Source organism: Equus caballus, chromosome 14 (assembly GCF_041296265.1).
Source record: "Equus caballus isolate H_3958 breed thoroughbred chromosome 14, TB-T2T, whole genome shotgun sequence".
Taxonomy (NCBI): Eukaryota; Metazoa; Chordata; class Mammalia; order Perissodactyla; family Equidae; genus Equus; species Equus caballus.
The window spans coordinates 76,237,266-76,381,444 of NC_091697.1; the positions used below are offsets into that span (position 1 = coordinate 76,237,266).

The 144,179-nt window shown below is 37.9% G+C and overlaps 3 protein-coding genes, 1 non-coding gene and 1 pseudogene across 5 annotated transcripts; 3 read left to right on the top strand and 2 right to left on the bottom strand.

Annotated features, from left to right (window-relative positions):
- The first annotated feature begins 24,194 nt into the window (after positions 1 to 24,194).
- Positions 24,195 to 25,977, top strand: LOC138917349 (tigger transposable element-derived protein 1-like; annotated as a pseudogene).
- An 8,875-nt stretch (positions 25,978 to 34,852) lies between these two features.
- Positions 34,853 to 73,616, bottom strand: WDR36 (WD repeat domain 36). Its single transcript, XM_023616968.2, has 23 exons — positions 73,174 to 73,616; positions 70,251 to 70,278; positions 68,060 to 68,160; positions 66,498 to 66,615; positions 64,225 to 64,357; positions 62,649 to 62,703; positions 60,859 to 60,991; positions 60,409 to 60,584; positions 59,955 to 60,075; positions 59,398 to 59,463; positions 58,090 to 58,176; positions 56,840 to 56,985; positions 52,238 to 52,352; positions 51,577 to 51,742; positions 51,206 to 51,314; positions 49,387 to 49,466; positions 43,225 to 43,332; positions 41,690 to 41,787; positions 41,148 to 41,293; positions 38,631 to 38,750; positions 38,369 to 38,450; positions 36,534 to 36,721; positions 34,853 to 35,378 (listed from the first exon to the last, which is right to left on the bottom strand). Exons 1-23 carry the CDS (start codon positions 73,333 to 73,335, stop codon positions 35,229 to 35,231), a joined length of 2,688 nt encoding a protein of 895 aa, XP_023472736.2. The 5' UTR covers positions 73,336 to 73,616; the 3' UTR covers positions 34,853 to 35,228.
- Positions 73,552 to 76,670, top strand: LOC102149190 (uncharacterized). The gene is made up of 4 exons (XR_011425147.1): positions 73,552 to 73,704; positions 73,837 to 73,923; positions 75,353 to 75,475; positions 75,768 to 76,670. It is a non-coding gene; the product is annotated as an uncharacterized protein (transcript).
- Positions 76,671 to 76,781: 111 nt separating this feature from the next.
- Positions 76,782 to 77,453, top strand: LOC138917350 (tigger transposable element-derived protein 1-like). The gene has a single exon (XM_070233362.1). The coding sequence runs from the start codon at positions 76,782 to 76,784 to the stop codon at positions 77,451 to 77,453; it is 672 nt and encodes a 223-aa protein (XP_070089463.1).
- Positions 77,454 to 95,104: 17,651 nt separating this feature from the next.
- TSLP (thymic stromal lymphopoietin) lies at positions 95,105 to 99,904 on the bottom strand. 2 transcript variants are annotated; one of them, NM_001164063.3, is made up of 5 exons: positions 99,765 to 99,786; positions 99,441 to 99,577; positions 98,490 to 98,534; positions 97,694 to 97,822; positions 95,105 to 95,416 (listed from the first exon to the last, which is right to left on the bottom strand). In NM_001164063.3, exons 1-5 carry the CDS (start codon positions 99,766 to 99,768, stop codon positions 95,300 to 95,302), a joined length of 432 nt encoding a protein of 143 aa, NP_001157535.1. In that variant the 5' UTR covers positions 99,769 to 99,786; the 3' UTR covers positions 95,105 to 95,299. The 2 variants fall into 2 exon arrangements, with proteins under 2 accessions (NP_001157535.1, XP_070088901.1); XM_070232800.1 differs by lacking the exons at positions 95,105 to 95,416; positions 97,694 to 97,822 and having other exon boundaries at positions 97,837 to 98,534; positions 99,765 to 99,904.
- Between the last annotated feature and the right edge of the window lie 44,275 nt (positions 99,905 to 144,179).

The window sequence follows — 144,179 nt, forward strand, 5'->3', positions numbered from 1 at the left end:
AGCTCCACTCTTAAGCATTATATTCTAAAAATAATATTCTCATTTCCACAGAAGAGAAGCAGTGATTGGGTAAATTCAGCCCAGAAATTCATAACACAGGGTAGCAACAGCTGAAATTAAAGGTTTTTTTTTCAATTCCTCCTAGTTGGAGGAGAGTATAGTTCTCCCTAGTTGGACCTCATCTGCATCCTATGGTTTGTTAGTTCATTCAGTCATTCATTCATTCAAAACCATAACTTATTAAGGACACTTCTCCTCACAGCTAAGACTGCCTTGTTGAGTAAATAAATATACACATAAACCTCCCAAATGATTCTATTTTTTTATGTGAAAAATGAAGTGGATGGTTGGATAACTTAGAAAGAGCCAATGATGAGAACAGGAAATAGAAATGTCAATGTTCACTTAGGAAGTCTTGGTAAAAGGAGATGGAAAAGAGAGTTAGAAGAAGGTAAGGAGTGAGGAGCATAAAGAATGAATTCTAAAACATCATTATAATACCCCAACAGTACTGTAAGACTTCGGGTTTTGATGGAATAATCAGCTATCTTCTATTTCTATTTAAATCTGTGTCCTTCTAGTCAGAAAAAGGTTATCTTAGCAGCTAAGCCCAGGAATGGATAAAGAAATACTAATCTGAAATTATAAAATGTATAACTTATTCCCATGGGAATAAATTAATTTATGGAACCACCAACTGACAGGGAAAATAAATTTTAAATCATATTTAAAATTTGCATCATTAGCAGCTTAGCATTTCTGCTGTACTTCCCATTACTTAATCATTGCTGAAAGTACATGCCAGCTTCCCTTGTGATCTAAATCAATGTTCGTGCAATTTTATAAAACTATCAGCCTTGTATTACTGAAGACAAAACCAAGAACATTTTCTAAATTATTATGATTTCTAGGTTTGCCTGCCTGAATATGGTAAGCGTTTTTTAACCAACCAAAACCTACATCTCATGACCTACATTATGCACATGCATATTTTTCTAGAAATATTTAGACCTTCAAAATTTTCTAGAAAAAAATGCTGTCCTTCTTAGATAATATTCTGAAATATATTCACCAGACTTTGAAAAGGAAAGGACAAACCACAAATTTGCATTTTAAGAATGGTGTATGGTCACAGCTCTTAAACGGAAGCAAAAGAAAGAGATTCTGGTCTTTTTTTTTTTTTAAGGGATTTATTGTAATGACATTGCATTGATCTAAGAATCTCAGAAGGAGATGGAGATGGTGGCTTACAGGATATGTAGACAGGAGCAATACCTAAAATAATCCAGCAGAAGTAACCTGCTTGAGACACCAAAGCCATTTGTACTGTCACAAGCACTAAGTACTTCAACTTGTATTGCCAACATCACCAGCAGTGGATGCTGAACACTGTTGTGGCATCACTGCATGACTGCCCTGGACACTCCAGCTCACTGCAACTGTCACTGTTGCCAGAGGGTTCTCACAGTTTCCCAGGCTCTATGTTACTAGCTAGCAACTTACGGAAGGCTGGACACTTCTGATAGGCAGAGCTAGGTCACATGTTCACACTCTTGATAGAAGGAAGGCTGGGAAAGAACTACCTGGCATCTTCAACCTCTATATTTGGAGGTAGGTTCTCTTCCTACCAAAGTTCATGAGGTGGGAAATTCCTCAAACATACGAAGAGGGCTTAGGCGCTGGGCAGGCCAAAAGAATGATAAATGTCTACCCAAAAAGATATGGATGTACTCCTATATTTGTGTCCAGTTCTTCTTGATCCCCTTCATGGGCTCCTCTTCCAAATGTTGGTGTTTTCTTCCTTGCATTATTTTCTCATCTGCACACGCTCTCTTGAGATCTCATCCATTCTCATAGTTTAATGGCTCCTAAATACACACTTTAGCCACCTTCACCTCCTTACTGTGTCAGAGACTGTCCACCGTCCAGCAAAATCCATTATCTTTTTCTTCCACAGAAATAGAATTTTAGCTTGGCACAGAGATTCCCAGACATACAAAATTTCCCGGTCTTTCTTGAAGTTAATTGTGACTACATTGTTAATTTCTCTTCAAAGGAATGTGAACAAATGTGATATGTGCCACTTCCAGCTCTGAGACTTAAGACATCCAGATCTGTTTCCTCATGTTTCATTCTTTTCTTTTTGTAACAGCTGGAACTCACCTCAACCATGTAAATAACAAAATTTTGAGGAAACTGGGTCCTTGAGAACCAGAGCTACCCACCAACCTGGAATGCTGATCTTGGACTGATATATGAGAGAGAAATAAAGGTGTATCTTTTGTAAACCACGGAATTATTGTTGGGAGTCGTTTCTAATAGTTCCTTAACCTTATCCTAACTAATACACACATGCACACACACACACATGCATGTCCACATGTCCACACACACACGTTTATCAATTCTTTTTTTTTTTTTTGGTGAGGAAGATTGTCCCCAAGCTAACATCTGTTGCCACTCTTCCTCTTTTTGCTTGAGGATGATTGTCCCTGAGCTAACATCTGTGCCAATCTTCCTCTATTTTGTATGTGGGATGCCAGCACAACATGGCATGATGAGCAATGTGTAGGTCTGTGCCTGGGAACCGAACCCATGAACCTCAGCCCATCAAAGCCAATTGTGTGAACTTAACCACTATGCCACTGGGCTGGTGGTCCCAACTCTTTTAATGAAATCACTATCTGCCCAAGTACCAATGTCAGAAACTTGGGGTTCACCTAGACTTCTCCTTCTCTCTTATTCCTCATTCAATGGGTCACTAATTCCTGTTATTTGTGCTTCATTAATCTATCTCTTTCGGGGGCTGGCCCCGTGGCCGAGTGGTTAAGTTCGCGCGCTCCGCTGCAGGCGGCCCAGTGTTTCGTTGGTTCGAATCCTGGGCGCGGACATGGCACCGCTCATCAGACCACGCTGAGGCAGCGTCCCATATGCCACAACTAGAAGAACCCACAACGAAGAATACACAACTATGTACCGGGGGGCTTTGGGGAGAAAAAGGAAAAAATAAAATCTTTAAAAAAAAAAATAAAAAAATAAATAAAAAAAAAAAAATTAAAAAAAAAAAAATCTATCTCTTTCTCTAGACCCAAAGCTACCACGTCAGTCTGGATTCTCAGTTTATCTTTCCTCTTGTGAATTCATTGCTATATTAGTCTGCTTGAGCTTCCACAGCAAAATACCATAAACCGAGTGGCTTACACAACAGAACTTTATTTTCTCACAGTTCTGGAGGCTGGAAGTCACACTTGCTCCTTCCCATCCCTTCTTGGCCTAAAGTTCTGCATCTAAAGACCATGCAAGTTTCAGTAGAAACCATGGCTTTTAAATCAGAACAATTTCATTTCCTTGAGGAGACTTTTCTGAGTACTGAAGCCAGTCCCTCAAGAAAATGCTGATGGAAAAGATAATTACAGAATCCTAAAGCATTAGGCTTCCTGTCCTGATTACAACAAAGAGATGTGTGGGCTTTCCATGAGGCAGTCACTCCTGGAAATGGTCCTATAATTGGGATAAAAGGCAAGAGGAAAATGAAATTCAGATCAATTCCCCTGAGTTCTCCAGGTTTGCCCTTATTTTAAATTTGTCACATGTCCAGATGAAGTAAGACTTCAGTGTGCTTGTCTAAGATTTACTGCTTCCTTGCTTTTGGTATACAAGTTTAAAAGCCCTGACTTAGTGCATAGAAACAATAGAAAATTCTCATACCCTGTGTCTTGTTGGGTGGAATCATCCTATGTAAACACTAAGTAAGGCACCTCCCAGGGGATCAACTGACTTCTCTGATCTTGCAGGATTATCACCATTGATCATACCTGAACTTTTTCACGGAGGTCATGGTGGTTATCAAATTACATTTATGGAAAGTAATATACAATGATGTGTCATGTGGTCATACTGATCCAACAGTCTCATTTTACTTAAGTTGTCGACCTCTGATCTTTTTTTATCTACAAAAATAGCAACTTCACAGGTTTCAATCTAATATAAATAAAAAACTAAAGTTTATAACAAATTGAGCGACTTCCCCTTGGTCACCCAATTTAGTTGGAGAGGCAGGGCTGTTACTAGAATCTAGTCTTCACTTGAATCTCTGTGATGATTCCCTTTAGACTCTGCTTCATCTTACCATTAACTAACATTTTAATGAGGTTAGGTGGAGAGAGCAGAAAATTTGGAGCTTAATCAGTTCAGAATACAGTGTTCCAAGTCATTTAAGCTCAGAGAGCCATTGATTCTTTACCTTAGAATGGGAATAATAAATCTGGATTCATAAGGAGGCTGTGTGTAAAGCATCTAGCTTACAGTAGGTGCTAAGTAAATATTAATTATATTTACAGAAATCAAAAAGCTATGTTTTCTATTTTGCCAACAATGTGATGGCTAATTTTTAATCAAATATTTTAAGAGTAATGGATAAGAAGCTTCAAAAAGTCTGACCTTTCCTTTCTACTGCCTCCCTCCCCAAATGAACACACACACATGCATGCACACACACACACACACACACACACAGATCTCTTCCCCTGGAAAAACTTTGGAAGCAACTCTATGGTCAGTCTTCTGACGCAGATATGATTATTCACATAGAGCCTGTGTGTAGGTGGGGTGGGCTGCTACAGATGTAGAGTATCCTTTGGCAGCCCAGGAGGAAATCTCCAAAATATATCATTAAGCACCCTACACCCCATATCCTCTATGCCACCATCTGAGGAGGCCCTTGTTTGGTTACTTTGGGGGATGTAAAGCATTGTATATTGAGAAGATCTGTTACTTGTGTCAACGTCCTTACACCGGAAGGGTGTTGCATTTGTCCCTTTATTTAGTTTAGCTTGTTGGATCAGCCAGCTATTATCTCACTCAGAAAGTGGATCCAATTCTACTGAAGCCTTGAAGGGAAAATGAGAGCTCCATATACAAATAATGTCTACAGGTGATCAGTGCTACCAGTCATAGAGTTCAGGAAATAGAAAAATTACATACAACTAGAGACATCAAGGAAGATTTCACAGAAAAGTAATTTGTGAACAAGTATTAAAGGAGAGCATCAGGCCACACAAATAGAAAAATAACAAAACAAGGTAAAATGTAATGAGACTCCAGAGGTTTACAAGGAAATGCTTCTCAGTTGGGATTCTTGGTTTGCAAATAGAAAACAACTCTGGTTATTTAAGAAAAAGGAGATATATTAGAGGATAACAAGTAGGTTATGGGACAGACAAGAAGCTGGAGAACCAAGTTTGGATGCAAAAGAGGAATCAGGACAGGTGCAAGAGCAGCTCTGGCTATGTGGACAGTATTTATTTTTTCTATCTGTTTATCTTTTTTAAGTCCAGGGAGAAACAAACAAATTGGCCTAGTTTGGGTCAAGTGCACAGAGAACAAAGCTCCTGATTTACAGCCCCACTAAGACTGATAATTCCTCAAAAGGAAGTCAGGTGGCTCTCAGGAAGAAGAAGGGTTGTTGGGTAGCCATATGAACCAATAAGCATCCCCTCTAGAGCAAAAAGGGAACAGGACAGGTTGGTTTTGGTTCAAAGGGAAAGAAAAGTTTATGCAAGACTTTCTTTGTGCCAGGCACTATGCTACGTTAGACTTTGTGTCATTTAATTCTCACAGCAACCCTATAAGTAAAATATTATTGGTACTGGCCTGGTGGCGCAGCAGTTATGTTCACACGTTCTGCTTCTCGGTGGCTGGGGTTCGCCGGTTCAGATCCCCCGTGCGGACATGGCACCGCTTGGCACGCCATGCTATGGTAGGCGTCCCACAAATAAAGTAGAGGAAGATGGGCATGGATCTTAGCTCAGGGCCAGGCTTCCTCAGCAAAAAGAGGAGGATTGGCAGTAGTTAGCTTACGGCTGATCTTCCTCCAAAAAAAAAAAAAAATTTATTTTCCCCATTTTTCTATGGGAAAACTATAGCCAGGTTAAGGAAACTGCTCAGGATCATACAGCCACTAAACGTCTGGGCTGGGACTTGAGTTCAATTCATTTCAGTTCAGTTGTGCTGTTTCGGAAGCAAAGACAAGGCCAGGTCAGGAGAGCCGTTAGCCTCTAGGAAGAGCAGGACTACTTAGATGCCATAGCAGGAGGCCTGGCAGACTGATTGGTCCTGCAAAAGGAGCTAGAAGAGAGACAACAATGAAAAGGGCAGCAAACAGGAACCAAAACAGAACTGGCTGCCTCTCGATGCGTCCTCTTCTGAGGAGTTGCAGAGGAGGGTGGGAGCCATAGACACCTCCTGAGGGCCAGTGTTCAGCCTCTGATTTGTTTTTAAAAATAAGTAAATAACAAAAACAAACAGAAATACACCTGACCTCCAGCTTGGCAGGATAAGAGAAGGGCAAGGAGCAGAAATAAAGGTGGAAAAGGGGCATGGAACATGAACAAAGCTGAGTATCTGAGTGTCTGGTTTAGTGCCTGATGTGTTGATAATTTTTACGTATGGGCAGACACCTCACTTTTCTAATAATTTATCACTGAAAAATGCTTACTGAGCACTACAAGGATAAACAAAGAGCCTGGGGTAAGTCGAGGTCTGAGAAATAGGCAGGGAATCCAGGAGGCCTGGAGGCCATGTGAAGGAGGTCTGATGGACGTAATTCTAAGTCCAATGGGAAGCCATCGAAGGATTTCACACAGGGAGTGACATGATCCCAATTACTCTTCATCAAAATTACCCTGGTTGCTGGATGGCAAATAGACTGAATGGGAAAGAAGGCAGCAGGATCTCTAGGTATTCCTAATCAGTCACCTCCTGAGTGAAAAAGGCTTCCTTCATGTAACTTTGTCCCTATGGTATTAGTCTTTGATAATATCTTTTGTTCAGAGCAGAACTGTGCAATGGGCTTTTTGGCCTCAGTACCCAACCCTTCCTTTGTTAATTCCCTTCTTCCCTCTCCAGTCCCCACTTACATCTATAGGTCAGGGGCCTTCACCTTCTTTTATTCTACCTTCCGCTTAGTCACCTGACTAGGAAGTCACTGCTAAACCAATTCAATGACTGCCAACATTTCAATAGGTGATCCTTCCCCTCAGGAGAGATGTTCACATTTTAATAGGTGCTGTCTGTTGAACGAACAAAAGCATTAATGGTGAACTTCCAGGCTTCAGTAACTGAGTGGTGCTATCAAGATATTTGGGATTGGGGAATTGTCTTAACACCACTCAAATTCATCACCAAGTATGAAACCTCTAAGCCTATATTTGGCCTCCAATGAAAGGTTATCTTTGATGTTTAAAAGCACATCTTCATGATACAGCCAAAACCAATGGTGCAGAATTTTTGCACATGGACCAGTCCATTACACATGGACTGCACAACAAACAAAGCAAGTCACCAGTCCCACCACCATGCCCTGTGATAGGATCTCAATTCAGTGCCTGAAAAGGAATTTGCCATCAACTTCAAACTCTCCATTGAAGTACCTAACATTTGTATTATTCATAAACTGTAGTCATCCCATCCCATTCATCACCTTAACCCTTATGATTCGGGGTGTAAATAATCCATCTACTCAAGCTGTTCATGGTGCAGCATGGAGGGTTCCCACGCTGCAGCACTCCTTTTTATCATTTGTCTAATGTGGATATGGAGGGATCAATGCAAGTGAAATAATGCTATCAAGTACTTGTATTACATGATTTCAATACACACTTGTTGGAGGGATCTAAAAGTGAGAACGTGCACATGTTGAAGGCTCACATCCTCTAGGAAGCTTGCACAGGTCTCCTCAGTCTTACTTAGATGCATCTCTTCAGGTTCTGGAGTCAGATTGTCTGAGTCCAGATCCTGATTCTCCTTTTACTAGCTGGGAGACCTTGAGCAAGTTATGTCATCTTTCTGTGTCTTAGTTTCCTCATCTATATGTGGACATGTTACTAACACCTATCTCATAAGGAATTTATGAGAATTAATTTAAATCTATAAAGCACTGAGCACAATGCCTAGCATATAGTAAGTACTATGAGCTACGATGAGTTAATATTACTAATGTATCAGAGAATTTATTTGACACCACTGTTCTGCAATCGCAATGCCCTTGTTTGTCTGGAATCCCAGATGATAAGCTCCTTGGAGGTGGGATTCACAGCCCATTTAACTTTATATCTTTAGTGGAACAGCAGGCACATGGTTGGTTTTTAGGAAATATTTGCTCAATCAATAATTGAATGAGCTTTTCAGACTTTGTGCTAGTATATGTCCCTGTTTAAAGAGTCATATTATTTAAGTGGTTTAAAATTTCTGGAGATTTTATGGGACTAGAGAGGCAGAAATGTCTGAGTGTCAGAACAATCATTAGAGGATGTCCTACACTGGGATGTGAACAGTGCAAGCCTTCACACGGTGCTCTCAGTCTTCCGCGTGCCTTCACATGCACTGTATCTTGTATTTCGTAGCACAACCCTAAGAGAGAGGAGCACTAACATGTCCAGATAATGAACAAGGAAATAGAGGTAGAATCAGCTAATGTGCTTGAAGGCATTCAGCTCATAGGGGAGCGGACATAAATGAGAAGGGTGAAGTGCAATGGTTGGAACTCCAAATGGTCCAGTTTCACCACTTACCAGCTGGATGACCTTGGGTAAGTTACTGAAATGCTCTTGTTTTTCAGTTGCCTCATATGTAGAAATAAAAATAAGAATATTCTCTCATAGATTGTTTTGAGAATTAACAAGGAAAAGATTATATTCAGAGACTCCCTGTCTTCTGTAACTCATCTTTCTACTACCGGCTGCTGAGCTCCCAGTGACCCCACACCTGGCCCTTTGGGCCCCACTGAACCTATCCTCTTTGAGCCACACTCAAGGTCACAGCCCTTGAGAGCTCCCTCTTTGACATGATCAGACTCCAAAACTTTCTTCTCTTGTGTCCCTTTAACACAGAGAATATCCATTGAAAAACCACTAACAAAACAAATTAACTAAAAAAACAGCAATGTTGAATAAAGCTCAAAGTGTAAGGTTTTGTGAGTTTCTTTTTAATCTCTCTCTCTGCAATGATGAAATATACCCATGATGGTGGACGTGCAGACACCACAGCTTTTCTATAAGGAAGAGGAAGAACATTTCTGGTCTCACAGATTACACGCAGTAGGTGACCACCTGCTCTGTATCTAGGTGAGTTTGGCCCTTTTGAGCAACTGATTGCAGCAAAGACTAATGGAATCATTACATCGGCAATTATAGGCCAATGGCAGGTATTCCCATTTGGGCTGCACGATAGAATCATCTGGGAAACTTTTACAATGTTTGATGCTCAGGTCATACCCCAGACCAAGTAAATCAGAGTCTCTTGGGATAAGGCCCAGGCATACGTAATTTTTTTAACCATCCAGTGATTACAATGTACAGCCAAGATTGAAAACCTTTACCTGAAGGCTTTGCGGCCACAGTGGTTAAGTCCACCTGTCAGTTTTCTGCTGGTTCCTCCACAAGATAGTTTGTTCATCTGGAATATTTTGCTCACCTACAATAAATCATTGGCAGTGCCTTGAATATTATTTTCTTAAAGCACTAATTACCACTACTTAAAATATGAATAAACAACCGAATTCTGGTGTTTAATATTAAATTCAAACGTGTGTTTATCATTCTAAATAAAATCATCTAGTAGAAAGTCTAACATAATCTATGAGAAAAAGAAATTGATTCTTTATTCAATACCTCAAACAAAGAATTTCTACTCAGGAATCTTCACATGTTAGATGGTGTCGTCATCTACTGGCAAAAAGTGATATTGCGGTTTAGTCCTTGTATCAGGAGGAGACTCACTTTTGACAAGCTCACATGACATCCTCCACAAATCACCAACGTATTCTCCACCCAGAAGGAGCCTGTGATTGACTTGAGGGGAGACATGTTTTTCCTGGAGAGAAACATACATTCAGCTACCCTCCAAGTCATCTTGGTTCTTTTAAGTTGAGACTAGCACTAAAATCTGATGCTGGGCCTGAATATGAAAGTTGGTGGTGGATCAAATTATGCTTTAATACAGAAAAAATATTTCTAGAAAAAACTTTAAAATTTTTCAGTGGATTAAACTAAAACATCAAGGAGTTATAGATCCAGAATATATTATATTAGGATCCCCTCCTGATTTTTTTTTACTGAATTATGTTTTGAGTGTTATTATCAGCCTATCTGGAAGGACACTGTTAACAAACACTGAGAGTTTCCTTCTCCATGTGCATGCACCCTTTCTTCCTAATAGAATTTCAATTTTGTTCCAACCAAAATCATTCCAGGCTACAAAACCCACATGTCTAGCACCCCATCCTCTCAGGTAGGGATCTCCATATAACATGGTTCCCACTAATGGGATGAAAGTAACAGTCTGCCAGGAATATCTGGAAAAAAATTTTGCTTCCTGATAATCATATGACCCTTCTTCGTCCTTTCTGGCAGAAAGGTGAGCAAATGTGAAGCAGGCATCTTGTGACCATTGAAACAGAAGCCACATGCTAAGGACAGCAAGATAGGGAAACAGATGGAGGCTGAGACAGTGGTAGCATCATGGAGCTGCTACATCAGTCCTGGACTCCCTTCCTCCAGAATTTTATATGAAAAAAAGAAAAAGAACCTGGCTATGGATGGAATGCTGTCTCCCCCAAAATTCCTGTGTTGAAGCCCTAACCCCCAATGTGGCTGTATGTGGAGATGGGGCCTTTAGGAGGTAGCTAAGGTTAAATGAGGTAATAAGGGTGGGCCCTAATGAGAAGATTGGTGACCTCATAAAGAGGAAGAGAGATCTTTCTCTCTGTGCATGAAGTCAAATGTTTAATTGAATTTACAGATCTCTCTCTCTCCCCACCCTCTCCATGTGTGGATGCAAAGAAAGCAGCCATCCACAAGCCAGGAAGAGCTCTCACCAGAAACCTAATCGACCAGGATTTGATCTTGGACTTCCCAGCCTCCAAACTCTGAGAAATAAATTTCTGTTGTTTAAGTCACCCAGGCTGTGGTATTTTGTTATGGCAGCCTGAGCTGACTAGTGCCAGCCTCTGTCTGATTAAGCCAGTGTAAGAAATTTTCTGTTATTTGCATATGCATTCTTCACTGATGCAAAGCGCAGCACCTAATAGTAGAATGTTGCACATAAAAGAACCAAAATGTGAATTTTCCAGATAAAGAAGGTAGAAAGGTAAGCAACTATATGTCCCACCTATTTCAAGCTGGAAATTTGATGAGCTTTTTTATATGGTGCCTGAACATCTGATTTCATGCACAGACCTTGAGCTTACTGCAGCTATAGTACTACAGTATTAGAGAAAGTGATAGGGAAATTCAAAATGTGTGGGTTACTCATTGCTGAGTTTTGCAAAGTCCTACCTGAGAGAGATGAATGGAGATAACAGCTGGTCAGTCTGGCAGCTAAGAGGGCAGGTCTATGCCTGTAGTTTGCAATCTAAAGTTGTCGGAGAAGCCTATGATATAGAGTCTTCCAACCTCGAGAAAAAAGCATACTGCTTTCCTACCCCGGACTGAAGCCTTTCCTACCAGAGCTGAAGCAGTGGCCTCACCAGGGGCTGGTATTTGGTTCCCAGCTCTTCAGGTTCTTTGCTAGACAAAGGAGGTGAACCTGTTGGTAAAGAAGGGTAAAAGATTTCTTTTCCTTCAAATTTTTGATTTCACATTGCCAATGGCAAGTAAGTAAAAATGAGAGGAAGATGTACGGAAAATGAAGACCTGTTACTAGGAACCAATATTTCTCAGGCCTTAACATTGTAACTGCACAAGATCTTTGTCTGTGGTTGTTCACTTGTAGAATTGACTGGAAGAGACGGAAAACCTACTAAATTTTTAGAGGGAACTGTATTTCTAAATAAATCTCAAACATTATTTAATTGATCAACTTATAAAGGAATCCCAGAGCCTCAAAAATTGTACCCACGGGAAATGAGTTCTGGAAGTTCTTCTGCCCTCAAAAGAGTGTCCTCTCCAAGCCTTCCTTGGATGCTGCCATGGAGAGTAATAAACAAGAAGATCCTCCCAAATTTGGCTAACCAAGGAATTTAGTTCACCACTAGAGTAGAGAGTCGTCATTGTCCCTGCCCAGCAAAAATTGATATGTGCTATGTGGGCCAGCGCCTGGCTTCCTCAGTCTCCCTTTTTCCAAGTGGAGACTTATAACTTCTGTTGAAGCTTATTGATCACCAGACTATGATGGGCCACCTCAAGCCGTGATGAAAAGGACAGCTCATCACACAGAGATCTTTGTCTTTGAATTGAATGAAACAACTGGATGAGACAATGGTGGGGTGCTCCTTGGGAAGGGGCTAGGAACATATTTTATTTATAAGAGGAAGGGTGTGTCTGAATGTTACAAAGCCAAAGGGGTGGAATGTGGTAGAAACTGCTAGTTTTCTACTCAATAACATTTTATTCCTTACTAACAGAATCCAATTTTGTTCAAACTAGCAATGTACCCCAGAGTTGGAAACACAATGACTAATCAATTGCCCTTTTCACACTAACTTCTAAAAGGCTCAGAGCCAAGTTTGTAGCTCCTCTTTAATAAAGAAGACTCTTTGGAGTACAGTATTTCTAGTTTCACCTTCCATTCCCACTCAAGATTTTCACCTTTCTTTTTCACCTATTTTCATAAATACTATCTTGCTGCACTTGCTTACCCCATTAGACCACCTCAAAACATTTCTAAAATAAACCATGTAGAAGCAGCAACAAGGAGCGTGAAAAAATTAGAGAGAGAGGGAGAAGAGAGTGAGAAAGAAAGAGAGAGAGTGAGGGAGAGAAAGAAGAAAGGAAGGAAGGAGGGAGGGAAGGAAAGAAAGAAAGAGAGAACAAAAGGAAGGAAGGAAGATGCAAGAAAGAGAAAAAAAGAAAGAGAAAAAGAGAAAGAAGGAAGGAGGGGGGAAGGAAAGAAAAGAGAGAAAGGGAGAAAAGGAAGAAGGAAAGAAAGGAAGGAAGAAGAGACAGGGGAAGAAAGGATGGAAGGAGGGAGAGGAAGGAACATAAAACATACAATTAGATGAAGGGGAAACTTGCAGGTCCAAACCTATGAAAGAACAATAAATGCCATTACCATCAATGACTCACTCTAAGAATTAAACAATGTGGTTTACAGAAAAAAACTGATAAAAGATAGGAGAAACCATAAATGGATACAAACATAAAACTAACTGCCTGAGTTATATGATGATAGGTCCAAGCTTTTGAAACGTCCTTCCTCTCAATTCCTGGTGTCCTATAGGAAATTATGTTGATGCAATGGTTGCCTGTAAGGGCGCTATCAGGCAAGCTATTGCAGGGGCAAGATCCTGGGGCCAAGTGCATCTCACTAATTAGTCTGATGAGCAGCTACAGTTTTTAATCTGGCAGAGAACAGGTGCCATATCAGATGTCACTAATAGGTGGCTGGTTTAAGATCTCACAAAATCAAGCAGCTCAAGGATAGTTGGTGCATTATGAATATTTAGTGTCCATTTGCTCCTTCCATCACTTTCTGTCTGTGTTCACACACATATTCTCTGCTTTCTTTGCAGAGAATCTAACATATCTCATGGGTTACCAACTTATTGATCACTTCTTAACAAAGATGAGTTTTTTCCAAACGTTTGTTTTTTATCTCATTCTCTTTGGCAACATTTAAAATCCTCAAATAAAGGGGAAAACTCACATCACACCTGGCATCTTTCACTTTAACAAGGCTCCTTTCTACGTTCTTACATAAGAAGGGGAAAATGTCTAGCTCTGAATTTACCTTATTTAGCTTAATGCATGTCACTAAAACAAGTATATAAAACAATTTTAACAAAAGCCTAGCACATAGACTATATATTAATATCTATCTTTATACCTTAATTTGGCTTCTCAGGCATATTTCACTATGCAATAATTCTCCTATTTTCAAAAGGGCACCACTGAATTTCTTTAGGCATTTCCTCATAAATCTGTATCAATTTTATATGCAATAGGCTGTAATCCAACTCTCTCAACTGAATATTCTATGAAAAGTACAAGAAGACCTTGGACAAAATATCCTATTATTGAACTTTTACAATTTAATAAATTGTTAAGAATTATTCGGCTTTCTTCACCATTTCAAATCATAATACAATTTCCAATTATATTCCTGCTATCAATTCCTGATACCATAAAAAGAAAAAATCAAAGAGCCAAGCTATTTCATCTTTAAATAGATACCAGGCTATTACTGTTCCCTCAGAATCTTTTTCCTAAAAATAATTGTGATTCTCAGAGTTACTGGGAATAGGAAGTTGACAGAACAAATTCCATTACAAAATGACATAAAACAGTTTTGTGCCCTAGTTCCACTTATCTTTAGTCAAAATGACTAGATACATTTTTAGATGAACCAGGTCCTTTGCTTCCAGCCATGGCTAAGAGGTACACAAATGCTCTGTTCTGTTTATGGCACAGAAACCAGATGTGGTTTCAAGAAGAAATGGAAACTTTCTGGTCAATCATTGTTTGAAGAACTCAGTATTAATGATTCACAATAAAACTATATTTATATCAGATACTCCTTAGTATTCATATGGGCAATAAAAGTAGAGGCTAATGCCTACAGGAACACATGAGATGGTCCAGGCAGTAAATAACTCCATTCAATTCAATAACAACATCCAATTAATGTAGTAATATGAAGGTACATTTTGCTACTTACTCATCTGAAAGGTAAAGATCTCTGTCCAAAATCAGTCACTGTACAGATGTTATCTTTGTCAATTTGGGCTGCTATAACAGAATACCATAGACTGGGTGGCTAAAATGCCAGACATTTGTTTCTCATAGCCCTGGAGACTGGGAAGTCCAAGCTCAGCAACTGGCAGATCTGGTATCTGGTGAAGGCCCTCTTCCCGTTTTGCAGATAGCTGTCTTCTCCTGGTAGCCTCACAGAGCAGAAAGCAGAGAGAAAGGAAACAAGTTCTCTCATGTCTCTTCTTATTAGGGCACTGATCCCATAATGAGAGTTCCACTCTTGAGACCTAATTATCTCCCAGAATCCACCTCCTAATACCATCACATTGGAGGGTCAGAATTTCAACACGTGAATTTTGGTGCTACACAAACATTCTGTACATAACAGATGCTGTAGAGTATGGATTAATTTTAGGAATGCTGTTTGTGGTGGTTATGGTGCCCAGTTAGTGGCAACTACCTTCAGTTGGCCATATTCTAGGCAAGGGTGTTTTCTTCTATTCTTTATTGAATAATTGCTTGTCTTTTAGGATTTTTGGTGTCCTGATAAAGAACAACTGTTAAGGAAAAGTATCAAAACTAGGAAATATGGCAAAAAGATTACCTCATGCCTTTTGAAAGCCACACTAGAGCATTGTCTAAGACATCATATTGTCTAACAAGGATCATCTGATGTAAGAGAAGGTGATTTTGACTATTATTTACTTTTGATTAAAGCCCCAATTCTGTAAAGTTATTTGTTTACTTGGAGATTGATAAGTTGCAAATTTTTTTTGTCCAGTAGAAATGCAAGTAATTCCTTTTCAGAAGAAATGATATCCCAAAGCTTAAAGTCTATTGCTCCATAGAACACTAACTAGTTTTATCTCTAACTTAGGAATTAATTGGCCCTGAGCTAACACCTGTGCCCATCTTCCTCTACTTTATATGTGGGATGCCTGCCACAGCATGGCTTGACAAGTGGTGTGCAGGTCTGCACCTGGGATCCAAACTGGCAAACCCCAGCCACTGAAGTGGAACACACGAACTTAACCTCTGCGCCACTGGGCCGGCCCTATTTGCAGGTTTTTTAAAGTACATTTTATCACACTCCTCTTCCCCACCCTAGTGCAAGTTAAATTAGGAAATAGATAAGCTTAGGAAAGTTGGTATACTTAAAGATAGTATATTCAAAACATCTACTTTCTTTACTGGAAAATTTGACTGGAGAAGATGGCATTAGAGCTGGAGCCAGATGGTCTTGCCAATATTTCACTCTTGAATTAAACTCACTTGCTCACCCAGTTCCTAGCAGAACTGGACAACTTCAGTCCTATCACTGTCTCCACTCTCCAGAGGCAGGCCACTTTTACCACATGGCAAACTACAGATAATAACACTCTGTAAAGATAGAGGAATGGAAAAAGGAGTTGAGATGAGTTTGCACAATTCTTTCTCCCAAATCCTTCAATCACATAAGCCACTCATCCTTCCCTGGGGAAGAGTTAAGGAGTAGGAAGAGAGAGGCCAAGAAGGAAGATTAAATGTGAGGTCATTGCTGCCACAGTTCAGCAGATCTGATTATCTTACCCCCATGTGGAAATGGAGTGACCCTCCAGTCTGAAGAAAAGCACAAGCCCAGTTTTTGCCATAATATATGTAATGATTGCTACCTACATGCTTAGCATCTCAAGTATATGCCAAGCAATAACATGGAATACTTTTATATTAGGCCCTTACAAGAGGCCTCAATCAATCCATATAACGTCAAAAGAAGGAAGTTTTATTCAATTTTAACCTCTAGCAAAGCTCAGAGTTGATACTCAAGTATGTATTAAATGAGCAAATGACTGAATGAACACATAAATGAGTCATAGGAGGCAATTTCAGCATATTAAGGGAAGTTGAAGTTTTTCCTTTGAGCAATGTAGAGAGTCCAGACAGCATAGCACATCTCTGCACCATGGCAGCTAATGAAGTACTTTCTTGAAAGAATGTTGGCTACATCAGCTTAGGTCTAAAAATAACATCTGGAGCATATTGATTTTGTCATTCCTTTTGCCTCTGAATTTCATCCAAATTATCCCAAATCAATCAGAATGAATATCATTGAGGTCCTTCAATAAAGGAGATGCCACATGTTCCTTTGGAAGAGAATTTCATGTCTCTCAAACCTTACAACTAAGAATTTTTGAAGTCCATTTGAAATCCTCTCTGCTCCAAAACAAACTTAATTCTATTTTCTCTTCAGAAAAGGAAAGAACTTTAGTCAAAGAAATCTCCTCTTTGCAAAATATATGCTGCCCTTTCACAATTTTGCATGTAGTCTATTCCAGTTAAATAATCTGAATCTTTTCAAAAAGGAAATTTAAACAACCCCAAACTAGAAACAATCAAAATGTCTATAAATGGAAAAATAAATAAATTTTAGTAAATTCAAACGAATGAATGCTAAGTAGCAATAAAATGGAAAAACTACTGATATACACAAAAACATAGATGAATCTCAAGACATATGATGAGTGAAAGAAGATAGACACAAAAAAGCACACACTGTATGATTCTATGTATATGAAATCCAAGTGATCTATGGTTATAGAAATCAAAACAGTAGTTGTTTCGGGGTTATGTGTGTGTCGAGGGGGAATTGACTGGAAAGGGACAAGAAGTAACATTCTAGGGTGAGGGAAATGTTCCACACCTTGTTTTGTTTAATCAATTCATGAATACACACAATAGTCAAAATTTATTGAACTGAATGTTTAATGTGTGTGCATTTTAATATATGTAAATTAAATTCCAAGAAGAAAATTTAGAAAAGCAAATAAAGGGCTGTTACGGACATTGCCAACAGCCTTGCCAGCACTTTCCGTAAGTCAAGAACCTGTTGCCTTCTGGAAAGCTGAGATTGTAGCTAAACAAAAATCAGTTTCTGGCTGGCTGCAATTTTTCTCCTCTGGAGGTAGTGAGGTTCTCCAGAAGAATAGGTTGAGTCAGGACATCAGTTTCCAAATAATTCTGTACTTCATAGTGTGCTGGGCTCTGAAGGGGATCAAAGCCAGTAATTAATGAGACCTGCCCTCTCTTAGCCAGGTTGTTTTTCTGATGTGCTTCCCAAACGAACAGGTCTGGAGGGCAATTGGGTGTGAACTTTTTGTAGCTATTCCCATCAAGGAACTAAATCAGCAAAGGGGTTCTCCAGTTGATGAAAAAAATAATAGGTCATTTTTTTATCTGCGCAAGTACAGATCTTTCCCCAAAGTGAAGACGACAAGATTGCCAGTACTAATTAATCCCAGCTAAGGCATCCCAGAATTTATAGGATGTACAAAAATACTCTTGTTCAATATTAATGACACTGCGCCAGTTTCCTTAAGTGGATAGGCTTTGGTGACAGAAAGATTGTCTACTAACTAGAGAGTGATCTTGGCCAAACTTCTTCAAATGACTTCACTGCTCAGACGTAATGGGAAGAGTAAATAAGATGATTTATTTGGAGTGATCAAGTGAGGTCAATAAACGTACATCTTGAGATGAGATTCTTTCTCAACTCTTCTCTCAGAAATTTGCATGCCCAACACATATGCTGAAGGATGACCTTGATTTCCTTTTGAGGAAAACACCTCCTCAGAAACATAACTGAGTCTTCAGTAAGCTATTCCACCATTCTATCAAGCTACTTGCTTCTGTGGTATCATAATTACTATAGAAAATACCAAAATCTTTGTAAGCATTAGGGGAGAATATGAAAGCCAATCATTTGGATGATTCTTAATTACCTCTTAGTCCCCCTCCCCAAAGTGACCTGGTAGACTGGTGGAATAACTTACTGAAGACTCAATTATGATGCTAGTTGAGAGATAACCCCCTGGAAGAATGGATATTATCGTACGGAAGGCAGAATATGTTTTGATTCAACAACCAATATATGGTACTGTTTCTCCCATAATCAGAATGCCTGAATCCGAGAATTAAGCGGTGGAAGTGGGAATGACTATCTACGACATTTAATTACCCTCTCTCAGAGTTCTTGCTTCCCTTCCCCTCAACTTCAAGCTCTTCTGGTTTGGAAGTCTTTGTTCCTAAGGGAGGAATGCCTCCACCAGGGAGAAAAAATAAAAGTTCCGTTGAATTGGAAGTTGAGTCGCTACTTACCTTTTAGGCTCTTTGTGCCACTGAATAAACAAGCAAAAGGAGAGAAAGAAGATGCTGTATTGTTTGGGTGATTTCTCTTGATTACCATGGGGAAACTGTGTTACTGTTCTTTCCCTGGGGGGTAGGGAAGACTGGGATTCTCTCCAGTGTCCCGTCAGGTTCCACTGTTAAGAGGTTGCTGAAAGGAGACTGCAAGGCTGGAGCAGGGAGAAGAGACATTCTCTTTCTTGTTTGCTTCCTATTCCAGTTAGCAGCCCCCTGGCAACACTTCTTTGATCCAGAAGAAGCAATTTATTCTAGAAGCAATGGCTGATTCCAGTTTGCCGTTTTCCCATACCAGAACCTCATAACCTCATAATCTCACAGAAATCCCTCAGAGGCACCAGCACCAGTTGGCCAATGCCACCTCCTTAGAGATCTGGTCCTACCTCCATGTGACACCTCCTCCAAGTTCCTGAGGCAAAAGTACCAGCCAGGCAGCACTACTGTCCTCAGAGTTCTGAATTCCATACCTATGGGGCACCAGTAGCATTTGGACAGGATGCTTGCCTCAGAGATCTACTAACCTCTGCTCTTCAAGGCCCTTTCTCCAAGTTTCTAAAATTTAATAATTCCAACCTTTCCTCCTTGTTTCTCTGATCCTACGAGTGGGCAGTTTCTGAATGGATTCTGAATGAATAGCCTGTTAGTGGTCGTTCCTTACATTTATACATAGCTAAGGAAGCATCTAATAATTAACAGAATTTTCCAAAGTATGTTTCCATCAGAAGCTTTCAGGTATTAAGCATCTACCTTGCATCAGGCCCTCATGTTATATGCTTCTCCGACTTTTTATATTTAATCCTCATTTGGGGGAAGAAAATTGAGCCAAAATAACTAAAAAATATGTGTTAATGTGTTTAAATCAGATAGTATTTTTAGAAATAAGTAGACAATGTGAGGATAAAGTCTCGTACAAAATAAGTAAACAATAAAAAGGAAAGGTCAAGGACTGAAAAAATACAGACAGATCAACTGGTGTTGACAACAACTTATGTCTACAAGACATAATGGAAGGAAAATCTCTGGTTCTTTGCACGTGACAAAAGTGTAATGTGGTTGACCTATGATGGGAAGAAAATCAAAAATGATTAAGCATATCTCCAAGGGAAGACAGTGCAGGTGTCAATAAAGACAAAGATACTGGACCATTGTTTATAGTATAGTGACATGGTATATCAAGACGTGGATGTACAGGGCTAACTGGGACCTCTGGAGGTATTGACTACCTCAAGGGAAGCACTAGGTAGAAACCTGGTTGAAATCAGAAGAAGGAGCAAAGAAAGAGGAGTCTATAATTGCGAGAAAATTGGAAACCCAGTCTTGCATCTTTGGGATCTCTTAGGGCATTGCAGACCTGATGTTCCCCTCCCTGGGAAGAGGCAGAGGCAGAGGCTCACTCAGGGGTGTCAGTGTGACTTGGCCTGGGACTGATAACGTGTAGTATCCTATTTCTTAGATTGTTCTCCAATCCCGGTGGGTTAGGCCTCTCACAGGTAAGGACAGAATAGGGAATCAACTCTCATAACAACCCTATGGGGCAGGATTATTTTCATCCCTTCTTTACAGATGAGGACATTGAGACTCAGAGAAGCTAAGTCTTCCAGCTGGCAAGTGGCAGAGCTGCACTTAGAAACCAGGTGTTTCTGACTCCAAAGTCCTCTAATGTCATACTTTGTGCCCAATTGTAAATTCAAAGTGGAAATAGTTGAGGTTACTGAAGGGTGGCAGAATACACCATCCTTTTGGCAGAAGGATTATTTTGAGCTAAAGGCACTTGGAAAACAGCAGGTACAGGAAGGGTGCTGTGACCTCATCTTTTATTCCTGAAAACAAGAGATAAAACTTCCATGTGGAAGATGTCCTCCCTGTACCAGGAGGAAAGAAACATTATTATCACCAGAGACTGGGAATCAAAGTGGAGAGACTTCTGTACAAACAGACCTTGTTAAAATAATTCTTAGCTCCCTTTAGCTCCCCATATACTTAGTTACTTTTCCACAATTGCCTCTCTTTGTTCAACTTAGTATAAAAGCATTTAAATTTTCCCACTTCTTTAGGTCTTCATTTCCTTATGAGGGTTCTGAATTCACATACAATTTATATTGAATAAATCTGTGTGCTTTTCTCCTGTTAATCGGTTTTATGTCAATTTAATTCTCAGGTCCAGCCACAGACCCTAAGAGGGAAGAGGCAAAGTTTCACCTTCCCTAAGCTACAATATAAACCCCTTATTAATACATCTCTCTCTCTCTCTTTCTTTTTTAACTATAATTGAGGACCTCTAACTGTAAGCTTCTTTGGGAGAAAAGATCTTGATGATATTGTCTCCATAAAAATTTTTTACCTCAACATCTCTACTCTATACTTCTCATGTTCAGTACCTACTTAGAAGCAGGGAATGTAAAGACTTTAAATGTTCTTAATATGTAAATACCTCAATTTATCTTTCACAGTTCAGTACTATTCGACAAACTGTAACTGAACACCTACTCTGTGCCAGAAACTGTGCTCCTGCCTTCTAAGAACTTATGGGCCACTGGGTAAGACAGAGGCATAAAAAGACAATTTCATCCCAACGTGTTTTGGTAAAGAATATAAAATTACTCTTAGAATTATGCATAGGATGCTGTGACGACACAAGGTAGGAACACCTAACCCAATCTAGGATGAGAGTAGTGTTCAAGAAAGGCTTCCCAAGAAAGAAGAAATAAGTCTTGATGATAAGTAGTTTTTAGCCTGGTGCAGAAGGGAAAGTACAATCCATGGAATGGGAACATCCATTTGGATACCTCAAAGGCACTTCAAATCCAACTACCCTCCACTTCATACTCAACTACCTCCATGCATGTGCTCGTGCACAACACACACATACACACACACATGCACACAATCTTGCAGAATTTCTTATTAGGGTGAATGACACAACCATCCAGCCAGAGCTGCAATTAGAAACCCAGGAGTTGACTTTAACAACTTTCTCACAACCATTACCAAATCAGCTCTTCCCACAGCCTAAAGATCTCCTTGGCTGTATCCCACACACTGTCGTATGCCATATTTTTATCATTCCTTCATCAAAATATTTGCTGTTTTTCTATATTGTGGCTGCTGTTCAACTAATCCAATGAATTCTTAACTTCAGATATTTTATTTTACAGTTCTATAACATATAATTTTGGTCATTTTCTGGAATTTCAATTTTTCTGTTAACATTCTCCATCTTTTCATCCAGTTTGTTCATATTTTCTTCAACATCTTAATTGTTTCACTTTATCTTTGGCTCCAAATGTCTTTGGGGAAAGCTCTATCCTGTGTGTATTACAGGCTCCTTCCTCGGGCAGGACATGAGTCCCCAGAGGTCCTGCTCTGATTTACTGCAGCCTCTAGATTCCTGGGCCACCTGACACTCAGCACAGGGCTCCTAAGGGAGAATCGGTGGGCCAGGAGAAGGCACTTAGCCTTGACACTCCTCCAGGTTCCAGTGTGTCTTGCCAGCCCCTACACAGACATCAAAAGCTCCACTGATTTCTCTTTACCTCTTTAGTCTTTCAGCCTAAGGCAGGCCCAATCTTCCACCTGTGAGTGCCTGACTCTTCCTTCTCTGGGGAGGGAAGTGGCCACTGATCTTCTCTCATCTAGAAGAGAATTCTCTCTCTGTAGAATAGAGTTCCTTTAGATTTCTTTCCACCCACAATATTTTATTGGCCTAAAAAAAATATGATATTATATTCTATCTTTATTTTTTAGTTGTTACAACTAAAACTGCAGGGTGCTCTTGTTATTACAGGAGCATTGGTCTGTTGCAAACATCTATAGTCTAACTCCTAAATACCTCTTGAAGGCATCCAGTTTTCTCCACTTCTATTCACACACCTGATCAAAGCCATCATCCTCTCACCTAATGTCCTCAGCAGTCATCCTGTTTCCCCTCTCATTCCACGGCTCTCTAATCTGTTCTCCACTCTACAGCCACTGAACTCTTCACAATGCACGTCAGAAGATAACGACTCCTTGTTGAACACCCTTCAATGGTTTCTTCCTACTCTTAAGATAAAAATCAAAATCCTTAACATGTGCGGCCAGCCCCATGGCTGAGTGGCTCTGCTTCAGTGGTCCAGGGTTCGCCAGTTAGGATCCTGGGCATGGCCCTGCACTCTGCCCATCAAGCCATGCTATGGCACCATCCCACATAGAAGAACTAGAATGACTTGCAACTAGGATACACAACTATGTACTGGGGCTTTGGGGAGAAAAAAAGAGGAAAATTGGCAACAGATGTTAGCTCAGAGCCAATCTTCTTAAAAATAAAATCCTCGACATGTGGTTTTCGGGTGATGATGATATATCAGTGTAGGTGTATCAATTGTAATGAATGTACCACTCCGGTGGGAGATGTTATAATGGGGAAGCTACACATGTGTGGGGGCAGTGGGTATACGAGAAATCTCCATACCTTCCTCTCAATTTTGCTGTAAACCAAAAACTTCTCTAAAAAACAAAGTCTATTAAATATATACTTAAATACACATATTTAAAAGACTATATATAAACATATCTGAAGACTTTGTATATATGTGTATGTCTATACAGTTAGTCCTCTGTATCTGTGGGTTCTACATCCACAGATTCAACCAACCGTTGACCAAAAGGCCTACAATTGCCTACTGAACACATACAGACTTTTTTTTCTTGTAATTATTTCCTAAGCAATACAGTATAACAACTATTTACATTGTGTTATGTATAAGTAATCTGGAGATGATTTAAAGTACATAGGAGAATGTGCATAAGTTATATGTAAATACTACACCATTTCACATAAGAGACTTGAGCATCTGTGGATTTTGGTATCCATGGTGGGGCTCTGGAACCAACGCCCCATGGATACCAAGGGAGGACTATATATATAGGCATACCTCATTTCATTCTGCTTCACTTTATGGTGCTTCACAGATACTGCATTTTTTTACAAATTGAAGGTTTGTGGCAACTCTGCGTTGAGCAAGTCTATTAGCATCATTTTCCAACAGCATTTGCTCACTTCATCTCCCTGTGTCACATTTTGGCAATTCTCACAATATTTCAAACATTTTCATTATTATTATATTTGTTATGATGATCTACAATCAGTGATCTTTGATGTTACTATTGTAATTGTTTTGGGGTTCCACGAACTGCACCCATATAAGATAGCAAAATTAATCAATAAATGTTGTGTGCGTTCTGAATGCTCCCTCTACCAGCCGTTCTCCTGTCTCTCTCCCTATTCTTGGGCCTCCCTGTTCCCTGAGACTCAACAATACTGAAATTAGGCCAATCAATAACCCTCCAATGGCCTCTAAGTGTTCAAGTAAAAGGAAGATTCACATATCTCTCATTTTAAATCAAAAGCTAGAAATGATTAAGCTTAGTGAGAAAGGCATGTTGAAAGCCAAGACAGCCCGAAAGCTAAGCCTCTTGCACCAGTTAGCCAAGTTGTGAATGCAAAAGAAAAGTACTCGAAAGAAATTAAAAGTGCTACTCCAGTGAATACAGAAATGATAAGAGAGCAAAACGGCCTTATTGCTGATACGGAGAAAGTTTTAGCGGTCTGGATAGAAGATTAAACCAGCCACAACATTCCCTTAAGCCAAAGCATAGTCCAGAGAAAGGCCCTAACTAACTCTCTTCAATTCTGTGAAGGCTGAGAGAGGTGAGGAAGCTGCAGAAGAAAAGTTTAAAGCTAGCAGAGGTTGGTTCATGAGGTTTAAGGAAAGAAGCCATCTCCATAACATAAAAGTGCAGAGTGAAGCAGCAAGTTCTGATGTAGACGCTGTGGCAAGTTATCCAGAGATCTAGCTAAGATAATTAATGAAGGGGCTACACTAAACAGATTTCCAATATAGATGAAACAGCCTTCTATTGGAAGAAGATGCCATCTAGGACTTTCATAGCTAGAGAGGAGAAGTCAATGCCTGGCTTCAAAGCTTCAAAAGACAGACAGAGTTTCTTGTTAGATGCTAATGCACTTGGTGACTTTAAGTTGAAGCCAATGCTCATTTACCATTCCAAAAATCCTAGGCCTTTAAGAATTATGCTAAATACACTCTGCCTGTGTTCTATAAATGGAACAACAAAGCCTAGATGACAGCATATCTGTTTACAACATGGTTTACTGAGTATTCTAAGCCCACTGTTGAGACCTACTGCTTAGAAAAAAAAAGATTCCTCTGAAAATATGTGTGCCCACTAACAATGCATCTGGTCACCCAAGAGCTCTGATGGAGATGTACAATGAGATTAATGTTGTTTTCTTGCCTGCTAACACAACATCCATTCTGCAGCCCATGGATCAAGGGGTAATTTGGACTTTCAAGTCTTATTATTTAAGAAATACATTTCCTAAGGCTATAGCTGCCATAGACAGTGATTCCTCTGATGGATCTGTGGAAAGCAAATTGAAAGCCTTCTGGAAAGGATTCAACATTTTAGATGCTATTAAGGACATTCATGATTCATGGGAAGAAGCCAACATACCAACATTAACAGGAGCCTGGAAGAAGCTGATTCCAACTCTCATGGAAGACTTTCAGGGGTTCAAGACTTCAGTGGAGGAAGTAACTGCAGATGTGGTGGAAACAGCAAGAGAACTAGAATCAGACGTGGAGCCTGAAGGTGTGACTGAATTGCTGCAATCTCACAATAAAATTTTAACAGATGAGGAGTTGCTCCTTACGAATGAGCAAAGAAAGTGGTTTCTTGAGATTAAATCCACCTCACCTGGTGGAGATTAAATCACCTGGTGAAGATGCTGTGAGGATTGTTGAAATGACAACAAAGGATTTAGAATATTACATAAACTTAGTTGATAGAGCAGCAGCAGGGTTTGAGAGAAGTGATTCCAATTTTGAAAGAAGTTCTATTGTGGGTAAAATGCTATCACACAGCATCACGTACTACAGAGAGGAAGAGTCAATCGACGTGGTAAACTTCACTGTTGCCTTAGTTTAAGAAATTGTCACAGACACCCCAACCTTCAGCAATCACCCTGATCAGTCAGCAGCCATCAACATCGAGGCAAGACCCTCCACCAGCAAAAAGATTATGACTCACTGAAAGCTCAGATGATGGCTAGCATTTTTTAGCAATAAAGTATTTTTTAATTAAGGCACGTACATTGTTCTTTTCAGACATAATGCTATTGCATACTCAATAGACTACAGTATAATGTAAAAATAATTTTTTAATGTATTGGGAAACCAAAAAATTTGTGTGACTCACTTTATTGCGATATTCACTTTACTGCAGTGGTCTGGAACCAAACTTGCAATATCTCGAAGGTATGCCAGTATGGGAGAAGGGTGGATGTTGGATGGCCAAGGGGAGGACTATGGGGATATCTGTCCTACTTTTTTGACCCCACATAACTTGTGAACACTCTTTCAATGTTTGGAGAATTTCCTACTTAAAGTCTCTGCATCCCCAACATAGAACCCAGAACCTCACTCTCTAGACCTCCCTTGTAGCTTGGGTACAGGTGTGAGCCTTAGACTGTTCCAACTGGATGCATCCACATGACAATGTAAAGCATAAGTCATTGATGTGGAGAAGGAGGTGCTGTATGGAATCTATTCCAGTGAGGGAGGTGGCCAAGACCTCCAGCCTTCAGAATCACCAGGGACACTAGCACCAGGGCAAGGATCAGCCATGCAAGTGCCTTGGGAGGATCTATACATGGTTTTCAGCCACAGGCCACAAAAGACTTGAAAAGATCCTTAAGGTTCTTTAATAAATTATTTTTTGCTGAAGATAACTGAAACTGATTCTAAACATCCAGAGTGATATATTTCATTATATTAACAATTTAAACATTCTTGATTTATCCCTTCATTGTCTTAGTCCAAAGTTTGTCATCTAGTCCTAACTGAACTCAGTAGACCACTGGTCCCAACTAAATCTGAGATTGAATGGGATCTCAAAACCTAAGAGCCACCCTGGTCCCACTGGCCCTCTCAGAGGATCTGAGAGTAGTATTGACTCATATTCCATATCTTGGCACATCAGGATTTAAGGTATTTTCAGAGATGAGCACTGGGATTGCATAGTATATGCTACCACATCTTGGTGAAGCTACACATTTCTTTAATCAATCAATTGGGGCAGTAAGTCTCAGGACTCCTTCACTCTTAAAAATTATTAAGGACCCCACCAAGCTTTGATTATATAGATTCTATCTATTGATATTTCCTATATTTGAAATACTGAGATCAAAAAGAGTAGAATAACTTCCTAGTCTTATTACGAAAATACTTTTTCATAAGATTTTGCTGAGCCTCTGAAAGGATTTCAGGGACTTCCAGGGAACACAGGATCACTCTATGAAAAACAGGCAATTAGGTATTTATTGAACACCTGCTGTGTGCACAACATTGCAACGGACTCTACAGCAAATTAGGAAGTTCAGCTGAGGGCAACAGCGTAAGCAGAGGCAGAGGCATGGGAATGAGCTGCCATGGTGGCAGATGAGGAGGAAACCAACCAGGCTGAGTGCTTTGAAGACGGGGGAAAACCATGAGAGACACTTTTCCATATGATCTAAATTTACCCCAAACGCTCATGGGCAAGGTTATCTGTTCAGAGGTTTTGCTCCATAAGAACTATTTAAAAAAAAAAAAAAAAGGGCCTTTTGTTTCATAAAAGAAGAATTTTTTAAAGAGCAGTTTTTTTAAAAGATAAAATTGGTTTCAAGTGATACAATGTGTGGTTTATTTGTTGAGAGATTGTCATTTTCCAGCAGGAAGGGGAATGGTAATTTCTTTCTTTGGGCTCTGTTAAAGGGTGAAGAGAGAAGCTAATGTGAGAATATGTCTCTGCCATTTAGTTCATTTGGAGTCAAGTGGACTATTTCTGTTTATTGTTGAAGGAGAGTGAAACTCTCCGCCCAATGTTCCTCATGCTTTCTGGGAAACTTCAATCAGGTACCATACCACTTAGGTGAGGACGTCTTCCACCAAGACCTGCCCTTCCTACCACTTTCTGGAGAAGCTCAGGCTCATCCAAGCACCAGGTGACTCATGGCCACTTCCATGTGTCTTCTACGTCCCAGCTCATATCAGCCAAGTGTAGAGAGGAGACAGACCTGGAGATCATCCACTCCCCTCACAGAGCCAATGGCAGGGACTCACATCCAAGCAAGTATCATCAGGTCACATGGGGCCTGGGGATTTCTGGGAAGGTCCAGTAATTCAGGAAGCAAACACAGTTGTAGCTTCCAGGGGTCACCTTTCAGAAGGAAGTAAAATCCTGGCCAGATACATAGGATCTGTGTACATAATAGGATGTACGCACGATGGATGTATGTATGGTGAGATATATACAAATAAATTTTATTTGAAAAACTAAATGAAAAGAGTAAAAAATAAAGTAAAATAGAGTAAAAAAACACAATTAAATATACAGAGTACTGAACTGCATAAATAGCTATACCCAGAATCAACAGCTGTTAACATTTTATCCTATTTTGTCTAACTTTAAATAAAAATACATTAGATAATGCAGACAAGTTGAAGTTTTCTTCGTACCCAGTTCAAGGACCACTGGTCTCCACATATCCCCAGAAGTGACAACTAGCATGCTTTTAGCCACCCCTGACTTTCCATTACCTTTTTCATTCCCTGTTTATCTCTGAATTTTGTCTTTCTTTGCTGGCGCCTCCCTGCCCCACTCACCTTTCTTCCAAGATCCATGGCAGTTGTCCTCTTCTCCATGCAGCCTTTCCTAGCTCCACAGAAGCAGATGTTGTGCTGTCTCTCCTCCTGCATGGCTCATCTCCAGGAGCTGGAGGTCAGGCACCTTGTCTCACTTGCGCTGGTATCTGCAACGTCTTGTGGAACCCTACACAGGATTACTGAATGAACCACTGAGGAAAGGGAAGGGACAAGGATGGGTTGAAAGAAGCTCACGGTCCCCCATGCATCTATTTCCTCACCTGTATCAGTCTGCTTGTACAGTGCCTTCACCTCACCTCCTTGTCATCACAACAGACATGCACAACTCATCCTGTTCCCTGCTTCCACCTTCCAGTAGGATCAGACCGTGTCCAATGTACCAAGAGCTAACACTGGCACTCAGCTCCCTGGGGAGTGGACCTCAGATCTAACAGGGCAAGGCCAATACCTCACCTCCACTTCCCCAGATCTGACCATCTAGTATCAATCCATTTCTTCCAGAGAATGGAGAGGTGGCAATTTCCAAGAAAGACTAGGGTTTTTTTCTCCTGAATTATTTTATCTCTTCATATGCATTGCTTTTCTAAATTGTAATCAAATCCTTTGTTAAAACAAGAAGGGCAGTGAAACAGCAGGCAGATGTTTGGTCATATTTTACTCTCCTCCATGCAGGTATACATGTACATTTAGAAGTTACTTGAGACCTTCCGTCTGCACACACACATGCATGCACATGCGTGCATGCTGCGCCATTTGAAATGAAGAAACTCCTAGCAATCACTCTTTTTCAAAGTGTGAAGGTTTAGAAACAACTTTTGTTTCATCTTTGCTCTAAAAGATAGCAAAGGCAAAAGGCCAAGCAAAAGAATATAAAAGAATGATGAGCTAAAAATTAAGCTCCCCCAGGACCAAAATCCTTGTATCTTTTGTTTCCTTAAGTATTTCAAGAGCATAAAACAGCACCTGAGACAGAGTAGGTCTAAGTAAGTATTTGATGTCAGAATGAATAAGTCAATGATTGAATGAAGAGTCCATCACTGTGCCGGCTGAGGAAGCTGCCACCTTTTGGTATATTATACTTCTTAGAGACTCAGTCTACACAGTGAGGTGAGTTCAGGCTGGGCAACCCCCTCGATTGCCACTCCTTCTCCCACTGGGCTTGCATCATATTTACTCTAGAGAGCAGGGTGTGGCCAGGAGCAAGGAAACAAAGACCAGAGCTATGGGACAGAAGCCAGACTTGGAAAGTTCAGATGGGGAAAGAGAGCCAAAATAAATGAGTTATAAAGACTATAATTTAGTCAGAAATAGTGGAAAAAATTAAAATGGGGGCCCAGCCTGGTGGCTCAGCGGCTAAGTTCACACGTTCTGCTTCTCGGCTGGCCGGGGTTGGCTGGGTCGGATCCCGGGTATGGACATGGCACCGCTTGGCAAAAGCCATGCTGTGGAAGGCGTCCCACGTATAAAGTAGAGGAAGATGGGCATGGATGTTAGCTCAGGGCCAGTCTTCCTCAGCAAAAAGAGGAGGATTGGCAGTAGTTAGCTCAGGGCTAATCTTCCTCAAAAAACGTTAAAAAAATTAAAATCGTAGCCAAAAACGCTGATGTGAAATATCCATTCCTGGCCATAACAGCAAATAAATGATACTGCTAAAAATTATTTGTCTAAGATTTATGCCATTCTTATTTTTTTTACAGTGACCATTACATCATTGTTATATACATGTCTGTGGTGTAAATCACTTTTTAAAAATTGCAGATGAAAATTAAGAATTGAATATCTTATGTACCTCTTTAGAGACATTTAGAATTTAGCTGGAATTGGAAATTAGCCTAATTGGAATTGGAAATTCAGCATACAGTAGAGACAGTGAAAAAAAATCCCTACAGAATTCTTTGTACAACGGATTAAATTTCATTGTAAGGCCTCATACCTCTGGATTTTGCAGGGGGCTGGGCAAGGGGTGGAGGCAACGACAAAATTATTAAATTAAAATTACCTATCTCTTTCACATTAGTTTAGGCTTTTTTGAATAACGTTCAGTGAAATTTTATGATCAAATTTTCTACTATGGCTGTTTCTTTCCTGTCAGTGGTTTAATCCACTCCCTTCTCCTTTCCAAGATGGTGTATGGGTAAAGTGAAAGCCTTCTGTGTTGCCAGATCCTCCCCTCCACTCACCACCACCAACCTGCCTAGCCTGCACTGGAAGTCTCAGGCAGCCTTCCAACTGGGCCCTGGGCTAGGATGGTGCCACCACACTCTGGTATGCGGTAAGGGCTCACTCTGCCACAGTGGCTCTGTAGCTAGACCACTGGCACTATACTCTGGGCTCTCTCCCTAGGTCCCCTCAGGAAGCAGATGGAAACTTCCAGAGGTCTCCAAATACCACCCACAGTCATGGAAAACTGGGTTGTGAGCTGTCACAGGCTTCTCCCTCTGCCTAAATATGTCACCATACAATCACACCTTGACTACAGTTCAGTTTGAGGCTCAATGAGATTCTATTTCAGGATTTGTTAAAAGATAATCATTATCTAATTAGCGTAAGGGGAAAACGTAAATTCAGAGCCGCTGGCAGCTGTACTGCCTCAGGTTCTGACCACTTATACGCTGGAAATAGAAGATTCTGGCACATAGTAGGTACCCAATAAATATCTGATGAGTCAAGGAATGAAGACTGATCTTGACTGAAACGTTGGCCAATAACGAGGGGAGCAAAAAGGGGAGATGGAAACTAATTCCCAAGGAACCCGTGGATTTAGCAGTAGGTAAAGCCAATTTTTATCCCCGGACTTTGCAGACACTCATGTATTTGAGATGGGCTTCTGTCGCTTGCAAGCAAGTGATTAATAAAAAGGTATAACCCTAATATAACTTACACTAATAAATTTGAAAATCCAGATTAAAGTCATGATTTGTAAGGAAAATACTGGCTTGAGACAGAAAGTCCAATTAGTGCAGTAACCATAGAAAAAATTACATAGGCAAAAATCACCATATAATAAAGACTTTATGCAGGACTTTTTCCCCCTTTGATTAGGCAAGTTTAAAAAAAATATCAAGGATAGACAATTCCATGAAACAGGCAAATGCACTAGTTTCATCTTAAACAGTTCATCCCAGGAATGAAAACTTGATTCAATATTAGAAATCTTTGAATAAAATTCACTAAATTATACCAATTAAAGAAGATATTGGTCTTCCAACATATGCTCAAAAATCACTAGATAAAATTCTACACTAACCTCTAGTTTAAATTTTCTTAAAGTAGCAAATTAGTAATAAAACGTAACTTCGTTAACAAAGGATAGCTACCGGAGATTCAGAGCAAACATTATCCTTAAAGGTGGAACATTAAAAGCATTTCCACTGAAGTCAGTAACAAGACAAAAATTTCTGCTAGCCTTCTAGGTATCAACATTGTGTGCCAGATCATAGCTAAAGCAATCCTAACAAAACAATTAAATGAAATATGAGTACCGGATGGAAAATAAAGTCTCATCAATTGCGGAAGGTGGCATTCTCTTGGATTTTCTAAGAATATACTGACGAACTTTTAAAAGTAAGAGTTCTGCAGTGTCAAATAGATCAGTGTTGAATTTGAAAAATCAAATTTTTTTATGACAGCAATAACCAATTATAAAAAATATATTAGGAAAAAGACATACTTCACTATAGCAGCAAAAGTAAAATCTCCGGAAATGAATCTGTCAAAAAATGTATGATTATATACAGAAATCTTATAAAACCAAGAGAAACCCATGAAAGATCTTGTTTAATGAAGACATACATTGTTCTTGAAAAGAAATACTATTGTAATTCTCTCCAAATCAATACTATAAATTTAGTGCAACCAAAATCAAAACCTCAAGAAGATATGCTCACCAATAGCTAATAAATATTTGAAAAACATTAGGAAGATTTTACCCCCACCAAATCTGAACATGTAACAGAAAACTGTAATCAAATCAATGCATTATTTATTAGGGATATCAAATATCTCAACTAAAAACTCTAGCACGTATATAACAGCATTTCAAATCAGTGAGAAAAGAATGGCCTTCCATAAGCGGTTTTTGGATTTTTTAATAAAAGCAGTTCTGTACCTTATGCTCTGCATAAAAATCAATTACAGATGAAGATCTGGATGCATACATGAGACATATCTTAGAAGAAAATACAGAATACACTGAAAAAGAAGTCATAAAAAACTATTAATTTGACTATATATAAATATAAAACATCTATAAAAAAAGATACTATAAGTTAAAGACAGGTGACCAACTGAGAGAAAACACTGGTAATGAACGTAGAAGACTAATATCTAAACTTTACGAAAAACTAACAAATCCATGAGACAAATCGTTCAATAGAAAAATGAGCAGTGTCAGGAAAAGGTAATTGACATGAGAAATACAAAAATGGTCTAAAATAAACATACGAAAAGATGCCCATCCTCACTAGTGGTAGAGACTTTTTAATTAAAGCAATAAAAACAACAATTTTCCACCCATTAGATTAATAAAAAATTTAAAAATGATATGAGAAGAAACGGTAAATTGATAACAGCCATCTTGGAAGCCAACTGAAGTATCTCTTTTAAAATTGGCTAACTCTGGCCCAGCTATTCAAAGCCTAAGCATATACTACAGAGAAATCCTTACATGTACATGAAGAGTCATACAGAACGATGTTCTTCCAGCATTGTTCGTAATTAGGAAAAAGAAAAAAGGATCTACCTTAAGTGTCTATTATAGGCTAAACAGATTGTGGAACACTGAAAAAGTAAAGAGATTAGATATGATAATACCGAAAAATAGAAAACCAAGTAGAAAAGCTGCAGAATGATATATGTAATTTATGTAAAAACCAAAACTATACATTTAATTTCCTGTGGCACAGATAACATCTATATACATTCACAGAAAAAGGTCCAGATGGAAAGTGAACCACTGTTACTTCTAGGGAGGATATTGGGATTGAAGGTGATGGTCAAAAATAGACCTGTCTCTGATGTTTTAACACGTAAAATGTTGTCACATACTATTTATAGTTTAAAATTTAAAGGAAAAACAGGACGCATAGAGTGACACACTGTAAGAAAAAACATACACACAAAATTATCCTTTGTATTTCTTTCTCCCTCCCTTCTGTGATGGCAAACACACAGCAAAGGTTCTGGAAGATTACTTGCCAAAATGATGCTGTAATACTATCTAAAGATCTCTCCCATAAAAACAAAACACACAACTCCTGTATTCTCATTTGAAAAAGAAGAAAATTCAAGATTTATAAAAGCAATACAGTTTCAGTTTAGAGCTCTTATTTTTTTTGTTTTAGTTATTTATAATCTTCACATGGTACATGACTGTATATTGGAATTTTGCCCTATCTTTAGAGTACAGTATTTGGGGCAGAGAGAAAGTTTTTAAAGTTAGAACTTAAGTCATTACTAACATTTCAGTCAGTGGCTTTATTAAGTTTATAGACACTTCTAAAGGAAATACAAAATTACAGTACAAACTAGATTGGCTTATTTCTTTAGCAGTTTACTAATCCTACTTTACACCATTAAACAAAAACTCTTTGGTATTTAAAGTTATCACTGATCAACTCCTTGTGAGGACTGTTCCTTCTGGAAATCATTCTGTAAAACCTTTTATCCTAATGAGAATGATCCTGGCTTTCAAATACAACCAGCTGCATTTCATGAACTACACTCTTACGTGTATAAACTAAAAACTGTTTTCAGAGCACTGTGCTTTTAAGAACTGCTTGTTTTTAATCCACATATTGCTCTAGTCTTGAACCATGAAAAGAAAATGATGAGAAACTGCCAGAGCTATCTGGTTTCACAATAGTTATGAGAAAACTATAGTCAGCTGTTTCTTCCCAAATCAAAAGGTCATCAGCGGGGAAGAAAAATCTTTGGAGGATATCTTCAATGGAATTGAGAATTTCCTTGACCTATTCTAGGTATCTGTTCAACTGTCTCTGATAGCAATTTGCCTTGTAAAAGTGTCTCTCACATTCCTAATACAAGAACAAGTTTCTTTAGAAAGGCTACAATGGAAAGAGCACTATGGCAGTGTTAGAAAATCTGGATCTGTCACTGAGATCCCCAGCTGACCTCAGCAGCTTCCTCTTGTGCATTACAGCAGGGCTGCACTCATGTCTGACACTCCTTCCAGCTCTAGTCCATGATCCATGTTTTCATCACAGGCCACCAAGGAAGGAAATAGACCTTTTTACTTCATATCAATGAAGGCACTTTTACAACTGCATTATGTATCAGTTTTATTTTCAATTTAATTCAGCAATACTTCATATGAAACACCCAGCATCTCTTATATGTTACAGATATTCAAAAAATATGAGCTGGTGATGACAATTCTAAAAAAGTCATATACAAGCAACCGATGTGAAGAGACTCAGAAAATAAATCATTTGAGCAGACTCCTTTAAGTCTTTAAAACAAAAGGCAGGTATAACTTTATTTCTAGAAAGTATTTAACATTTAAGGTGGAGAATGACTGACTAGTCAGAAATGCTAGCATTTATTTTCTTTTAACATTGAAACTTAGAAAACAAGGTATGAGTTAAACTGAACTCATTCAATATAAGTCTTTGATTTATTTAGTCACTTAAATTTACTTTTATAACAAAGCACTTTTTATATAATTTAAAACACACAAGCTTTGATTGAAGAGTGATTGTAAATGGATCCAGTTTTCTTCCACCTGTGATGACAACTTTGTCAGTTCTTCTAGAAGTACTGGCTCTGAAGGAAGCATTTTAAGGTGTAGCTGAAAAGAAAAATACAAATAGTTGAACATATAATTTAAGAAAATTAAAAAGCTATTTATTCTGGATTCAAGTTTTTTACAAAGGAATGTCAAAAGATACTATTCTGAATACTTTTTTCTTAAATGCTGGCTTGTTACTGTCTCTCATTTCCCTCTCTGCTGTCAAACTTTCTTTATGAGTTCCTTCATGGCACTGTCACTCCCGTAGTAGCAGTGAAGTATTCCTTACTCTCCTCCATCCAAGGACAGTCCTGATACAGACCCAGAAACCAGGTCCTAGTTCTAATACTCAATTCATATTTCTGTGCTTCTTTAAGTTTCTCTTTCCATTGTAACCCACTGGTAATAAATGGCAGATGGGTCCTTTGCTTTATTTTCTAAAGATTTAAGTAAATTTATATTTAGGAACTAAGCAAATTTGGGAAAAGATACAGAAACAATTTTTGGCATTTTTATTTTTTCATCCTATATGCTACCATGGAAATATTTACTTTTTAAATAATTAGATCAAGTGAAAACCCCATTTTGGGTATTAATAGGATAGATGAAGAATCATATCTGCTATCACTGAAAATCAGCACAATCTACCTCCTTCAATACATTACACTACTGAAATAACCATGAGTTCTCCATTATATTAGACATAAAAGCAACTCTGTTACTGCCAAAACACTTGAAACTCCTTCAACCAGGATAGAACTAAATATTTTGATTTCAGCAGTAGAACAAAACAAAACAAAACAAGAAAATAAACATAAAAGCTGACTTTCTTTTCATGATCAGAGAAAAACTACCAAAATGTAACTACTTGAAAAAGTTAAAAGCTTTGTATATTGAATCAAATGGATGATACAGAAAGTGAGGGGGCTGAGTCAAAACTGTGCTGAGTTAAAAAAGAAAAAAAAAAAAAAAAGACTACAAAGCTACAAAGCTGTCCAATATGGCAGCTACTAGGCACAGGTGGCTACTGAAATTTAAATTAACTAAATCTCTGTAAAATAAATTCACTTGCTCAGTCACATTAGCCACATGTGGCAAGTGGCTGCCCTGCTGGACAGTGCTGATTAGAACACTGCCTCCTTTGCAGAAAGTTGTATCAGACGACACTACTCTGGAGGAAGGCCAGCTGGAAGTATTCTCTTACACTAGACTTACCTTTAGAAACAAGGCAAGGTAGGCCTGGGCTAACTCGAAATCACGCTTTCTGTCCAACATCATCCCGATCATTTTTAAGAAGCTCTGCATAACTTCTACAGACCCGCCACAATCAGGAGACAAGCTTCGCAGCTCTGTTTCAATTCCTGATGGGCCTAATTCTTTTAGAAGGTTAAGAGCAGCTTCATCTGCATAAGTTTTAAAAAGAATCCAGTTATCCAATCCCTTCACTTAAGAAACTAGTTTTCATTTCATACTCCAAGCAACATATATTTTAATTGCAAAGGAAATGCTTTCTGTGGCTTAGTTTTTTTCTGTTAAGTAGTAGAATGAACACCAAATTAAGTAAAAGTCAGTAAAAATGATGAGAGCAATACAATAAAAAGTATTAAAAGCACTACATTTTTTGCATTTTAAGTAATTTAAGGTTTTTTCCTGCTGTTAAGGCTGTTCAAGAAAATCTAATTAATGCCTGGCAACAGACACTTTAAGAAGCTCATAAATCAGTCAGAACAAATCCAAATATAAGAAGGCTATAAAGGTATATAACTTTTTTTCTTGGTGAGGAAGATTGGCCCTGAGTTAACACCTGTTGCCTATCTTCCTCTTTTTGCTTGAGGAAGATTGTCGCTGAGGTAAACTCTGTGCCAATCTTCCTCTGTTTTATGTGGGACGCCACCACAGTGTGGCTTGACGAGCGGTGCTAGGTCTACACCTGGGGTCCAAAACTGTGAACCCTAAGCTGCTGAAGTTGGGCGGGTGAACCCAACCACTACACTACCAGGCCGGCCCCAAGAAATTTTTAATAGTAGTTGCCACTGAAAATAGAATGAGGTGGGGGAATTTATTTTTTTTTCCTTCTTTCTATTGTAATAAAAATTATAAAAGTACCACATGATCATTAAGAAACACTAACAATACAGAAATATATGAGGGGAAAGACCCTACTTTATTCTTATCCATGCCAAGTCTATTTTTTTCCCCTGACGTAAGCACTCTTACTTCATGCACATTCTATGAATATATATTCTATACACTTGCAACTATTTTTATATAAGGCATTTGATACTACAGTGGCAATGACTATGCTTTTAGCTTTGTGAAAAGGAACACCAATGACAAAGTCTAATAAATTTTATTTTCTGTTCTTCAGTAGATACTACACAAAAGCGCTTCTCTTCTTTGTACCCCCATAAATATAACAAGTTACTCATTGTATGATCTGCTATTCTTCAGTTATTTACAATGGCCCATCAGTACCATTCTTTGACTTTTTGAATGTGGACTCCAGTGATAATGGGATATAAACAAAAGCACTTGGAATAGAAAACAAGAGGATAAGTCAAACAGGAGAGAGACTGTGATTTTGTTAATTGCTTATGGTTCTTATTGTTCATCATTATTAGCTACAGCCTATAGCTTTCAAAGTTTAAATATACTAACACGATCAATAAAAAATTTTAAAATTGTCTGTTTATGGGATAATTTGGGAATATCTGAAATCACCTAAGACAAAAGTGTCTGTCTTGCAAACTGTATTTGTAAAAAAAACAAAAGCAAACAATAGAAAAAAATATAATTTTCCATACAGAAAGTGTGAAAGGTTCTCAAAAGACCATTATAATATTAATATCATCTGAGTTTAGTGTCATCCATTTAACATAACAATACAAAAGCTAAAATTACTTCAGATTAAAAACAAAACTTCAATCCTTTTAAATTTTTACTATCTTCTTTCAGGTACTGACAATCTGTTAATATTTCATTCAATTTCTCTTCACATAAAGTAAAATAAGCTGAAGATACTTGGTAAAATATTTTATTATTTAACTTACATTTATTATTTACCAGTCCTTCTTCAAGTTTCAAGCAGAAATCTGACTTTTGAGCCAAAATTCCAAGATTTACCACTTTAGACTTAAACAGAAACAAATACATGTTATTCAAAGAACACAAGTGTAACAAAAAAATTTATAGTTTATAATTAAAAGCTATCATTAATTTACTATCTGTAAAACGAGGTTTCGGTAAAGAACTACAAAAGTACAACACAAAACACACCCCCATATACTTAGAAAGCTCTAATTTGGTTTTTACCTGTTGGGGATCATTATTTTGTTCAGGTACAGCATATCTGGGTACAAGGCCAGGAACTGTTGGAATAAAAAATGGTGCTGATTTGGGTACTTTGGGTGGTTCCTTTGGTTTATTCTTTTTCTGATTAAGAGAAAAATGAGAAAGGGAAAAAGACTAGTAGGTAATTATCTTGCCAACAATTTCTAATATTTAATTCCAAATCAATTTTAAAACAAATTTCAAAAAGTAAAAAAAAAAGGAATGAAACTTCTTCAGATTAGAATAACTAAAATAAAATCCCAACCAACCAATACCACAGATATCCTTAAACTGGCCTTCCCGAGTCAGCCCTCCAGCAGCCTTGCTCATAAGGCAGAAGGAAAATGACAGGGTTCAGAAGAAGCTCTCAGACAAACATAGCTCATTTTCCCCAAACACAAATATTTACAGGAATATTTAGGTGAAGAAATAACGACCAAGTAATTCTGACCTTCTTTTCACAAAATGGGCTAAAAAGCAAAATTTAAATAAATGCTCAACAGTTTCTCAAATTTCTTTTCTTCAAAAGAAAGATTCTGCTGTTGGAAGTAATTTGGTGAAATTTTTTGTGAAGCATGGCCCGTATTCTTCCATTGGAATTTTTATTTATTTTTCCTTAGTATTTTGTGTTTGTAAAAGGCAAGAGAACACTACTGCTCATTTATACAATATTTCCAGTGTTAGTAAAATTCTATCAGGAATGCCTCCATCAGAATTCCCAGTGACAGAATTTAGTTCTGGTGACTACAGTGCTACATATCACCGCCTCAGGAGCATCTGATGAAAGAGACTTTCTAAGGTAAACTGCCTGCTATCAGAGGCTCTAAATTTTACCTAACGCTGTTCCTCTTCCATTCTTTAGGCATTCTGTAATCTTAGGGAGACTTGCTTTTTGAAAGAAAGCCAGGATTACTTGTGGCCTCATGAAGGCACAGCATAAAAGAAACTTATTACATGAAATCAGGACAAAGCACTACCAAGGGCACCATAAGCACAGCCCTTCTCTGGGATGCTAGACTAGAGAAGGAGTAACAGTTACCCTCTAACTCTGTTCTTGAGTTACAAGGCAGATAGTCACTGAGTTTAAATAAAAATAAAAGGCTTTTGCAGCTGCTCCACAGGGCTCTGGAAATTATCTAATCTTATAAGGAAAACCAAGAGTAGAAAAAAGTTACCCACAGAACAAATATAGAAAATTCTAACTTCTTTCATTCAATAGGAAATAACATTACAGGCAGTAGCATATTTCTCTCATAAACATCATTCACTCAGGTTCCTATGTAAGTTTTTATGCAGAACGAACTATATTTTAGCAAGGAGCAGAGTAGCCCAAAAACTTAGCTCAGTCAATTGGTCATTATTCTGACTGTTCCCTTCACACTCATCTACTTGTTCATTTTAATGCACTGCGTTAAAGCTACTCCATAAAGTTCTCCTGTTATAGCTGACAGACTGACAACTTGATGGAAAGATTTCACAACTACGCTCCTAGACAATATTTACGCCGATGCCCAATCTCTCAAAGAGTGAGCAAGGAAGAAAGAAGCACTTTTAACTTCTGTGAGGAAAATTAACATGTGAAAACTTCTCTTTCCTTACCCAATACACACATATCTTTTCTGGTGCTAAGTTATTAGTTATAAAAATACTTCCCACATCTTGACATAGTTATCTATGTCAGTGTTCCTTACACTTTTTTTATGCCAGCCCACAATGTGACTTACTACAAACATAGCCTCTGGTGAATGTGTGAGTACATGCATCTAACCAAATCACGTTTCAGAAAACACTTACCCTTGTCAGAAGATACTCCTCTGAAATTTTTTACTATAGTCTATTCCTTTCAATTGCTTCTGCTACTCACAAATGGGGGTCATGAAATACACTTTGAAAAACACTAATTTATGCCATAAGTGTCCATTTATCATATAAAATGCAAATTTCTCAAGGCCAAAGGGGCTAGGTTTTTTTCACTGTCATGTCACAGCATTACTTAGTACCCAGTTCATACTGACTTATGTGCCTGGACTTGATATGACAACCTCTAAAAATCTTCTTGTAGTCGACAGAGCAGGGCGTGAGATGATAAAGGGTGGCTGAAGCTTAATAAAAAAGACTAGTGAAAGTCTTCTAGTCCCCAAGTGCCTAGCAACAGACATATCACACATTATGGTAGCAATTTCTTTCTTGTTTCAGAAGCCGAAAAAGCAGTTTATGAGGCTGGATTTTAAACATCCAATTTGTAATAGCTCTGCAGCTGCAGGCCGCACTTTTGCTATATCCAAAGGTTTGCTGAGTGCTCTCAAAGCCGATATACAGAGAGAATCTTGTGACAATCATTCTGGACTAAATAGCATTCAACTACATGTTGTTCTCTTTACTACCTTAGGTATTAACTGTTCTTCCTAAAGCCCTCAGAGTAGGGAAACTATCTTTACCAAGGAAAATGCTTCTAGTGTGTGTCTTTACAGGCCAATAGTAAGTGTACTACAGTATTACCTTAATAACATCAAGATTAAGAAGGTTTTTCCACCGTGATTCAGGGAGGAGTGACAGAGTCACCAATTGCTCATTCAACTGTTCTGGGGAATCATATTCTATCATTTCATCACTTGGTTCTATGGTTTCTTCTGAGAACTCTACATCTTAAAACAAGAACATTTCAGGCAAAACAAATTAATGCAAAATGAGATTTTTATTAAGAAGCAATTTAATTCATTCCAAATCCATCAGTATTTCATAACATATTCACTCAATACAACCTTGTAAACTCTACTTATTTCATTTCCTTATCTTCTCATATTAAATACAACTCCCATCAACAAATGCAAAACAATTCTCTACTGGTATATTATTTGATATCTTATCAATATCACATCAATTATATTTTTATATAAATTCATGAAGTCATTCAAAATATTTCATATCAGTAAAAAAATATTTAGATTGAAGGCATTAAACTTTGCCTTCAGTAGCAATAACCCCTCATGTTAGGTTTATGATATTAGACTTCAAAAATTATTTTACCATTTTGTGTTTACCTTGGATTTGACAAGTACCAGGAAGCATCACTACTGAAGGAACATAATCTGTGGGCAGTGGTCGTAATGAAACAACTGAGTACAGGGAAACATTAGACCTGAGAAACAAAAACATAAGCAATATTTTAAATTTATAAAAATATGTTTTTTAGAGAAACTTCAATTACTGGTAATAATCTCTACAATCTTGAATTTGGCCATACATTCCAATCACTTATTACTTAAAAAAAGATCTCAAAGATAGATAGTATTCATCTGAAAATGCCTCGATTCATGTCATAGATGTCATCACAAGAAAGATGCACACAAACGTTATTAATAGAGTCTTTATTTTTAATGTGGTACAAAAAGGTATTTATTTGCAAGGTCAGAAATGGATAATACTTTTATAAAGTAACATAACCTCCAAATATTTATATCGTTTTGACAAATGTCAACCTTCATTTAAGGAAATTATAACTGAAGGAAAGATGAACTCAGAAAGTTAAGCCAGAGAGCAATTAGGCTCATCAGACCCTTGGGGTTGCTGAAGAGTCATGGATTTCCCATTCTGTAGAACGGTCCTCTAAGTGGCCATGTTTCTGCTATCTGACCTGCACCATGGCCTTGGATGGCTAATCAAGATGTAGATACCTGTCCTAAAGTGGGCTAATCAGATTCTCTTTCCTATATATTATGAATCTGGAACAGAAAAGAAAAAAATGGGAATCTCAAGTTCTGAGTTAGCTTAATAGCAGTACTATATACTCCTGCTGCTGAGGTCCCATAGCTACTATTCTCATCTTGATTTTTCAAGCCCCATGGGTTTCAGGAGATACTCCATTTCACTTAGTAAGATGGCCAGATGCTACTTCTATTATATATTGAAATTACTTTCATATTATAAAAATCTAATTATAAAATTTTATAATTAGAAAACGAATTAATTTCTCTTCCTCAATAATGAGTTTAAAGAATCAGACATCTGAACTCAGGAAATACACAATTTTTCTAGACACAGATGATGTACCATTTATTTTGAACTCTTACATGTTGATTGTAGTGGAAATGGAAGATCACCATAAGTATTTTTACATGGTTATGAAGTTATGCAACTAGAATGAATCTCAGAAAACATTTTGCCCATATTTATGCTTTATTTTATAGATAAAGGAGGCTGAAAGAAGTGACTGGCCAAGGTCATAAAGTGATAGTGGGGTAGGGGCAGGAAGGCCAGAGCCTGGCTGGGGACTCCCCTTTTCTAACAGTTTAAAATTCATTTATCCTTTCTGCAAATAAAAGCCAAATATGATAACAGATAAAAATCAATCATGTGGTTTAGAATACACACTTGAGCAAAGCTAACTAAATTATCAAGCAGATACTGAATCAGTCATACACTTATGGGTGAATTAATTCTCTGTGTTAACTATGTGACATTTCCACTTTATAAACTAAAAAAACCCCTAAACGTCAATGTTAGTAACGTGGATTCTCTGACAATAGCATCTTCCTTCTCCTCCTTACTCAAAACAGAACTGTAGGAAAGAACTTACCATAGATAAATCCCCAGGTGGTCCACATGGGAAGTGGCCAGAAAGTCTCCGGTAGGGGACATAGTAACATTGAGAGGAGCTGAGTCCAACAAAAAGCTGTCTATAAGGCTAGAAAAAGCATCAAGGCATTAAAGTACTTGAACTCTACCAAAAAGGATATAATTCACAAAATATATTTTTGCTAAAAGCACAAAGGATAAGAGATGCAGAAAATTTTCATTTTTTTTTTAAATCACCAACACCACAAAGTCATCACTTACAAAGAGCTTTGTTAACTTAGTTACTATGTGAAAATAATCTCTCTTAATAAGACCCAGAATACTAAATAGACCAATTAACTGGAGAAAGAGTTTCAACAACAGGGAGAATACAGGAGGAAATGCTCTGCTTTTCTGGAGTGTCATTTTGGTAGACTGACTTTGGGACAATTCTGAAGATGTCTCACATTTAAAATGAATCTAATTATCAATATTCTCCTGTATTTTTGCTATTCCAGTGAAAAATAATAAAAGGTGTAGGCAACAGAAGAAAGTAATAAAATAAAATGGCTGTAAATAAGAAGAGGAGAATGGTAATGGAAAGAAATTGTGACCAATTCTACCCGTTTTTCAAAAAAGTAACCATGCTATACATGAAATATATGAAATTCAGTCTACAGAGCATAACCAGAGAGCAGCTAACGTAAACTAGCCCCACAGGCTTTAAAATGTTGGAGGGTTGAAAAGTTGGGGAGAAAGGGGAAGTGATCACACCCAGGAAGGAGACAGAACAGGCTTCTCAGAGAACACAATTTTTGAGATGAACCTTACAAATGGACAAGATTTCAATGGATGTTGATGGTAGAAAAAGCATTTCCTAGCAGAGGGAAATGTGGAGGCAAGGTGAGGGAAAATACAATTGGGTCTAGTGAAGAGCATAGTTTGCTGCCAAGCATAAAGCTGCGTCCAGAGTCTTGAACACCAAACAATGAGTTTGTTTTTATCTTTCCATCAGTGGAAAGTCACTAAAGGCTTTTGAGAAGACAGTGGTGTAATCTTCACTCTCATAAGAAAATCTGTCATCAGAATATAGAATATATTATTGGAACAAGAAGAATAGTGAGATTATGGTAGTAGTTATCTAACAAGCAATGAAGACCTGCCACTAGGATGGTGGCAGCTGGAAGTGAAACAAAGTGGATTTAAGGAGCAAAGAGAAAAGCCTAAAACAGCAGCATCCTGCAGGAGAGGCTTCTTGGGCTGGCTAAGACTGCAAATACTTTGTATACTTTAAGTGGAGTATACACAGTATAAACAGTAATCACAGCTATTTTAAAAACTACTTGATTCACTGAAACCAATAAATTATCCATGGGAAGGCATGGCAAAATGACTGAAATTCAGAATCTACATTAAATAAAACAAATTATTTCAAGAAAAAAATAATAGCAGTTAACATTTTTTTTGAGGAAGATTAGCCCTGAGCTAACATCTGTGACTATCTTCCTCTACTTTTTATGTGGAATGCCTGCCACAGCATGGCTTGACACGCAGTGCATAGGTCCGCACCCAGGATCTGACCTGGTGAACCCCAGACTGTCAAAACAGACCACGAGAACTTAACTGCTAGGTCACTGGGCCGGCCCCAGCAGTTAACAGTTTTTTAATGCTCCATGCTCAGAAGTATCCTGAGCACCTGAGTCTACTAATTTAATCCTCACAACCCTATGAGGCAGGTCTGTCCTTACTATACAGATCAGAAAACTGAGGTCCAGTAAGATTTCAAAACTTGCTCAAGGTAGAAAGTGACTGAGCCAGGACTGTCACCCAAGCAACAGTATGCACTCTTCATCACTATAAATCCAGTAAAACCACTACTGAAACTAAAGGTACAACACCACTCAATAGTATATGCACCCCCAGAGGAGGCCCACACTAGTGACTCATGGAACATACTCTGAGCAGCTCAAATGTAAATGAAGACTCTCCAGTGAAGATACTTGTCCATGGTAAAATCTCTCTCAATTTGTTCAGAGAGCAATTAACAACGTAAACCTTAAATAATGAATGCAAGATAGGAAAACAAGAGTAAAATTAGGAGCACTGGAAACAACACACACTAAAATGTGCTGAGGACAATGACTGCTGTTTAATTCTGCTGTGGGGGAAAAGGTGAGCAATACCCTGTCTTGTTTCTGCTCAGACTTTGGAAGCTCACAAGAATGGCTTCTCTTGGGGATCAAGGGAGTTGGCGAAAAGGAAACATTTGCTAAACACTTATTATATACCAGACACTGTTAAATTAGTTAATTCATTTAATCCAAACAACTCAGAGCAGAAATATTATTCCAATGAAGATTAAATCTAAAGACAGCAATTTCAGATCTTAACATTTGTTCATTTTTTTTTTAAAAGATTGGCATCTGAGCTAACAACTGTTGCCAATCTTCTTTTCTCCTTTTTTTTTCCTGCTTTTTCTCCCCAAATTCCCCCAGTACATAGTTGTATATTCTTAGTTGTGGGTCTTTCTGGTTGTGCTATGTGGGACACCGCCTCAACAAGGCCTGATGAGCGGTGCCACGTCTGTGCCCAGGATCCGAACCAGCAAAACCCTAGGCCGCCAAAGCAGATCGTGCGAACTTAACCACTCGGCCACGGGGCCAGCCCCTACATTTGTTCATCTTAATCAGTATTTGTTCAATAAAAGTGTAAGTATGTGAGGGATGAAACTTCCTCATTTAGAATCTTTCTGTTAAAAAGAGAATCTACTAGTTGAGGAAATTTATTTTACTTCATACTGTAACTTTTGTCAAATTCATTGCACAACTTGATTTCCACAGCTGTTGTGTGTGGGTAGACTGACCTTCCATTATGTAAAAGCATCAAATTGAGGAAGGTGGTTTCCACATACACAGCATAGTTTACACTGCCACGTTAGCTCATGAAGGATAAGTTCGGTCATAATTCCAAACTGAACTACTATATAGTCTCCTGCTAATCCCACAAAATGAAAAATCCCAGGTAAGTTATAATTTCTGAGAGGACACTAACACAATTCCCCTTCTAAGAGATCAGATTTTCAAGCACAGAGCCCTGCACACACGGGTGACACTCAGTAAGTCATTTCTGATTTTATTTTGAACAAATGCAGACAGTGTCAAGATGTTCAATCTCCAAAGTGATGGCATCCATTCCCTACAGGAATCTTTTGTGACGAGAACAAAGGGATGGTTTTGCCTCAGCAAAGAATGCAAAACAATGTTCTAATCTAATTATTCTCATGTAATGCCGCTCAGAAAACATGGGCCGGGGATGAGAGAGAAAAAAATACAAAATTCTATTAAAACTACTTAATTTTGTTTTTCTCACTCCCCAAAGAGTTTAACTTGAACTTTCAATACACTAAAAACAACCAGAGGGGCTGGCCCTGTGGCTGAGTGGTTAAGTTCGCGTTCTCCACTTCGGCGGCCCAGGGTTTCACCAGTTCGGATCCTGGGTATGGACATGGCACCGCTCATCAGGCCGCACGGAGGCGGTGTCCCACATACCACAATTAGAAGGACCCACAACTAAAATATAAAACTATGTACTTGGGGGATTTGGGGAGAAAAAGCAGAAAAAAAAAAAAAGACAACCAGAAATAAAAGGTGGTTAATGGTAGGGAATAACAGATAATTTCAGGGATAAAAAATTTCAACTCTGCTTCTCTGAGAATCCTACAAACACAAGAAAGTTTTCAGCATTTTAAAAAACCTTTACCAGAAACAGTTCAGTGCCTATGCAATCTGTTTTAGGCACAATTCCAGAGGATACTCGTATGTTACCACACCCAAAGGTTTACTCATAGATGACTTCACTTTCCAGGCTGTGTAATGAGTATATCTATTCTTTAAATACTTAACATGCTATGTAAATAATGCAACTGCTTATTGAAGAAAGAACTAGGAATCTCCAAAGGTTGCCATGCTAATTATATTTTCAAAAAGAGAAGGAATCAAAAAACCCCACAGTTACCTATGGTTGTACGATAAAATACTGATCTTCACTTCCTTATCTTTCACATCAAAAAATCAACTCATCCTTAGGACCTATGACACAACCTGAGCAAGGCTGATATCACAACTGTTGGGAAATCTTTCTCCTATGCTTATCACAGCAAAATGTCACTTAGAAACTACGCTGCCTTTGGCAAGTTACTTAACTTCTCTCTGAGGCTCCAGTTCCTCATTTGTAAAATGGGACTAATAAAGGTATAGTACCTACACCTATCTGGATATGAGGGAAGATGAAAAATAAAAGCATGTGAAGCTCCTGGCCGCTCATGATAAATGTGAGCTTAGTTGGAATTAGGCAGCAGCACTTAAGTGATAATGCTTTTCAAGACTTCTCATTTGTTCCACATCAAATCTTAACCAAAGTACTTATTTTTTCTTTATTAAAAGTATGCTTTGGTCCAATCAGTGTAGATATTATATTTTCTTTTAACAATCCCTATGTGACTCATTCTTGCTCATATGATTCTCCCAGCTTCACGCCTCTGTATTCACTTAAAATTACCTCATTAGTCACCTAAAAATAAGACACTAGAGTTGAAAACCTATCAGATTTAAATCTGTTCAACTTTTCATCGAAATAAGAAATTCAGCAAAAAGGCCAATGCTGAGTCAAAGATAGGTAGCCCTGCATGCTACTTTCAGATCCTAATTCTTTCATTCCAAAGATAAACTTACCACTTTTTAAAAATATTTTGCTAATTTAGTACTACTGAATATTAACCTCTCTCTCCCAGGGAATGTGAACTAAAACTGCTAAAACTGGACATGAAAAGGGCATTATTTTAACTCTATTACTTGAACAACTTTCCTACTGTGAAGCAATTCAAATTATAATGTTCATTTTTAGAAGATAGCAAAAGTCCAAGAAGCAACAGACTACCAATATTTCTAAAGGAGTATTTAAAAAAAAAAGGTTTTTTTAAAAATTAAGGAATTACCAACTTTAGGCGAACTTTTTGAAGCTGGAGGACACAGCCAACAAACCAGATTCTGCTTTACTCTATTTTAAGTGAAAAAGAGACACACCTGCGGACAAAAGTCCCTAGTTATTAGAACTGGACCCAATTACACTTTTTTGTAGTGCATATTCCAAATCGGGTGTGTATGCTGGATAGTTGGCTGTGCCTCATTCCTATATCAAACTTGAAGGGAAATGAGGACATCAGGGTTTTCCCTTTCTAAAGGTCAAATTGTTTTCAGGTATGAGCTTATTCAATTCTGGAGAAAGGAAGAGGAAGTAGAATTGGACAGAGCTTAATTTAGGAATATTTCAGAGAATTAACAAGTATCACTTTCCTTCTCCTTTTTCTCACCTCTCTCTTTCCCTATGGTATGTTCCTGTTAAATTAGATACTCTGCTCTTCCCATCATTCCTCCTTCTTTCAGACTCAATCTAAGCAATCTATGTTAAGTGATACAATTTTAAATTATAACTATTTCCGCATAGTTTTTAACAGCAAAGTACACACACATGCTTTCTGTAGGTCTCAAATTATTTAACAGAATAATCTTAAATAATCTTCAAATTATTTAACAGATTTAGATAATGTTTTCTCTTCAAGTGCTGTTTTAGTAGCAAGTTTCAATCTATGAAACAGATTTCTGGACACTGCTGGGCTTTACCCAAATCTTAAGACATAGATTTTCATTACTTCAAGGTATCTAAAAAGTCTTCTTTCAAGAATTTTGTTAGAGACAGAAAATAAATAACATACACAAAGGAAAGTTAGGATTTTTGACCTTTTAACTAATTCAATATGAACAACAACAACAAAAAACCACTCAAAAGTTTGCAGTCCTACAGTCTAAGCTCTATTCTAGAGTATCCAAAAGGTCAAATGACCTTTCTTAAGGTTATGCAACTCACTTCTACATTGTATTTCAATTTTACATGAACAGAAAACTTACAAGAGATTGCATTTTCCTCACTATTATCTTTTATGGCACTACTCCCTACTATTTAAGAGATAAAACCACTACAGGGATAAAATATAGCCAGGTTAGAAAAATCCCCAAATACATTCACATTCAAAAAGCACATAATTCATTAACTATAGGTAAAAGTCACATGTAAACACAATGACTGAGAAATCTTCTGATATACTTTAGGGATTTAAAAATAAACTCACCACCCAGATGGAAGGTCCCAAGTTCTAATAGAGCAATCCATTGAAGCACTTATTAACCAACGGCCATCTGGACTGAAAGCCTTTAGATGTAAAAAAAAAAAAAAAGAATACATATATGATATATGTATGCGTGTGCATATATGTACGTATTTATATATGTATGTTTGTGTCTGTAAATTTAACAGCTTAAAGAATGCAAGAAACAAAAAGATGATGCAGGCTTCGTGAAAAAATAAGTTTGAGTAAAATTTAGACTACACTATTTTATATAAAAGAAAATATTATTTCTTATACACCACTGAAATGGACAGAGATAAGGATTAGGCTTTTACATGAATTATAAAAAGTTGTAAAAATTAACAGTATCACTCAATTTTTAATTTTTACTCTGTAATCTCCTATATTTATAGATAATTAAATTGTTTGACTACAAATTGTTTTTAATATAAAACTCCTATTCTGAGAACATTCAATTAGAAATATTTTGTTAATCTAATTTGTTATAAAGCATCTGTAAAACCAAAAAAAGCTACATTTCCTTGAAAAAAATTCACATATTAGACTGGCTTTCTAAGAATTGATCCAACACACCATGGGGATTATGACCATCCATATTTGCAAATAATATGGGGATAAGCGAACCCTAATTTGTTCTTCAGGCTGCCGTGTTACTGTGGAAACCCTATCCTTAAAGTATAGAGCCCAATTTACAGGAGAATAGTGCAGATAATGGGAAAAATGGCTCTGATAGGTAAAGTCATGTTATAAATGCTCATAGATTTAAGTGAACAGGAGCAATTTATTACTGAGTAGGAGCAACTCCAGATATACAAGTTGAAAGTAAAGTCTGAACAGGAAAGAAACAGGAAGAGCTAGTTGGCACTGACAGATCTTTTCAAAAATGCCATTTCATCAAAATTACTCCACTCCCACCCTCATTTCTATAGATGCTGTCACAACAAATTCTTTTGATTGGTAGTTCTGTCGATCTCCCATTTGCAGAAAACATAATTTCCTAACCAGTTTTTTCCTTTTTTTAAAAGGAAATGGGTAAACATTGCAAACTCTGATTTTTAGTGTGAGAACTAATAAGTAAATGTAGCTGTTGGGATTGCCAGTAAACAGCTATGATTTTAGTTTTATTTTGTTCTATTTTCAAGTAAATCAAGGTACCTACAATTGAGGCAAATGACAATATCTACTTATATAGACTTCAACTGACAAGTTGATTTTAAGTTTTTTTATGAAACATATACTTTTTAAACTAGAGTACTTCTTATCATTATCATATATCTCACTATAAGAACATGACAATAACCTAAAACACATTTTTATTAATTAAACTTGGATTGAAGAACTCAAAACTCTAGAAACAATACTGAACTAGACTAAAGTAGGTACTAGATACTCTAGGTCTCCTACTACTAATTCGTTATGCATGTAGAAAAACAGAAATGAGTTCTCTCAGCATAGTTTACTATTAAGTCAAAAATGACATACTTATGTTTCAATGGATCTTTCATTCTCCAAAGTATATTTGGGCCTTGTTTAGAGTTTAAGAGAAAAAGATGAACTCTAGGATTCATATTTTAATCTGATAGCACGACTCCCTGAGAACTATTACACTTCTTGTAATCTAAATTTTCCTTAAAAATATCCTCTTTGAAAACTAATCGTCAAATTATTATTTATTTTGAACATCTCATATTATGAGTTTAATGCTATTAAAGGATAACAGCTTCAATTACTTGAACATTTTTAACCTAAATAGAAGCAGGAATAAGTCAAGTTTTGTTTAAACATCTAAAATGTGTTTTACCATGTCATTTATTTGGCCTTGGTGTCCAGAAAACTCTCTGACAACCTTCCTAGTTTCTATGTCCAGAACACTAATGGAGAAGTCATCCAAGGCGAGTCCCAGAATGCCACTAGCAAGACAAATGCATCAGTTTTAATAAACAAACAAAAAAACCTTGAACTAAAAATCTCAGTCATTTTAATTTTGTTAATCAAGTATACCTTTGGGGAAAGTAAACCAAATCCTGTTCTTTTATATTAAAAGTCTGATTTTTCCCACTTGGTAAAGTATATACTTGAATTAGTAAAAAACACAAAGTATTTACTTAAATTAAGAACTTTACCAAAAACATCAAGAAGAAAATCCATTATCATGAAAAATAAAAACTTCACCTGTCTCTATGCAGCAGCATGATATTTGGAGATGACTCGAGGCTCATAGACTGGATTAAAATTTTGCTTTTAAAGTTCCAGAACTTGAGTAATCCTTCACTACCAGTTGTAACTGTTAACTGGTTTAATCCATCCACTGCAACACCTCTAACAGATCCTTTATGAGCTTTAAAGGATATGTTAAAAGAAAAGATTTATCAGAATTGGCACTGCCTCTCTAAACACTACACAGAGTGATTGCTTCATTTAACTATCTAAGTTCTCACTATTTATATCCCTTAAAATCTTGAAATTAATCTGGATTTTAGCAGGTACGAAGATTATTATATTGCTTGAGTAAAAACAAAATCTATCACTTTGATGCCATGAAGGTTTCAAAAAACAGTTAAGATTTTTTGCTAAAGTAAGGAGAAAAAAAAATTTTTAATTTTTATATTATCCACTTTTCCCCAATATATCCACGATTTCATTCTCTTTGAGTATTTCAGCATGGTGTTTATAATAGGTGTAATGGCAGTATCTGCCATATTGGCTTGACAATAACCCATTTACAGCTTTAGCAAAATGTCTGACACTTAAGAATTTAATAAATGCCAGCAAAAGTTATTAGCCTTGTATTTATCTATTATTTTTTTTAAAATAAGGAAAATACATTCAATACCTTGATCCTTGCCAAAACTTCCTCGATGTATACCAGACTGCATGTTATATACATCTACAGTTCCTGATGAGAGACCAATTACAGCAAAGTTTCCACAAGAAGTTATATCCACTGCCTTATGGGGGAAAAAAAATTAAACAGAAATGACACAGAAAATAAGTTTTATTGCACTTTATGGTTTCCAAGGTATTTTTTTATCTACTAATTATCCCATTTTTTGGGGGAAAAAAGCATGACAAATGAATTGCTTCATTAATTTTCTTAAGCATAATGTAATTATATCTGGGTATATAAGAAATATCTGCATGAATCTATGTTCATTCTCTAAGAAATAGGAAGAAATTACTATCCAAGACAACAAAACATACCAAAGTTAACTCAACTGAAATGTACAAAGTCAGGAGAATTGTCTATCAGCTGTCCCTTATTTTTTAATTTATTCACAACATTGCTAAAGTCAAAGCATTCCACTGCCTAATTTCTCTTTACCTTACCTTACTTTTGTAACTGCATCTACAGCTGATATAAAACTGAAAACATACCATTAGTTAGAATGTCTAATGAAAAAGCCAATGTCCAATGAAAAACAAAATATTTCAATTATGACATATTGGGAAGGGAATACATAAGATAATGCATAGAAAACATTTAGTTTATACGCATTTTCTGTAAAATAAACTCATATTTTAATACTTAAAGTGTCAATATTATATTAATGAGAAGTCTTTTTTTCCTGTTAAAAACATGAGACTGGCTATGTATTGGGCCATGGCCAGAGAAATATCTGATTGCCACTGTATGTCAGTTACATGTTATCTACCTAAGAGATAATCTGAAAGACTGCTGAATTTATGCTTAAAAAAACAGATAACTTCTAAGACATAAAAGAAAATATTTCATAGAGGCTATTTAACTGGGCAAAGCAGCTTAAAGTTGATATACAACTATCTGAGTCAAGATATATTTACAGAGCATTCAGATAAGAATATTCCACTTACATATATTTTTCTAGATAAATTATAGCTTATTCCTTAAAAATACATATACTCCTAAAAAATATATATATATATATTTTAGATAGGAAATTATAGACTAATGTTAAAAGGCATTCTATCGTCCTAAATAGAACACAAACATAATCTTACCTATTTTAAATAACTCATAAATGTTTATGCTATGTTGTATAGCTAGGCTCTCAGGAACTAATGGAGATACTAGGCTATAACCTACAAGTAGTAAAAGCCCCTGATGGCCCTGCTATACTTTTTAGAACTTGCATTTATTTTAGTAGGATTTATTGTTGTTAGCGGGCATGCTTTTGGCAATTTCCTTTTCTAATTTATTCATTCTAATCTCTTATCGAAGATAGCAAAAGCAAAGCAAAAATGAATAAGCTGAGAGGGTTTCCTTTGCGTAACAAATTGTTTTTTAGTGCATGAGCTCCCTGATAAATATTTTTGTTTATTACTTACTAGTTACTGGCTTTGTTCCAGTAACTACTAAGCTGAGTTAGCCAGACATATGACTCAGCACCAGCTAAGTATCACTGGATATATATACACACTAAATGTTCCATGAGTCATCACTATAGGCTGTGAGTTAAGAACATAGGTTCTGGAAATGACCGGTCCTAGGTTCAAATCCCAGCTCCTCCACTTACTAGCTTTACTGACCTTAGGAATGTTATTCACTACATTAAGCCTCTATTTTATTTTCTATATAAAGAGGCTAACAATAGGCCATATCATGGGATTGTTGTGAAGACAATATAAAATAATAAGTGCTAGGCAGAGAGCCTGGAACAAAGTAAGCACATAAAGAATGTTCCTTGTAATTATCATTACCACTACTACTACAACAGCTACTCAAAACTGTGCAGGTAAACTTAAGAAACTTAAGATATAATCTCTATGGCTTAGAAAATAGAACAAAAGCTTAAGACTGCATTTTTGTACTATGAAGAATAGAGCATACATACAAAATAGGATCAGATGTGGAGTTATACTTTTAATAAACATTTTCAAACGTAAAAGCAGCCACTCAATTATTTGAACTAATAAGATAAATTCAGCAAGGTTACTAGATACAAGATCGATATGCAAAATCAATTATATTTTGATACACTACCAATGAACAATCCAAAATGAAATTAAGAAAACAATTCCATTTACAATAGCACTGAAAAGAATAAAACACTAGGAAAGATTTAACCAAAGAAGTATCAGACTTGTACAATGACAACTTCAAAATGATTGCTGACAGAAAATAAAGATCTAAATAAATGGAAAGATATCCTCTGTTCATGTATCAGAAGTAATATGAAGATGGCAACACTCCTCAAATTGATCTACAGAATCAACAAAATCCCTATCAAAATCCTAGCTGCCTTCTTTGCAGAAACTGACAAGCTGATCCTAAAATTCATAAAATGCAAGGGATCAGAATAGCCAAAACAATCTTGAAAAAAAGAACAATCTTAGACGATTCAATCTTCCTGATTTCAAAACTTACTACTACAGAACCAAAATCAAGATAGTGTGGTACTGGCATATAGACAGACATAGAGAACAATGGAAGAGAACTGAGAAACCAGAAATAAACCCTCATATTCACGTCAAATATTTTTGGTAAGAGTGTGAAGACCATTCAATGGGGACAGAATACTCTTTTGAACAAATGACACTGAGACAACTAGACACCCATATGCACAAGAATGAACTTGGACCCCTATATCACACCACATACAAAAATTTACTCAAAAAGGATTATGGACTTAAATGTAAAGGCTACAATTATGAAACTCTTAGAAGAAATCACGGCTTTGGAGTAAACATTCATGGCCTTGGGTTAGGCAATGATTTTTCAAAAATCACAAGCAATACAAAAAAAAAGAAAGATAGGTTGGACTTCGTTAAAATTAAAAACTCATGCTGAAAACGATACCAACAAGAAAATGAAATGACAGCCCAAGAACGGGAGAAAATATTTGCAAATAACATATCTGATAAGGGACTTGTATCCAGAATATAAAAAGAGCTACTACAATTCAATAATAAAAATAAAGTGACCCCATTAAACAATGGGCAAAGGATCTGAAGAGACCTATCTCCAAAGATATGCAAACAGACAATAAGCACATGAAAAGATGTCCGACATTAGTCATTGAGGAAATGCAAATCAAAACCACAATGATTACTACTTCATACCCACTAGGATGGCTATAATCAAAGGAACAGACAGTGACAAGTATTGGCTAGGATGTTTAGAAGTTGGAACCTTTATACTTTACTGGTGGGAATGTAAAATGGGGCAGCCACTTTGGAAAACAGGTTGGCAGTTCCTCAAAAATGTTAACTATAGAGTTAGGTTATGACTGAACGATTTCACTCCTAGGTATAAATGCAGAGAATATAAAAACATAGGCCCATATAAAAACTTATGCACTAAATGTACATGCCAGTGTTACTTACCAGTCAAAAAGTAGAAACAACACAAATGTCCATCAACTGATCAATGGCTAAACAAAATGTGGTTTATCCACAAAATGGAATATTATTCAGCAATAAAAGGAATAAAGTATTGCTACATATTACAACATGGATGAACCTTACACTAACTGAAAGAAGCCACTCACAACGACCATATATTGTGTGATCCCATTTATATGAAACGCCCAGAATAGGGAATAGAGATAAAAAGCAGATTATACTTGCTTAGGTTAGGGAGATGGGAGAGGAGGAAAGCGAGAGAGTAAGGATGACTGCTAATGGGTACGGGGTTTCTTTTTGAGAATATTCTAAAATTAGATTGATTACATTTTGGTGATGATTACAAAACTCTACGAACATACTAAAAACCATTGATTTGTATACTTCAAATGAGTGAATTTTATAGTAGTGAATTATATCTCAAAAAAATTGTTTTTAAAAAAGCAGAGGCAACAATCCTGCAAGCCAATTGACATCATTTCTTTATATCTTAAAATCCAAATCCAATAGAAGACTTACATATTAACAAAAGAAAAAAAACACTTCAATGAGGAGTAAGAACTTCTAAGTAAACACTGGCATTTAAAAGCTGTATTTTAAAAAGGCAGACAGAACTCAGAATTTCTCTAAAAGGCACTCCTCACAAGAGACAAATATCAGAAAACAAGAATTAAAGAATTTGAAGAACTTGCACATCTATAAGTCATTATAGATTTAGCTAAATCTTATTCCTACACCAAAAAAAATCAATACAAAAAGAAAAGAAAGGAATAAATCTTAAGATTCATCTTCGCTGAACCTAGTACTACTCAACATAATTCAGGTGACCAAATATATTGATAAATGCTCAAATCATCTTCAAAGCGTATTCTGAGTAATTCTATATTAACTAGAAAATTAAAATAACCAATATGTCACATCTGATTAAGCAAGGCCTAATTTAAATCTAAAATAATTCTCTGTACATTAGAAAACTTAACACTATCAGGGAATAATTTCAAAATGTTACAATATGTTCTTTCAACCAATATCATCATTAATAAACTTGAGTATAACAAGATGACCATAGGACAGTTTTATAGGAGAAAATGCCCATACAAACAAGCTGACTTACTGTTGCAGTTACGTCATCTTTCTTCAGCTCTTTTGGCTTCAGAAAGTAAGCACCTATCGTAGATCTCTGATAGTTCCAGGTTGAGCAAGACAGCTTACCTTGATGGCAAGCAATGATGCCATCCCAGTCACTTTCACGAGCTTCCTCTAAAACATAATTAAAATCGTAAATAAAATTGCTTTTCATTCCCTCACTCATTCATTCATCTATTATTTATTAAGCATTTAATATTCCATGTTATCATTAGGCACTAGGGACAAAATGGTTAACAGGTAACTCCCGATAGCAATGAGTTTCCTATCTAACAAGAGATTCTGATTAGAAGAAATTACAAGAAAGTGTGATAATGTCTTATAAGAGCGCTTACAAGGAGTTTACTAAGAGATATGGGGAGAGTAATAAATGGCTCCTAAAAGAAGCAGAAACACAAGCAGAAATTAATGGGGTTGGGGGGGGGGCAATTTACATGCCCAAGAGTAACTTGCACAAAATCAAGCACCAGTCAGTCAATCATTTTCTTGACAGAGGTGGGAGGAGAGCAAGGCAACTGGGGCCACATTACAAAGGGTCTTGAAAGCCATGTTAAGGGGAGGATATTCCATCCGAAAGGTAGTAAGGGGCCAATGAAAGATTTTTAAGCAGGTAAGCGACATGATTCAGATGTTTTAGAAAGATCATTCAGGCTCTAAGACAGAAAACAGGAGGCTGATCAAAACTAAAGTTAAAAAAAAAAGTCATCAGGTTTTTATAACCTTGAAATGGAAATGGTGCTTATAAAGTCATTTCCTGATACTTTTCACTCAACAATCCCATCACCTATCTATCTTTTCCTTAAACGCACTTCCTTGAATGAAGCACTTCTCAAAGGACATAGCAAACTAAGACTCAGTGTATTTAGATCTTTATTAGTCAGAGCTCTATATTCTCAGTTCTTTCCATTTTATGTTAGCGACTTTCACTATACCAAACATATGACAGAATAAAAAGAAGAGCTACAAAATAAAATATCAAATATTGTTTATTAATAGCTCTTACAGAGAAGAGCTAAGCCTGAAATTAATAGCTAAGTTCAAATTATAGCTAACTCACTTTTAGTCTTCACACAAGATGAGCATGCACTTTGGGGTTACTTTCTGGATGCTTATTAATATTTTCAAAAACATTTATTAAAATGGAGGAAATAAAGAAATACACAGTAGGAAATAAATGACAAAGCAGAACTTCTTGAAACACAGTATGAAGTTACTTACCAGCTGCAAACTTTGTGATGGGTGGAAGTCTCACTGACATGGTATTCTGAAGTCCTTTACGTTTGACTCTCTTTTTATTTATTAATCCTGGGGTCAGGGAGAGGGGAACATAAGTATGAATCCTTCTTAACACAAACTGTACATAAAAGAAAAGCTATTCATTGTCACATAACTATAAAGTTCAAGATAGTCTCATTTAAGTCAGCAGCAAAATAAAGATGATGTTATTACCACTATTATTTAGTTGTTTGTGAAGTTTAGTCTATGTAATCAGATAAGAAAATAAACTATAAGATATAAATAAATGAAAACAGAAAGTAAAAATACCACTTTTGCAGATGATATGATGGTCATATAGTCATGTCAATCAAGAAAAACAACCAAATAATTATCAGAAGTAGTAACAGTTTCCTTGGGCCAGATAGAGACCAACACACACACACACAAATCAGTGAGTACCCTACAATGCAACAATATTTAATATCATTATAATATTGTACTATATTTCTAACTGCAATATTATCTACATAACAATAATATTGCAGTTAGAAATATAATCAACAAAGATCACATTCATAATATAAGCAAAAAATATTACAAATTATCTTAAATATTTAATAGACCACTGAATAATCTTAAATATGTAGGACCAAAAGGAAAACTTCACTGAGGAACATAAAAGACAACTTGAATGAGGATACATCATATTCCTACATGTGAAGATTCTTAAAGGTATCAAATCTCTCCAATTTAGTTTCAAGAGGAATTATTTTGTATATGGATTTAAAAATGATCTGGAAATTCATCTGGAAGCAAATACATGCATGAATAACCAGGACATTAGCTTAAAAAGAAGAGCAATTATGAATAAAACTGACAAATACTTTTGTTTAATAAACATAATCTTTCAAATGCTGGAAACCATGGGAAAGGATAGTGAATAAAATGAGCCCTTTTTGCAAAAAGATGGGACACTGCTTACTTTGTTGTTTTCTCTAAGTCCCTTCCATCTTTAAACTTCTGACCTCTATAGATGGCTCAAGTTAGATCATCCAAGACTTTTGGGTGGCAGCAGTATGTTTTTATCACTCAAGATGTCTAACTCTTTTCAATAACCTTATAGTAGTACTTCCATCACTTCTACAGCAATGCTGATCTTAGGAATCTTACTACTCTTCCACATAAGGGTTTTTTATTTCGTCTAAGAAAAGAGAAACCTTATCAATGAAACCTCCTCTGGATGTCTCACTGAATCTGGAAATGTTTCTGTGACCAGTAGGCTTTTTTTCCATCTTGCAAATGACCTACCATGTCCCAAGCTCTTGTTAAATTTTTCATGTATTGTGGAAAATGACTGAAGAGTTCCATCTTGACCTGTTGACATACACAGAAAACTCCCAATCAAGCTTCATCAAAACAGTGGACCATTTGAATCACAGATCTTATAAAATGAGATTCTATAAAAAGCATGAACTTACAGATTGGGTACTTTTTTAAAAAGCAGAGCAAGATTACAACAACTTCATTATAATATTTAACTGTGCACAGAATTCTATGTAGCAAGAACAAAGGATAAAATGAGGTACTAGGAATTTTCCACAGATTATTAGAATAGGCAAGGGCCATATTTTCAGAATCAACCATTACATCTCTGAGAATTAGTGAAAAGAATGACACTCCAAGTGAAGACGATATTATCTGCAGTGCTTCCCGTGTTATTCAAAAACCTCATTTTACCCAGATTTCCAAGTCACTCAAAGGGACATCTGAATCTAAAAATGTGTAAATACCAAACCCAATAAATATTAAAAATCCTGCTCTTACTCCCTGCTGGAAAAAACTATTAGCACAAAGCAGAAACTCACTTGCACTAAGAATTTGTTGTCCGTTTTGTCCATAATATCTGATTTTGGTAAGAGGAGCACTATGTCCCATTCTGAATCTCAAAAGCCGGCCTTCACCTGTGGGACCATCAAATATCCATATCTGCCAAGAAATAAAAAGGTAAGGTTCTTCCACAACGTGTTAAGTAATCTGCAAGCAGTCAAATTCCTTCCCTCCAAATCACCCGGCACTCGGTATTCTTTGCCAAGCTGCTGACACTGGAGTGGGGGTTGGGGGAAAGAGGAGTAGATGTAACTTTCTCACTTCACTGTAATCATGTAACCTGCAGTGCCTTTTGTTTCATCTATACTAATATCTCATCCCATATTCCTTTCATCTTCTAAGTTCAAGGCTGATACATTAAAGCATGCTTGTAATAACCCAAAGGGTAGGTCAGACAAGCCAGGAAGATGATAACAACAACAATCATAATACCCTGAGAGCATTGTCAGCACCATTTGTGACAAGAAGTGGCTCTCTATGGAGAAATGTCAGTCCGGCAATTGCTGTAGAATGTGCATTTCTCATTTGATTGATTAATTTTTTGTCTTCTAGATCCCAGAGTCCAATATGGCCACATGGGCTTCCAGCTGCCATTATTGGATGACCATCTGTTATTAAAATAAGATACATTAAGGAAAACATGTACCACAAGGCAACTAAATACCCTTCTCTCCACCCTTTTAATCCAAAAATATAGATATAGTCTTAGAAAAGACTATAAACCAATAATCTATCCATATTCCTTTGACTCTTTATACTCCAGTCATTCATTTCTATTAGATTAACTTACAAGAAAACATCTACTAAGAAAATTTCTATGACCTTCAAAGTAACTCATTTTAAGTATTCTTAACTCTCATCAACAAATAAATTAAAAGTTACCTGTGCGAAATGAAATAGAAGTAATAGGTCCCCAGTCTTGACGAAACTTCATTAATGTTTCATCAAACTTAATGTTGTGAATGATAACCTGACCCGACATAAGACCAACAGCAACAACATCCACAGCTGGTGCCTGAAAATTAAATTACTCAACTTTTTATTTTCTTAATCACAATAGCTTCACTAATCCTGATGATAAGCATCATTACTTACGTATTATAAAAAGAAATACTGGACTATCTTCCAGACAGTGACAAAAAACAGTAAGTATTATCATTCTGGCATACTTCAATTGTTATTTAACATGGAAATATCTAGGAATGATATTTTCAAGTTACTTCCCAGCTTCAAATCTGGTAGTCACCATCACCTCCCCACCCCCAAAACATAGCTGACTTGGTAAGAAAAGAGTCATAATAGAAAAGGAAGCTGAAGTGTGAAATCACTACAGATCATTGACTGGATGAAAACAGAAAAAAGAGACAACTCTTAGAAAATATATAAAGGGAGCCAGCTCTGGTCATCTAGTGGTTAAGTTCAGCACACTGTGCTTTGATGGCCCAGATTTGGTTCCCAGGAGATGACCTACGCTGCTTGTCTGTCAGTGGCCATGCTGTGGTGGTGACTTGCGTACAAAAAAAGGGGAAGACTGGCAATAGATGTTAGCCCAGGGCAAATCTTCCTCAGCAAAAAGAGGAATATTGGCAACAGATGTCAGCTAGGGTGAATATTCTTCAGCAAAAAAGCAGAAAAAGAAAACATACAAAGGCTTGCCATGTGCATGACAACACAAAAGGCCAATTATAAAGTGGAGAACTGTTTATCTAAGGAAAACAGGAAAAACCTATAAAACATGTTAAAAGGCAAAAAAGTTTTATAATTAGTCTGTTCTAGCTCTAATATTCTATTGTTATAGTCTTCATTCTATACAATGGTCTTACATAGAGACTCAATAATAAGTTTCTCTATTTTGGCACAGAAGATCAATGTCTAATACCATTATAGAATGGAATCAGGCTAAACATTCTATTAATTTGCCATCAACTGACTACTGTGCATAAGACCTTGTGTAGAAGCTGGGGATACTAAAACAAGTTTGATCTCTTGCCCTCAAGGGATCATCTGATACCTCTGGGGTCTTCTGGGTAGGCAAAAGCAGAGCAAGGCTGATGGTAGTGTAAAGAGAAAGGATGAATGAATGCATATAAATTGGACAGGTGCAAGCAATGGATAGTTAGAAAGACAAGGGCATATTGATTGTGTATGTGTCCAATGTACATATAAGATTCTCTGCAGACAGATATTCATTCATTCATTCACACATGCTTTGCAGACTCATAAAAACAAAAAGCAGTTATTTCTGGAAGAGTCCAGCATTTAATAAAACATCAGGATTTGGGCCCCAAATACTTCAAGCTACAAACCTCAACATCCTGACAATTCTCTCTGTATGTTCTACAATCTCCCTTGCTTCACTGAACAATTCATCTCCACTTTGTACAAGACACTGGATGAAATGCTTGTAAAATGATTGGTAAATTGGTTCCACAGCAACCACAGGGTTATAGCCTAATTCCAGACACTAAGGCTTCCACAAATGTTTACAGGCAAAGGCATTATTATTTGTTTCAATTATATTTCGAAAACACTGTATCCTAGGGTAATATTTATAAAGATAACCTAACCTACTATTATTTTGTCTTGAGGTCTCAAAACATGGTTGACTCCTGAAACGGAAAGATCCTACTACTAACTTCATTTCCTCTTTGACTTAACGGAAAAATACTAACCTGCTGGAGAGCTGTCACTCCAACTTTCCATCCTGGAAACGTATATAGAAGTTTACTACAAGAAGAAAAATAGTTGAAAGCCTTTTTCTTTTCTTTTGTGGAGTAGGAAAACAAAATAAACTACATATTAAAGACTGAAATAATAACAGGTGATATATACTAAGTTCTTATTCTGGCCCACACCACTCTAAGTACATATATTAACCTATTTAATACTCGAAACAATCCCATGATATAGATATTAAGACCATTTTACAGATAAAGAAACTAAAATACTTAACTATGTGAAATGATTAAGCTAAGATCACATGGCTAATAATTGATAGAGTCCAGACTAATTCCAGATCCCAAGCTGCTAATTAACTACTATACTATTGTCACCTCTTTAAGAAACTAGAGAAAAAAAAGAAAATACACGAGTAAAAACCATTCTATATTACAGATTACAATAAAAAACAATCTTAGAATATAGGCAGATCTCATTTTTCACTGCAATGTATTTCTAGAAACATATCACAAAAGGGAATATATTATAAATACAATACTACTTCTATGCTATATAACTGTTATATGACAATAGTGATGCTGCCCTAAATTTCAGAATCAAGCCAAGAATGACAAATAGTAAGTCCAGGGAGCAAACAGATATCTGAAATTGTTATTATAACAATCAATAAAGTATTAAATCATCTATTAAATTCTGTAAGTGGGCACAGATTAGTACACTCAATGATTATCTAAAGAATACTTACTGCACAATAAAGAGTGTAAACCTCTAAGGAGATAACCTTAGGGGCAGAGACAGTATCTCAGTCATTATCCCTGAGCCTAGCACAGAGTAGGCAGCCAATGATATCTGTTAACCTGAATGGAAACAATGATTTAAAACTAAGAACTAGGATGAACATTAAACCATTGATAATCTTACCTTCCACTTTGAATTGGTAAGGGCTTTGGAAAAGACAATTTGAATGGTCAAATATTTTTGTTTGCTTTTCTAATGTTATACAAAGGAGCCTGAGCTGCCACTTTTTTCTATGAATAAATGTTCAAATAGGTAGAAGTATTTAAAATCATTTATCAAAATCAAATATCTAATAATATTATAGAAGATGTCTATCATGTTTCTGGTTGATGATTAAAGTACTTTTACCTTAAAAACTACTTCTAAATGCTAGCACTAAATTAACACTGATTTGCTCTGCCTTCTCTTACCTTCTTAGTTTATCGAAAACTAAAAGCTGCCCAGTGACAATCTCATAACTAATTATTTTTTGATCTTATGTTATTTTACTAGAGCCTATAGCTATATGGGTTCTTTACAGTGACTAGGGCCATTAGCATATACTTTTCAATGGACATTTATGCAACTGTTTACCATGTGCCAGGACTGCACGCCAGTGTTCACATATGTGATGCCATGAGTAACAACTCCAAAAACAGGAATATTTATTGAAAGTCCTCCAAGTAAACATACAAAGGCAGGGAGAATTGAGAGAATTAAGTATGCATTAGGGAGTAGCAGATGAGGATAAGGTAGGAACCACCTATGATATTTTCTGAATAAAATGCTTACTTGGATTTTACATTCCACAACTGTAGGCTTCCTTGTTCACTGCCGAGAAGTATTTTATTCAAGTAGGTACTCGGATGTAAAATTGTGGAAATTTTAAATACTGATTTATCGAAAGTCAATTGCAGGTATTCTTCTACAAAAGTGAAAGTTATAAATAACATGTAATTATTCTTCAGAAAATGGTTTAAAATATTTTTCGTATACTTATCATTTAAAATAAGTCTACCATAACAAAGATTTATTTATTTCTGCTAAGGAAGATTAACACTGAGCTAACATCCATTGCCAGTCATCCTCTTTTTTCGCTTGAGCAAGATTGTCCCTGAAACTAACATCTGTGCCAACCTTCCTCTATTTTGCATGCGGGACACCACCACAGCACAGCTACTGAGTGAAGGAGGTCTGCACCAGAGATCCAAGCCTGCAAACCTGGGCCACCGAAGCGGGGTGTGCAGAACTTTAACCACTCGAGCAGGGGGCCAGGCCCAAAGATTTACGTAGTAATATAAATCAAAGACTTCTAGACCAACCTATAAAAATTCCTTGAGAAATTAAACAAATTTGAAGAAGGACAACTTGTAAATGTAATTTAGACTGCCAAAATTTTTCTAAAATCCTATTATCAATACTATAAAAATTTTACCCACTGTCAAATTGGTTTACAGGAAAGAAAAAGAATGACCCTAGTCATCAGTCTTAATATTTTTGTCATTTGATCAAGAGGCAGAGTGAATGTTCCAGGTGAAGTACCTGCACTAAGCTCTTCCAGAGAACAAAGAGTCAAATATCCGGAGAGCTTGACGAGCCATTCAAAGATGTAATAAAAGGAGGGGAAATCAAGAACAATGCTTCTCACACACTTCCACAGAAGAACCTCTAACAGAGGTGAGGAAAATAACTTATAACCCTGTGGAGAGGGGAATGGTACAGCCACTAGTGACTACCTATAAGATCAAAACATTTTTTGAAATCTTACATATATTTAAAATTCCTATGTGTGAATTTGGTTTTCCATTTCATAGTTCATGCATGACTAAAACAATTTTTCACTAAATCTTCCAATAAGTTTAAGTATCAAAGAAGGTATATTTCATTTAATCCTTAGTTTCACATACTATCTAGCACACTGCTGGATATGTATATCCCAAGGGGATGTGTATCCCAGTTTAAGAAGTATAGATACAGATTAAAATTATACAAACTTCACTTTCAATACTACTTTAAAAGATCTTTGCCTCTATTTCTAACTAGCAGTTTTACTTAAAATCATTACTAACAGCTCCCTGAAGACAGTGGTTTAATGTGCTCCTATAAGAGTAACAAAAAGCTGAGAACCAGCATCAAGAGAAAGCCTGCCAGACTGTAGGAATCAAATTCTCTAACTTTACAAAAGGCCTTTTAAGGGCCAGCCCAGTGGTACAGGGGTTAAGTTCGCACGTTCTGCTTTGGTGGCCCCGGGTTCACCAGTTTGGATCCTGGATGCAGACCTAAACACCACTTATCAAGCCATGCTGTGGCAGGTGTCCCACATATAAAATAGAGGAAGATGGGAGCAGAAGTTAGCTCAGGGCCAATCTCCCTCAGCAAAAAGAGGAGGATTGGTGGCAGATGTTAGCTCAGGGCTAATCTTCCCCAATAAATAAATAAATAAGAGGCCTTTTAATATCCATCCACACAGGGACTACTTTTGGAATTTTGTTCCCTCTACTTGAGCAAAGACAAAACAAAGAAAAGAGTGACTAACTTAACAAGAATGTGAAATAACGCCCAGAAGGGCAATCTCTAGGATTTTTACTATAAACAAACATACTGAATCAAACAATGAGTTAATCAAGGTAATCAAGCTAAAATATATATAACATAAAATAATGTAACTCAACTAGCTAAAATTGCTTATTCTTTTCTTGAAGATTAGCCCTGAGCTAACATCTGCTGCCAAGCCTCCTCTTTCTGCTGAGGAAGACTGGTCCTGAGCTAACATCTGTACCCATCTTCCTCTACTTTATATGTGGGACACCTGCCACATCATGGCTTGACAAGCAGTGTGTAGATCTGCATCCAGGATCTGAACCAGTGAACCCTGGGCCGCCAAAGTGGAACGTGCGAACTTAACCATTGCGCCAACTTCTCCATTTTTTACCTAGAAACTTTTTCCTTATACATGAACTGCTTACATGTGAAACTTCTGCTCTAGAAGTATGCTTACATAGATTTTTAGTTTTAGCTACATACATACTATCCCAAGGTAAAGCAATAAATTAGTTAATTCTTACCTTCTGAATATATGTGCCAAATAATAAGAATGCTGTCAGAATCAACAGAGATAACGTGATCCCCAAAGGGTTGCAAAAGATGGATTTCTGCCTTATGACCTTTAAAAGTGTGTACTACCTATAATGTCAAGATTCAAAAGAATTTCATGATTACTCAGTCATCATGTAATATTATTCATATTAACCAAAAACATGCTAATCCTGAAGACACTCATGTTAAGAAATGGAGTCCAACTTTTGATTATCCAAGTTTACATTAACAAACAGCAAGGAACCAGGCATTTTTCACCTGTTCCTCCAGTCAGTTCAATAACAAGGAAATAAAGCATGGAGTAGGAACACAAAAATGAGACCTCTGAGGTTCAACCTCCCTGAGCTTAAGGACAAGGCAAGCACACAGCTGAGTCTCTCATGCAATGCAATCAGCACAACCACCATGAATCCTAGAAAAGTGGAATTTTCTAGAAGGCTAACCTCTAGAGACTCCATCCCTAGCTGGCTTTCAGGTGAGACGGAGGAGGGAGATATAGTGTATTTCGTCCCTATGCCTTTCTGGTTTGTCAGAGACCCTTATCCTTAGAGTAGCTATGTCCCTTAATAACTACAGCCCTTTCTCCACAGTTTCAGTTCTCACCAGGCTCCAGTAACACTAGTCTTCTCCTTGTCCCTTTAGCCCCTGGGGTAGTAACAGCTTCCCACAGCTGATCGTCTCTGATGCATTTCCACCCCTATTTTATCTCCTCCAGAAAAAACTACAAACTGCAATACTTTGCAAAAAGACAGACATTATTTCTGACTCTGAAAATCCAAACAACTCCCATGAAAGAACTCCACAGGTAAGTTGCCTTCCTCTGCCACAGGCAGTGATGACGCAGGACTTCAGGAACAACCATCAGTCCAAGTCAAACCATGGCAAGTATAGTGACTCTACTACTTAGCTACCCAGGCATCCCCACTGCCACTTTCCTTTCATTCTGGACCACTAGAGCCAGGTCATCTCTCAAGTTAGTTGTCCCAGGACAAACTTAGAAACCAACTGGTAGATCAAGACAAGAAAAGATCCTTCCTTAACAGCGGAGAAAACAAAGACCCTAGCTTTCTCTATATAGGGAACAAGCACTTGGTTCTCAGAAAAGAAGTCATGGCCTAAGTTGTTCATAATGAAAAAGCCAATCCACATAAAGCAGTGTGCAAATATTAATCTCCCAGGAAAGCAGTTTCAAAATACACATAACTAAATCCCGCCCCAACCAAATATATAAGGAGAAAGCGCCACAGCTGGGATCTGTCTGACTGGGCATGAAAATTTTTAAGCTGCTGCCCAAATAATTCTGATGTTCATCCTGGCAAAGAAAACTGAACTAATGCACCAGTTCTAATTAATTTTGAGAATTTCATAAAATCAATTTTCTTTTCCTCCAGAAAACTGAACATACATTTTTAAAAAAGTATGTGTCCAGAATGTCCCAGATGAAGAATGACAACATTAAAGTTCCCTCCACTATCATGGCAATCACTCACTCACTGCAAAAGACAATTTAAGATAGTTTAGTGATACAAACCTCTTTATTACGGGCAAACGCAGAGAAAACATTCCCATAAGCAGCGAAGACTAGCCTCCCATCAGCCGCCATACAGCAGATATCCTGTGGAAGGGAGTTACCTAGGAAAAAAGGAGATATAAAATAAATTAAAAATTTTAAGATCTTGGAATAGATAGAAACCTTAAGTATACATATAACATTTTTCATGGCTATAATTTAAAAATATGTATATGCATATGTGTGTATATGTATACACACAAAAGCTGAAAATCAGAGTATAAAAGTTTTTAAGTGCTATTTTAGACATCTAATAATATCAGACTGAGAATATGAAACTACCTTGACCTTTCCTAAAGGAATGAAAGTCTAATATTTGCAGCCATAAAAATGCTGCTCTTAGGGTTGTGGAATCAATTCCAACTCTTAGCAACCCTATGTACAGCAGAGCACAACCCTGCCCAGTATTTCTGTGCCATTCTCTCACCTTCTGACACTGTATCAGACAATGCTCCACTGCTATTAATAGGGTTCTCATGGCTGATCTTTTTTGAAGTTGAGTGCGCAGGTTCTTCTTCCTACTCTATCTAGTCTGGAGGCTCTGTTGAAACCTGTCCACCATAGGTGACCCTGCTGGTATTTGATTTACACCAGTGGTATACCTTTCAGCATCACAGCAACATGCAGTTGCCACAGTATGACAACTGATAGAAAGGTAGTGTGGTGCCCTGACTAGGAAACCAATCCGGGCTGCGGAAGTGAGAGCGGGAAATCCTAACCACTAGACCGGGCTGGCTATCTAAAAACATAATCCTAAAAAAATGAAAAGCTTTTTGAGCTTATTTGGAAAAAATCCTCACTTAATACACAAAACTCTGGCAGATGGTCATCCAGTCTTCATGTGAACATCCTCAAGAACATCAAGTTCACCAATAACTCCAGGAAAATTTTAAAAGTAAATGAAAACCTAGAACCCTGTCTAACTCAATCCTCTGGAGGAACCTCAAAAAAACTCCATGACATTCTGCATGCTGTCCCTTAAAATTAACAATACGGCTTCCACTCCTCAGTCTTCTCCAAGGTCAACAAGCTATCACCTCTAGCCATTTCTCATGTGCTATGAGTTCTTGACTCCTCTCTCACTTTCATGGTCACCCTGGCCTTTTCTTTCTATTTCCTGTTTTGGCGGCAGGAGGGTTAGAAGATAGAAGATGGTTTTAAAGTGTTTTTCATGCTGCATATTTCATTTTGGGATTTCATTTCCAAAATACTATTTTTATAGGTTTATCATTCACTTTTGTATTCAACTTAGATTATAGTGCCCTTCTTCTGCCTTCTATAATCTTTTAAAAAATGTAAGTTTACCAAACACATACATTGGATTTCTTATAGTTCTCCTCTGCTTTTCTTACAAAGATGACATTTGATGGTGAAACTACAATCTCTTAGCCCTGGCAAGGCCTTTATTCTATTATACTGTTTTCAAATGAATAAATAAATAAATAAATATTCCTGCCATTGGAAAAAAATATCAAAATGTGGGAAAAGGAAAACTCTTCCTTACAGTAGAAGGAATAGTGGAATCAGAAAATCACTATTTGTTAATAACTGACTCAGGCAAGAAGCATCACTACATGATAAAAGCAGTGAGTGAAACTCTGAAGAGTGACAGCATATTTACACAGTCTCAATGTATTTCACCACGAGATCCTTCTTCATTACAAAGGGTAAAACTTTAAAATGGAGCCTCCTGACAGATGTCACCTTAACCAAATGATCAAAGTTATCACTGCCAGGGACAAGACTAACCAACAGCAAGTACTTCCCGATATGCTTCACTGAGAATTCAGCATCATTTCTTTGCTATTCCTGCCATAGTACATAACCTGAACCTAACCATGAGGAAACATCAGAAAAAGTCAAACTGAATGACATGCTAAAAAAGAAAGAGCTTGTACACTTCAAAAATGTCAATGTTGTAAAATACAAAGAAAGTCTGACAAACTATTCCAGATTAAAGAAGACTAAAGAGATATGACAACTGAATGCAACACATGATCCTGTCCTGGACTTTTTTTTTCTATGTAAGTTTATCAGAAAAAAATACACTGAATTCCTTATATGTTCTATAAATCTTAAATTTATGTCAAAATTTTAAAAAATTTAAAAAGCCACTAAACATGCATAAATTCAAGATAAAGTCTACACTTACTTACTGCCACCAGACTAAGTTTCTGAACCTGTTTAAAAAAAGAAAAAATGGTTAAATAAATTTTCATTAACAAAAACAATTATAAAAACCTAACACTTGAAAATTAAGAATTAAGTTACAACCTCATACATAAATGCACCATACTTTCCTTCCTAAAAAAGATACTTACTGACCCTAATCTTCCTTATTAGGAAAGGTTATATTTTCAACTATTTCACCAGGAGCAGTGATGGAAGGGACAGGGAAACGTTTTCTATAATGGGTCATATGGTAAATATCTTAGGGCTTGCAGGCTATGTGGTCTTTGCCGCAACTAACCAACTGCTAATGTGCCACGAAAGCAGCCACATACAATACATAAACAAATATGTGTGCCTGTTTCAGTAAACTCTTTTTATGGAACAGAAATCTGACTTTTGTATAACTTTCAGGTGGCATGAAATATTCTTCTGATTTTTTTCCCAACCTTTTAAAAATGTCAAAGCTGCCCACTGCAGAAGCACAGAGCTCAGAAGGTCATAACTAGGAATTCAAACCCCAGAGATGCAAGAGTGCCAGGACTGAAAGGGCCCTTGGAGATCAATTAAATATCCTATATTTCTTCAATGGGAGTAGCCATAGCTCCATCCCATGCCAAAATTTTATTATACTGTATCCTGTTAGTGTGCAAATTTTACTTGGAGGTTATTATATCAGAATAAACAAAACACACATGAAAAATAAATAAAAATGTCAAAACCATTCATAAGTCGTAGTTTACACAAAAACAAATGGTGGGCAGGATTAGCTTGCAGGTCGTGGTTTGCTGAGCCCAATCTGTGGTTACTAATGCAGCTATGTGACCTTGAGAAAGTTACTCAGCCTCCCTGTGCTTCAAATTCTTCATCTGCAAAATAAGAATTAAAATAGGTACCTACTTTATGGGATTATTATAAGGATCCAATAAGTAAAATTTGTGTAACACAGTTAGAATTAAGCCAGTCATATACGAAATGCTCAATAAATATTAGCTGCTATCACCACCACCATCACCTATCCACAACTTTTCTACTGTCCTCTACAGAAAAAGCTAATCTGTAGGAAGTCTGACTGGGCACAGTAATATAGTCATGGCCATCAGATAGAGCACCTGCAGCTCAAACTAGAGGCTTGAGTTCATTACTGCCTTTTTTTACTCCCAGGTTATTTTCAGTTTCAGAAGTCATAGCTCACTACATTGGCTTGTCTAAGCAGTGCACAGAGCCCTCAGGTAATAAGCATTCACATGCTATGATGTTATAAGAGTAAATTTAAAAATGCATCACCAGTGTTAGAACTACAGGAGACCTTAAATACCATCTTTATTGGTGATGGCCCAGTGGCACAGCGGTTAAGCATGCACATTCTGCTTGGGTGGCCAGGGGTTCGCCAGTTCGGATCCCCGGTGCGGACACAGCACCAGTGGCAAGCCATGCTGTGGTAGGCATCCCACATATAAAGTGGAGGAAAATGGGCATGGATGTTAGCTCAGGGCCAGTCTTCCTCAGCGAAAAAAGGAGGATTGGCAGCAGATGTTAGCTCAGGGCTAATCTTCCTCAAAAAAAAAAAAAAAAAAAAAAAAACCTTTATTATGACAAAATTTCAATGGAAAGATAAGTAAATTGGGAAATTTTTATAAAATTTACAAATTGTTCTCTCCTAATCATAGAGTTTCTTTGGAAGCAGAGCACACGGAAAATGTGTGTATGTAACAGTGCCAGGAAAAACCGTGCCAAAAATAAGATTTCAACAGCTCTTTAAGTAAGAAAATTAAAAAAGTCAAGTCACACTTCAGGAAGGAAACTTTTCCCAGCAAAACAAAAAGTTAGGGAGCAGGGAACAAGTGTGCAGAATGGTAACAATATGTAACCCCGCGTGATTAGTTGTGTCATTCTAACCCACCCTTTCTCCATTACCAACTCAGGCTGTGAGAAACCCAATTGGTCTCTACCTTGGGGATGGCAACTAACTTTCCACTTCCACTAACTCAACTGGCTCCCAACAACCAGCTCGTCTTGCTAATAATTCATTTGATTTTCACAATCCTTCAAGGAACATAACTTTACGGTTTCCAGAGAAAGAGCTTAATTAACACCAACTATTATCGTTTTCCTCATCAAGAAAAGGTCCCTGCTTTCAGAGAGCATACATACATTTGGAGAAAACAAAAGAAACAAGTGAACAGCAACAAAAGACTATTCCAATGATTGATGAGATACTAAAGGAGAACAACTATCACTAATAAGCAGGAAAGGCTTGGGCAAGTGACTTAATCTTTCTGAGATTCAGTTTCCTAGTTTATATAAGGGTGCTATGGAATACATATCTTACAAAGAAATTGCTGCAAGGCTTAGAGTAAGCGGCACCGTGCCAGACCCTCAACGTTGCGTAGAAAACAGAGGCTCAGGAGACGTTTAAGGAAATTAGATGGCTTTCAAATGCGGACAGTCCCCTAAATCATAATTAATCTCACTCTCTCCAGTTTTCCCGATGTGTTTTAGTCTGAATTTCTAACCCAGCTTGTGTCATGAAGCGCACAATAAAATGACCTGCATGTCTTTCTCAGTAAGAAGGCGGGAGCTAGGGAATTGCCTTAATCACATTTACATCTTCAAGAGAACTTCAATAAACATCTACTGAACAAATATATTGCCATAGACTGAAGCGTTCTCTGGTACTTTCCCCTAGCCAGCCTGCCTCCGAAACTCTCCCCAAGTGGATTGCAAGGGCTAAGTCAGCACGTGGATGTGATGCGTGGTAAAAGGGGACAGGAGGCAGTGAAGGAAGAAAAGGGGAGAAGTAGTCCTTAGCAGGCGGGGAGGAGAGCGGGACCGCCGCCAGGCAGACCTGGGGGCCGGAGAAACTGGGTGGTTCCCGGGAAGCGGGAAAGGAAGAAGTCACTCACATCATAGGTGTGGAAGCTCTTGCCCACGCAGGTCGTCACGTAGAATCGGCGCTTCAGCGCGTTGAACCGCACCACGTGTGGGACGTCGTTGCTGAAAAGCCCCAGGGCCCGGAACCCTGCGAACAGCGCGCTGGCCGTCCGGGATCCTGCGCCCCCCTCCATCGCTGCCGCGGTCCGGGCTCCTCTGGGCGCCAGTCCTGACCGAAACGCGGGCAGCTGGCCCCTCCGCGCGTCTCGCGGCGCAATCCTTGCCCCGGGCTGCAGATTCACAAGCGCTTCCGGTGCCCGCGGCCAATCGCGGCGGCGGAGACCGTTTTCGGTGCAACTGAAAAAGAGCTCCGTCCGGAGCCCGCAGTCGGGGCGCGACTTCGGTTCTGCGAGTCACATTCTCCAGCGCCGTGACAATGCTTCTCAACTCTGCTGGGGCTGAAAGAGGCTCGAGTTCCTGTTCAGGGGGACCTTGGGGGAGGGGAACGACGACGGACTCGCGACGCCCGAGAGCGTGGAGGGGAGACCAAAGTTTTAACCCAGGTGGAGTCAGGTTAAACACGTGGTTATAAAAACGTGTAAAACCATGAGACTACCGAGAAAATTTGAACACTAGTTGGATATTTGATATTAAGAAATTATTGTTAATCTTGTATTGTGATTATGTTTTTAAAGATCCTTATCTTTTGAAGATGCATATTGACGTTTACGAATGAAATCATATATCTGGGGATTTGCTTTTAAAATAATTAGGGATGAGAGGTAAGGTTTAAATGAAACAAGATTATAATTTTTGAATCTGGGGAATGGTTATGTGAGAATTTGATGCTATCCTTATGCTTCCATATAAAATAGAAATTTTCCATATGAAAAATATTTTTATTGGCTTTTTTTTACTGAGTTTTACTGTAACAAAAGATTGGAATATTAACATTATTAGTGTTTTACCTCTGAGTAGTGGAAATACGTACAAATGATTTTAATTACTAGATAGACATTTTTCAGAGTTTTCTAAGTTGTGTATCATGCAGATGTTATTTTTATAATCAGAAACAGACTTCTACGTCTATTGGTAGTTTGGGGAGAAGATTGAAAAAGTTTCCTGATCAGCACTTTACAGTTCACAAAGCCTTTGACACCCATTATCTTAATCTAATCCTCAGATTAAAGCTACTAGGTGTTTAGAGCAAAAATTATATTAGTGTTTTACAAATGAGGAAACTAGTTCATTGGGGTTAAGTGATTTGTACAAAGTTCCAAGATTATTTAGTGCCAAAATCCAGACTATCACAAGGTTTACAAAAGGAGGAGAAGGGTAGATCAGTGAAGGACAGCTGGAGGATGGGAGAAATATGCATTCAGTGATGGGATTTTCCAGACCAACACTGGGCCACGAGATGGGTATGGATTCACCTTAGATAAGGAACCTGAGGTTCCCAGAGATTACCTAACCTGTCCAGGGTCACTTAATTAGCAATTTGAATTTAGGCCTGACAATCAGATTTATGTTCTTTGACCTACATCTGGACAGTGAGACAAAAGTTTAAAAATTAGAAGTGTCATGGAAAATCTAGTAGTATGGAAGCAGTTGATATGCATGTTAGCTGTTGGGCCGTGATTTTTTAAAGGGAGGGTGTTATGAGCTGATTGTGAGTTTTCCAATTTTAACAGTCGGCCAGAGTTCATTTCTTCCCATCAGTCGCCTCCCTGAGTTACTTGCTATTCAGCTGCCAGCAAAATGTATGAATGTATGGTAGGAGAAAAGGAACTAGCTATTACTCTTTTTACTTAGAGATGCCCCCAAGTACTCTAGTGTCAAGTTAGAATAAAAGAAGAGGTAGCTGTAGTAGATCATTGACAACTGATCATTTCCAATTTGGTTCAATGCATTGGGGCTTCACAATATTTTAAGGTAACTAACATATATAGCTATGTCATGTTTCCATTTCTGACTTTTTTAAAAAAGGTTAAATGTGACTGTTTCTGAGTAGTTTATGTAATAAGTATCATTTGTCTTTTGTTACTGACTCCATGTATTGTGATCACTAGCCTCCAAGAGGACCCTCAATGATTCTTACCTCCTGGTATTCATGCCTGTCACACTGAACAGCGTTGGCCTGTGTAACCAGACTAGGTCATAAAATACATTTAAGATTTTTACTTGCTCCCTCTTGGGTCATTTGTTTTGCAGGAAGTCAACTGCCATGTTGGGAGAAGTCAACTGCTATGTTGGGAGGATACTCAAGCTATCCTGTGGAATGTTTTGCATTTCAAGGAACCTCCTGCCAACCACCAGCACTACCTGGCTAGACATGTGAGTAAACCACCTTGAAAGTAGACCCTCTGCCCCAGTCAAGCCTTCAGATGACTGCAACCTTGCTGACATCTTGACTGCAACCTCATGAAAGACTCTGAGCCAGAACCACCTATTAAGCCACTTCTCAATTCCTGAGTCTCACCTGTGTAACATAATGAATGTTTATTGCTGTTTTAGGCCACTAAGTTTTGGGGTAATTTGTTGTACATTAATACATAACCAATATATTTTTGTTTATCTTGCATATCAAATTTAGAAATACTTATACTTCATTTCATTATGTTGACAGAAGCACGTCAGAAACCCAAGGAAGTTTCAAGATCTTTCTTGTCCAACCCCTTATTTCATAGATGAGTGAACTACTATGGACCACAACTGTGAAATTAGGTGGTGGAAGAGCAGGTACTACATATCAGTTCTCCTTATTCTCAAGCCAAGACTCTTTTCACCTTGGGGAGTTCATTCTGGCTGCCCCATTTTCCCACTGGTGGTGGAAGATGTATGAGAATGTCTGTCACTGGTTCAGTAGTACCACTGAAATACACATTGCACTGAAATATTGTTAACCAGCGTAGAAATTAGAGATTAGCCAAATAAGTCAGATCTATCTTTTCCATATATAAGCTTGTACATGTCACTAAAATGTTGTAATGGCAATTCCAGTCTGGAGTTTGGAGACTAAAGGAAATGTCTCTTTTGAGAACTTTCTCTTTTTGAGAAATGTCATTTAAATGTTGCAGCATAGAGAAACCTCTTTGGCAGCAAACCATTTATTTCAACTCTTTTCATGTAAATCCTCTTTTTTATGTGTTAAACATTACTTTCTTCTTTCAAAGTATAGTCATGTGCCCCATAACGTTTCAGTCAACAAGGCTCTGCATATGTGACTACGATAGTGGTCCCATAAGGTTATAATGGAGCTGAAAAGTTTTCATCCCCTGGTGGCAGTTTAGCCATTTTTAATGTCATAGCACAACGCATTATTCATGTGTTTGTGGTGATGCTGGTGTAAAAGAACCTACTGCACTGCCAGTCATATAAAAGTATAGCACTTACACTTGTGTACAGTGCATAATACTTGATAATGATAATAAACAACTATGTTACTGATTTATGTATTTACTACACTATACTTTTTATTGTTATTTAGAGTGTCCTCTTTCTATTTGTATAAAAAAAGTTAACTATGAAACAGTATGCTGTGCTACATCAGCAGCAGCCTCGTATATCTCATGTTTACCGCTTCTCTTGATTGCATCATTTTCTCTTGTGCTTGATTTAATCCTGGGTTGTTTTGTTTATCATGGCACCTAAGTTTACAAAATACACTGTTAAGGTTGCCAGGAAGAGGCCATGTGAAGTGATTGACCTGGAAATGAAATTTAAGGTGATTAAGGACAATGAAGGTGGAAAATCAGTGATGGTTGTTGCTCACCAGTCAGGCATGTCCCATTCCACCATAGCTACGATCCTAAAGAATAAGAACAAAGTGATGGAAGCTTTTAAAGGATCTGCCTCACTGAAGGCAATGAAACTAACAAAAATTCAAGAAGGGCCTACATCAGATCTGGAGAAACTTGTAATGACCTGGATTGAAGACCAGACACAGAAGGGTATTCCTCTCAGTACCATAACAATCATGGCCAAATCAAAAATTTTGTTTGTGATGGTGCAAGAAAAGACTGGACCCTACTGTGATATTGAATTTACTGCTAGCTCTGCTGGTTTAAGCAGTTCAAGAATCATTATCATTCATAATGTGAAAGGGAATGGTGAGTCTGCAGATGCTGATGTGAAGACAGGTGAAGAACATTTGGAAAGTCTAGATAAGCTGATTGTGGAGAAAAATTACTTGCCAGAGCAAATATTCAATATGGATAAAATCTCCCTATTCTGGAAATGGATGCCTGGAAGGACTTTCATCCATAAGGAAGCCACGTCAATACCAGATGTCAGGGCTTTGTTTGGGGGGTGAAGATTAGCTCTGAGCTAAAATCTGCTGCCAATCCTCCTCTTTTTGCTGAGGAAGATTGGCCCTGAGCTAACATCCATGCCCATCTTCCTCCACTTTATATGTGGGACGCCTGCCACAGCATGGCTTGCCAAGCGGTGCCGTGTCCGCACCTGGGATCTGAACTGACGCACCCCAGGCCCCCAAAGCGGAACGTGCGAACTTAACTGCTGTGCCACCAGGTCGGCCCCGATTTCAAGGCTTTTAAAGATCAGACCTTCCTGCCACTAAAGAACTCAAGGTAGCAAAAAAAAAAAAAAAAACAAAAAAACCAAAAAACGGAAAGAATGAATGAAAGAAATCAACCTGTGAATTACCATAAAAGTTTTTACCTTGCATTAGATCTCCATAATGGAATTATCTAGAGGGCAGGTGTTGGCACGAGCACATGTTTAAAATGTGTTCAATACAATTAGAGCACATTTTAGGTACACGATAAACATAAAATGAAGACATTATGGTTAGGAGTGTCCACCAACCTGGAGAACTGTTAGGAAGGCATGAGCATAATTTCCCATGCTTATCTCATTGGTACAGGATCAGCATCCACTGTTGCAAAAATGGTCTCTCCATAAGCAATATCTTGACCATCAAAGACCTTGCCAAAACTAGAAATTTGGAAGCAATAATGGATTCTTGTAGTTCGCTTCCCTTACCTCTTTTTTATTTGTCCTGCTATAAACCTCAAAAGACCATATAAAACTATATTTATGAGCCAATTTAGAATTCTAGCTAACTCTCTACCTGACTAGATGTCTGACTAAATTATCGTCGCTGGTGGTGGTCAGTATGCAAAAGAATTGCTGAGTCCCTACAACCCAATACTCTGATTCACAAAGGGAGGGGTGAACTGCAGGAATCTGCATTTAAAGAAGCTTCCCAGGTAGTTCTTATGCCAGTAGTCCACAGGCTACTTTGAGACCTATTGACCATTGAGAAAATAGCACAGTGATGCTGTTGGATACTGGAAATGAATGAGATCATGGAACATATGCTGCCAGTACACATTATCAGGGCTTCAATTCTCCAGCACCAGTTGAGAAAGAGCTCCATTGAGATAATGCCATCTTGCATAATGGAAAACCTCAGTCGTATATGATTCTGAAACTCATTACAGTCACTGAAGTCTCCAAGCAAGTTCCAGGGAAAGAAATAACTGAATCTCATTTAAGAATTATTTGCCACCCTTTAAAATAAGAACAGTGAGGCTTCTTCTCTTTTGGAGATTAGGGTTTATTTTCTCCAGAAATGAACCCTAAGTAATCCAGGTTCTGGCAGAGAAAGCAGGCAGAGAAAGGTGTTGCAGATGAGACTGGGAGATGAAGTGAACATCACACACTGGTGGGCCCCCCAATTCCTTTCTCATCATGCTCCCAGAAAGCCAGCCTTCAGGTCAATATGCACTTCCACATAGAGGATTATGGGAAAACTGAACAGTCCCAGAGAGAAGACCTACAGATGCTTCCATTTGGTGATCTCATGCTGAAAAGTCTTTTCTCACCTGAATGACCTTCATTTCCTCCAAGAAATATTTATTCAACATCTAATGAATGCTGGACACTTCTAGATGCTTCTGATATTGTCATCATCAGAACAGACATACAGGGGCTGGCCCTGTGGACAAGTGGTTAAGTTCACGCACTCTGCTTTAGGGGCTCAGGGTTTCACCAATTCGTATCCTGGGTGCAGACATAGCACTGCTCATCAAGCCATGCTGAGGTGGCATCCCACATAGCACAGCCAGAAGGACCTACAACTAGAATATACAACAACTATCTACTGGGGGGCTTTGGGGAGAAGAGGAGGGAAAAAAAAAAAAGGCTGGTAACAGATGTTAGCCCAGGCGCCAATCTTTAAAACAAGAAAGATATACAGGGCTTGCGAGCCAGCCCTGATGGCCTAGTGGTTAAAGTTCGATGCACTCTGCTTCAGTAGTCCGGGTTTGTTTCCCAGTTGTGGAACCACACCACCCAACAATCAGTTGCCATGCTACGGTTGCAGCTCACATAGAAGAGCTAGAAGAACTTAGAACAAGGATATACAACATGCACTGGGGCTTTGGGGAGGGAAAAAACAAAACAGGAAGATGGCAACAGATATTAGCTTAGGGTGACTCTTTGCCTGCAGAGAAACAAACAAACAAACAAGACAGATATATAGGACTTGCTTCAAACATACATGTAATCAAAACATATACAAAAACTTGCCCTCGTGGAATTTGGGTTCTGTAAAAGAGAGACAGACAATAAAAAATAAGTAAACAATAAATTTGAAGGATGTTGATAAGTGTTCTGGAAAAAAGCACAGAGATAGAAAGCGTCAGAGTTGCAATTTTAAACAGAGTTGTCAGAGAAATGCTGAGAAGGTGACCTTTAATCAACAATTAGGATCACAAAATATATTTTTTGTATTCTACATACATTATATCATGAGTATATTCTCATATAACTAAATATTGACAATATTATTTAATACTTATATATGTACATTTCATATAATGTTAATAAAACAAATGTCTGTGTAACCACCATTCATGTAAAGAAATTAGACATTCACAATAATTTAGAAGTTTTCCAAATGATCTTCAATATTACATACCCATTTCTCTCTATTCATAAATAATTGCTATTGACTTTTCTAATAATCATTCTTTTGCTTTTTTATATTAAAAAATTGTACCATGGGGCTGGCCCCGTGGCCGAGTGGTTAAGTTCGCGCGCTCCGCTGCAGGCGGCCCAGTGTTTCGTTGGTTCGAATCCTGGGCGCGGACATGGCACTGCTCATCAAACCACGCTGAGGCAGCGTCCCACATGCCACAACTAGAAGGACCCACAAAGAAGAATATACAACTATGTATTGCGGGGGCTTTGGGGAGAAAAGGGAAAAAAATAAAATCTTTAAAAAAAAAAAAAATTGTACCATAATTTTAAATAATTATGATTAAATATCCTGTAATTTATTTAATCGAGTCTTATTGTATGACATTTAGCTGGTTTCTAATTTTTTACTATTTCAAATTGAATCCCTGGATTACCATTTTGGTTAAGCTGTTATTTCTCTGGGTAACTATTACTCTCCAATTTTCCTATGAATCATATGCTTGCCAACTACACATCAAGAAATTAGCAAGAAAGCAATAAATATATGAGTGAGTGAATGAGTAAATAAGTGAGTAAAAAGGTTATATTCTCAAAACAAGTCATCTTTTTATATATAGAAAATGTTGGTTGTGAATGTACATGATGTCCGGTCCTTAAGAAACAAAACAAAAGTAACCCTGTGTAAAGTGCTCAGACTATGTGAAAAGTCTGATCAAATGAAAGGAAAATGTGTAATAACTAATCCCCTCCCCACCATCACAGGGACTGGAAATCAAAGATTCGTCGGAAAGATTCCATTTTACAAGGGAAATTTGCTACAGTGATAATACTAGAGAGGTCAGCTCTAGTCCAAAAAAGAGCTTTGATGGAGAGGCTGACCTAAAATAATAGAGGACTATAGAAGAGGTTATCTTTCAACATAAAGCTTGTGTCAGAATATTTCAAAAATAAGAAACTGATTTTCCTAAGAAAACTCCCTTATTTTACCCCTATCCGTCCTCCTCCACTCCTAATACCCTTTATTTCTGTATTAGAAATGTTTGGGTTGGAAGTACAAAGAAATAAGCAAACTGAAAAAAAAAAAAAGATTCTGCCTAGTCTATGGTGGGGGTTGGGGGAATAGTGAGAGGAATCTGGGGTTGCTTATAGAACTACAGGAAAAGCCAGAGAACCATGCTTCAGAAAGGACAGGAACCAGATCAGCCCCTACTATCTCTTTTACTCTCCTGTTCCTGCCACCTGGAGTCTGCTTTTCTGGGATCAAGGAAGGGAGAGGATGCGAGGGCACTTGTTATTTTGAATACTCAAAATGACACACCCATCCTACCCTTTAACTTTGTACGTAGTTTCTATAAAATGCCTTAGTTCTCAGTCCAAAGATACTTTAGAAGAATTTCTCTGCAAAAGATACATAAATGAGATACATTATTCTTCTAGTTTCCTTCTTCTTTGGAAGACAGGAGCTGGAAAGAATGAAACGTGAACATAAATATAAAAGAAGATATCAGCAGACGAAACATGCTTTTATGACAGTTGTTGTGAATGTGTTAAACTCCACAGTTGAAGGACAGTAATAATAAAACTTAATTTGGGTCAAAGGCCAAACCCCAACTATTTATAATTTACTGTAGACAGACTCCTTACAAATACTGTAGGGAAACCTAAATTAGAATTTTAAGTAAAGAATAGCAAAACAAATAAAAAGCTATTTTATATTCATCAAAGCTACAGTTTGGAGTGAAAATTTAATCCCCACAAAACTTTATGTATTCAGTGACAGTGGAAAAATAAATAAAAAGCTGATAGATGTTCATGGGGAAACTGATGAACACGTCATGAAAAGCTTTAGCCTTTGATTTTGAATTTTAAAGAAGATGAACAGAATTTGGATAATTCTAATAAAAACATGGACTTAAGATAGCTATGGTGTGTTATACACAGACTATGTATTTGTTAGATGCCCTTGAACATTTACAAAAATTGATTAAATAGGTGATAAGGAAAATCTTAATATATTTCAAAAAGTTTCAGAAAATTGTAGCCAAAAAAGAAAAACCCGGCGTGGATTTCATGATCAAGATGAGAGTAACGATCTTTTAGAGGAGGGATTTTTAAGTTTTTATTTTCCATATCTTCTCCTGTGATAAGCTTTGAGCCTCATATTTTTGCCATTATTTTTCTACTTTACACATCCAGCTAGGTACTTGGCTAAATCTCTCAGTGAGAAGAACTTGATCACTCCACTATCTGTGTTGTTCATCTTCCAAATAGGCCACCCAACCACAAGGTCAGGGAGCCTCACTGTAGATACCAGTGGAGGGCTGTGGGGGGGACAAGGAAATGCTGTTGGCAGTTTTTGCCTAGAAATATTCTTGATTATAAAAGGAAAGGGATAAACACAGAACCATTTTATTTATCATGTAGCACACTTACATTGATACTCTGACTTATTCCAGGACATTTTAAAGGAGATTTTGAAAAATGCATACAATATAACATGATAGCAAAAGTTAAAAGTGGAGCTAGGGTAGAGAAGGACAAAAAACAAGATGTCAGGGAATAAAATGAAGACAGGATTGAGAATAAACAAACATACAGACTTCTTTCTTTCCTGAAAACAAAGGAAGGAAACATCAATTGAACACTGAATTTTGAAAGCCAGCTTTGGTTCATATGGCTTATTTTATCTAAGTTGGTTATATTTACAACAAGTAAACTTGAATATGGAGTTAAGTCTACTTATTTGATCCTGTCTGGAAATCAATTTTCTGGTCTTAAACACAGTGTCTCAGGAAAAGCAGAAGAGAAAATCAACAAAAACAATGTTCCAACAACATAACTGCATTATGGAATGTTTGGCTACTTCAAAACATTTGTCTAGAAGAATGGTTAATATATTTCTCAGACACTTCTTAGGAATATATTTTAAAAATTGAGTATCAACTCCATTCTATCAATTTCTGTCCCTTCCCTTCCACTTCTAAAAATATGCTTCTGTATAAAAACGAAGTATTTTTGCTCTATATAATGTATATATTAAAGGTACAAAATTACCATAGTTTCTCTGTTTTACTTTATGGATATTCTTGCTTTTTGTTAAAATTTGTTTCTGAATTATGAAAATAAGAGATGTGGTACCCTGATAATTTGGATCTTTTTACTTCAGTCTAGAATATATATTTGATAGTTCCAGTTCTCTGAGATGAATTTTATGTGGGTATAGGAAATACAAGCAAACTTAAAAAAGTCCCAGATGCTTTAGTCTATTCGGTAGGAAAGAGAGTATGCAAGAGGTGCAAATAATGTGCTTGTATTTGTGGATACTCCCATTAACAGGAATACAGGCAAATACATCATGTCCTGATTCTTATGAACCGTCTTATGAATGTAGGGAATATCCTATGTTGAGTAAAGATGTTCACGTTAGGGCCAAGACTTCCCAGAGGGCAGAAAAGTAGGTAGAGGAACCATCTTCCCTGCAGACAGCCTGCCACCCACGGAACAAAGCAAATAAATTGATAGTGGGCGGCATAGCCCACTGCAGCTGTGTGGTGTGTCGCAAAAATGTATCAGCATGACCCAGGTGTATGCCAGCAGTGTTGATATGATGGTGATTCTTCACAAGGGTAGCCAGAGAGAACTCTATGGACTGGCTTTGCATTGTTGCAAGCTATGTGGGAGAGCCTCAGAATCCCAGATGTGCTTATAAGAAGCTGAACATGTGAATCAAAGGGGAAGGGCAGTGTAGTGTAGTAGAAGGAATACTGAACTGGTGTTGCCCTTTATCTACTGTTTGACCCACATCATTTAACTTCTCCAGGCCTGGGTTTCCTCTTTAACTAGAGCATATGGCTTGGCTCTCTACAGAAGAAGACCACCAGTATCCTTGGAGAAGGTTTTCGTCATTATGATAAAAATAACTTGAATGGACTCCATCAGTACTGGAGTGCCAAGGTCAGTATGTTTGCTTGCGATGGGTGAAAGCTTCAGTGGGACATTTCAAACTCAACAAGGGGAACTGTCATAGACTGGTTAGTAGAGTTGATGACTTAGGGAAGGAAGCTGGTTATCTGGGCAACTTGGATGGGTGTAGATGCCTCTGGGGAAAAAAAAAATGATCAAGGTTATATGTTGTCAGGAGCCCTGGCTTGAAATAGTCCTCTCTGAGATCTGCTGTCAAAATAGGCAGCAAGGGCTCTAAAAAGGAATTCATCATAATGGGAAGGGGAGTCTGGGCAGAAGATTAGAGCTATGAAGTGCCTTGGAATGCTGGAGATGGCTGATTCTGGTGTAGTGGGTAGCAGAGGCTCCACCTCTCGGGAGGAAGCTGCCACAGAAAGATGTAGGTTTGGGGAACAACCTCTGAGCATGTGAAAATGAACTCAAACAGTGGTGACCTTAGAACACGGGACCTAAGTTCAACATACAGAATAAACTCTTATCCTTATTGCTTTATTTCCATATGCTTCTCATTTATGGAAAAGAAAATTGGCACCCAAATAAGATTTGGACCAAGTGACTAACTTAATAAGTAAAAATGTACACGACCATATTTCTACTTGACAGTGATGAAGAGGTCTTACCAATCAAATCTAGTGAACAGAGCCTGAGTATATAATCTGTTAGGTTTCTTCCTTCTAAAATGTTACTGTTTTATTATGAAGATGAGAATAACTTGTCAACTAATTTGAATAGCTGACCCATATATTCTTGAATGAAAAAATGCTAACAGAATGATAACTTATTTGGTTCTTGACATGTTGTGCTTACTTGAACTTTCATTTTTACCCTGCATTTCTCAATAGCAGTGCACATTTCTAGCCATGGTTGGGGTATGCCTTGACAGTGACCAAGATGCTAATTATCTGTAAATATTTACTCAAATTCAAAAAGAAGAAGAGCTTCTTACTACACTATTAGCTAATTTATTAGCTTTATTTTATTTTAGTGGATACGTTCCAGGAAGGTAGAGATTTTTTGTTCTTTGTTTTGTTCATTGATATATAACAAGCACCTAGAACAGTGCCTGGAACGAAAGAGGTGCTCAATAAATATTTGTTTAAGAAAAAAACCCTTATATTTAAATATGTAAATGTTAAAAAGGTGGTATGGTCTTTCTTCATTCTATCAGTCATGTTCCCTCCCAGAGTAATGAGTAGTATGTATCACTTAGCATTCCCAGCATTTACGCTCCCTCCCTGTAAGAAGATTTATATCCCTGCCTTTTGCCGGTGCCTTGTAGCAAATCCTTTGTGGGTGGGGTAGGGAGCATTTGACTTGCTTTGGTCATTGTTCCTAAGAAAACGTGACATACACCAGGTCCCAACAGAAGCTTGAAGAGTCACTGCACGTTTATGCCAACTCTCTTGCTCTTTTCTTCTGCCACAGAGAAAGGCATTCCCAGATAGGGGCTGCTTTTTCAGCCTGGGTCCTGGAATGAGAAGATATGTGGAAAAGACCTGGAGTTGACTTGCAATTGCCAATTGTAACCTGAGTGGGAATTAACTGTGGTTGTTGCAAGCAATGGTATTTGATGATTGTTTATTATCTCACCATAACCTGGTGAAAGCCTAGTGAACTCAAGAGAAATATATGAAAGTTAGCTTATAAAAATGAAATTTTTCAAAAGTATAGTTTTTTTTTTTTAACAGAAGTATTAAAGCTATATTATAAAGGTGAGGGACACAAGGTTCACAAAGGATAAATATCCTCTGGTATGTTTTAAGATGTTCAAATTATCCATGATCTCAGCTGTGTGCACAGGGATGACACAGAATAAAGGCTCAGGGGATGTTTGGTGCTTGAATGAATGTAAGTTTAATTTTTATTTTGCATTTTTTGGGGGCGGGTAGAGGAGGATTGTTGGGAAAGAAGCCTGTGGAGAATAGTGGCAGACTACAACAAAATCCGTTAATTTTGGAATATGATAATCTTTTTGCCTTTTATGGACCTACAGAAGTAATGGGGAAGGAAAGTAGGTGGCAGACATGAAACGGCTCATCTGATAGTTGCTGCTATCAATTCGGTTTCTGACTCATGATGACCTTTAAGGAAAAGTTTATTCTTGGGAAACAGGTATTTAACTTTTAATTTCATTTTAATTCACTTATGCATTTACTCAGCATATTTACTGAGAATCCACTATGTGTTAGGTATTGTACCAGGATGAAGTATGAGCCATACTGATAAGATTTCACCAGATCTTCCTCAAACTCCACATCCATGTGATCTGTTACCCCAAATTATTCCGCAGATTTTCATATCCAAGATATCTGCTCCAAACACAATCTAAATTCATCCTCAGTACAGTTTGAAATCCCTTGCCATCCCCTTTTCCATAAGAAGCATAGTTAGTGGAAGGGAGAGTAGGAGGGGAGGGAGCAGGGTCATAAATACAGTGCATCGATGAGCAAATTCTAGAAAAGTAGCATCTGAGAAATAATCGCCAAGGCAGTAATATATTGACATGAGAGTTTATAGGAAGCAGTGTGAAATATGCCAAAGAGTGTTATCCGTTTTCCACGCTGGCTTCTCCTGTTCTTCACTATCCTAGGTCACAACTTCAGGCTTGTTCCCCCTGATATTAAGGCCTGGCTTCATCTTGCTCACCACTCTCCACCTCCAGCCCCACTTCAAATTATTCCTTAAATCAAAGCTTAACTTATCTTTTGTTGGCATTCAGATAAAATACAGCTTTCAACAATAAGTAACAACCACGCACACAGAAAAACAAAACCAAAAGCAAACAAACAAAAAAATCTTTACTCAACTGGCTCATGAGATAAAAAATAAAGAAGTAGGGTGGACTTCAAGGTTGGTTGAACCACCCATTCAATTATGCATTTTAAACCTCACAGTCTTTCCATCTTATTTCTCAGCTTCATCTTAAAGCTGGGCTTAGGATAACTGCCAATTACAATTGCTGCTGCATGGTTCTTTGTCCGCATCCCATGAGAGGGGGAGCCTTTCATCCTAGGGTCCTTCTTAACAGTGAAGAAACATTTTTCAGAGTTTCCCCAAAAACTTACACTTATTGTTCATCAGCAAAAGTGGTCATATGCTTATCCCTGAACAGGACCCAAATTAGGGGATTTCCATGTGCTGCTTGATTTTAGTTTGGTTAACTCTATCAACTCCAAACAAGGATATTGGAACCACCAGACTGATTTAGACTAATCAAGGATCACCTCAGGAGCTGGGATCAATCCAAAACCCCATGGAAAGTGGCGGAAATTGATGCATAATTGAGAGGAGGTATAATGGATGTTGAGAAGACAACTACAACATCTGTTAGGTAAGAGGCACATTTCCACTTGGCAGAAGACATTTCTTATTTAAAAATCTCAAATTTCATTCTCAAGTAAGGAAAAGTGCACACAGTTTGGAATCAGCTAGATACTGCTCTTACTAGTTGTGCTATGTTGGATATTTTACTCACTGAGCCTTTTCTTGCATCTATAAAATGGGGATAGTAGCTAGCTCACATAAGAAAAGTAAATGATAAAGCTACTCAATAAATGTTGGTTTCATTTATGGTAAACTCTATCTTTACTTAAAGAATGGCAGAAAATGAACATAATGAATCAACATACACAAATCAGCAGCATTTCTATACACTAACAATAAACTAACAGAAAAAGAACTCAAGAACTCAATCCCATTCACAATCGCAACGAAAAGAATAAAATACCTTGGGATAAGTTTAACCAAGGAAGTGAAAGATTTATACAATGAAAAGTACAAGACTTTCTTGAAAGAAATTGTTGATGTCGTAAAGAGATGGAAAGACGTTCCATGCACATGGATTAGAAGAATAAACATAGTTAAAATGTCCATACTACCTAAAGCTTTCTACAGATTCAACGCTATCCCAATCAGAATCCCAATGACATTCTTTACAGAAATTGAACAAAGAATCCTAAAATTCATATGGGGCAACAAAAGACCGCGAATTGCTAAAGCAATCCTGAGAAGGAAGAACAAAGCTGGAGGCATCACAATCCCTGATTTCAAAACATACTACAAAACTACAGTAATCAAAACATGTGCACAGAGCATGGTACTGGTACAAAAACAGGTGCACAGAGCAATGGAACAGAATTGAAAGCCCAGAAATAAAACCACACATCTATGGACAGCTAATCTTCGACAAAGGAGCTGAGGGCCTACAATGGAGAAAAGAAAGTCTCTTTAACAAATGGTGCTGGGAAAACTGGGCAGCCACACGTAAAAGATTGAAAATTGACCATTCTTTTTCACCATTCACAAAAATAAACTCAAAATGGATCAAACACCTAAAGATTAGGCCTGAAACAATAAGTCTTCTAGAAGGGAATATAGGCAGTACACTCTTTGACATCAGTTTTAAAAGAATCTTTTCGGACACAATAACTCCTCAGATGAGGGAAACAATAGAAAGAATAAACAAATGGGACTTCATCAGACTAAAGAGCTTCTTCAAGGCAAGGGAAAACAGGATTGAAACAAAAAAACAGCCCACTAATTGGGAAAAAATATTTACAAGCTACTTATCTGACAAAGGGTTAATCTCCATAATGTATAAAGAACTCACACAGCTCAACAACAAAAAATCAAACAACCCGATCAAAAAATGGGCAGAGGACCTGAACAGACACTTCTCCAAAGAAGATATAAGGATGGGCAATAGACACATGAAAAGATGCTCATCATCACTAATCATCAGGGAAATGCAAATCAAAACTACACTAAGATACCACCTTACACCGTTAGATTGGCAAAAATATCCAAAACCAAGAGTGACAAATGTTGGAGAGGTTGTGGAGAAAAAGGAACCCTCATACACTGTTAGTGGGAATGCAAACTGGTGCAGCCACTATGGAAAACAGTATGGAGATTTCTAAAAAAGTTAAAAATAGAAATACCTTATGACCCAGCCATCCCACTACTGGGTATCTATTCCTAAGAACTTGAAATCAGCAATTCCAAGAGTCCCATGCACCCCTATGTTCATCGCAGCATTATTTACAATAGCCAAGACATGGAACCAACCTAAGTGCCCAGCAACTGATGATTGGATAAAGAAGATATGGTATATATACACAATGGAATACTACTCAGCCATAAAAAAGGACAAAATCGTCCCATTCGCATCAACATGGATGGACCTTGAGGGTATTATGTTAAGCGAAATAAGCCATACAGAGAAAGATGAACTCTTTATGACTCCACTCATAGGTGGAAGTTAACATATAGACAAGGAGAACTGATCGGTGGTTACCAGGGAAAAGGGGGGTGGGGGGAGGGCACAAAGGGTGAAGTGGTGTACCCACAACATGACTAACAATAATGTACAACTGAAATCTCACAAGGTTGTAAACTATCGTAATCTTAATTAAAAAAAATGAACATAATGATTCTTCCAACCCTTCTGCTTAAACTGAAGCTAACAGGTAGAAATCAGTAATTAAGGCTATGCAATGTTAAATTTATTTCTATTTAATAGACAATATCATGATGTTTCTTATGAAAGAATGTGTAAGTAGTACAGGGGAAATGGTCAAAGAGAGAAAACCAAAGTGCTAAGGAAGGAGATGAAGTCCTAACAGGACGTTCTGAAGGCCTGTACAATTCCCTTTTCTGGTTTCGAGCAATTTGATTTCGATGAGCATTAGGGTGGTTTTCTTCATTTCTCATGCTTCACTGAGCTTCTTGGAGCTATGGGTTTATAGTTTATTTTACAAATTTGGAAATATCCATTGTTACTTTCTGTATTTTCTTGGTATCTCTTCATGTCACTCCTTAAGAGCCTCTGATTACATGTATATTAGGCACTTGCTCTTGTTTCACAGCTCAATGACAATCTTTTCATTTTTAAGTGTTTTTTTCTCTCTGTTTTACTTTTGATAGTTTCCAAATGCCACCTGCTGTATTTTTCATCTTACGCATTGTAGTTTTCATCTTCAGAACTTGGATTTGGATCTTCTTTATATCTTCCATATCTCGATTTAACTTTTAAACATATTGAAAATAGTTATAAAAATTTCTTTCATGTCTTTGCCTGCTAATTTTAACTTCTATGAATGAGTGTAATTTTTTTCTTCTCATCATGCGTATTTCCCTTCCTCCTTCATGTCTGATCATCTTTAATTACATGCCAAACATTGTGAATTTTGCCTTATTGGGTCCCAGATATTTTTTGTTCCTATATATATTCTTGAGGTTTGTTATGGAATGCAGCTACGTTACTTGCAAACAGTTTGATCCTTTCAAGTCTTGCTTTTAAGAATTGTTAGGTGGGAATCTTGCAGCAGTTAGGCTTGGGTGAATTTTTCTCCATTACTGAGGTACGACTCTTCTGAGTACCCTGTCCAAAGCCTAAGGAATTGAGATTTTTCTGTCTAGCTGGTGGGAATAGGCAATCTTCCTGGCCCCGATTGAGCACTGTTCACTCTAATCTTTCAGATAGTCCTTTCCCTCGTCTTGGGCAGTTTTCTCACAGTCAGGTGCTGGCCAGTACTCTGCCCTCTACAGATCTCCAAGTTTCTTTCTCTGTGTACCTCTCTCTCCTTTGCTACTCTGTCCTATGAACTCTACTGCCTTGGTCTCACTGGACTCTCAGTCTGTCTCCTCAACTCAGGAAGTCTCCTGGTTCTACCTGAGTCCTCTCCCTATGCCATGGTCAGGAAACTCAAACCAGTAAGCTGGGTAACCGTAAGGCTCACCTCATTTGTTTCCTTTCATTAGGATTACTGTCCATCATTATCTGATGTTCAATGTTTTGAAAACCACTGTTCTATGTACTTTGTAGTCTTTTTTCCTTAGGGTGTGCATGTGTTGGGGTGGAAAGAGGTCATTTCAGGTAGGAGAGTAAATCTAGACCCTGTTACTCCATCTTGGCCAGAAGCAAAAGTCCTCAATCAAAAATTTTAAGGACAGGGCCGACCCAGTGGCATAGCAGTTAAGTTCGTGCGCTCTGCTTTGGTGGCCCTGGGTTCGCAGGTTCTGATCCAGGTGCAGACCTATGCATCACTTACCAAGCCATGCTGTGGCAGGCATCCCACATATAAAATAGAGGAAGATGGGAACAGATGTTAGCTCAGGGCCAACCTTCCTCAGCAAAAAGAGGAGGATTAGTGGCGGATGTTAGCTCAGGGCTAATCTTCCTCCAAAAAAGAAAAAAGAAATTTAAAGACAAAATTGCCAAACTGTCAATAATTGTATGCTTAAACTTTTCAACCTTCTTTCCATTGCTACACAGCAGTCTTAGACAGAAAACTAAAAACTAAAAAGAGATTTACCAGACTCTATAACAGCCCATATTTCTCATCTTTATAATGAAACAGGCATTTGAATAGCTAAATTTAAAATATTTTTCTTACCATTTGCCAGGGGCTTTATATTTATTATGTACTTTAATTCTCATGATAATCTTTTAAATTAGGCAACATCATCCTTATTTTAGACGTATAGAATCTGAGACTCAAGAAAGTTAATTAGCTATTATCCCCATGTATAAACTATTATCCTTATGTCCTTAGGTTTAGGCATAAATAACTTTTACATAATAGTAATGGTGAAATGTTATTAGTTGGTATTCCATAAACACTGGATGTTAAAAAGCATAGCTGTATTTAAAAAGTACAATCCCAGCTGGGAGGTATTCTCAAAGCTACAGCGGGAACAAAAACATTTAAGAGAAGTTATACTTTCAAATAATGGGCAGGCAGGAACACTAAAAAAACCAGATCTGCTCAATATTATTCACTGGTCATATTCTCTAACAGTTGGCTTTTAAGATTTAGACAGGAATACAATTGAGATTTTAAAAAAAAATCCCATTTATTCTTTGGTTAAGTTTATTTAATTTGTAGATTTGAGGGATCATTTGAGGGCTTAGTATATTTTGACTTCAGTAAAGCATTTGACAAATTTCCTCTGACCTTTATTTTGATATGGCTATAGTGAGGAAATGGAGATTCAGTTCTACAAAGTTAAAGGAACCTTTTTTTTTCTTAACAAAGAACATGGACAAATGACTTTATCAACCTATAGACATGCCAGTTTTGAAGGTCAACAAATCTTGGTCCTGTCTTGATGAACAATTTTTCAATAACTTGAATCGAGCCATTGGAAGCTTATGAGGGAGAGTTATATAATAAATACCAGAATCAAGATTCAAAATCTCAAGATCTCAATATGCTGGAATGATGAGACAAAAAAATCAACATGAAATGTTTGACAGGAATAAATGAAAAGACCCTTTTTTTTAGGTTAAAATTATACAAATAATATACAAATATGAAAACAGAAAATATAACAATACAATAACAGTGCTAAAACCAAACAAGCCCCCCACCGTCTCCTTCTACCATCCACACACTAAATGATGTATCCATGGACAAGAGATACATGTAAAACAAAGGGACTCAAATAGATTGAGAGTAAAATGATAGGCATATATTACTCGACAAGTAAAATGTTTTGTTTGGACATATAATGGTAAAGGTACAATTCTCAATAAGTAGGTCTCATGAATTTTTGGGCATTGAATAAAAATAGCATCAACAATTAGAAAGCAAAACTTTAGGGATAAAGAGAAATAAAGGGGCTGGCCTGGTGGCGCAGAGGTTAAGTATGCACATTCCGCTTCCGTGGCCCGGGATTTGCCAGTTCAGATCCTGGATGCGGACATGGCACCACTTGGCAAGCCATGCTGTGGCAGGCGTCCCACACGTAAAGTAGAGGAAGATGGGCATGAATGTTAGCTCAGGGCCAGTCTTCCTCAGCAAAAAGAGGATTGGCAGCAGTTAGCTAGGGCTAATCTTCCTCAAAAAAAGAGAAAGAAATATTACACCAGTAGACTTTAACTCAGCTCTCTCAGCATCTGAAGGAGACAAAAGGAAGGATATAGATTATGTAAATAGAATAATTAATAAGGTAGCGCCAATAGGTATATCCAACTCTATATGCTTAAATCCGAATTTGCAACTTTCTTTCCATTGACCATGGAACATTTATAAAACTGACCATATATTAGTCCACCAAAAAAACCTCAATACATTTCAAAATGTAGAAATATATATTTGGAAAAGTTCTTATTAGTTTAATATGGAGCATCTTCTTGCACATTACTTTTACTTGATAGTAATTAAAATAACTGTTTTTAGATTAAAACACCTATGGGATAAATAGAAGAATAAACTATATAAATTACACAAATTTTTAAAGATATAGCAGAAAACTCAAAGAAACTGCATTTAATGAGATGACTTTGAGCTGTCTCTTTGCTCAGTCCTTCATGCCTCTCTGCTCTTATGGAAATTGGGCAAAAACCTTGAGAAAAATTGTGAGGCTATTTCTTTTCACAGTTTAGTGAAATACACAGTCAACAGATCCCTAATAAGATGGAGTTAACAGGCTTAAATTATCATCCCATTCCCCACCTTTTGCATAGGAAATTAATGAATACTGGCCTATCCTAGACCCAAAGGAGTTTCTCTTATGATGGCATTTAAGACCCTGGGCTGGGTCTTCAGAGGAAGGTTTTTGGAAAGAGGGCACTTCCTGATTTCCCTCAGGGCAAAGGAACCTGCTTATTGAGCTACACTCTGAGCTTCTCTCAGTAAGAGCTGTGTCTTATTTACTTATATATCCTCAGTACTTGCCTGAAGGATTGGCACACAGTAGGTGCACTATAAATGCTTATTGGATACATAATGTAAACTTCCTCTTACTTATTGGCAAGTAAGATGGATTTAGGGACATTGAACCTCGCCTCTTCTATCTGTGCCAGCCCTTAGGGCAGTGGTCTGGGGAAAGTTCCTGCTCACAAGATGAACGATGTATTCCTGTCTGCTCTATGTTGGCCTGGGCTCTGTGGCTAGGGTGGCCCCTCCCACTGGTGTTCCGAGCATTCCAGTGCAGGGTGAGTCAGAGGGCGCCTGTGACTCTAGCTTGCAGCAGGCACCCAAGAATAGAATGGATTTGACATGTCTTGTTTACATATGACTCCTCGGTCTCTTCCAGGTGTGGGGAGGTTCAACAGGGGAAAGAAGGAGGGACTAGAGACATATTTTACGAAAAGGATTGGAAAGCATCCTGAAGCCACCAATCCACAAATATTCTCTCTATAGGCAGGGCCAACAGGCAGAATGCAGTAGGGGAGCAGTCAGTGGGCTCCAAGGATGAGGGGTGGTAAAGAACTGAAGAAAAGTGAGGCCCCTCAGAAAAGTATGTGTGAAAATTGTCTGCTAACTACATTAAAAACACCATTCAGGTGCCAGCCCAGCGACACGGTGGTTAAGTTCACACGTTCTGCTTTGGCAGCCCAGAGTTTGTGGGCCAAGATCCCAGGCATAGACCTACACATGCTCGTCAAGCCATGGTATGGCAGCGTCCCACATATAAAAACTAGAGGAAGACTGGCACGGACAGTAGCTCAGGGACACTCTTCCTCACAAAAAACAAACAAACAAAAACACCATTCAGAAGAAATGAATTTGAGATTTTATTAAGAAATATATTAGTGTCAATTACAAAGCAATATGTACATGTTTAAAGTGCTTACAAAATAAATTAAAAATATATTCCATAAATTTTAAAACATCTGTATTTTAGCTTTAACAAAGGCACTTCTTCAGGATCTGCTTGCATACACCACTCTTGTCAGTTAAGTAATTTTTAAAACTCGGCTTAGAATATTTTCACAATATTTTGCTTGGAAATTCTTTCAAACTGCTTCATTATATGTACAAGTTTTCATGCACTGCTTCTGCTTTTATCTTCTTCTTTCATAAGTTTTTAGTATGAGAACATAAGAAATGTCAGTGCATGTGGAAGAAATGCCCACCTTTTAAACAGAGGTTTACATGCTACTGAGTTCAACTTTTTTCCTTTTTCAAGGGAAAAAGTTCTTCTACTACACTTTTAGATTCTTACCTCAAGTAAGGCTTATGTAATTCCAGCTGAGAATTACTGCCACAAAGCCAGTGGCCCAGGCATTAACGCTACAAAGTCTCCCCCCAACATTTCATTTGAGGATTAGTACTTTCCCTGCATTACAGACCTACATTAAATGAGGAAAGCTTACAAAAATAAGTTAAGAAACCCTTCTGTAATTAAAAAATAACCATTGGTAGTCTTTTAAACATCCCAGAGTTAATGTTCTATCTACCTAGTAAAGATAATTTGTTACTGTGAAATAGGACTTCAGTGGAGATTTATTTTGTTTCACTGGGAGCGACTGAAATAACGCCACAATTCTATTAAGTTTGAGACTTGTTTAAGGCATTTATTTGTCGTGACTTCTCTTTTCTTTCTTTTCTTCATTGCCTGGGTATTATTTATCTGTGGAATAGGAGAATCAATGGTCAAAATTAATTGTCACTATCTTTAACCACTGTTGAGTGGCAGGTTATATTGTCTTCTCCATGCAAATCCATCTCTCAATGTGTCTCTCAAACATCTGCTTACTCTCTGCTCCTAGTGCTTTCTCCAGAGGAATGTCCTTCCATCTTTCCACCCACTTCCTCCTGCTTCAAGGCCAAGCACACTTCCTTCACAAGGCCTTTGCTAATTGTTCAGACTTTCCTTTTGGAAAGGCTTCTAATGCTTACAAGTGTGTTTCACTTAACTTGGCTCTCACTTACACACTTTATTATTGCATCATAGGTATTCCCCATAGTGCTGAGCACCATGTCTTATACACAGGAAACACTGAATATTTACTGAATGATTAAATGAACGAATAAGTTGGTGATTTCATGATATCCCTGACAAGATCATAAGTTCCTCAAGAACAGGACTTGTCTTATGCCTCTTTATAGATATTAATCAGTTCACCTATTATGCGGATCCAAAGTGCTCCCGCCTTCTACCTCTTCCACCACCTACCTGTGCCACAGACACCAAAAGGCTTATTCTGAAGTGGGGTCTAAACTTAAAAAAATATTGCAATAATCTTCCAGTGTATTCCTTCACCTGAATTACTCTTGAGTAGTGACAGACTGGGCCTCCTAGACACATACTACTCAGATCAAAAAAGTTAACCTGGTTACTAAGCAAAAATCTTACAATCTGAAATCTGCTAAACCATAATTAAACGTTATTGTTTTTCAGTTCTCCCCTTGGGCTTGGGAGGGGGCTGAAATAAATTATTTCCGACTCTCTGTTTCTCACATGCTATCCAGAACTTGACCTAGCCTGTCTTCCATGCTCTTACATGGCCGAACTGCATTGCAGCCATCTGTAGATTTGCCACGGTCTCCGATAGAAGGCATAGAGCCAAACGGGTTTTTCACATGGTTGCCTGGTATTGTGTACCCAACTCAAGCTCAACCCAGATCAACCCTATGGCTTCAGTCTTCAATCCCTGAAAAAGTGACAGACTTGGCCACCCGGATTCTCATTGTGCAGATTGATAAAGTCCACCGGTTAACAGGCAGCAATCATACATATCTGCACTGGTCTCACTTTGCCTTTTTAAAATTTGTCATCAGGAAGATAAATTCCCCACTTTACTTGCCCTCTGAAATAAATATTTATTGAGTACCTGTTACATGCCAGGCACTGTTCCAAGTGCTTTTACCTACATTGACTAATTTAACCCTCAGAAAACTATATGGGACTTGCTGACATGATCCTCATTTTGCAGATGAAACTGAGTACACAGAGGCTAAGTCAGTTATCCAGGTTTTCACAGTTAGAAGTTATGGGGCTAGGATACAAAGTCAGGCAAGGCTGTCTCCACACTTCCTACTCCTAACTCTGCACTGCTGTTTTCATATTTAAAGTTACATGTTCATTCAAATGCAAGTAACTGCATATGAAAAAATCCATTATGTAAAGAGACAGCAATACCACCCACACAAGCAATTAAGGAAACATGGGGTAGAGATTTAAGGTATAATTCAACATTTTTTTTTTTTAAGATTGGCACCTGAGCTAACAACTGTTGCCAATCCTTTTTTTTTCTGCTTTTTCTCCCGAAATTCCCCCAGTACATAGTTGTATATTTTAGTTGTGGGTCCTTCTAGTTGTGGCATGTGGGATGCTGCCTCAGCGTAGCCTGACAAGCCGGGCCATGTCCGTGCCCAGGATCGGACAGACCCTAAGAAACCCCAGCTGCCCAAGCGGAGCGCATGAACTTAACCACTCGGCAATGGGCCGGCCCCTAATTTAACATTTTAAGAAAGCAGCACACATTATTAAGTGATAAGCCCAAGCAATGCTGCTCAAACTTTGGAATGGATAAGAAGCTTATAAGGAGCCCAGACACAGAGACTGTGATTTTGAAAGTCTGGGTTGGGGTCCCTAGGAATTGGTATTTTGGACATTCACTCTTGCATTCTCAGGCAGCCAGGACATTCTGATGTAGGAGGCTCACTGGTCATACCTTAAAACATTGGCAGAAGGTATAGAACCATAATTCTGCCAAAAGAATCAGAACCCTGGAAATAGGTCGGTTTGGGTCCAGGTGTCCACTTGGGACTAACTGATAATCAACAGATTTTACCTGGCTTATTTGCTCTTCAAAAGATGAAAATCACAACGAATTCTGCAAGAAAGCCCCACTTTAATTTAAGGTTAGCTCTTGAAAAGCAAGAGTCTAATGCATAGGCTTACCTGAATTCCGGAGTGGCCTGGGCAATGGCTGTTGAGCGTAGCGTTAGTTGCTGTTACAATTTTCTTGGCGAGTGACAGGCATTGGCTGGACTTGAAGGTAAGGCGCTCGATTTCGGTGAGACAACTCGGCTGCTCACAGGCGGCAAAGTTTACGAGAAAAGGAAAAGTTTACGAGAAAAACGCCAGGGGAAAAAAACAGAAAGAGAAAAAAGAGTTGATAAATAAGTGAAAGGGGAAGCAGGGGAGGTGGGGAAGGAGCAGGAGACACAACAAAAGCGATTCAAGTAAGAGGAAAGAGGTCTGGGTAGAAGGGAGGGAGAAAGAACCCAGAGAAGGAGAAGGAAGGAGGAGCGTTGTGAGAGTGGCAGAGGGCGCCTAACGAGACGGGGCCCGCGCTGACGCTCGCTGCGCGCAAGGCTCGGGGCCCGGGCCACTGCCAAGAGGCGGCCCCCAGCGCAGAGGCTCCACGTCCCACCCGGAGAGGGGGTGCCCCTGACGTCTTTCCCTGGTCCCGGTTCCTGATCTGCCTTTCCTCCCGGAGGGTGGGAGGAGGAGGAGCCTCTCCCGACATCCCACTCAGTCCGGAAACAGACTCCCTCGCTCCAGACTGGAACAGAAGTGGCCTCCAAAGCTGGGCACCGGCCCAGAGGTTTCCGGCAGCCCAGTTGTCCCCACTCGGTCGGCGTCGCCTGGGAGCCCAGCCGCTGCCTGGAGTTCTACACGCCGTAGGATCCCCCCTCCCTGGAATGCCTGGCATCTTTCTGGAGAAAGCCAGTAGCGCTGACCACTTACTCACCCGGTCTCCACAGTAGACAGTGTGGTTGAACTGGGTACTTTTGATCTGGAAGGAAGGAAAAAAGCATACGACAAGAAGGGTAAAGACTTAAGTTCACAGGAGAAATCATCCTCCAGCTACCCTGCTCCGGTACTCCTACGTTTTAAAGATGCTTTGAAAGCAGTTTCCACTTAGGCACTTGTTTCCTATGCATCTGTTTGTCATTGACAAGGTAGTAAAACGCTTAAAGTCTTTAGCTAGTGCCTGCTGGTGTTTGAAACTGGATATCAAAGGATCCTGTCCTAGAAGGAGCCACAACCCCCCCCCCCGAAAGTGGGCACACCTGCACACAGGGCTACACATGTGAGCAATAATGCCATGTTTCAAATGCCCACATCTGCCCTGTAGCTGTTTAGGAATTTCACACATGCAGCTTTATCCAGAAATTAGAATAATCAGGAAAACAATTACTACTTTATATGAAAAAATCGGAAGTTTGCCTTATCCCATAATGGCATCCTAAGGCATCTAGAACATTAGGAAGATCTGAAGTGCACCTCCACACCCCTACCGCACCCCCTCCCCCCATCCTCACTGGATAGATTTAACTTACAAGAGTTCCCTCTCTATTACTCCTCTTTCTTTCTCCATCCCTTACCCCCTGTCCTTTTTGTACTGCACTGGCAGAGCAGCAATTTGGAAGAAGATAGACACCCTTGGTGGATTATGTGTTACCTATCGATAGCTGCTCCTCGTCAGCATTTGCACACTTAGTGTGCCAATTTCTAGACTGTCACTTTAGAAGCCAATATATTTCAATATCACTTGTAAAAAATTTTGACAAAATGCTGGGCCATGATTTTTTTTCAAATTATTTCTTTTCTTGAAAGTTACATTGTAGTTTGCATATGTGTATGCCTACTCTTCCGATGAAAAGATATTTGTTGTTTTAAAAAATGTTTCTTCACTTACTCCATTCATATATTCCTTCAGGGCTAGAAAAATGACATTCTGATATTCCTCTTCAATCTTCGCAAAGTTACAGTCAGTGAAATCGTAGGTCAGCACCAGCCCTACCAGCTGCAAGATGAAGATCTTCCTGAAAAAAACTGGCAGAACAAATCATAAGACATCAGGCAATGTACTTGGAAACCCAATTCCACCCCAGTTTCACACTGAACTCTTTACCCCAACACTGAATTGCCTCTAGATCTGCAAGGCCTGCCTTAGGGGCAAGTGCCCCCTGGGCACCACTCTTTGCCTCTCATTCCCAGTGCTCTCCAAGCCCATATTTACCCATGCTGTTGCCTTAAGTTGGAGTCTCCCTGATGCTCCAGAGTTTTCTGGCTCCACATATATAACACCTCAACGCCTACGGGCTCTTTTCTCCTAGGCCAATGATTTTCCTTGATGTCATTCTCTTCCTTTATAGAATTCTGAATTGATGACATGAAAGAAAAAAATAGGACTAGCCAAATCTATGGAATTTTAACATTAGTAAAATCATCAGGAATTTCCCTCACCTTCCTCCTTTTATCTTTGCCTGAAACCTCGGTACTGTCTGAATGAGCTTTAAGAAAGAGATACCCACATCTTTCTCTTACGTGGCCATTTCCATGGCCAAACCCCTTTCTTGTTGGAAAAAACACCCCAAAACCACGGCCACTCTAAGAACTGGACACTGCTGCTTGTGCTTGCTGTACATTCTGAGCATTTCCTTTGGCCACTTTCAACTAGTGCTTTCCCTCCTCTGTGACCACTGAGAAAACTCATGTGTTTATTTAATAGGATGCTTTAGAGGGTGCGTGCAGCCTCAGGCTTGGACTGTACTTCCATGTTAAGGCATTAAATGTGCAATAGTGACCAGAACCTTAGGGGCCAGGGCAATAAAAAGTTGAAATGAATGGGAAAAGATCTGATGGGCTTTGCCATCAAAAACTTACTTTTCAAAGCGCCCTTACCAATTTCAGGAAAAAAGTGACTATTCTGGGGGTGTCTGAGGGACTGCGGTCTCATCCAGCACATTCGATAGGTATCGAGAACTTTTAAAACCACAAAGTCCAGCACCCAGCCACCTTCACAGCCCCACCCTTCAGGCTAGCTTTAGGGCGAGGACATCAGAACTCCTGAAGCGCGGCCAGACCTTGCCGCGCGGTGCCCGGGGAAGGTGCTGTCCAGCGCGCAGCTCTCCCGGAGGCGCGCACCATTCGTACGCCCTGCGTCCCAGGCGCTTAACCCCACGCTGCACAGCCAAGACCTGAAGCCTCGTGCCTGAGCACCGGCGCCGGTTTTAGGGACAGGAGAAGCAACGAGATCGCGGGCTCGGATTTGTACTCGCAAACCCTTGTTAATCCAGAAAAGGGAGTTTAAAAGCAGTGAGTCAAGGAGAGTGCCTGAGAGGATGCCTAGCCTCCTCCTGGGCTCTGGCAAAGCAAACAGAGTTGAAGGGGCGGAAGGCCGACACCGACCAGGCTGCTGGGGGGTGGGAGGGGGGGGGAGGTGAGCCCCGCTTGGCCTGAGGCGCCCCGGGCTCTCCTGACACCCAGCTCCTCTCTTCCTCCCCAGCCCCCACCATAGCGTGTCAGAGCCTGCAGAGCCCCGGTCCTTGGGAAGTTCCTAGGAGTCATCGCAGGAGCCGCGGGGGCAGGGCGCCCCACGTGAGTCCTAGCAAATGTCACAGGCCACGCGGCGCCTGGGAACAACAGTAGGGGGTGGCGAGGAAAGCGGGAAAAGCAGAGACTCAGGAGTAGGGGAGGGGTGGGGACTCGAGCCAGAAATGAACTTTTTTTTCATAGAAGGCGTTCAACAGCTGTGCCAGTACAGCTGGACCCAGTTCTCTGGTTAAGGCCAGGGAATAAAGGTTGTAGCGCTATCAGGAGTATCGGAAAGCCGCTGATTCACCGCTGACTTCAAAAATAGGCTTTTCTGGAACCCTCCAAGTCTAGGATTTAAATGTCCTGGGAGCATCCTTTGGAAGAAAAGTCGCTCCGCCCCTCTGCCCCATCACCAACTTTTCAGGGATGATGCCAACGCCTAATTCATCTGCTGTGATATCGGAGGTGTTTCTGGTCGACAGTTGGACATTGGACAGGCAGACGGGAGCTAGAGACAAAGATTTCTTCACCGGATAGAGGAATGCTGACTGGGGCAGGGACAAAAGAAAGCAGCGACTTGCTCTCTTCTAGAGTGTAACCCGAGCTGCCTTCCTTCCTTTGTTTCTTCCTTTACAACTTTGCATCTATGTCGCTCCTTGTAGAGATGAGGCAGACAGGGCGCCTCCTCCTCTGGTATCCTGAAGAGGTCTCTTTGCCAGTTAAACACACTGCTGAACACTTGTCCCTGGGGACCCCCATTTCCTTTTCTGTAATTATGTGACCTCTTAGATCACTATGATCATATCACTTTTCTGCTCTTGCTGGACTCCCAGTTGCCTGGACATTTACAGTCTCTCCCTACTTGGCTCCAAGCTGTCTTTCGAGCCTTATCTCTTTCATTCACCTAGGCTTCTGCCAAATAGTGTCTAAAGTTAATGTTCTCTAAACGTGCCTTAACCTTTCTTCTTCCCAGCCTCACACCCTCAGGTGTTGGCATTCTCCTACTATTCAATGCTCATTTCACTGGACATCTCCTCCAAAAGTGGTCTCCTACCTGGATGTGACCTCAGTTTCCTTTAAACTATATTTGTTTTGGTCTTCCCTCTTCTGACCTCCGTTTGTTATGTAATATTTCAATAGTGTTCTTCAACTTTATCTTTTTATTAGACTGAGTTCTTTAGAAGCAGGAAATGTTTTATAATAATTGATTTGTTTAATATCAATTTTCTTTTTCCAAAAACAGTTGAAGTGGCTTGCCATAAGTATGTTGGTGTCAAAAGGTAAAAAACAGTCAGGATAAAGCAAAATAAACGAACCACAGAATAGAGGAGGCAAGGATCAAGTATAGGGAAAACCATAGAAAAACATTATTAAGAACTGGAGAATTAAGACAACCTCAAAAGTGAGTTCTGATCTTCCAAACAACCATTGTAAAGGAGAGAATATGATGGTCTCTACAAGTTGATTAGGGGAAGCCAATTTTTCTTATGACTGTGGTCACCATCATAACCACATAGGGCTCAGTCTGATGTGCTACGTGTTATAGGTACTAAATAAAGTCTCAGTAGATTGAAGTATATTAACCTTATTTGAAGATCATTTTCAGGAAGCAAATTATTTCCTATTGAAAGAATCTCTCTTTAATTATCTCTTTTTCTAGTTTTTCACTGCAATTGTCCCTCAATCCACTTATGCCTCTCCTGGGGCAACCATTCAGGTCAGTGTCTGTGAAATTTCCTAGTAGACTAAAGAGATTCCTGTTTTTCTCTCTTTCTATTTGTTCAGATGCTGAAGATGTGAACAGTATCTACTTGTGTAGTTTGGGAAATCCTAGGTTAGGTCAAAATAGTGTCTTCCATGTGCTAGGAAACAGGAGTGAGATCATTTGTAGAATTCTGTGACTACTAAGAGAGCTTAGGCAATACTCTCACCCATGAGATCAGCCAGAAAATGACCTATAACACAGTTCTCTTTTTCCCTACCCTCACTAGAAAGATCTGTCATTCATTTATTTCCTTACTATTTTTGTTTCTTGTTTTAATAATAGTTCCTTTTTTATTCCCTTATTCTTTCCCTCCTTCCTCTTAAATGTACTTCTTTCCAACTCTTCTTTTAACTATCTTGAATATTAAAAGTAGCCTAATCCTCATGCAAAACTCAGTTTGTGTTTGAAGAAGTAGATCCAAGTTGTCAGGAAAAAGGATGCTGGTTTTTTTTTTCTTACCCTATTAAGTTATAGTCATTGGACTTAAAAAAGGGAAAAGATATCAGATAGATTATTGATGAAATGGGAGAGATCTCCCCCTATAGAGTAAGAAAAGTGGATAACACCAACCTTCACTTGGTAATATTTTAGGAAGTGTGACAATGGACTTTCCCCAGCAGATGGGTATTCTTTTGGGCCTGGAAGAAAGTGAATTGCTCTAGATCTTCCAGGATCCTGTTCATATAATCACTCTACCTCTTGGTTTTCATATACTCGTGTGGAAAAGAAGGGCCATTCTTTCTTCCTTGATATTCTACTTTCATTATTCATAGTCAGGTATAGTATTTATATAACATGAAGTGGTCAACATGTGATTTGTGATAACTACAGCAGATGTTCATTTTGCCCATTAATTTTACATCATACAGTTGTACTCAAGCAGCCTTGTTGTTGGTCTGAACCATTGATTGGTTTCATCAAACTCTATGCTTCCTCTAATATCCTTTGGCGACATTTGTTGACCAGAAAGTGGAGTGAGGGAGTTTCCTATGACAAATGCAGAAAACATCTCTTTTATTTCATTCCCAGCCTGGTGATACCTGTATAATCAGCCTATGACTGAGAAATGTTGCCAGATATTTTTAAATTAGGGAGTGAAGGAGGCTAAATATTTTCATGAAAACCTAATGCTTGCAACCATTCCTCTGTTAAGAAACAGTCTTACCCTCAGCCAAATGGAAGTAAAAGATCTTGCTTACTTTATTGTTTTTCTCCAATCTAGTAGGAAATGAATAAGAAGATTGTTCAAGAAAAAGGTAGGCGTTGAGGGAGCTGACCCAGTGGCACAGCAGTTAAGTTTGCATGTTTTACTTCAGCAGCCCAGGGTTTGCTGGTTCAGATCCCAGGTGTGGACCTATGCACTGCTTGTCAAGCCATGCTGTGGCAGGCGTCCCACATATAAAGTAGAGGAAGATGGGCACGGATGTTAGCTCAGGACCAGTCTTCCTCAGCAAAAAGAAGAGGATTGGTGGCAGATCTTAGCTCAGGGCTAATCTTCCTTAAAAAATAATAAATAAATAAATAATAAATTAAAAAACAAAGAAAAAAGAAGAAAAAGTCGGCATTGAGCTCTCTTAGAATGCTTCAAAAGAGTTGGAGAGGGGCTGGCCCAGTGGCATACTGGTTAAGTTCCCGCTTTCTACTTCCTTGGCCAAGTTCATGAGCCTGAACCTACATACTGCTCATCAAGCCATGTTGTGGCAGCATCCCACATACAAAATAGAGGAAGATTGGCACAGGTGCTACCTTAGGAACAATGTTCGTCAAGCAAAAAGAATATTGTCAATGCATGTTAACTCAGGGTCAATCTTCCTCACACACATGAAAAAAGAGTGGGAGAAGAGTTCAGAGCTGAAGGATATTTACTATGCTGGATATCTTCTTTTTCCCCCTCCAGATATACTTTCTACCTTTCCCTGTCCTACTTTGTACCCTGGGAAAGCTAACCAATAAGGACTATGTCAACAGGCTTCCTTGAGTTCCAGCTTCTGGTTGGGTTCAGCCCACAGGAGATATTGGAGAGAGATCAAAGGTTAGGAGGACAGTGAAGTTGGCATTTTAATTCCCCCACTCCCTCCCTGTTGGCCCTCACAGATTGGATGCTTCTTTCTCCTAGGGGCCTTGGCTCCTGTTAGTTGACCTTTTCATCTTGCTGCCTTCCAGGTTCTGGTAACCATGCACTCTCTTTGTCCTTTTAGGTCTAGGGGTGATAACAGCTCCCTAGTCTTGCTAGCCTGGGGGTACTGCTCTATTCCAAATGTTACAACTTGGCTGGGCCAGACCCAGTTTATTCCCATTGTCCTGGCATAATTTATTAATAAAGCTTCCTTTTATGCTCATAAGTGGCACAATTAAACAATAAATTATATGATTATTGTTGATTTCCCTGTAGTTATTTGTCAAACTCCTACAATTGCCCAGTTTGTGGGTGCCATTTGTTTCCCATGGGACCCCTTGGCTGATAGTTACCTGCAGTCATCACCAGTATGTCATCACTTGAAGTCATCAACTAACATTTCTTTCCTCACTTTTTGTGTCTACCTTGTAGCATCATACTAGTCCTATAACTTTTGAGCAGGAAATGGTGGTTCTTGATATATAATTAAATTTCCCGGCTCTTATCGTAACTGTAGAAGATGAGTTATAACAAATTCTGCAATTTTCCTTTTTCACAAATGACATCTCTTCCTAGTAATATTGTCAGCCAGGATTTCGCAAGAAAGCTCCATACTTGCTTGATTCTATTGTGTAACTTGCTTCATAGTTGAGCCCTCGTTGTTTATGTATAAATGGGTCTTAGGAAGAGTGAAAATTATGTGAGTCAGGTGGTAGTCATTAGCTTACTTCTCATCTGGCAAGTTTGAGGCCCTCCAGGTAACTCTCCATGGTGAATCCCACTATTATAGTAATGGTATCTTGGTTAAACAATCGCCCTAAGTATTTTCTCTCTTAAATGTAATAAGCTTGTAACAACCATTTTATGATCGTTCATCATCAAGGTCTATTTTCTTGCCATAGAGCCATTCAGTGTTTCAGAGAAAGGGCTGCCTGAGAATTCCAGACTCATGGTGGGGTGGAGGGACGAAGAAACAGAAAAGAAGGAGGAGACCATGGAAAGTCGAGGAAGATAAATGGACAGCAAGGAAATATTGGGTTCAAGAGTTTGACCTGGGGCCTCTCCTCAGGTGGGACTATAGCCTGGAAAAGATGTTGGGAGTTTAGACAAGTGATCAGCAAACTACAGCTTGCAGGCCAAATCCTGTCCACCTGCCTGTTTTTGTTAATTAAGTTTATTGGAAGACAGCCATGCCCATTTATTTATAGCATTGTCTCTGGTTCCTTTTGTACCTCAGAGATAGAGTTGAATAGTTGAGACCAAAACCATCTGGCCTGCAAAGCTTAAATTATTTGGTAACTGTCCTTTTACAGAAAGTTTATACACCTCTGGTTTAGAGAATCATGCCACTTTGCGTTGTAATAGGTTTGGTTGTTGAATCTCTGTAGTGTTTACAGTCCTTTTATCAAAAAGAAGATCATCAACAGTGTGTAAGGGTCTTGTGACCCCAATCCAATAATTTCTCCTTGACTATAGTCTTTCAATCAAGGGAATTTTTCCCACCTTTTGTTCTGACTTCTTAGCCTTCATCAAAATTTGTACTATAAACTCCTAATTCACATTAAGTACCTAGGAATATTGATTATACTCCCAAGTTCCCAAGTCTTCTCTCATGTACTCCTAACAGTTTTAAAGGTTCGCATCTCTTTTAGAGAACAGTTGTTCCACAAATGCATTTGAAAAGAAGGGGTAGAATTTGAAAACAAAGATATACAATAACTACTTCATACTTTGTTATTTTACAAAACCAGGAAAGAACTTCAATAACTCTATATCTCAAAGAATGTAGGCTACTCTCACCTATTTGAAAGAAGAGATTTATAGAATTGTAGTGTGGTGTTATTCCTGTTAGAACTATGTGCCGATTTATAGCTCCATTGTAATTTAATTCAGTGAAGAATACTTGCTTTTCCTCTAAATGCCCAAACTTCTCTGATACCATGAGTTGAATTACTTTCCCCATGTATACCCATATTTTTGTAAAGTCAGAGCTTTTTTATTGATGACTTAAGTGTTCAAGGATTTCTTCTAGATGACAAGTTTCTGAATAATCTTTGATAATTTCAGACCTAGGCATTTCACTTCATATTATGGTACCTATATCTGCATTCTGTTTAGGCCCTACTACATTGCCTCATTATATCTTAATGTAACTCAGTTCTATTTAATATTTATTAAGCAACTATTAGTTGCACAGAAGTAAATCCCAAGATTCAGATAGTGTCTGATAGTATTTTGTTTCATAAATGAATAATTTTTTAAAGAAACATGAGAGTTAATAATTAAAATTATTTAATTATTAATAATTAACATTAATTTATAATTAAATAATAAATAACATGGGAATCAGGAGATGAGGGCATATGGTTCTGACTTTAACCCAGGGCAATTTGCTTACGCATTCTTTTTTCTCTTTATGCCTCACTGGGATGATTTAAAGAGGAGTTAATGTATAGGAAAGCTTTTGAGTATTTGGGGAGAGGCCCAATTGTACATTTTATGAGTTAAAATGCAAAACCCTGAGCATACAGGTATCCTTTCATCTTCAGATAAACTGCCCACCACTAGGTGTCTCAGTGGGAGTAGGCAGCATCACATGCACCTGAGAAACAGTGTTCCCGAGCAATTATGTAATAAGCAGCCTGGGGCATTTTTGTCTCCTTTTGCAAAGGGCTTAGAGTAACAATCTTCATGAGCCATTATTTCCAGTTGCAGAGTGAGGCTAAGTATCTGTCTTCCTCTGCTCAGGCTACCATAGCAGAATACCATAAACTGGGTAGCTTAAGGGATAGACATTTATTTCTCACAGTTCTGGAGGCTGGGGAGTCCATGATCAAGGTGCTGGCTGATTCAGTTTCTAGTGAGAGCTCTCTTCCTGGCTTGCAGATGACTGTATCCTCACAGGGCACAGAAAGAGATCATCTCTCTGCTGTCACTTTTTATGACACTAATTAGGATTAGGACACTAATCCCATCATGAAGGCTCCACATTCATGACGTAATTACCTACCAAAGGCCTCATCTCCAAGTACCATCACAAATGGGGATTAGGGCTTCAACATCTGAATTTTAGGGGGATACAAACATTCAGTCCATAGCCTGCATATCTATCTGATAGGTTGCGGAAAAGGAAAAGAAGCATTTTCTTAAGTGGAAACTATTTTACCATCTTTTCTTTATTTCCTTTTCTTTTTCTCTGACTTCTTTTGAATTCAGTATTTTTTTTTAAGATACCATTTTATTGCTTTATTTGCTTATTAGCTACAGTTCTTTTTGTGTGTGTGGCTCCTTAAGAGTTTATAAGAGAGATCTTTAACTTATCACAGTCTACCCTCAAGTAATATACCATTTCATATGTTGTATAAGTGTGTTATAAATGTGTATTTCTATTTTCCGCCTCTTGGCTTCTGTCTAATTGCTGCCGTACACTTTGTTTCTACATATTTTTTAAACTCCACAATACATTGTTTTGTTTAAACAGTCAATTATCTTTTAAAGAGATTTTACAATAAGAAATGTGTACTGTATATGTTTACCCATGTAGTTTTTATTTCCTGTGCCCTTCTTTATGTTATGTAGACCCGTATTTCCCTCCAATAAGGGATTTTCTTTAGCAGTTTTAGTAGCTCAGATCTGCTGGTAATGAATTATTTCAGTCTTTGTATGGCTGAATCCCCTTCGTTTTTTTGCCTTCAATTTTTCGCCTTCAATTTTTCAAGGATATTCTGCTAGATAAAGAAAGTTTTTCATTTCATTTAAAGATTTACTCTAAAGTCTAATGCCTTGCATTATTCCCAAAAAGAAATCTGCTGTCATCCTTATGACACAAGGGTGAACATAAGATGTCTTTTTCCTCTCTCTGCTTTTAAGATTTTCTCTTCATCACTAGTTCCTTTCTTTCCCCCAGCTTTATTGAGATGTAATTGACATATAACATTGTGTGAGTTTAAGGTGTACAAAGTGTTGGTTTGATACACTTATATATTGCAAAATGATTCCCTCCGTCGTGTTGGCTAAGACCTGCATCACTTTACATAATTACCATTTCTTTTTGTGATGAGAACATTTAAGATCTACTCTTTTGGGAACTTTCAAGTATATAATACAATATTATTAGCTACAGTCACTATGCTGTACCTTAGATTCTCAAAAGAAAGCTGGGGTAGATATACTTATAACAGGCAAAATGGATTTTAAGACAAAGACTCTAATAAGAGACAAAGAAGATTGTTTTAGGCATAACTTGTTTTATTGCCCTTCACTTTATTGTGCTTCACAGATATTACATTTTTTACAAGACCCTCTACCAGCAAAAAGATTATGACTCATTGAAGGCCCAGATGATGGTTAGCCTTTTTTAACAATAAAGTATTTTTAAATTAAGATTATGTACATTGTTTTTTTAAGTATAATGCTATTGCACACTTAATAGGCTACAGTAGAGTGTAAACATAACTTTTTCTTTTTTTTTTTTGGTGAGGAAGATTGGCCCTGAGCTAACATCTTTTGCCAATCTTCCTCTTTTTGCTTGAGGAATATTGTTGCTGAGCTAACGTCTGTGCCAAGCTCCCTCTATTTTGTTTGTGGGATACTGCCACAGCATGGCTTGATGAGTGGTGTGTAGGTCTGTCCCCAGGATCCAAACGTGCAAACCCCAGGCTGCCAAAGTGGAGCACATGAACTTAATCACTATGCCACTGGGCCAGCCCCTAAACATAGCTTTTATAGGCACCGGGAAACCAAAAACTTTGTGTAACTCACTTATTGCAATATTCACTTTATTGTGGTGGTCTGGAATCGAACTCACAATTTCTCCATGGTATGCTTGTATATAGTGATAAAGAAGTCATTTCATCAAGAGGATATAACAGTTGTAAATATTTCTGCACCCAACATAGGAGTACCTAAATATATAAAGCAAACATTAACAGACCTGAAAGGAGAAATAGACAACAAGGCAATAATAGTATGGGAGAATTTAATACCCCACTTTCAACAATGGATAGATCATCCAGACAGAAAATCAGTAAGGAAACATCATACTTAAACTACACATTAGACCAGATGGACTTAATGACATTTACAGAACATACTATCCAACAGCAGCAGAATACATATTCTTCTAAAGTGCACAAGGGACCTTCTCCAGGATAGATCATACTTAAGCCACAAAACAAATCTTAATAAATTTGAGAAGATTGAAATCATATCAAGTATCTTTTCTGAAAACAATGGAATTAACCTAGAAATCAATTACAAGAAGTAAACTAGAAAATTCATAAATATGTGCAGATTAAACAACATGCTCCTGAGCAATGAGTCAGAGACAAAATAAAAAAGAGAAATCAAAAAAATCTTGAGAAAAATGACAATGGGAACACAACATACCAAAATTTGCATCAAAAGTAGTCTAATACAGAAGTTTATAGTGATAAATGCCCACATTAAGAAAAAAGAAATATCTCAAATAACCAGCCTAACTATACACATCAAGAAATGAGAAAAAGAGCAAACTAAGCCCAAAGTTAATAGGAGGAAGGACGTAAAGATCAGAGTGAAAATAAACGAAAAGAGGCAAAAAAGACAATAGAAAAGACCAATGAAACTAAGAGCCAGTTTATTGGAAAGATAAAATAGAGAAAACTTTAGCTAGACTAATTAAGAAAAAAGGAGAGAGGACTCAAATAAATAAAATTATAAATGAGCGAGGAGACATTAAAACTTATACCACACAAATACAAAAGATCCTAAGAGACTACTCTGAACAATTATACACCAACAAATTGGACAACCTTGAAGAAATAGATAAATTCCTAGAAACATAGAACCTACCAAGACTGAATAATGAAGAAATAGAAAATCTAAATAGACCAATTACTAGTAAGAAGTTTGAATCAGTAATTAAAAACCTCCCAACAAAGAAAAATCTAGGACCAGATGGCTTAACTGGTGAATTCTACCAAACATTTAAAAAATAAATAATACCAATCCTTCTCAAACTCTTCCGTACAGTAGAAGAGGAGGGAACACTTCCAAACTCATCTTATGAGGCCAGCATTACCCTGATACCAAAACCAGACAGGGACACTACAAGTAAAGAAAATTACAGGCCAATATCCCTGATGAACATGGATGCAAAAATCCTCAACAACATATTAGCAAACCAAGTTCATCACTACATTAAAAAGATCATTCACCATGATCAAATGAGATTTATTCTGGGGATGCAAAGGTGGGTCAACAGCTCAAATCAGTTGATATGATATACCACATTAGCAAAATGAAGGATAAGCATCATATGATTATCTCAATAGATGCAAAAAAAGCACTTGACAAAATTCGACGTCCTTTCATGATAAAACGTCTCAACAAAGTGAGTATAGAGAGAATGTAACTCAACATAATAGAGGCCATGTGTAACAAGTTCACAGCTAACATCATACCCAATGGATCAGGAGCAAGACAAGGAAGTCCACTCTCACCACTTTTTTTCAACATAGGATGGAAAGTCCTATCCAGCTCAGTTAGGCAAGAAAAAGAAATAAAATGCATCAAGATCAGAAAGGAAGAAGTAAAATTGTCTCTATTTGCAGAGGACATGGTTATATTATATGTAGAAAATCCTAAAGACTTCACTAAAAAACTGTTCAAATTAGTAAATTCAGTAAAGTTGCATGATGCAAAATCAACATACAAGAATCAGTTGCAGTTCTATACACTAACAGTGAACTATAACAGAGAGAAATTAAGAAAACAATCCATGTACAATAGCATCAAAAAGAATAAAATCATTATTTTTTTATAAGCTATTTGATTATGATGTGCCTTATGTGGTTTTCAGCATGTTTCTTGTGTTTGGTGTTTGTTGAATTTGAATCTGTGAGTTTATAATTTTCATCAAATTTGGAAAATGTTTAGCCATTATTTCTTCAAATATTTTTTCTATCCCTGCTTCTTGGGGAACACCAATTACATGTATATTGGGCCACTTGAAGTTGTCCAGCAGCTCACTGATTCCTTATACATTTTAAAAAAATTTTTTCTATGTATTTCATTTTGGATTGTTTCTATTGTTGTATTCTCAAGTTAACCATTTTTTCTCCTGCTGGGTCTATGTATTATATATTATATTATATATTATATGTTAATTGCATCCAGCATTTTTTCATTTCTAGAAATTTGATTTGAGATTTTTTAATATATTCCATGTTTCTATTTAAAAAGCTCCATCTTTTCTCTATTTTATTAAACAAATGGAATACAGTTATATTCGCTGTTTAATGTCCTTTCTGCTAATTCTTTTATCTCTGTCATTTCTGAATTCGTTTCTATTGGTTGATTTTTTCTACCAATTATGGGTGGCATTTTTCTTCTTTCTTTCATTCCTAGTAATTTTTGATTAGATAGGCAATATTGTGGATTTTACCCTGTTAGGAGTTGGGTATTGTTTTTATTAATATTTTTGTGCTTTGTTCTGGAACAAAGGTAATAGGAAAGTTTTATTCTTTCAAGTCCTCCACTTAGCCTTTCTGAGGAAGAATCAGAGCAGTCTAGGGATAATTTTTCCCCAGTTCAATGGCTACAACTTTTGAGTACTCTACCTGATGATCTAGGAATTATGAGTTTTTCCACTTTGGTCACATGGTTATTACTGGCCCTGTGTGAACAGTGAGGGTTGTTCCATCTGCTCCTTTTGGCTGATTCGTTTCCTGGCATCTGGTATTATCCTTGTGTGCATGTGCCAGTCAATATTCAGCTGAAGGCTCCAGGGGACCTGCATAGTGTCATATATAAAAACATGCTTTGGAGTTACACATCCTTGCATTTTAAATCTGGCTTCTGCCAGTTATTAGCTGTGTAATTTTGGTCAATTCACTAAAATTTTCTTAGCCTCAAGTTCTCATTTGTTAAATGGGAATAATAATAATTTATGTGAAAAATGGGAATACAGTTATGCTCCACATAATGATGTTTCAGTCAGTGATGGACCACCTATGTGGTGGTGGTCTCATAAGGTTAGTACCATGTAGCCTAGGTGTGTAGTAAGCCATACCATTTAGGTTTCTGTAGGTACACTCAATGACGTTCACACAGTGATAAATCACCTAACGACAGATTTCTCAGACTGTATCCCTGTCATTAAGCAGCACATGACTGTAAGCACAGCAATGATGACTGACGGGTGGCTGAGAAAGAAATGGTGCTTGGGCCTAGGATGGTTCCTGGCACATGTGAGTTTTAAATGCCAGTGTAAAAGTAAGTGGAGGTAGTGAATAATGTTAATAAATGTAAACAGATGAAGTGAAGCACACTGTTCAAAATTTGGAAACAAAATTTGTCAGAGATGGAAAATCTGTACTTAAGTATATAAACAGGATTATAACCTTTTGATTCAGCTTCCTGCTAAAGATGTGCCAAAGAGATAAAAATAAAATGAAAATAACTTTCACTTTGAAGATTTATTGAACCTTAGAGCAGCTTCTCATTTTACCTTGAATAAATGTAACTTTTTCTATTGTTTTATATATTTTTTTAAAAATTCCATATTTTATATATATGAGGAAGGTTAAATTACTTACTGTTGGCCACAAATTGTCATCGGCAGAACTAAAACCAGACTTCAGATATCTATCTGCATCTTCAGGAAGCCTGACTGGAAGAAGTGGAAATATTTTTTGCTTAAAGATATCTGAGTAATTTTCCTTAAATCATCCATCTGAATATTAATTTTCCAAAAACATTAGACTGGTTTTATGTTGCCTTGGTCATTGCATCTTTGCTTGGTTACCTTGCCACATTTGGAATCAGAAATTTCATCTTATTGCTTCTTTATTATCTTCTTTGATTATAAAAGTTTTTTCTCTCACTTCAGTTTGCTTTTCCTTCCAACATTGACTGTTGGGCTGTTATTGTTTGTTTTGTTCCCATGTTTCTGTTCTTCTATTGCTTTTTATTTCGTTTCAGTTCAGCTCAAATGTTGGCTAATGTTTGTTTCACTGCAGGCAAGCACTGTCAGTGTTGTGTAGACAATGAGAGGACAGCCTTGTGTTTGAACAGGATCTTGTGGGTTTGATTGTAACCTGGCTTTCAATTGCTCTAATGTCTGTAGCTTTATCCCTTACCTCTATCCTTTTGCCTTTTCTGCCTCAACTACCTCCATCTGTGGTCACGTATGACAGTCATCCTTTTCCCTGTCTCCACCTTCTCACTTAGGATTCCAATGGCTATCTGCTGCCAGAAGAGTCAGCGGTGGATAGAAAGGGAGTAGTTATGGCAAGTTACTGTTAAAATTAACAATCTATGGGCTGGCCCCGTGGCCGAGTGGTTAAGTTCATGCACTCGTCTGCAGGTGGCCCAGTGTTTCGTTGGTTCGAATCCTGGGCGCGGACATGGCACTGCTCATCAAACCATGCTGAGGCAGCGTCCCACATGCCGCAACTAGAAGGACCCACAACAAAGAATATACAACTATGTACCGGGGGGCTTTGGGGAGAAAAAGGAAAAAAATAAAATCTTAAAAAAAAAAATACACTAATTAAAAAAAAAATTAACAATCTATCCAAAATGTATTCCTTTCTTGAAATGTACTTTGTTTTCTTGAAATTTACTTCACTTTTACTCTTTAAGAGTGATTTGGCCAGTATTGATTTTGTATTATACAAAGTCCATGTTGGTTTGAACCATTTTGTTTTGCCATTGCTTTTGATTGTTTTAATTCCACATCTGCTTTCTTCTGTTCTTTGTTTTTGCGTTGCTTTTTTTGGTTTTGCTACTTAGGCCAGCTTTTTCTCTGTGGTCCAGCTTGGGGTTGATCTTCATTTTATTTTCACTCTTATTTGGCAGCATGGAATTGTACAGTATTACAAATTATTAACCTTGTATCTATTGGAATGTTAGCAGCGATTCCATTTTTTTCACAGTGGACAGATTCTGGTTCAGATGCATTTACTTCAAATCAGTAAGTCTTTACTAAGTATATTCTAAGTTTTTTGTTTTACTGAGTACTACTGATACTAAAAGTATCTTGAAGAAGTTTGCAGTCTTTTATAAGTCTGCACAGGACAGCAATATATAATGAAGCACTGGAGAGACTAGTATGAATAAATATTATAGGATATAAGAAAAAGTGAAGAGCAATGTGGGTTGGAATTACCCATTAATAAACTACTTCTGGTAGTGGTGAAATAGTAGGATTGGAGAAATTAGTTTTACTGGATGCAAGGTCATTATACTGGCATACATAAAACAGTTTACAAACACTTGGAAGATATTAATCTTCTAAGAAACTTTTCAAATGATTTTTAAATTCTCACTAAGATTCACAAGGTATCATTTCATTAAATCCTATTTGTGAATGTAGTGGAGACTTCTAGCTGTCCTCCAAAACCTGTTCTTTTCTTCCTGACGTTAATAAAATTGTGACCGGAAAGTGATTGTCCAGCTAGAGACTGTATTTCTTAGCTCTCATTGCAGCTAGGCATGCTATGCTATGTTATATGAGAAAGAAATAAATTCTTTATTCCTTCAGTGAGTGATCTCTGTTCTAGCAGCTGGTCTACCCTAATTAACATAGTGGTATTCTAACAAAACAGAGTGCAAGTATAGAATAAATCCTCTAACTCTAAGACAAGTCAGACTGTCATATATTTTGATATAATTTTGTGGGATGTGTTCTATTTAGAGAATCGTTAACTCCAGTTTTACCTGTTTCTTTCAAGTCTCATGGACTTGAATCATGGATGCTACCATCAGTCAACTCAAGATATCCAAGGAAGCCACATATAACTTTCCCCTTCAGCTTTAACTCTTGCTTGCCATCAATTTTGCTTTCTATTATTTTTCTCAGCCACATTCTCCATTACAAAATATTTAAAAAGAGGTGACAGTTCTGACCAGTACCTTAAACTGTGCTTGTACCGAACAACTGAGACTCCAGTCCAAACTGTTTCTTTGGAGCAGTTGCTGACCACAGCAAATAAGTACGTCATTTAAACCTGACTGTATCGGTCCCGAGGTCCTGGGGCAGTCCATGAATATAAATTGAGTCCATGAGCATAAATTCTATGGCCAACTGAAAAAATGACTGCAGGAGATTTGTTTAAAAGCCTGTAACTGGTTATTATGTTGTTTCCAGAAAGAGTGATCAGTAAAAGTAGAGAAAAAACTAAAACCAAGATCAATAAATTCTGTCATTTGCTAGCACTTAGTCAGAGATTTGCTGGGAAGGGAAGTTGACAGTGACAGCTAAAGCAAGATGAGAAGCTTTAGGGCGATTTCCTGGACCTCTCCCATCCCCAAGTCACTCAGGTGCATACTTGAAGAGATCTCATTTTTCTCTGTATCAAATTTCTTAACTGTAAAGTAAAGGAATTTAATAGATTGTCTCTAAGATATCATCCAGATTTCAGGTTCTATGTTTCTATTGTTTTTTTTATACCAGTGTTCAAATGGACCAGAGAAAAAGGAAAAACATTAAACTTTTACTGGTTTGTTTGTACTGATTACTAATCAGTTGTTTAATTGGTTAGTAATAATTGTTTTATGGAATTAACCAATTATCAACAGGTAATTTTGGAAAGAGTCATCAGATAGTCAAAGGTAGAGTGTGTATCTATCTATCTATTTACATATATAGACATTGCCAGACCTTGCTGACATAGTGACAGAGTGATTGCCAAACATTGCTGTAATCACTTTATAAATATTAGCTCATTTAGTGTCACAACAATCCTATGAAGTAGATACTATTATTTCCCCATTTTGCAGTTGAGAAAACTGAGACATAGGGAGGTAAAGTAACTTTCCAAAAGTCACACAGCTAGTACCTGGTGAATTGGAATTCAAGCAGTTTGGCTCCAGAGTCAGTGATTTTAAGTACAATGTTGTATCAATAGAAAATAAAAAGAAAAGGAAAAATAAAATCCAAAAGCCTCTAGAGGCTAAAGGACAAAGGACAAAAAAATATACTTGCTTCTCATCCTCAACCTTTAAAGTACACATGTGTGCAGAAATAAGATTCAGAATAAAGAAATATATACTAGAATTTATTGTGTTCATTTTCTTTTTTTTTTTTAAAGATTGGCACCTGAGCTAACAACTGTTACCAATCTTCTTTTTTTTTTCCTTCTTTTTCTCCCCAAATCCCCCCAGCACCAAGTTGCATATTTTAGTTGTGGGTCCTTCTAGTTGTGGTATGTGGTACACCATCTCAGCATGGCCTGATGAGCGGTGCCATGTCGGCGCCCAGGATCTGAACTGGTGAAACCCTGGGCCACTGAAGTGCAAGGCGCGGACTTAACCACTCTGCCATGGGGCCGGCCCCTATTGTCTTCTTATTCTGTGCCTGGAACTGTGTTATCATGTGTTATATGTGACCATCACATATGCTATCATTTCCATATTCACAACTGCTCCAAGAAGTGGTGCTATTAGATTGAATTGTACAAAATTGCCCACATTTGACCATTTCTGACTTACAAAAATGGCACTTTCATAAGATTCCATCTACTATTGTTACCCTTAACTACTGGAACAACAGAAACTTAGCATAGTTAAGTTAATTTTCCAAGGTTACATAGATCGTGAGTGATGGCATTTGTAGTTTGAAATGAATTTTGTCAGACTCCAGATCTCATGCTTTTAACCAATATGCTCTTCTGCTTTTCATATGCTGCTCCATAGAACATTTCATTTATGGCTGTGTAGCCTGCTCTTCTAATCCCTATGTCTTCACACATTTGCTCATACTCAGAATGGTACTGCTTGCTGTGGGTTCTTAATGTTAATATCACTCTAGGGCTTTCCTACTCAAAGTGTGGTCTGTGGATCAGCAGCATTGGCACTGCTGGATAGAAATGCAGGCTCTCGGTCCCCACCCAGGGCACTACTGAATCAGAAACTGCATTTTAACAAAATCTCCATAAATGTACATGAAAGTTAGATAAGCACTGCTAAGGGCATTCCAAAGGGATGTCTTAAAGCATGAAACCCTGGCGGCTCTCACCTGGTGAAGAAAGGCAGTGTGGCATCCTTAAATGGAAAAAATGGGGAAGAAATGTACCCTATCAAATATAGATGATTCTTATGTGTTCAGTTAGGTGGGACTGACATGAGGCATTTTACAACATATTTAGAGAGTTCAGATGTTACGATCCTTGCTGAAAGAGAGAAGTGAGGTGATGAGGTTTTATCCAATTGGCCAACCCTATGAGGCTTCTTAATTCTTCTGTTCCTCATGTTGGCCTTTGATTTGCTTCATCCTCACCTTATAAAAACTGAGCTTTCTTCCTGAAAATTCCAGAAGTTGTTTTGTTTTTCTATTTCTGTGAGGTTTAAAAAATAACAAGCTAAAAATGTGTAAATAAAAAGCTTACTCTGATCCAAGGGGATTTACACAGCTCTGATTCACATTCTGTTCACTCTAGGGAAAGTCTTTACCCATGCTGATAGAGAACTCTCAGGAAGATTTTTGAATTAGGTAGAACATGAATCAGGCCTCAGGAAATCCCAGGAGCTAGAATTGAGAGTTTTGAGAGGACCCAACTAAGATTTCAATCTGAGCTAGCAGGTACCGAGGATAACAAAAATGGCTGAGGTGATGAGAAATATGCTGAGGCAATAGATCAGACCTGTGCAATGTGCTGATGTAATCATGTCCCGACCCGACCCTCCCAACCCCCCTCAGCCATTTAATAGAACTGTGAATTTGCAACTTCACAGGTAGTGGGAGGAAAGAGAAGGTAATGAACATCAGTTAATCAATTCTGCTTCTAGCTGGATTAGGCAAAGGAAGTTTATAGGTTAGAAAAGATTAACCAATGCCTATATAATTGTCATCATTCTAATCACCTTCGTATATTTTTGGACTTTAATGAAAATAATTATTTTTCTTTCAAATGGGAATTACTAGCACCTATTTCAAAATTCCAATGGTGTGAAATGGTATTCAGAGAAAGTTTCCCACCAAATTCTCAGTTCCTTTCTTAAGGGGCTATCAATATTCCCATTTCCTTGTGATTTTTTTTTTTTACCCAAAGAAAAAGAGATTCATTTCAAAATTTTGTACACAATGATAGCCTACTGTACATATTGTTTTGCACTCTAATCTTTTTGCTAAACAGTATATCAAGGAGATTGTTCCACATCAGTACATATAAAACTGCCTCATTATTTTTAGTAGCTTTGTAGTGATCTGTTGGATGTTTGGATGTCATCATAATTTATTTAAGCAATTCCCTACTGATGGACATTTAGGTTGTTTTCAATCCTTTATTTTGACGTGTCTGTGTCATGAGAGAGACAGCAGGTGAGGGTAGAGACTCAGGAGATGAAGTGCTTGTGTTCAGATCTCGGCTCTGTCAATCATTAGTGGGGAAGCGACTACGCCCTCTGTGCTCTGATGCACAGTAAGCAGTACGCAAGGGTGAGCTACTTTACCTGAGATGTTATATCTCTAGGATAGATTTCTAGACATGGAATACTATGTCAATTGGGATGTGCATTCACAATTGTGGTAGACACAGTCAAGGTTTCCTTCACAGGTGTTTACAACTTACATAAAAAGTAACTGTACTTTTTCCTCCATATTCTCTCCAACATTAAGTATATTGGGAAACAAACCTTTAATTATTTTTTTTCTATTTATTAACCAGTTAAAATGCTTACCATTAGTAAAGCTTGGAGAGGATTGAAGGAGAACCCAAAGTTGAAGAATAGGACTAAATTAAGCTAGTCTCTATTTTTTTTCTAGGGTATATTTTATCATTGCAGAAGGAGTTAAATATAATTCAATTTTTATCAACCTAAGACCTGTGAAACTCCAGTAAAGCTTCATAATCCTTATCTTATGAGCCAAGACCAGCTTGTAATTCTCCAATATTTCTGTTCTTTCCTTACTTGTGCATAGCTGGACTATATTTCCCAGTTGCCTTGCATTTAGGAGGGGCCACGTGACTAGACTGTGGCAATATAAAGTAGGTGAATATTGTGCACCCACTACCAAGCCTAGCCCCTAAATTAATATCATGTATTATTTTCTGCTTGCTCTTTCTTTGCTCATTGGGCAGCCAGATGCAGAGGATCCTGGAAGGTTCTCAAAGACCCTAAGGAATGGTTGAGCCACCAGAGGGAAGGAGCCTGAATTCCTGTATGACTGTGTGGAGGAGAGCACACTCCACAGCTCCCACTAACTAGCATTAGGCTGTGATATGAGTGAGAAAAAACTTGTTTTGGAAAGCCGCTGAGATTTTGGGGGAAGGAGGTTGTTATAGCAGTTTAGCCTACTCCAGTGTTTCTTGACATTATTTTTATTATTACCTCTCAAAGTAGAATTTTTCATAATTTTCATGAAATTTTAATACCGCAGGTATAGTATATTTCTGTGCTTTTTACATAAAAAGAGTAAGACTTTTTGCTCCTCCCCAACTAAGAACCAATTTTTGCCCCCTTGGTGGTGCCGTTCCTCCCATTGGTGATACATGGCCTATTCTGACTAGTGCACTTTGAGACACTTTAAAGAACACCTTTAAGTTTTTCTTGGGGTGGTTCACGGCAGTCCGGGGGAATAAAGGAGGAAAAAGATTGGCTGACCTTCCAGGAGTTCTTTTCACTCTAAGTTTCTGTTTGGCATTTATAATCTTCATAAATGTCATGATTTGCCTGATAGTGTAGGGACCTGAAATTGGCCACCCCAAGATTCGTCTCTTTGGCATGAGGATTATTTGAGGCTGATTGCTTTTGATAAACTGGGACAGGGAAGGAGGCTCTGAGGAATGGAACTTGCCCTTTGTTAGGACATATTTACATTTGTAAGGTAAATCTCTATCTGTAAAGGTGCCTCCCTCTCTGTACCTGGAAGAAGAAAGGACATGACCTTCTCTCTAGAAACTCTTAATCAATACCAAAGGCAAGGACTTAAATCTGTATTTTATTGTGCCAGTCTGGTAACCTCCTGTAACTGACTTCCCTCCCTCTCCCAACGTTGGCATTTCTTAAGGATTAAGCATCTTTCTTTAGGCTGGGAACCGATTGCAGCGCTCATCTGTGACCCCCCAGCCCGAGGTAACACACCTGCCACCCCGCGGCGTTCAATGAGACAGCAGACCTATCTGCCGTTTCCATCAAGAGCTGTGCTGACAGAGCAGCCTCGTGACTATTGTAAAAGGGACATTTCAATCATATGTGAAACACCCTGTTTCAGGGTATATAACCACTCTGTGTACCCCACTTCTTCGGTGCTCTTTCTTCCTTCGGGAAGAAAGGCCCCAGGCCATGGTTCCTCGTAAAGCTTTGTTTAATTTTCTCTTGCTATTCTGTCTCATGTGAATTTAATTCGTTCTCTGGCCAGACGAACCCACATTTGGGAAGAGGAAATGTCTTCCTCCCCTACAATAGTCACTGTCAGCAATTCTGACAGAGCATGTGTTTTTAAACAATACTTTCGTTCCTCTATTTATGTTAAGTGGGTGAGGGAGGTGGGAGGTGGAGAGGGAATGGGAATGGGGCGAGTGGCCTATTCTATAATGCATTACAGTCATTTTAATGGGACCAGATTTGCATAATTGTCATCTCATACACCAGTGCCTCATGCGAGTGAGCTGAGGAAGGATGAGAAGGCCCAAGACCCCTTAGTGATTCACATGAGACTGCTTTGATAACTTGTTCATAGGATTCTATATTTGAAAGGACACTGTCGTCTTTACTTTCTCAATCAATAAGTGTCTCAGAAACTTCCTAAAGGGAGTAAAGAGGAATAGAGACAGACACAGGAGGTCTTTTTCTGTGGACCAAGAACTCTGTGTGATGGACACAGCATACATCCTCGTCAACGCTTGCTAGTTTCTGTTTTTCTTTTTTGAAAGTAACCATTCTAATGGATATAGCTGTTACCTCATTGTGGTTTAATTTGCATTTCCCTAATGATTAATGATACTGAGCATCTTTTCATGTGCTCATTGGTCGTTTGTATATCTTTGGAGAAATGTCTATTCAAGTTCTTGGCTCTTATATATATAATTTTAATCCAAGGTCTGGTTCATTATTCTTTTTTCCCCTAGCTTTATTGAAGTACAATTGACATAGAAATTGTAAGATATTTAATATGTACATCGTGGTGATTCAACATATGTGTACATTGTGCAAAGATTCCTCGCATCTAGTTAATAAACACATCCATCACCTCACGTTTACCCATTTTTTTGTGTGTGACAACATTTAAGTTCTACTCTCTTAGCAAATTTCACTTATACAATACAGTGTTATCAACAATAGTCACCATGTTTTACATTAGGTCTTCAGACTGTATTCATCTTATAGCTGAAAGTTTGTACTCTTTTACCAATCTCTCCCTATTTCCCCCACCCTCTAGCCCCTGGTACTATGCCCATTTTTTTAATGGGATTAATTTTTTTTCTTATTGTTGTTGAGTTGTAGGAGTTCATTACATATTTTGGATATTAATCCCTTATCAGATATATGGTTTGCAAATATTTTTGCTCATTCCTTGAGTTGCCTTTTCACTCTGTTGATGGTGGCCTTTGATACACTGCTATTTCACTTTTAAAATTCCAGTTTCTCTAATTGTAAGTAAGGTTTTCATGTATGTATTGGCTGTCCATACTTCTTTTTCTGTAAACGGCCTATTTATGTCTTTTACCTATTTTTCTGTTTGGTAATTTGTACTTTCTTATTGAATTGAACTAGCCTTTTTTCTCTCTGATAAGTTGAAAATATTTTTCATTTGCCTATGTCTTTTGAATTTGTTAATTGAATTTAATCTATAAAGATTGTGTTTAAAAAATTGTCTGTAGTTAAATGTAATAATGTTTTATTCCATGACTTGGAAAAGCTGGAAGTCTTGCTTAGCTAAGGTTGTATACATATATGCAACTATATATGCATATATATACACACAAATCCACCCATTATTTTCCAGCACTTTTGTAGTTTCAGTTTAAAGTTTTTGGGAGTTGGCATCAGCTTATTTTTCCAGTTTGCTATCCAGCTAACCACATACTCTTTATGAAATAATCCAATTTCCACCCACAAATTTGAAAGGCCACTTCTGTTATATATTAAATAATCGTATTATTTTCTAGATTTTCTTAGCCATAACATTTTTAAAACAATTTTAATTATAAAATTTTCTGTATTTTATCTATCTATGTCATATTCATTTGCTAAAATACAAAGTATCTCTGGGGGGATACACAACAAACTAGTAATAGTATTGACTTTTGCCAAGGGAGACAGGAAGTAACCTAACTGAAAGAATGGGAAAGAGAGACACTTCCTTTTCACTGTATCCTCCTATGTATATTTTGAATCTAGTGCAAGTATCAACCTATTCAAAAATAAATAAATACATTTAAATGGCACATAAACATCAAACAACACCTCTCCTCCCCCCTCTTCACCCCTGACTCCTCAGAAGGATGTTCTCTTACCCTTTGGTACCTCTCATTCCCTAGAATCATCTGCCTCTCCTAGTCCCTGGGGCCTGAGGCAATATTCAGTTCCGTAAGATGAAAACTACAGGACCATTTAAAGTCTTTGCTTCCTTCCTGACTCTGCATGTTAAGAAAATGCTGAGTTTGCCCTGGGAGGCGAATGGAGCTGCAGAGGGGGGAGGAAAGTCATGGGCAGTTCACATGTGTTCCAAGGGTGTAACCCCCCTGGGAATACAGGATTCTCTGGCAGGAGGTCCGGGCTGAGCTTTTGAGACTCATCTGATTATGTATCATCATTAATGATAAAACTGCAAGCAGCATTTCATAAGTGAATTCTGTGGAATATGTCTTTCAATTACTCTTAATTGTTTTCTCCTTGTGAGGTTTGCAAAACCAGTAAAGTATCTGCTCTTTGAAGAATGATGAGACACACTAACATTTTGAATGTCTGAAAAATTTTGCAATTAAAAACCCTCTGTGATTTGTTTGAACTAAAATTTCCAAACTTATTTGACCACAGAATCATTCTCATCCATCCATCTCTCCAGTGCTGATCATGACCGACTCTGACAGTGTTAACTGAGAGCAGTATAAATTGTAACATCCAAAAGAAAGAGAAAAATGAATCAGTAGATAAGAAATGCCAATCTGAATTTGTGTAATGCTAGATTTTTAGAAGACTATTTTGACGTTTTGATACAATAAATAGGGCTGGATTATAAATAATCCAGCAAATAAAAAATATTGCTAATAAATGGGTTTTTGAAATAAATGGCTTTTGAAACTTGAAAACAATCCTTCTCTACAGGCTGAACAACACCAATAATCATATTTTTACTCTTCATATATTTAGCAAATCCTCTCATGACCAAAGTGGTCATCAGTTCAGACCCTTTCTGAATTGGCATAAATCTGAGTTAGACAAATCTAAATCTGTGGCATCTGCCTAAGTTTGTGTAGGGGAGGAGGACATTTCCTCTCCCCAAATGTGGGTTCGTCTGGCCGGAGAATGAATTAAATTCACATGAGACAGAATAGCAAGAGAAAATTAAACAAAGCTTTACGAGGAACCATGGCCCGGGGCCTTTCTTCCAGAAGGAAGAAAGGGCACTGAAGAAGTGGGGTGCACATAGTGGTTATATACCCCCAAACAGGGTATTTCACATGTGATTGAAATGTCCCTTTTACAATAGTCACGAGGCTGCTCTGTCAGCACAGCGCTTGATGGAAACGACAGATAGGTCTGCTGTCCCAGTGAAAGGCCGTGGGGTGGCAGGTGTCTTGCCTCAGGCTGGGGGTGGGGTCACAGATGAGCGCTGCAATCGGTTCCCAGCCCAAAGAAAGATGCTTAATCTTTAAGGAGACACCAACGTTGGGAGGGGGAGGGAGGTCAGTTACAGGAGGTTACCAGAGAAGCACAATAAAATGCAGATTTAAGTCTTTGCCTTTGGTATTGATTAAGAGTTTTTAGAGAGAAGGTCATGTCCTTTCTTCTTCCTGGTACAGAGAGGGAGGCACCTTTACAGATAGAGATTTACCTTACAAATGTAAAGGTGTCCTAACAAAGGGCAAATTCCATTCCTCAGAGCCTCCTTCCCTGTCCCAGTTTATCAAAAGAAATCAGCCTCAAATAATCCTGATGCCAAAGAGACATATCTTGGGGTGGCCATTTCCAGGTCCCCACATACGCAAGTTCTAGAATAGGGGTAACAAACTCCATTGTCTGATTTTTTTCTCTAGAACGTCTAAAACAATGGTTGAAAATGGTAGAGCTATGGGTAGGCTGGAAGAGTGTGAAAAGCAGAAAGCAGAAAGGAAGGAATAGGGATGATGGGGTTGAGGGCAGGCCGCTCCAAGATGTGCCACTCTGGTATGCGGACTGTTTCGAGCTGAAGACAATGAAGCCTCAAAAGACTCAGGAAGAGCATCCGACCTTCACCCCTCAAACTGCCTAAAGGACATTAACATAGAAGGCCCCTTCCAGGAAGGAGCTCATATGGTGATAGCTATAAACACCAACAAACCACCAACAAACCCATCTGGGCCTAGCAAAACCTGTTTAACAAACGTTTGCCTTCCATCTCTATGTAGATTGTCTTCCTCCCCTTTGAAGTCCAAGATCACTATGTCCTCCTTGTCTGTAGCTGAGGATACTTAAACAGGCAGACTCAGTCAGATGGCTGAGTCACTCAGTTTCCTCTGGGTTTCTCCCATGTATAAACGCTATTAAATTTTGTTTGATTTTCTCTTGCTAACCTGCCTCTTTGATTATTTGACCAGCCGTAAGAACCTTAAGGAAAAGTGGTGGGTGGAATTCTCCCACTTCCCCGACAGGGATATGGTCAGAAAATGGAAAATAAAAAGAAGGGAAAAGAGGCACCTGTGGCAGGGATTGCCACCGACTATGCTGCAGGTGTCACTCAGCAGCCTCAAGATTAAGGGTCATCTGTCCCTAGAATGTAAGACTTTAATATTCTCAGTTCTCAGGCCAGGCACTTTTGGATGTAGGTAGAGGTAGTGTGTTTATTCAGTCTCAATGAGGCTTTTTGTGTCTGCTCTGACATTAAGAACTAGTGAGAATGGTCACAACTCTCATCTCGTGTCAGTGTAATGGAATGCTGTAAGATGTGGTTCTCAACTGGGGCAATATATTAGAGGGACTCAGAGAACCTTAAAAACATACCAATTCCCAGGCCTCACCCCAGATCAATCAAATTAGATAGAATATTGGGCTGTACATGTGGGTGTTTTGGGTTTTTTTTTGAGGAAGATTACCCCTGAGCTACCATCTGTGCCTCTTTTTTATATGTGGGACATCTGCCACAGCATAGTTTGACAAACAATGCTTAGGTCTGCACCCGGGATCCGAACCTTTGAACCCCAGGCTGCCGAGGCAGAATTTGTGAACTTAACCGCTGTCCCACAGGGCAAGCCCTGGATGTGGGTATTTTTTAAAGCACCCTAGATGATTTTAATACACTGGCAAGGTTGAGCCACTGCGGTAATGATTCAGAAGGTACCTAGTAAGGATCCACAAGCTCACCAATAAAAGTGCAAAGGACAGTAAGCAAATTTGGTATATTTTAGGTCAATGACATTGAGGTTGCTCCTGGCTATTTGTGATTAATCCTGCAGTTTTGTAAGATCTCTAATTTTTGGACTGGAGGATTTTAATATAAAACCATTTGTTGAGTGGCCAGTAGTGATTCCAAATGTGGCTCTAGAATTGGACTGGCTCTGATGGAATGGTTTAGGTATCAGAGGAGGCAGCAGCATATGCTAAGAGATGCCCTAAGGGATCTCCTGTATTCCACATATACTGTTCTTTACCTCTATTCTGGAGTAGTAGTCCAGATTCTTCTTAGTAGTCAGGACTAATCCCCCCAGCCAGCACAGTAAATCCCTTCCTTGCCTGTTAATTCAGAAGCATGAGGAGTCCAAAGTGACCAAGAGGCAGTCTTAACTTTCAGTTCAATGGACTCATTGTTGTGTGTCCTGGTGGAAGCATTTCTCCTTCTGGAATTAAGCCTGCTAGGCCAGCAGAGCATAAGATTGCAGAAATGGGAAGCAAACATTTTGCTAGTAGGGTTCTAGATGTAATAGTGAGTGGTTGTGCCACTCCCATTTCCACCCCTTGATTCCTGGGCCCATGAATCCTGGCTAGGGGAGGAACAGCACCATATATTGGACCATGGTGCAGAGTACATGCAGCCTTCTGGAGATCTTGCCCCAGCTCTGCAAGTTATTGCCACCTAGCTGGCACTGTAACTGACTTTTCAAAGGGTCATTGCACTTTCTGTCAAGCCAGCTGTTTCAGAATGTTGGAGAACATGGTAAGACTAGTGAATTCCATGAGGCTGGGCCCATTGCCACACTTCTTTTACTGTGAAGTGAGTTCCTTGATCAGAAGCAGTGCTGTGTGGAATAACATGACAGTGGATAAGGCAATAGCATTCTGTAAGTCTGTGGATGGTAGTTTGTCAGAAGCATTGCATGCAGGGAAGGCAAATCCATTAAAACAAAATGGATGCTGTTCTCACACAATCTAGAAACGGAGATTTGGAGAGTCCAAATTTGTCAATATTTATCACTGGACAAAGTGAGCAATTTGATCACTAGATGAACTCCGAGTTAAGACTCACTCTTTTCTATGTAATCTTTGGTTCGACAGGATTTTTTTTTTTTATTGCGTTAATGATAGGTTACAATCGTTTGAAATTTCAGTTGTACATTAATGTTTGTCAGTCATGTTGTAGGTGCACCACTTCACCCTTTGTGCCCACCCCCCACCCCACCTTTCCCCTGGTATCCACTAAACTGTTCTTAGTCCATAATTTTAAATTCCTCATATGAGTGGAGTCATACACAGATTATCCTTCTCTCGCTGGCTTATTTCACTTAACATAATTCCCTCAAGGTCCATCCATGTTATTGCAAATGGAATGATTTTGTTCTGTTTTACAGCTGAGTAGTATTCCATTGTATATATGTACCACATCTTCTTTATCCATTCGTCTGTTGCTGGGCACTTAGGTTGCTTCCACGTCTCGGCTATTGTAAATAATGCTGCAATAAACATTGGGGTGCATAGGACTTTTGGGATTGCTGACTTCAAGCTCTTTGGATAAATACCCAGTAGTGGGATGGCTGGATTGTATCTTAGATCTATTTTTAATTTTTTGAGGAATCTCCATACTGTTTTCCATAGTGGCTGCACCAGTTTGCATTCCCACCAGCAGTGTATGAGGGTTCCTTTTTCTCCGCAACCTCTCCAACATTTCTTACTATTAGTTTTAGATATTTTTGTCATTCTAAGGGGTGTAAGCTGATATCTTAGTGTAGTTTTGATTTGCATTTCCCTGATGATCAGCGATGATGAGCATCTTTTCATGTGCCTATTGGCCATCAGTATATCTTCTTTGGAGAAATGGGTTCGACAGGATTTTTAATCCCAAGAAAGGAATGATTTACATATAGAACTAGTCTGTCACTGATATTTTTCTCATTTTAAATTAATTTGTTGACAAGTATATAAGTAAGTTTTGAAGAGTAGGAACAACTTTTACAGGATCTGAACATCATTGGGACAAAATAAATTTGTTCAGTTCATACATTATCAGCAAAATTAGAAAATACAATTCTGCAAAAGGAAAGTATGTCAAATGAAAGTACTGTCATTGGAAATGACTATTGTTAACATTTTAGATTCAAGTAGAATATCTCTTAATTGACTTCTTCTTAACTGAAGATCCATTAAATGAGATTATTGGTGCTCCCTATTCCTTCTAAACAGCATGTTGGTTGCCACGTAGTGTTGAACAAGGGTGGGTAGCAGACTGCTCAGGAACTTCCTGTTCCTCTGGCTGAGTTCTGCCCTAAGAATCGTCTGTTCTGTTTGTATCTAATTCCTAATCATGTAACTATGTAACTAACTGTTATGTGCAATATAAGCAGAAAAACATTCCATCAATTCTGTGAAAACTAGGGTGAATACTTTGAGAAAATTTGTTTAATAGTGCTACACGTAAATTGAGTAATTTGGTATGAGCAAGATAGCTATAAAAGATAAAAGAATAAAATAAAAATCTAAAAAGATTTTGTAGTCAGATATCTTTATAATTGTATAGTTTTGTGTGTCTATGAGTTTTGTAAAATCAAAATCGCATCCTGTATAATTTTCAGACTGGATTTTTTCACTTGGCAGTTTATGAGATTCTGTAGTTATAATTGATTCTATAGTTATAGCTCCTTCATTTTCACTGCAACATAATGTGCAATACCATATTTGTAAATGTAACAAAGCTTATTAATCTATTTCCTGTTAATAGACATTTTAGTTTGCTTTAATGTTTACTTCTGTAAACAATAAACATTCTTGTGATTGATTCTCATTAATAGTTCTTTCAGCAAATTTCTGTGGGTGATAAGCCCTCTTAGATGAGATGACTAAAAGTGTACTATTTGCCATTGACTGAAAATAATAGTTTATTTAGTTAAGGAACATTAGGTTGACACCTTTTTTAATTCATCATTTTGAAAATATTGAATCATTTTGAATATATATGACTAATTTCCTTGTATATTCTTTTATTGCTGGAGGAATGTTTGCTCTGAGTAAAAGTCGTTTCTTTGTGAGTAAGCTCTTTTTACTTTGATAGTCTTTATGGTTTTCTAGTATGCATTTTCATTGTAAATGTTCACATTCTTATGGGACATTCTCAGCACTATATTTTAAAATATTATTACTTTGTCATTTCCTCTATTCTCTTCTTTTGGAGTGCTTATTAAAAATATGTTCAAAATGTTTTTCATTCAAATATTTTAAGTACTTTTTTATAATTTTTAATCTATCTGCCTATGATGTTTTCTTGGTGAATTAATTATTGCTATATTATACTTTGATGATTCTCTCTTTGATTTCTATTTAGAATTTGTCCCGTACATTCTATTTTCAATTGATGACTATCTATATCAATTTTCAAATTTCATATTAGTTCATTTCTTATATTCTCCCTCCTTTCCCTTTATTTTTTTCTCCTGAAGGACCAAAAACACTTATTTTAAAGTCATTTTCAGATTGCTTTATTTTCTTTTTATTGGGATACATTAATCTATAATTTATTTTCTTGTCTGTCTTTATAAATTGTTTTTTATGTGCATTGGAAGTGTAATATGCAGGGTCATCTTTGTTTTGTTTTTTAGTATTTTTTTCTTTTTTTTAAAGATTGGCACCTGGACTAACATCTGTTGCCAATCTTTTTTTTTCTTCTTCTTCTCCCTGAAGCCCCCTAGTACATAGTTGTATATTGTAGTTGTAGGTCCTTCTGGTTGTGCTATGTGGGACGCCACCTCAGCATGGCCTGATGAGCAGTGCCATGTCTGTGCCCAAGATCCGAACTGGTGAAACTCTGGGCCATCAAAGTGGAGTGCATGAACTTAACTGATGCGGGGTCGGTGAGCCAAGGAGTCAAAAGAAAGATTTCTTGGACTCTCAAGATCTGGCAGTAGTGCTCTTTTATTTAGAGAATAGTGTAGCATGCGGACACGGCCCATGGGCAGGCAGAGCCGCTGCTGCTGACCCCACTGGCATGGGGACAGGACCCATGGGCAGGCAGAGCCGCTGCTGCTGCTTCTGCTGCAAAGTTGGGTGGAGAGTAAGGCTAAATTTAAGGCATAGGTATGTGAGTTATCTCTTTACAAGACAAAGAATACGTAAAAAAGTTAAAACGGTATCAGTGCCTGTAGGGTCTGGCCATTTGGCTGTCCCACAACTTTTAGATAAGAATCAAACCAGATTGAGTAAATGGCAGAAGTCACCACTTGAATATTATCCTCAGCTAAAGACAAAGGAGGATTGGGGAGCGGGACGGGGGGTCAGTTACATGAGGTTGCCAGACAGTAAACAACTTAAGTTCTGGCCCCTGGCATTGATTAAGAGTTTCTAGAGATAAGGCCATCCCCCTTCTTCCTGGCACAGAGAGGGAGGCATCTTCACAGATAGAGGTTTTCCTTAGAAATGTAAATCTTTCCCAAAAAAGGGACAGGCAAATTCCACTCCTTGGAGCCTGCTTCTCATCTGTAGTTTTAAAAGTAACCAGCCTAAAAATCCTCATCATAAACCATTTTAAAATTAAGCAGCCTAAAAATCTTCATCATTAACCACTGGGCTAGGGGCTGGCCCAGGCAGGCTCATCTTGATAAGGAAATTTTTCTTTTATTTTTCCTTTGTATTTGAACATTTTTGTGAAGCTTTCATTTCCAAATCAGGTCATATTCAAGGCTTGAGACTCCTGCTCCCTGTTATATTAAGACTAGTTTTATTCCGTTCCTGGCTGGAAGGGACTCTCTGCTTTCTACTAGTTCCCTCATTAAAAAGCTTTGTATAAGAAATAGCCTACATGGTGGTAATAGCTTTTTTTATGTTTTATTTTTTCTTAAAATCTCTCTTTGCACACAGGAGAACCCTGTAATTATTTCCAGTTACCACTCACTGAGCCTAATGCTGATCTCTTCACCTATGTGGGTCACTCTGAGTTTTAATCTCCCACAGGAATGTTATTTTGGCTGTCTCATCCTGCTTCCAGGACCAGAGGCCAGCTGACTTCAGCCCTACTTACAGCTTTGGTATTTGGTCCTGTTTCTGGACTACAGTGATATTTTACCTTTTTTTCTTTTTTTAATTATTAAGGCTACGCCTTTTAAAATTATATTTAAAACTGTTTTATCAATTATTGCTGTGTTTTTGGAGCTGGAAGATTGTGTGTGTGTCTGTGTGTGTGTGAAAAGTGCCCCTCAGCTTCATCTTACGTGGGAGTTGCTTCTTAATAATTTCATAGATTTTCTCCTATTTAAAGATAGCAACCCTTTGCTACCTATTTGCTACAAACATTTTACTCAGTTTGTGACTTTCTTTTTATGCTGTATTTTTTATTACAAACGCTTTAAACTTTACAATTTCTCTCTTTGGTATCATACTTAGGAAATATTGATCTATATTTTGTCCTAGTGCTTTTACAGTTCTAATACTCTCAAATATTTATCTGTTCAATTTTTCTAAAATATATTTTGATTTGAGATAGTAATAGTACTATTTTTCCTTAAATAATTAGTATATTATTTACTATATCTCTTACATATGTTAAGTAACTCATCACATCAACTGACCTGAAATGTCTGATAAGATTATATATTCTATTTTATACTAGATGATTCTTTATATTATGTTCTGTTTAAGTCTGCTGATTCCAGCAGCATTTGTTACTTCATAATGAACTTTTTTTGTGTGTATGAGGAAGATTGGCCCTGAGCTAACATCTGTTGCCAATCCTCCTCTTTTTTTGCTTGAGGAAGATTAGCCTTGAGCTAACATCTGGGCCAGTCTTCCTCTACTTTGTATATGGGATGCCTCCACAGCATGGCTGATGAGCAGAGTAGGTCCATACCTGGGATCTGAACCTGCAAACCCCGGCCATCAAAGCAGAGCTTGAAGAACTTTAACCACTCGGCCCCAGGGTAGCCCCCTGTAATGAATTTTAATATGGAGGGGTACCTTACTAAGTTGCAGACACATGGATAGGAAAGACTAAACTGTGGACCCTGTCAGAGCTTTTTAAGGTGTCACCTTCTGAGACCTAGCTTGAATAGCCAACCATGCCCACCTTCCAAAAATTTCCACTTCACACTGTTGAAATGAATCATGAGAACCAGTTTATGTGACACAGTAAATTATAGCAGAAAGACCGACAGGCAGACCTCACTCTACCCCTTACTAATTGGGTGACCTCCGTGATCCTATCTTTCCTCATCTGTAAAACAGGGATTATGTATGTACTCATAGTACAAGGATTTTGTGAACATTCTACATAATGGATGGAAGCATCAACTGCATTTCCCATCCTATGAAATAAATAATTAATAGATGATAATTATGCGCAGAAATTTTTCTACTGAAAACCAGGGATAAAATGGAGCATTCAGAACTCCAAGTGAATATTCCTCTGGGTTGATTGCCTATACCAAAAACACCATAAACAACAATAACAAAAACCAATTAGAAAGATTATAAGAGATTTACAGAGGATATGACCTATTGAAAATTATTTCCAGGCATGGTTAAATGTCATTTTTATAATTAATTGATTTTCTACATGAGTTCTAGACGTAAGCAGATGATTACTAAGATATGTGTCATTTGGTTTGCTATCCAGGAAAAGAGGAATGACCCAATGGGGGAATTTCTATCCTAAATCTGAGCTTTTTATGAGTCTTAATTTATAAAACATAAAACTAAAAGAAAAAAATAATTTTTTTAACCAATGATGAAAGGCATTCACTTCAAACTAATAAGATAAATTGTAAGAGATGTTTCATAAATTTCACCTTCCATAGCTTGATCTTTAATTTTTAAAAAATCAGGATTTTACTCTTTTTGGATGGATTGAAAAAGTAAAGATTTATTTGGGAAAATATAAACAAGAATGGCATTAGGCACTAGGATACAAAAAAGACTTTTCTTAATTATTTACAATAATGTTGCCAGAGTGTTAAAAATCTAATTTCAAAGTAATATATGTTAATTGCAAGAAAACTTAAAGATAAACAAAAGCATTAAGAAAAGCGCTCACAAACCCACACTACATATAACACTTTCAGCCATTTTTCTAAGGATAAGAATGAGTAAATATGGAGCCAAAATAGCCACAATATTTTCAATGTTATTTTATATTTTTCTATAATAGGATTTTACTGGTTGCATAATAATCCATATATAGCCTATAGATTTTAAATTTGTAGATATTCCCTCATTGTAGAACATTTGGGTTGGCTTCCTAAAGGCAATATCACACATTTTACTATGATGTGTGATATTCATTAGAGTCACTTATAATTTGGAACTTAGCTTCTGAAGTCAGCATGAAAAGCAAAATCTCATAGACAAAATTATATCTGAAATTCTCTTAATCAGTTGCCACCTGCAATGTCACATCAAGTGACACTGATGTTCTGTCTCTCTATAGGTCCATCATGGCCAATTTTTCCTCTTGAATATCAGTATTTTTTGGTTGTAGGTAAGAAAAACTGCCTCTGGCATTTTTAAACAAAAAGATTAGTTATTAGAAGATTATGAAGGATTATCCTTCAATGAGAATCAATGGATAACTGGATTTGGAAAATGGGCAAAAATCAAGAGATCTTTGGAGGGTAGGCTGCATGCTTCCATGCTTGATTACAGTGAATTAGGCGTTCAAATAGTTATTCCATCTCTGCACCCTTTTCTTAAAATTAAAAGTTAAGATTGGGCAAGCTCAGGTTATGCGCTCACTGCTTGGTGCTCACAAAGAAAGAATTTGGTTATCTTGGCTTTTGTGGTGTTACAAGCCACAAGGGGCAGGAGTTAGCAATTGCCTCCCACAAGAACCTTAATCATGGGGAAATTCCACCCAAAAGGAAATCAGGATATTAACAAGGTGACGAGAGAGCAGTTGGATACCAGGAAGCTAAGAAACAAAGATTGCCAGTTCGGTAGAAAAAACATTAATTTTTTTTCCAGATAAGTGCCAGATAGAGAAGCTGGCAATATTTAGGGGCCATGTTGTGCAAACTGGAATAACAGTCAGCAAAATGAGAGTTCCATGTTGTGAGAAGCACTCTGGGACCTACTGAGGGAAGACAGGTTCATAGCTCTCAGGTTGTGCTCACTCTCTAGCTTAGGCTTATAGAATGACTGACAGAATCATTGCCTGCATTATTTAAATTATTATTATAATTATTATTTTTTGCAGAAGATTTAATGGCTGAATTTATGTGAATTAACTGTGTATATCCTGGAACACCAAAGTATGAAGGACAACTAAAATCCTTTCTGAGATAAGAATATATGTTTCTCGGAGGATATCCAGTTCCACAAGGTCCTAACTGGATAGAAAGAGTCTTCACTGAATTCCCAAATAGAGTTTAGGGAGTCCTTGACCTCAATGAAATTGAATTCATATTTTGTGTCCACTTTTCTTGGGAGACATTCTAATGCTCTCGTCCAATATTCATTGGGACTGTGACCCAAAACAAGATTAAGAACTATCTTTCCATCTCTCCTAATATCCACAATAAGAATTGAATCATTCAGGGGGCCGGTTAAGTTTGCACACTCTGCTGCAGCGGCCCAGGGTTTGGATCCTGGGCGTGGACATGGCACCACTCGCTAGGCCAGGTTGAGGCGGTGTCCCACACGCTACAACTAGAGGGACCCACAACTAAAATATACAACTATGTACTGGGGGGATTTGAGGAGAGAAAAGCAGGGGGGAAAAAAAAGAAGATTGGCAACAGTTGTTAGCTCAGGTGCCAATCTTTAAAAAAAAAAAAGAATTGAATCATTCGAATAGAAGTGAAGCCATAGGAGAAAAAGAGACTTACAACATTTATGTTAAGCTGGAGAATCCTAGACAAAGAGTAGTCTGTAACAAAAATTCAAGTCACAATGTCCTTTGGCAGCCTCTTTTCCCATAACCAGTCCTTGGAGAGCCTCATTATGTCATTTTACTGGGTCAGCTTAAATAATTAATGAATATGTAGGGACATACAAGCATTGCTATGAGACTAAAGAGAGTTATTCTCCCTTTGGGAGTGGTGGCTCCTTTTCCTGTGATTCACACGTCATGCAGAAATCCCTGTCTCCCTGCAGTTCCTGTTAGGTATTCCTGATATAAAATCTTGTTTGCTATTCTTGATATAAATTCATAGTATCAAAGAAATGTATGGGGCATTGGAGGTTCTCTTTTCTTTCCTTCTACTATGTGAGGAAATCTGTTTCACAATTTCTCTTCTCCAATATGAGCCCTTCCAGTGACCATTCCTCCCTTCATAAATTAGAGTTTTAGTTTTGAACACTCAGCCTAACAGGACATTAAAAATTATTATCTTACTCTTTTAACTTATAGGGATAGTTTCCTATAATTTCCCTATTGAAATTTCTTGAGATAGAAGAGAGTCTCAATAAAGTGCACAAAGATTTCTCATTTTCTAGCGTTTTATAGCTTTCCATAACGTCATCATCTTCACTTCATTTGGTCTCTTCTACTTTCCTGATAAGGTCATATCTGTTGACCCTGAATTTTATTATGGACTTTTACTCTCCACTTCTATGTATCATTTTCTCTATTAATATACTTTTATCTTTTCCTCCAAATTTGGAGGAAGGATTCACTTCCCTAAGACAAACTGCTCTGTGTCCTGGATCTTTTTTTTTTGGACTCCTGTGAAAACCTTAGGCTCAGATTCATGTCCTTCCCCTCCTTGCCTCTTCTTCCTCACTGATCCTTCTCCTGTGCTTTCAAAATGTTGTGATATCTGCCTGTTCTTTATATTTTCTCTCACTCTCATTTCATTGCCAAACTTTTGAATAAAAAGCTCAAGTTTCCCCCACTCATTCTCTTTTTAAACTGTTATAATCTCTCTTCTATGTCAAAACTATTTTCTTGATGCTCAACAATGAACTAATAACTAAATTCAACAACTCTTCTTGGCTTGAACTTATTGGAGGCTTGAGCTGGAGATCATGCTCCCTTTGAAATTGAAAGTTTGTATTATTCATTAATTTAGTCCAAAAGTTTTTTAAGTGTTTTACATATAATAATTCATCTTGTCATCACCACACTCTATGAGGTGGTACCATGATTACCCCCATTCTACAGATGAGGAAACTGAGGACTGGAGAAGTTAAGGGTTAGTCTTAAAGTCCAGTTCAAATGTCTTTGGTTTTTTGCTCCTTCATTTCTATTTATTTTTCTGGCTTCTCTTTCTTTGCTGGCTTCTCCTTCTCCGAACTTCCTGTGAGCATTCCATTCCTCACAACAGTTGTTTGTCCTCATTTTCTCTCTCTACTCACTTTCTTTCAAAGAGTGGTCCTGTCTTGTTAATAAGATTATCATCTCGTTGGAGATCAATTCTTACTACTTTTGTGACAAAATTTGTTCTTTCTGGGATTCAAAGTTCTGGTTTATTTGACTGCCCCCATTTAAACAGTCATTTCCCTTCCCTTCTGCTATTGCATTTATACCCATCTTTTAGATCCTTTTCTGAGCTCCCCTTTTCTTCTCCATATTCCTACAACTCTTATTGTCCAGAACAATCAATTTGGTAATAAATGACCTATTGCATTATGTATGTGTTTCTTATATGCATATCTTGTCTTTTCAGCTTTACAAGAAATTCTTGGAGGAATAGGGCTCTGCCTTTTAATTATTTTACATTCTCTTTCTGTTGTTAGTACTTAGCATCTAACATAGTGGTGAATACATGAGACGTAGTTCGTCAGCAAAGTTCTTTGGTTCCAAACAAGAGAAAACAACTATAGCTAATATAAGCAAAAGCAAAATTGTGGTAAGGATTTGGGGAGCTCTTGGAGCCTGGCACGAGTGGTTCTCTAGCCAATGATCAGAATGCTGCTGCTGGTCAGGATGTGACTCCAGCCACTTTCAGTCTCTCAGACTCTCTGCTGAAGATGCAAATGAGAGAAAGGAGCATCTGAATGGCCTAGCTGAGATCTCATGCTCCTCCACTGAGGGAGGAGAGGTTATTAATTAAAGTCTAACCAGATTGTATTAGTTAGGAAAGAGGTAATTCCTCCCAAAGAAAATCACAATGCTGTCAGGAAAGGAAAAAGGATGTTGAGAAACAACCTCCAAAAAAGTTTATAATAGGTGCTGAATAAACATTTGTTGAATGAATAAGTTAATAGCCTGTGATATTAATCACCACGTTTAGGTTTAGTTTAGCAAGACTAGCAGGCATATTTGCATTTATTCTTTAGGATTAGAGCTGAGTCAGCATGTCTATGATAATTCGGGACCACAGAAATTCAGGGACAGAGAGCCATGTGGGTCAAGCATGTTGTAAGGATAAATTTAGAAACTCCAAACAAAGCTGGCGCTCATTGCATATTTAGATTCTAGACTGTTTGCTAAGAGATAAGTCAGAGTATTTAGTTATATGTATCTGAACTACACTTCAGTCCACATTTAAAATTTAGGAGAAAGAGGCTGAGTAATTCAGAAATTGGTTTAAAGGTTACTATGGTAAATTGAAAAGAGTTCTAACTCTGCTCTTCCACCAATTCTCTTTGCTGTTAGGTCGACCACTTTAACTTTTTGCTTCTCTGGTTCCTCATACGTAAAAGAGGGGATTGAAACATGAAATTTGAAGTCTCACCAGTTAAAAATCCTGCCTTTTCAGGGAGAATCTTTCATTCATATTTGATATATTATCACTTGCAGAAATTATGATGGAATACCTTTATTGGTTGCTTCCCTAGAAACACCAAATGACTCTTCAAATAAACTTTCCATAGACTTGTCCAGGTCAGTCCTGAGATGTTCGTGTGAAATTATGCCCCTCACTGTATTTGGCCAGACTATGCCCTGGTCCCCAGTCTTGCTGGGCTTCTTTGAGCTGTGTGACTCCAATCCTTTTGCTTGTCTTCTGGGATCCTCAGCAGCAACAAACCCAGAGCTGTGGCTGCTACTTTAGTTCTCTCCAGATTTGTGCTGAAGCCTTCATCGCCTCATCTAGCATGGATTTCTGCCCCTTTTCTGGCTTTCTTTTTGTTAAAATGGCTATTTTACAGCTCACTGGGCCCAAATCTTTAGTCCTGTTTTTAGACACCCTCCTCTTCATTTAAAGTGATATGGCTGACAGTTATGTGATTTTATAAGTATATATTGTACTAGCATTAATACCCGGTACACCCTTTATATGGGACTTACTTTTATAGAATAACCTTAGACAGCTTGGCTCTGATTAATCATTCACATCAAGGGTTTTAAAGTTCAAAAACTCTCCCTTAGGTTATAGTTTCACCCAGATTAGATGATGATATATGATCCACATCGTGTGCTTTTATAAAGATGTGATTCTTGTCCTATGGACAAAGCAATGCAATGTAGCTAAATTTCATTAAGGGGCATAATGTTACAATGAATAAACTATTATAATGAAGTGATTTTAGTGTTCTTGTAGTGAGTAACAAGGCATACTTCCTCCTATCCTCATCCCCAACCATGTACCATCACATACGGTTATGCAAATTTTGCATTGCACCTCCCTAGGGGCCATGATTCACGTTGTAATCTAAGTAAATGGTGCTACCTGGATTTATACAGTGTACAACCTGTACAGCCTTATATGGTGCTCCTGCTCCCTGCACCTACACAAACACAAGAACTCTAGCCATATAAAACCTTGAATGCACCAAGTAATCTTTTAGTACCAAGTCTTTTCACCTGTGATTACTTTTGCTTTAAGCATACTTCTCTTTCTGGCATGTTCCACCTCTTTCTCTAAGATAATTTTAAGTTCTATGATTCATCAAACTAAAACAGGACAATTGTAATATAAATATTACGTTATGTATTACTAGATACATGTCACTTTTTTTTTTATTAATGTTATGATAGATTACAACCTTGTGAGATTTCAGTTGTACATTATTGTTAGTCATGCTGTGGGTACACCACTTCCACCTTTGTGCCCTCCCCACACCCCGCCTTTTCCCTGGTAACCACCGATCAAATCTCCTTGTCAATATATTAACTTCCACCTATGAGTGGAGTCATATAGAGTTCGTCTTTCTCTGACTGGCTTATTTCACTTAACATAATACCCTCGAGGTCCATCCACGTTGCTGCAAATGAGCCAATTTTGTCTTTTTTTATGGCTGAGTAGTATTCCATTGTGTATATATACCATATCTTCTTTATCCAGTCATCAATTTCTGGGCATGTAGGTTGGTTCCACATCTTGGCTATTGTAAATAATGCTGCGATGAACATAGGGGTGCAAGGGACTCTTGGGATTTCTGATTTCAGGTTCTTAGGATAGATACCCAGTAATGGGATGGCTGGGTCATAGGGTATTTCTATTTTTAACTTTTTGAGAAATCTCCATACTGTTTTCCATAGTGGCTGCACCAGTTTGCATTCCCACCAACAGTGTATGAGGGTTCCTTTTTCTCCACAACCTCTCCAACATTTGTCGCTCTTGGTTTTGGATGTTTTTGCCAATCTAACAGGTGTAAGGTGATATCTTAGTGTAGTTTTGATTTGCATTTCCCTGCTGGATACATGTCACTTTTTAAATTCTGTTTTTACTGTTATATTTACTGTGCTCTATTGCACTTATCTGCTTTTCCTACCGGAGTTTGAGATTCTGCGGCATTAACGACCATGATTTACGATCTTTGCAAGCTTAATAATTATCATGGTGTCTGACACACTGTAGGCATATCATAAAAGTTCCTGAATAAATGGTTCAATGAATGCAGGTTGAATGCTTTTTCAGATCTCTGTTTTTATAACAGTCACTCTAGTTCAAGTACCAAGTTAGAGAGGACAGTAGGACATGTAATGCAGTGGTTTAGCTGTTTGCTTGCATTTTGTCCTGTGTAGTGATGTTTATTTGTTTAATATCATCATTTTTTTCCTAAAAGAATGGCTTTTTCCTCAAAGGTGGCTTAAACATATGCATAAATTGTAGTAGGATAAAAAAATACTGGTGGATAAATATGAGTGAAGGTAACATCAGGATAGGAAATTAAGATGTACCAGGGATATAGCTAATTAAAAAATCCATACCACAAAGGTGCTATGTATTTGATAAGAAACAAGATACAAAAGTGGTTCTGAGCTTCCCTTCAACAACACAAAGAGAGAAACAAGCTCAATGGTGAAACTCATAGTGTTCATGGGCTAAACACAAATCATGTACAGAGGAGAAGACCAATTTTTTTTTTAAAGATTTTATTTTTTTCCTTTTTCTTCCCAAAGCCCCCCAGTACATAGTTGTATATTCTTCATTGTGGGTCCTTCTAGTTGTGGCATGTGGGATGCTGCCTCAGCATGGTTTGATGAGCAGTGCCATGTCCGCGCCCAGGATTCGAACCAACGAAACACTGGGCCACCTGCAGCAGAGCGCACAAACTTAACCACTCGGCCACGGGGCCAGCTCCAAGAAGAAGACCACTTTTTATTTGATCCTTAATTAGGCTTTTGGACAATGTCATGCTAAGGTGTTTCTACCATGAGTCTTCTTCAGTAAGATGCCAAGTGATGTGGTGGGCAAATTCTCAACTAAACACTATGATAAATGGAATCAATATTGTTGTTTTTCCTTATTCCTCAAAATAACTAGATATCACGATGCAAACTTATGATATAGAACAAATTATTTTTAAGCAGCCTAAGCAATGTGTTAGAGGTATAGCTCTTTGATGTGATGGCCAGATGCAAGACAAAATCTAGTATACCTGGAAGAGTGTATAGATTGCACGTTATTTGAGTCAATCACCCAAGAATATTATGTTTCTCAACCAAGCGGATATAAATATTGTCCATTAAAGATTGACTTACAGATTGTACTATCAATGGAAAAGAATGTAATGTTGACGTGCTTTTTTCAAAAGTCAGAGGTATACATATTTAATTTATTCCATGATATATATCTGGGTGGATGGTCATCCCATTGCCACATAGAGAACGGCCAAAGCTTAAACTAGGTTCTGGGTCTACTGTAGCATGTTGGAGAGTATCTGCCAACAGCCTCCTGATTTTTATCCCAGAAACAGTTAAAATAATTTTAACTGTTAAATTTTCCAAAGAGAACGTGGAAAACACTTTACCTGGTCATAAATAATTGAAAACAAAGTAGCTAACTTTAGTTATTGTAATTTCTTGGTGGACCCTTCAAGTTCATTTAGATTTAAAATTTACCTTTTCATTCCTAAATAAATTGGCTGCCATCTTACGTTGTTGGATATATGCCTATTATTTACTGGAAGATATCCACCAAAAATACTGATTTTGACTTTGCTGTAGCTGGTTTGAAGGCTTTTTGTTGTTGTTGTTATTGCAGCCATCAGGTGGTAGAACCTGAAGTGAAGTCATTCCTACCTAGTTCACACAATAAATCTATGTCATCAACATGCTGGATATTATTTTATTCTCTATAGCACATGGTAGGGAAAGAATATAGACACATCATCAGAAAGTAGTTTCCAGCCAATAAGGTACCAGTTAAAAATAAAGGAGAGCACAGATATTGTCTCCCCTATCTGTCAAGATCTGACAACAAGAAATATAAATTGGAAAAAAAAAAACCTTGAAACAATTGTTCCAGGAAAAATTTTGAATTATGACCAATTGCCTCCTCCCTACCAAAAAGTTTGGGAATGAATACTGATCCTTATGAAATACATGGGGCCTGGTGGCAGACTTCTAGGGGAAAATTATTTTTAAGTTTCTGACTCAGGACTTCCTTAAACACCCTGGTGGCTGAGATTTATAGGGGGTGTTTAAAAATCAAAATATTTCTTCTTGTTTACAAAAGCTACTTGCAAAAGTTCAGCCTTGTCAACTAGTTGGCTAAATGATTTGTCTTTATATATTTAAACAAAGAAGATTGTCTTTATTCCACAATGCTTGTAACTTCATGGGATATGTAACTTCGTGGGATATGAAACCTGCATGTACTTGTCTGACTATCTTAAGCATTGTGCATTCCAAGAGACAGGGTTTGGTTTAAGGTGTAATCAATGAGTGATGTTCTGCAATAGGATGCAGCAATAAAGTCATTGCTTATCAGGATTGACTATCTTCTGTTCCTATATAGTGAAAAATATGAGAGCAAAGAACATCAACAAATAAGAATTTCGACAAATCTGAAAGAAAATGTTTGGAGACAAATTGATGGATGAAACAGAGCAAAGATTTCCGGAGCACAGAATATATTCTGGAAATAGTACTGGGGAGGTAGTTGCTGATCGTACTGGTGGAAGTCACACCAAGTCCATGCTGAGAGCTAGCAAGTACTAAGGGTGCAGTGGGTGGGAGGTAGAGCTGAAACCAGGAGAATTAATTCCACGTCTCTCTGTGAAACAGAAAAGTGATGTCAGCTACACAGAATAATATCTGTATTCTTCATTTAAAAAATTATTTTTATTTATTAATTTATGCATTTATTTATTATTTCTTTTTAAGATTTTATTTTTTTTCCTTTTTCTTCCCCAAAACCCCAAGTACATAGTTGTATATTCTTTGTTGTGGGTCCTTATAGTTGTGGCATGTGGGACGCTGCCTCAGTGTGGTTTGATGAGCGGTGCCATGTTCACGCCCAGGATTCAAACTAATGAAACACTGGGCTGCCTGCAGCGGAGCGTGCGAACTTAACCACTCGGTCACGGGGCCAGCCCCTAAAAAATTATTATTTTTAATTTGTGCTAAAATACACATAACATAAAACTTACTGTCTTAGCCATTTTTAAGTATACAGTTCAGTGATATTAAGTACGTTCACATTGTTGTGCAACCATCAGCACCATTCACCTCTGGAACTCTTCAGCCCACAAAACCCAAACTCTACCCATTAAACAGTGTCTCCCTGTTTTCCCCTCCCCCAGCCCCTGGAAACCACCATTCTACTTTCTGTGTCTATGAATTTGACTACTCTAGGTATCTTGTGTAAGTGGAATCATGCAGTATTTGTTTTTTTGTGACTGGCTTATTTCACTCAGCATAATGTCTGCAAGCTTCATCCATGTTGCAGCATGTGTCATAATTTCCTTCCTTTTTAAGGCTGAACAATATTCCATTGTATGTATATACCACATTCTATTTATCCATTCATCTGTCCATGGACACTTGGATTGCTTCCACCTTTTGGCTATTGTGAATAATGCTGCTGTGAACATGGGTGTACAAATATCTGCTTGAGACCTTGCTTTCAATTCTTTCCGGTACATACCCAGACGTGGAATTGATGAATAATATTTCAATTCTATTTTTAATCTTTTGAAGAACCACTATAATGTTTTCCACAACAGCTGCACCGTTTTACATACCCATCAGCAATTCACAAGGATTCCAGTTTCTCCACATCCTTACCAACACTTGTTATTTTCTGGTTTTTTGGTTAGTAACCATCCCAGTGGGTGTGAGGAAGTATTTCATTTATGGTTTTGATTTGCATTACCCTAATGATTAGGGATGTTGAGAATCTTTTCATGTACTTATTGGTCATTTATATATCTTCTTTGGAGAAGTGTCTATTCAAGTCCCTTTCTCATTTTTTAATCAGGTTGATTTTTATTATTGTTGTCGAGTCATAGGAGTTCTTTACATGTCTGGATATTAAACCTTTATCAGATATATGATTTGAAAATATTTTCCCCCATTCCATAGGTTGCCTTTTCACTCTATTAGTTGTGTCTTTTGATGCAAAGAAGCTTTTAATTTTGATATAGTC

Bases quoted from the DNA above. Each gene is read 5' to 3' on its own strand.
- WDR36 (XM_023616968.2), bottom strand. From the start codon at position 73,335: ATGGAGGGGGGCGCAGGATCCCGGACGGCCAGCGCGCTGTTCGCAGGG. The intron at 60,585-60,858 runs GTAACTTTTAAT...TTTTAATAACAG, and splicing joins TTCTATTTCATTTCGCACAG to ATGGTCATCCAATAATGGCA. The intron at 51,315-51,576 runs GTGAAGTTTTTA...TTGTCTTGCTAG, and splicing joins ATGCTGCTGCATAGAGACAG to TGGCATTCTGGGACTCGCCT.
- LOC138917350 (XM_070233362.1), top strand. From the start codon at position 76,782: ATGGCACCTAAGTTTACAAAATACACTGTTAAGGTTGCCAGGAAGAGG.
- TSLP (XM_070232800.1), bottom strand. The intron at 98,535-99,440 runs GTAAGTGAAGAA...CCTTCCTTCCAG, and splicing joins TGAAGGAATATATGAATGGA to ATCAAAAGTACCCAGTTCAA.